The following is a 125,026-nucleotide window of genomic DNA, read 5'->3' as shown; positions in this document are numbered from 1 at the left end:
AGCTAGCTACTGGGATATGAGAAAGGAACATGCCAATGGGCAGTGCTAAGCGCTGGGACCTGTAGTGGGAGAGGAAGCTGAGGGTAGAGGGGGGTGGCTGGGCGTGGCCTATATTTAGGCTCTCATCCTTGACCACTGCTCTCAGAGGGCACAAAACATTTAGTCCTTATAACATTTGGAAATTCCTATATGCATTATTAACATGTAATCATGAGATTTCACATAAAAAATCCACATTTCTGATTTCTCTTGAAATCTGATAGCATTCCACAATAGCAGCTATCGCTGAGCTGGGCTGAAGAGTGGCTGCTCCTTTGGGGTCAGGCAGGCTCCCCATTGTCCATCTCCTTTGCTCACCTCCACTTTATTCAGACATGAAGGCTGACTGCCAGTTGCAAAAAGAAAAAAAAGTGGAAATGGTACAAAAATCTAGGAACTGATGTCTTATGAGACCCATGGGCAGGAATACAGCTGAGTGTTAAGGGCTGGAACAAAAAAGCAGAAAGCTTCTGGAAACCAAAGTTCATTCTCTCTCTGTGCCTGTCTGTCTGTCTGTCTGTCTGTCTCTTCCCTTTCTCCCTCGCCCCCCCTTCTCTCTAAATTTGGAGGTAAATATTTCCACTTTGAGCCCTCTGTGTGTGGCCACACCTACTGCTTTAGTCTTTGCGCAGCATGGGATATATTTTTATCATTTCTTCCAGGCACAGGAAAAATCAAACACTGAAGTAACAAGTAATACCTTACCTGGCCCCAGGCTCCCTTGGTCAAGGAGTTGTGGGTACACTCCAGATTCTCTCTTCAACAGTGGGGTTCCATTTTTGGACTTATTTTCTTTGATTTCCATCAATTTCAAGGTACATTTTATGCTGCTGTTCCTTAATCCTTCCTCTCTTTTCCCCTCTGGGAGTCTTATGGGACGTTGGATGCTGGGTTCCAGCCAACATGAAGTAAGTCAACTCTAGTCTACCTTTTCCAGTGATTACAACCAAAACCAGGATAAAATGCAAAACAACCCACACCAAATACATAAAACATCTGAAAAGTAAACAATGTCAGGTGGATTGAGGGCTAAAGTCAAAACTTGAATAACAACGCATAGCCTGAGTGAGTTTTATGGACGTTTTTTTTTCTTTCTTTCTTATCTCATGGATCTGACCTGGAATGGTATATACTGCACTGTCAAAAAAAATAGCAAAAGAAATCACCTCCTGGTGACCAGAATATCAGGAAAAGCAACCCCTGCATGACAGAGAGCATAAGAGAAACCACAGATACTATTTTACATGCTTTGTTTTCTTTTTTCTCTCCTAGCTCTGCCCTGAGACCAGCCCAGCCACTAGGCTGCATTGTCATAGCAGCAGAGGCAACATGGAATCTAAAATTCCCAAAGAAAATCCATCTCTCTGTGGAAAGCAGGCTGTGCTGATCAAAGAATTGGAGCTACTCTCTGTCACTTTTTTCTTTCTTTCTTTTTTTTTTTTTTTTTTGCTGCCCTATTCCCAAAGGCAACTCTTTTCACACAGAACACAAGAATAGTGCAGGAAACTAAAACTCAGAGAGAACCCTAGCTTTTTAGCCATAAAACCCAAGAAAAGGAGGCCCCCTAGGGGATGAACACTATAGAGAAATGTCAGAGAGGAAAGGACATCTTTTAACTCTGATTCGGACCCTACAGAAAGTCCCAGAGGGTATGCCCAGAGGTACACATGCATAGCAAAGGCTTCAAGCACTAAACAACCGAAGCCCCAAACTGAACTCTGAGTAGCACATGTGACAGACCCAAAAGGCATAACAAATGCTTGAAAACCAAATCAGCATTAGAATCACAGAAAGTGAGATACAACTTGTACTCTAAACCTAAGCCAATTAATACCTGCTAACACAAGCAAACAAGAAATTCAACATTCTCCAGAGGATTTTAACAGAAACTGGAATCTCATAACATAACGTTCAAAGTATTCTGGATACACTCCAAAATTACTTAATGCACAAAGAATGGGGAAAGCCTGACCAATGCACAGCAGAAGAGAAAATTAACAGATGCCAACCTCAGTATCACTCCAATAGGGATTGCCAGGCACAGCTATAATAAAACATCTATTATAACTAAAAGGTAATGATGAATATTCTCGAAATAAATGGAAGGATAAAGTTCTCAGCAGAGAAAAATAATTTTTAAAGTAGAGTTAAATGGCAATTTTTAAACCATAAGATAAAATATCTGAAGTTAACGATTCACCAGATGAGCTCCATAGCAGAATGGAGATGACAGAGGAAAGATAACTTCAAGATAGATCAATAGAAATTACACAAGAAAAAGAACAGAAAGAAAAAGATTGAGAAAAATTAACAAAACCTTAGGGGCTTGTCAATTTAACATTCATATCATTGGAATGATACATTCATATCTTTAGAATCTCCAGAGAAGAAAAGGAAGAAATTGATTCAGAAATATATTTGAAGAATGTCAGAAAACTTCCCAAATTTGGTGGAAGACATATGTTTTCAGATTCAAGAAACTCAATAAATCCCAATCAGGTTAAGCTAAAAAAAATGATACCCAGACAGATCATAATCAAACTGTTGAAAACCAAAGGTAAAGAAAACATCTTAAAACAACTGGAAAAAAAATTTACACATTAAGGAAACTATGCCTTCAGGTTTCTTATCAGAAACCATGGCATCCAGAAGACAGTGAGATAATATCTTCAAAATGCAGGAAAATAAATAAATAAATAAATAACAGAAAGGAAAGAACTGCCAGAATTCTATATCCAGCAAAAATATCTTTCAGAAATATAGACAAATAAAAACATTCTCAGATGAAAGGAAACTAAGAGAATGTATCACCATCAAAATTGTTTTAAAAAATAAATGCTAAAGAAAGTTTTTCTGGATGAGGAGAAATTATACCAGAGGAAAATACAGAACTTAAAGATGAAGAAAGAACAAGCAAAATGATGAATATTTAGATAAAGAGTATTTTTTCTCCTTAAATTCTTTAAAATATGTATAACTGTTGAAAGCAAAATTATAACATTTTTTGTAATGTTTCAGTGTACCTAGATGTAATATAAATGACAACCACAACATAAAAGGGGGAGGATGAAGAACCTATGTGGTTATAGGTATCTATATTTCACTTAAAGCTGTAAAATATTAGTTCTATGGACACTGTGAAAAGTAAGGTATATATCTTATCCTTAGAGCAACTACTAAAAAATACATAGAAGATATGCAATCAAAAAGCTAATAAAAAAATCAAGATGAAATACTGTGAAATATTCAAATACTCAAATAATCTAAAAGAAGCCAGTAAAAAGAATGAAACACCTGAGGGTATATAGAAAACAAATAAAACAATAGGTTTAAATCCAACCAGAGCAACAATTACATTAAATATAAACTGTCTAACCACGAATGAAAAGACTTTCAGATTGGATAAAAAACAAGACCCAATCACATGCAGCCTATAAGAAAATGTGGGGTTTTTTAAAGATTTTATTTATTTTTAGAAAAGGGAAGGAAGGGAGGGAGAGAAACATCAATGTGTGGCTGCCTCTCACACGCCCCCTACTGGACACCTGGCCTGCAACTCAGGCATGTGCCCTGACTGGGGATCAAGCCGTTGACCCTTTGGTTCTCGGGCAGGAACTGATTGGTAATGGAAAAAAAATACAATAAAGATTAACTTTTTTTTAAAAAGTAACATGATGGAAAAAAACACATGCCATGCAAACAATAATCAAGAAAGCTAGACCGCCTATATTAATTTCAGACAAAGTAGACTTCAGAACAGGGAAAACTACCAGAGATAAAGACAGACATTTTATAATGGCAAAGGGTAAATTCACCAAGAAGATGCAATACTAAATGTGTATGCCCCTAACAAGATAGTTCCAAACACATGAGACAAAAGCTGACAGAGCTGAAGAGAAATAGAAAAGTCCACAATTATACCTGAACATCATGGGACCATTAATCCAAAATTCTGGGCCACAGTTTCCCAGGAGGTGTTATGAAGATTGATCCTCTCTGTTCCCACAAAGAAATGATCCTCCCCCAGAGAGTTCAGAGTGAGTGTGACATCGTGTTCAATGCTGTGAGGATCCCACCCTAGCCTGCTGCAGAACTGTGAGCATGGTCAGACGTTAGCTATTTGATGAAATTTTAGAGAAAATCAATAGCAATCTCTCTGAGAAACCTGAGAAAACTCAAACATAACATTGACAGTTTGTCATGAACAAATGTTTTTATATTCATCCTCTTTTCTCCCACTTCTGGTAACTGTATCCAGATTTTGCTTTAAGGGAAATACACCCTTAAAGCAATACCCAGCAAATACACCCTCTGGAAATACCCATATTGAGCTGTGATCAACTTAAATCAACATGTTGAAATCAATATGTTGACTGCAGTGATTGGTCAGAGGTGGGCATTCAACTCAGCCAGAGCCCATGGGATGCAAGGACATACTTGCTGGGGCTTCCAGTAGAGAAAACATCTTCTCTCCTCTTGGGAACTACCAGAAAAGAGAATGTCCCTTTGGCTACATGATGTGGTGAGAAGGTATGACAGCTGGCAGGCTACCATCTTTTTGACATCATGAATAACAGCCTAGGGCTATACTGTGTAGAGCCTGAGTGTGAAGCCTACACTGCTGATGACATAGTGGAAAGACAGATGGAAAAGTGTTTTTAATGATATCATCTGAGCCTCTGGTTGACGGATCAGCTCTGGTATTTTCTATTATGCAAGGAAAGTTGTTTCTCATTTGTTTGTTTGTTTGAGTTGGGTGTCCTGTCAGTCACAACATAGAGTCCTGACCAACGCAAGGTTTGCTCTTCATCACTCTCTAAACCCCATGTCTTTCACAAAAAATGAAAACAAAACCCATGTGATGCAAGTGCTTCTGCTTTTAATGCTGGACAGTAGCTTTACTTGTAGAAAATAATAATACAAAATCACTTAAAAGACAAAGTTTTACAGGTAGAAATAATAATCACTTAATGAATAGTAATGCATATACAAAAGGAAATCATTCAGAATTTAAAACTTTAAGCAAAAAATAGGTTTTCCATTTCTATATTTGTACATAATGCTAGTAACTCCACTTTTGCTAAACCATTTGAAGAGCATTAGCCAAGTTAGGGTCTCCTGAGAGGATGTTTACCACTATCAACTACTTGTAATTCTTTTTTCCTTTTTAAGGAATATTTAGCACAATCAACTAATTATCATTCACATCAAGCAGTTACTTCCCCCTCCCTTTTTTTTTATAATTCTTAAATAACAAGAGTAGATTCAGAAAGCCCAGGTCTTCCCAGACTCTGCTGGTACTAAAAGTAAGAATGGTTTTTAAATTCCTTTGTGGACTTTGCACTGTAGGCTCAAGCTACCTCCTTGAGGAAAAGTTCTTCAAGTGTTCTAAAAAGCACAATCATTCTGGACCTCAATGAAAATTATTCAAACTGTACAGTAGAACAAGGGTTAAGTGCTTAACTCACGAAGTTTCTAAAATAACAATGTTTTGTAGATAAAGATTAGTTATACAACATGAAGAGACTGAAATGGAGTTAATTCTGGGTAGATATGAGATTCTGGAGACTGGTCTTCGTGAGGCATTGATTAAGGACCTGCAGGGGGATTCAGATATGGAGGAAACAGGGTCCTGCTGGAAGTTGTCTTTGGCCTTGAGGAAGATGACTCCCATGTCCAGGGCTCTCATTCAGAATAACACCTGAAGAAACATGGGGTGCAATATGCAAGGAAAGTTTGCAGAACTTCCAGAGAAGCTTCCTGACCAGGTGGCTTTGAGGAACAGGGAGGATTTCAACATGTAGAAATTGGTGGTAGCTTTCTGGGTTAGAGAGAAGAGCGTGAGGATAGAGAAGAGCAGGGGCCATTGAGTGGTCCTACTGAAATGGGACCTGGTCATAGGACCACCTGTTCTGATGGACCTCTACTGGGAAAAGACTTAACTCATGATGACATACAATTCAGAGGCCCTTGGGTGAGATGGATGAGAGACGGCACCCCCAAATAACATCCCAAAGAGGCCAAGTACTTCTAAAAAAGGACACAGTATAATAGAAAAGTTCCATGGCCCTGAGTGTGGCTTCTAGCTCCACCACTTAATAGTGACCATGGGCATTCACTTAACTCTCTAAGCCCCAGGACCCCAAGTGTAAAAAGAGGAGAGTAAGATCTTTTCTGTGTACCTCGCAGGATTGGCATGAACATGAGGAGGAACAGTGGACACAGAGTAACACTGCCAAATACTTTGTTATGGTCAGTTATCTTGTCATGTTTGTGAAGCTCTCTGGTAAATGCTTTTATCCTTTTATTCCCACCATATACCAGATCCTTGAGGAAAGGGAACACATCTTCTTTAGGACTGAGACTATAGTATATGATTTTTTAAAAGTACTTGATGAATGAATGAGTAAATACATGAATAATGTTCAGAGCTCTCTGACTAAATAATAACATCAGCCTCCTAACCAAACTGAAAACCTGTGGACTGTTCTTTGACTTCTGGGTTGTTTGGCCCAGGGGAGTCTCTGAGTGAGTGGTCATCAGTGGTATCATGGTAGAGAAGGAAGCCTGTGAAGGTGGAGTCATTGACATTATCTGCATAGAGCCCATTATGTTCCCCAGTCCCATACACCTGCAGCCAGACCTGGTCACCCATCTCCAGATGCAGGAGCACAGAGCTGGAGGCTTGGTCCAAGTCCTTGTCCTGGTATTGGTCAAAGGTGAAGAGCACAGCTTTGTCATTCTTGTAGAGGCTGACCTTCACATCCTTCAGGTAGACCGTAATGTGGTAGGAGAAGTAGTAGAGCCCAGGAATGTTGCAGTGGAATTTGCCAGTGCTGCCATCATAGTGGTTTTGTTGATTGTAGAAGATTTTGGTGAAGCGAATGGGAACATTGGGGACAGTGACTCGAGTCTCCAGTCCTACACTGAATGCTGAGCGGTATACATAGGCACTTTCTCCAGGATCTCCTTTCCTGCCTTGGTTTCCTGGAAAGCCTCGGGGACCTTCCAACCCAGGCACTCCGCTTTTACCAGGGTCACCCTTTGGACCAACAAGACCTAAAGAATGAGAAGACCTCAGTGACCACAAGAAACAGAATTCCTACCTAAGTTGATTCCAACTAGAACACTGTCCCGTCAGTCCAAACACACACAACCTGCTTCACTTACAGAGCAAAGAACCAGTGGGAGTTCCCAAAGGGGAGTTAGTTATACCTCCTATCTCCACATCGACCCAGCAGGCTCCCATAAATTCTTTCCAAACTTATTTCCTATAAGTCTGCATCATCGATCCTCCACCTGTCAACTCCTTATGTGCTGGTTCAACCAACCATATCTTTGCTCTTCTAGCCCATTTGTGTAGGATGCCCTCCCTCCTTTATTCTGTCCACTCATCTTTCAAGACCTAGCTTAAACCTTTCCTCTTTCCTTAAGCCTTCATTGTTAATCCAAGTGTGCACTGAGGGCATTCATTTCTGTGTTCCATACTTTGGCATTTGTCCACATTCCATTTGGCATATTTTGAGCAGACTTCCTTATAGTAATCTCTCACAGAGTCTTGTGCACTAGACTTATCTTCTTAGCAAGACCAAGAGTTTTCCAGGAGCAGGACTGTGACCTGCAGGAGGTGTACACGAAGTGTGGTTGAATGCCGCTGGATGAAGTGGGAATTAAGGAGAAATGAATAGAAATGGGAATATGAACTCGTTGGGAATAGAGATAGGTGGATGAAGGTGGGGATGGAAAAGGGGACAGGGAAGGAGGTGTGGATAGAGCAGCATCAAGGATACTTGATTTTACAGGTACCTCCTATTGTCACCACTGGAAAGCCAACCAAAATTGACTTTACATTGCTTATGAGTCACATAAAGGAAACTACTTCATCCCTGTGCCTAGGCCTTCGTCAATAATTAATACTCCTGTATAGTACTAGAAGCCCTCCTCTACCCAGGAAAAGTCTGATGGAGAAGATCCAAAGCTTGTTCTTACCTTCATCTCCTTTCTCACCCTTCTCGCCAGGGGTGCCATCTCTGCCATCACGGCCTGGGATCCCATTGTGTCCAGGATGCCCTGGGATGCCCGCTATCCAACCACTGCAGACCCCACTGGGCAGGGCAGGCACGACTCCAGGCTCTTTGGTGGTGGTATCCTGACCGTGACTAGGCAGGAGTAACAGCAGTAGCACAGCTTGTAGCAACAGCATCCTGAGGCCTGGAATCAGGTCAGACATGGAAGAACAGACCCCACATAGCACATGCATTAAGATTTAAGCCAGACTCTCACCCTCTCACTCAGGTTCACTTCTGAGACCTGCTCTTCCAATTCCTCACCTCTTCCAGGAGGATTTTCCTATTTCAACTCACCTCAATCTCTTTCTGCCCTGCCATTTGCAATGTTTAGCATATTCCTTGTGTGTAATGTCCTTTCCTCAGCAGGCTTGTGAGTTCACTGATGGCACAACACCACTCTACTGATTTCCTCATGTCTGAGCACAGGCCCAGGCACAGGGAAAGCTCCAAGAATCACCTTGTCAGGAATCTTTCCCTTGAGTTTTCCAAGAATGTTGGCTCGGATATTTCCATTCAGTTCAAACCAACTCTTCTCTCTCGGCTCCTTTCATTTTCTTCTTCACTTCTCTTTTCTTTATTTTTTATGCCTGTTCTTCTTCCTTTTTCTCTCATACCTTTTTTCCTCCACCCTTTCTCCTGAGTGATGTTAGGCCATTTGATATATTACACACATGCACCCATACATGCATGCACTCACATGTGCACACACATACGTACACATGCATGCACAGTGCGTGCACACACAGCTTTGTGTTGGTATAGCCAGACAACCAGAGACAGATTTTCCTGGGAAAATATTCACTGACCATTTGCCTGGGCCACCCTTAGCTGCACCTCTTCATATGCCTGATCCCTATGCAACCTTCAGGGCACAGTCAAGATGTCACCTCTCAGGAACACCTCCCGGTTCTCTCTACCCCAGCTGTTTGCTGTTTCTCCTCTGCGCTCCCCAGCACCCTCACTTATTTCCAGCACTGCACTTCTTGCACTGTACTGTAATTCCTGAGTAGTTCCCCCATTTCCCCGATTAAACCACAAGTGTTGGGGGGAAGGGAAGGAGGAAGAAAAGGAAGGAGAAAAGAAGAGGGACAGAAGGTGGAGTATATTTGAAATATATATGATGGAAGCCCAAGCAAAAAGCTCAAGCAGCACAGGTGGCCAAGGGCCTCCTGTTTCAGAATCATCCCTCCACAGCCCCGCCCCCACCACCATCCTGACCCCCCTCCCCTGGCCCCCCCCCCCAGAAGATGATCCTTTGCATGCCCAGGGACTCCGGTACCCTCCTAGCTTCTGCCCCTGGTATTAGGGTGATCTCATCCCCCACATCTGATTGCCAGAGTCTTAGACTCTCCATCCCTAAAGTCCGCCAGGTCACTGACAGCTCCAAAGAGAGGGAAACACTCCTAGGACTCTGGATGACAGGCATCAATAAGAGTCTCCATCGAGTTTGAAAGGTGGTTAATCCCAAGAACCTGATTCTAAACAAAACACAGTCCATATGTATTTTATTTACTGTACACGCTCACTGTTTTCCATCAGTTTGCTTATCTCTCATAGATGACACGAATTCCCCAGAACTGGGTTTGGCTTCAGTCAACAGCTCCTCTGTGAGGGACACAGGAAAAACCCTGACGGCGATCTTACCTCCAAAGATGTGCATGGTGTCTGGAATCCACTCCTAAGCCCCATTGCCTGGGGCTGTATGTGACAAAACCACCTCATGTTTCACATGTATATTCATCTTTCCTGTGTGTGTATACACACATATACACACACACACACACACACGTGTGTGTATCATTAAAACTAGTGATATAAATATATGTGGAAGCTACAGAAAACAAAACAATCCTCAATCTCAAGAATTTTTCTGTTTATTTTTAGACATAGTCAAGCATACTTTACAGGGATATTTTATTCCCCTGTTTCACCTTGTCTTTTTCCAGTTTTCACAATCATCACTTTAAATGTGTATGTGCTAGTCCATCAAATCAATACAGCCAAAATATATGTAACAATTTCCATTTTGTTGAACTTTTGGCTCATTTCCATTTAAAATCTGTAACAAAAATCCTCAGGCATATAGTTTATCCCCAAATGCTTATTCTGTTATGACATATTTCCAGAAGTAAAATTACTGGACCAAAAGGTATGAACATTTTCAAGGCTCTTCATGCATTTTCCCAAACTCCAGCTTGTTACATTGTTACCCAGTAGCATGTCAGTATATGTATAAAAGAGCCTATTTTAACGACTGTCACCAGGTTTGGATGTTATCATTAAAAACACTCTTTGTTGTTGTTAGTTGAGTGAACAAAAGACATGGTCCTCACTACTTTGGTCATTAGTAAGCTATACATTTTATTAAACATCTGTTTTCTAATTTAATTTCCTTATTCATGTTACCTCTGTTAGTGTTTTTTGTCACTTATGTAATTAGGGACACAATGTGCTTTTTGAATTAATTTGTGTGAGTTCTTTATACCAGACCTTTGTTACATATGGTATGATCATTGCCAAGGATGTTTATTGATTTGAGAGAGAGAGGAAGAGAGAAGCGTTGATGTGAGAAGGAAACATCAATCGGCCACCTCCCATGCATATCCTGACCAGGAATTGAACCCACAATCTTTTTGGTGACTCCAACCCACTGAACCATGCAGCCAGGGCTAAAGGCATCTCTAAGTTAATCCTCTCCAGTAATCTGATGCATCACTTATCAAACATTAAGTTCAAATATAATCTTATAAGTAGAGTGAGAATTGAGAAGATGGAGAGGAGGATGTAGACAGAGGCAACACAGCAACAGGCGCTGACAGGCACAGATGCTGCCCCTTGGTGGTTATGAGCCTCAAGGCAAGGCTCGCTCTTAGCCCCTACATGTACCTTTGTCGCCCTCTACTGGATGTGAAGGGCTCAGGAGGGTGTCTTCAGTAGGTGGGCATAAAAGGAGAGGGGCTTAGGCTAGGATTGTCCCAAGATAAGAAAGAGGTGAGTTGAAAGAGGTGAGAAGGCAAGGAGGAGAGACCAACCAAACCCTATTTTTTCTTTTAATTAAAAAAAGGTTTTACTTTTACTTATTTTTAGAGAGGGGAAAGGAGGGAGAAAGAGAAGGAGAGAAACATCAATTTGTGGTTGCCTCTCGCACAACCCCCACCAGGGACCCGGCCCGCAAGCCAGGCATGTGCCCTGACTGGGAACCGAACCAGGGACCCTTTGGTTTGCAATCCAGCACTCAGTTCACTGAGACACACCAGCGAGAGCCCTTGTGTATTTTTGAAGAATACTTGTTCTAAGACTTTAAAGACTTCATGTGTCTTTAAACTTTCCCACTATTTGTCACTTCCATTCTTTCTGCTTATGGGGTTAGCACTAAAACTCCCAACAAGACCTCTGAGAGGCTCTGTGCTTGTTTTCTCCAGAAATGAGGAAGGCAGAATCTATGAAGCTGTGTTTTCCCCCCTCAGGCAAACATGAGGAGAGAATCCAGAATATGAGAACTGGTGGAGGCAGCTACGGCAGACCCCAAAGAGCATAGGCAATGGAGGGCTTACCCCAAAACTGTTGAAGGGAATGCATCCTCGCAGCTCAAGAGACAGCATTCTGCCTCAACACTTCAGTGTGATGGACAGGTTTTTCCACTAATGGGGACAACAGAGTTCCCTGACAGTGGCATGGAGCAGAGGTACTAAAAGAAGGGTGGAGGGAAGTTGGGTACATGATACTAGGAAGTCTCTGAAGCTAAGAACGGGTTGGAGAACAAGATTGTCTTCTCACCTAGTTCTGGGTGGAAAAATCAGTAATTGATAACAATTGACAGTTAGTGCAGAGGTCCCTATGTTTCAAAAAAACTATTCTAAAATTATCTATGCTCTTTGTTTAGATATAATGCTTGTTACACTTAGATTCTGAAAAACTTCTATTTCAATAGGGGAAAGATTATTAAATGAAATTGTGTGATATAAGACTAAATTGTGCATATAAAGAAACCTTTAAGAAACTTTTTTTCTTTTATTGGTTCTAGAGAGAAAGGATGGAAGGGAGAAAAACAAGGAGAGAAACATCAACGTGAAAGAAAAACACCAATCGTTGCTTCTTGCATGCACTCAGACTGGGGACCAAGCCTGCAACCCAGGCATGTGCCCTGACTGGGAATCAAGCTGGCTACCTTTTGGTTTGCGGAATGACACACAACCAGCTGAGCCACACCAGTCAAGGCATAAAGAAACCTTTCACTTTCCATTTATTTGCTTCTATCGTCTTTTCAATGGTATGAGCAGTTGTACGGATAGGTAAAGTAACATTAGGCCATTATAAATTGAGATGGAATCACCATTTCACCTCTTCTGCATGCATAGTCCAGACACTGCTTCCATGCCCTGGTGTCCTTATGTGAGCAGAATTTAATCACAGTGCTTACAGTGAATTTCTACATAGACTTATTTCATAAAATACTGATTTAAGAATGACACTTAATAGCACTAAGGCTCATTACATCTGCACCAATTACTTTATGTGGGGCAAATGATTTCATGTGTGGTAAGATGGAACGCTCTTTACATGATGCTTTTTTGTGTGGGGAAGAGAGTGTTGAAGTCAATATCTGTGGTTCCAGGTTGGGGTGCTGTAGAAGCAGCCCATTCCATATACCTCAAAAACTACACAACCAGCATGGGGTCTCAGGAACAGCTTGCTATTATAGAGTTTGCATAATCTCTTCTTGTTATTTCTAGTACACTGGCAGTTAATGCTGCCTAAGGCTCCACTGATCTGACTGCAAAGCTTTTCATAATGAGGCTTAAGATAACCCAGAACATAAAAATCTAAAATGGGTTGGTCTTGATCTGGTCAATGGTAAATCTCAAGACAACAAAATAAGTAGAGTTGTTTGAACCAACCATAGTTAAAGTTAAGGGCCTGAAATTTGCAATAGAGGCTGCAATTACCATTCTTCGAATTGATGATTTTATTAAATTACATAGAGAAAGCAAATATGATACACATGGAGGTTATAAAGGTGCTGTTCACTCAGGAGCTTTTGATGGCTGATCTCTCTTTTATGTATAATGCTGTAAGATGCAGTTGTCTTATACCTGTGTGTTATACATTAAAGTACAATCAGCTGTCAAAAAAAGAGAAACATTTTACATGGATAATGAAGCTTAATGCCAAGTTTCACTTACAATTTTTTGTTACGTAGAAAGCCTTTGCCTCATTGAATAGCTCACTTAATCTCACACTCATTCTGAGAAACAGCATGAGACACACATAGGGAGCATATGCTCCATGGTCCCAGTGCTTGGATGAAAATAACTTGTTCTTACGTGTAACATGTTTCGGCCCTTATAGTTGGAGGATTATGTAGTATAACCCATCTAATGTACTTAGAACAGCGTCTCATGCATGTCAGTGTTCAATAACTGTTGGCTCTGGTTATATCCATTTTAGAGATGAGGAAAGCGAGCTTCAAGGAGGCTAAGTGACTGTCCAAGATCCCAGAACTACACATAGAGGAGCTGGAAATCAAATTCTGGTCTTCCAAAGCCAATAACGGACTCTTAGGCATAGTCCAGAGGGGGAAAACAGCATCAGGGTCATACATCCGCCTTTTACTCATCTACTCCATAGGAGGGGACATAGACAATAGCATGAACAAACCTCCAGATCACGGTGCAAGTGACCTGGCTCTGAGTCTAGTCTCTACCACTCACTCACTGGGTGACTTACCTGCCTCCACCCCACCTCTTGGACATCACTGCTCTTTGCCTGAAAAAGTGATTATTGATGATACTGATCTTTATGTAATTTATTTCACATTATTACTGTATGAACCAATTGACTAAAATATAAAAATTGTTTTCTAAATTTATAAAGTGTTCCACATATATAAGTGAAGAGCAGTGAAGCAAACACATACACACATTTACGGACCACCTGTGTGGACCACCTCTTTCATCTCATCTCATCCCCACAACTCCAGAAGGCAGGATTCAATTCCCACAAGAGGAATCTGAGAGCCAGAGAAGTTTGGTGACTTCTGCCCAAGGACAACAAGTGAAAGTGCACAGAGGTGCCATTTGAAATTCAAAGGCTGAGTTCTTTCTACTGCACTGGCTTTCAGGGCACACCCATGCACAGGATCTGCTTGCTTTTAAAGTTACACAAGGGGCTGATCATGATATTTTTTGGCTCCTCAGGAGCCATATTATGAGTTCTCATTTTCCTGTGTTAAAATGTATGAGAAATTCCACTTTGACCTGCTGGAATTTCAGTAACAACAGCAGCATCTTGTGAAATACAAGGATGAGGTCTCCTTTGGGACTGGCAGGAGGCAGAGCAGTATGGGGAAAAGAAGTCACCCAGTGCCAACTCTTCCAGCAGGAAAGGGCATTAAAGCACAGTTCACAAAGTCCCTGGGAGACAGAAGGGACCCCAGAAACCATTTCACCTCTACCCCGTTTTTACAAATGGGAGGTGAAAAGGAAGGAAAAGGGGTGCATTTCTTAGATCTGCCCAGAAATTAGCTCCCACATGAGGAGATTTTACACATTGTTGTATTATTTATTGTTTATTTTAATCTTTACAAGAATTCCATGAAGTCATGAAAATAACCCCACCTGTAGAAATGAGGAAACTGAAAGATTAAGGAGATGATCCCTGTGAGATTCCCGTCAGGCTTTTGAACCAATGAGCTTTCCTTCACAGTACACCGCCTCTAAAAAGGCTTCCTGGACTCAGCTTCTTAATCGGCTAAATGAGGTCATGTAAGATGAGGACCATGAGAACACGTTGAAATTGGAAAGAGTACTTTGGAGTATAAATTGCATGAGGCATTTTCAATTCTTATTTCATTTCATCCTCCTCATAGCCCCGCATTTGTCTCCACTGTATAGAAGAATCTGAGACTTGAAGAGACCAGGATGCTGGCTTGAAATTATATAACTCTCAGTTGGAATTATAACAGTTTGCCACTTTTAAAGGTCAAAAATGGTAGAATACTGGCAATTTCAATGGCAGAAACAGGAATCAACTCAGCTCCCAGGAGGATTACCTGAAAGCTTTAACTCAATCCTGGGAGAGCTGTCAGCATCCCAGTGCCCAAAGATCTCTCTCTCTCTCTCTCTCTCTCTCTCTCTCTCTCTCTCTCTCTCTCTCTCTCTCACACACACACACACACACACACACACACACACACACTCATATTCTCAACGAAGAGGTAAAGCAGAGTATCTTCCACCACATTTTTAGGATCTGTCTCTCTGCACGTGAAGGAATTCCTGATTGAAAGTTTCTTGTCTGCAGAGTCTCTACTTCCTGACCTCATCCAAGTGTCTGGGGCTGCTAGTCTTCTGGCTTGACAGGAGTAGACAGGAAGTTCTTCCCCTCAGCGACCTCAGAAAGGACGAGATGCAAGTCCCCTGTCTTTCTTTATGACTCCTCTAGAATTAAGGGACAGCAGCCACAAGGCCTGCCAATTAAGCTGCAGAGCTCCCTTTCTGCTGCGCTCTTCTGCTTCAGCAACAAAGTGGATACCCTTGTGCTCCTTCGGGCATATGCGACCAGTATGAAGGGCTCCCCTGCTCCTCAACCTTGTCAGGAGGAGCCAGCCTTACTCCCTGGAGTTACCAGGGGTGAGGTGGCTGCACCCCTTGCAAGACTGGATCTGAAAGCCAGAACCTCCAAGACCAGGGACCCACATCCTCCTACACATGAGGACTGGCCTGAACTCTAAAACGCCTCCCACTGTGACCTCTATGTCTACAGCTGAAAATATCCCCGGTGCTTCAAACACTGTGCTCACTGGGGCAAGCAGAAATGAGCTTGGCAAAAGCCAGGCAGATCCAGTTGTTTCTGTCAGAAAGATGTCTTCTAAAAATAAAATTTTTCACAAGCTCCCAGTGTATGCCAGGGCCTTTGCTCATTTTGTCTCATTTGAACCTCTCAATTACCCTATGAGATATCCCTACCTCTCCATAGATATTCCCATATCTACAGATTGTTCAGAATCTATAGGCAACCACCATGTTTCATTCATCTTTGTATCTCATGAGCCCCATCCAGTGTCTGGCCCATAGAATAGAATTTGCTGAGTGGAATCATGTGGTAGAGCTGGATTTCAAACTGAGTCTGAGGTGGGAGCTCAGGCTTTTCCCATGCTGCCTCTTCCTGTGCATCTTTCTGTGAGAAAAGATTGACCCCCTTCTCCTCTTACTTAATTGGACCCTATCACTCAACCAACCCCCCACCTCACTGACCCTAACTTTTTCTTTAAGCAGGCATCTTGCCACCTAGTGAACTGAGCAAAATTTAAGATGGTCCCAAGTATTTTGACCAGAGGAACAGCCCCTTTTCTCTTGGAGCTGTGAGAGAATTGAGGAAGCTGCCCTGGCTAGTTTTGCTACATCCATCACCATCCTGCTATAATAGGAGAGTGTGGCACACCCCAGCCAGAGGACCCACTGCATGGCAGCTGCCCCCACCTCCAGCCTCGAACTGTAATCAAATTGCCCTTACCTTCAGGTGTGGGATCAGACCCACAGACTGCAGTCAGGATGGAAGTGAGGAGGAGATGGTCCAGCCTCTGCAGCCTGGTACTCATGGAGGCAGGCAGTCCCCACCTCAGAGTCGTCCCTTCCCATTGGCCAACTCGGTGAGAGCCAGAGACCAATGGGCAGGCACCATGTTCCTGGAAGCTCTCCCAGGTCTCTTCTCCAGGGAACTGGGGCAACCCAGCTAGGGTTGGGAAGGCCAAGTGGAACTTCAGTCAAACACTCATGTTCCCAGGCCTTGGCCCTTGTCTTTGCTTCCTATAAGAGCAATAAAAGATGGGGTAAGAATCGAGACGAGAAGCAGAAAAACAGTATACTTCTGCATTGCAGGAAAAACTTCCTCATGTAAAATAAATCACCCAGTGATCCAGGGGAACTCCCTGTCCCCACAAATTTGCCCTAAAAGCCAGAGGCACCCATTGTCACCATCGCACTCCTGGTCATTGTGCATGATGAGGTGTGAAACTGCATGGTTCAGCCATTGGCACTACAGAAGAGGGGCACAGTCAGAGGGCCATTTCACAGAGTAAGAAATGGATCACATCTCCCACCCTCTGGTCTGGACCCCAGATTTGTGAGAGACTTCGTGTGTTAATTCTGAGAACTGAAGTGAGGGGAAGTCTCTGGGTGGTATGAGACAGGGCCGGATTATGAACTTTAGAGGCCCTGAATCCCATAAGATTATGGGATTCACCCCTCTGTAACTCACGTCCAATAAAACAGAAAACTGACATAAAATATAATATTAGAACACCATCTTCCAAGATTTTTCTGGTTCCAAAATTCTAAATAAGGCTTTGATAGCTGTTTTCATAAGTATGTGAGTTTTTTTTACCAGTACTTTAAGCTTGTGCCTAATCACCTATCAGGGAACCAGGCTCTGGGCTGAAAAGGCCCAGAGGACCACAGGCTGACACCCAGACTGGTGTTCCTAGAAGGCTTAGGCTTGAAATAGCAACATTCATCACCTTGGACTCTTTCTTGACAAACCCATGTTACATTACTGAAGGGCAGGACCAAAGCTGGTTCTTGCAAGCCACAAATTCTGCTTCATTAAATCATGATCCCAGCAATAGCTTTTAAAAGACATTCAGAAATAGAATATTCTCAGGCATAGGCTGGGCAGGTAAGTGTCTGCTTGCCCCCGAATACCACCTCCCCTGGCCACACGGAGCCTGAGTCCACCAGCAAAGTAAAGTAAAGGAAGGACCTAAAGCCTTGGCCTTCTGCTAATACAGTAAGTCCTCACTTAACATTATCAATAGTTTCTGCAACTTTAAGTGAAGTTAAGTGAAGTGACAAACAAAACCAATTTTACCATTGTCTAAGTGATATAAACAAGAGTTAAGTTCCTACAGCATCTCATCAACATTATAACAAAACGTTGAATGAAGTGATGTTATTTCATGACGTACTATATGCAAATATTTCCAGAGGGGTCACATTAGGCCGTTGAAATTTTTTATTGAATTTACTAGGGTAATATTGGTTAATAAAACAATATAGGTTTCATGTGTACAGTTCTATAATACGTTATCTGTATAATGTATTATATGCTCACCACCCAAAGTCAAGTGTCCTTCCATCACCATTGGGCCAATAAAGTTAGTCATGTGACCCTTTCCAAGGGCTCACTGGCTTAGACAAGGGGCCTGTGAAAAAAATGAAGTTCTATACAGTTTACCAGATAGGCTGAACCAAGGAGAGAACACAGAGAAAATGCAGTAACTCTCTGTTTCGACACTGTTTCATTTTTATTGTGATGTTTTCTTATTTATTTTTTGGTCTGTGTTACTATCTTTCTCCCCTTACTAGAATGTAAACTTCAAAGAGCTGGCATATTGCCTGTTCAATATTGTGTCTCCTAGCACCCAGAATAAGATCTGGTACAAGGTAAGCAATTATAAATGTTAAATCAATGAAAAAGTGAATGGTTATAATCTTCTTTTGGAGATAGCTATGATTGTTTCCCATTTTACAAATAAAGTATCTGGAGTTCAATGATGTTAAATGACTCGTCCAAGACACAGATCCAAGATTTGAACCCAGATCTTTTCAACTACAAAATCCAAATGTTTTCTAATACCTCCTGTTCTTCACCTCTTCAGATGGACTCTGGGAGGCTAAGATTCATGCATGTATTTTAGGGTAGCTTTGAGGTTGGTATAAAAAGTATCTTTGGCCAACGTTAGGAACAGCAGCTCATTATTGCAGGCTTTAACTCTTGCACAAGGTAGAATGACTTTAGCCCTAAAATCACACCAAGACTGGCTGGGTCTGGCTATCAGCCAGTGACACTGTGGAAGCCTGCCATTCTGAGGCCTCAGGGAAGTCTGCCATCTACCACAAAGGCCATCATGCAGGAAGCAGCAATTCTGCTGCACCCTGGTTTCTAGACTGTAACTGATAAACATTCAGCCAGAAATGTCTTGAGGCTAGTCTTTTTCCCAGCACAGACTGTTACTGAAATGAAATAATCAAAAACTGTGATAATTTCTTCCAGGGTATTGTGACCACACTTTTAATCCCCGTGAGCAGGTGGATGGAGAATCGAAGGAGCAGGTCACATGCTAAGTTTCCATTAAGTATGGTATTAAATATGGTTAAGTATTTCCATTAAATATTGCTATATGTTTTCCTTATTGTGATTTTTAAAACTTACTCCTAACTGAATAATAAGCATAGTCACTGTTTTAGAAAACTAATACAGAAGATTGGAGCAAGACGGCAGAGTAGGCGTACACTGCAGCCTTCCCCTCCACCCTCAAATCTCTAGCAATGTCAAGAAAGGAAAATATTCCTTTCTCTCCTCCAAAGACCTGGCTACATTTGCACTTCGTTCAAAGAAACCTCTGCTACTAATGTAAGTATCTGTTTTGTCACTCATGCTTTAGACTAATTGTTAACTCTCAAAACTAAACAGTAAAAAAAGAAAAATCCAGTTGTAAAATGGGCAACAGGCATGAAAGATGTTTCATGAAATAAGCACATGAAAAGATGCTAAACATCATTAGCCATTAGGGAAATGCAAATTAAAACCACAAATGAGATGTCACTGCACACCTCTTAGAAAGGCTAAAATGAAAATAGTAGGGAACAATATAGTGGTGAACATACGTAATTATACATTTGTCAAAACTCATAGAATGTGCAACACTAAGGACGAATCCTAACATAAACTATAGACTTTGAATTTTTTTAAGATAGGGAAAGTAGCACAACATTTTTAGGATCAAAATATCATTGAGAATACAAAATTTGGTAAATGACACAATGAAAACTTTCTAAATTTGCCGATGGGAATGAAAAATGGTACAGCCACTCTGGGAAGCAGTTCAGCAGTTTCTTTAAAAAGCAAACAGCAGTCACACTCCTGAGCGTTAATTCCCCCAAAATGAAAACTGTGCCCCAAAAAATACCCACACAGAAAAACCTGAATACCCCTGTTCATATATATCTCTGCTCATAAAATAAATGCCTAGAAATAGAATTGCAAGATCAAGGCATGTGCACATCTTAAATTTTGGTAATTGTGGTGAATTAATTTTCAAAGATTCAGTAGTGATTTATCCTGCTCCCAACATGGTATGATGTTGGGAACTGCCCTGACTGGTTTCAGAAGCTGTAACCTCCATGGCTAAGGCTGAGTGAGCGACCTTAGGACCATAAGCCACTAAGGAGACAAAGCTTATCTCCCTGGCAGGGGCACTGCTTCTGCCCCTTTTACTTCATCCATAACTGTCCCCCAATGCTTGATCAGTTAGCCAATGACGGGTAAGATTCCCCAAGGGGGGAATGACCTAAGACAGAGACAATCACGTGGAGGCCCCAGGGAAGGACCTGGGAGGCTATAGCAAAGGGGGTGATGGACCCTCACCCCTCAGCTTTGTAGCCCGAGTCCTCATTCTGTTGTGAGAAGTCTCCTAATCTCTTGGCTGCCTTAAGCCTGAAACAATGACAGAGGGCAGTGCAGCCCTGTGCTGGAAAGGGTGGGTTCCCTAGGTGATCAGGCCTAAGAAAAAATACATAAAATTCTGTGAAACCTGCTTTGCTAAGAATGCTCTCAATTAAATGATAAAGGTCCGAGCAGGAAATGAGTTTGTTTCCCAAAGTTTTATAGCCCTTTAGCTAACAGACCCTGACTCAGAATAGGCCCTCACAGTTCTTTGTATGTTATCTATTGTTTGATCCTTACTGCCTGACAATGATTAATGAGCTTTACCTCTATTCCTGTGCAAATTGAAAGCCAATAAAAACCTGTCAAAGCAAGGGTCAGGGCGCTCTCCCCTTGAGAGAGTAGCCATGCCATCCCTTTTCCTTCACAGAACTCAGTAGTCCACGTGAATTTGTCTTGTATCTCATCCATAATGCCTCGGACACTGCAGGCCAGTGTCCGCATCAGTATGAGAATACCACTTCCCTTCCCTTATGCCCTTGTCAATATTGCATATTGTCAAACATTTAACTATTTGACATTCTAATAGATTTTTAAATATCTCATTTTAATTTGTAACTCTCTGATTGTGTGTGGAAATTAGCTTCTTTTCATATATTTATTAATTATTTGTATTTATTTTCCTGTGAATGGGGTTTATTTCCATTGCCCATTTTTCTTGAGTTATTTTCATTAATTTTAAAAGTTTTATTTATATATCAAGGAAATCAATCCTTTGTTATATGTTTGGAAAATTTATCTGTTACCTCTAAAAATGTTTAATACAAAAATGTTTTGCTTCCTGTTTAGCCTAATTTTTTTCCTATTTTCCTTTTGTCTTCTGGATTTTGTGTTTTACCTGTAGAATTCCTTCCATTCCAAAGTTATCCTTTAAACTATGTTTTCTTCTGGAATGTTCATTATTCCTTCATCTTTCAATTCACTATTTGACTAACCTGTAATTATTTTATCAAAAGGACAAAAACCACCTAATAGAGTTAATCAAAGGCTATTTATTCAAAGCCATCACTTGTATTCCAATAGAGGCTGGGAGGGGGTTAAAAGGAGAGTGAGTTTTATAGGCTGAAAAGAGGAAGTCCTTCAACAGCCTTTGGTGAGTATTCTTTTAGGGTGGAATTTTCTAATTCTAATGTGGTGGAATTTTTGGAAGAGAAGCTTCCAGATTGACTTTCAAGTACATTTGGCAGTCCTTGGTAGGTCCACTACCTGCTAGTACCTAAGTGACAGATTTCCTGGCTGGGTAAGGTCTTATGGATTTTTCTGCTTCAACTGAAAGAAAATCTGGAATTAAATTCAACCACTCTAGGAAATACATCTGCAGCCTCAGTGTGTTGCAATGCTGCCCCTTCTGGGCAGCATAGGCTCCTTGAGCATAGGCTCAAGGAAGCTGGAGAAAGCACCTGTTGGCATCTGCAATCCATTTACCAATGGACATCAAGAAAAATGTTATGCCTCCTCAGGCCAATCCAAGGGACGTTTCTTCAGTAGTATGATGGGAGGTCTGATTTCCGTGTTGGAATAACCAACACAAACAGAGTCGTGTATAATTACACCATGCACAGCATCCAGCAAGGTAAAGCAGTCTGGGAGCGGAGAGTATCTCATTATTGCAGCCTGGCATGTCTAGACTGAGAGACCAGTGGTGGGACAAGAACCTAGAAGACTTATCTACCATAAGGGTCTGGCTGCCTCACAGGTATGAAGAAGGCTTCCACAACTACTACAGTTGCACCCTCCCATTCATTAGCAGCATTCTAACCACAGAAGGCAAGGAGAAACTGGACAGGAATGGATTCACAGAGAAATGTGTGGTGCCAAGGATCAGGAAGGTTTCCAAGTACATCATGCTCCAGCAGGCGATACAAGAGTGTGGCTTCCATGTCATTGACCACCCTGATCAAGAACTAAGCCCTTCTCTGAGAAGAGGTTTGTGCTGAGTATGCTGTGTAAGAGCAGTAGGGCAGGGTATTTGGGGGTTACTACCTTTACCAGGTACTCAGGACTTCTAAATACATTAAACTGTAGTTAAAAGGTGTTATGACTTCCATTTAAGTACATTTCAGCTTACCACAGTATAAGAATTTACAAAACTAATTAGAAATTGCCTTGGGTTTCCCAAAGAAAGAAAGAGAGGGAAGAGAAGGGGAAAGGAGAGGAGAGAGAGAGGAAAAGGAAGACCTGGTCCTCAGCTTTGCATTCTTGCATAAGCAATTTCTCATGTTTTAAAAAATGAAGTGAAACCCAGTTTAATTTTTTTCCTATATATTTAGTGAACCTAAGACCCATTTTCACATATATTTATCTTTTGGTTTCAATGTTAAGTGTCTTTTTCATACACTTTTCAAATGCACTGGGGTTTATTTCAGGATTCTCTACTCTGTCCATGGTATGTGTTTACTCCTCATCAGGAGTGTCCATCTTCTTGACCAATGAAAGCAGCATGATGCAAAGTTAGACTATTAAAGTCATATCTGAAAGTTTATCCACTTATAAAGCCTCATACTAGAGTAAATATGTAGTTAAGAGACTGTGTTTTATAAAACTTCCATCCTCATACTCTGACATGGAACTAGGCATACAGGATGACTCCCTGTACGCTGGCTGAGTACAGAAGTGCTAGTGTGGCAACGGGAACTCTGGAGCAGCAGCTGGAAGACCTGGATTCTAGTCCCTGCTTTACTGCAAGCTGATTGGGTGACTATGATACATATAATGGACTGGTGGATTACAAATGGTCTCCATTAGTAGGGTCTATAATTTCTATGTCTTCTTGAAGCTAGGAGTTACAATATTACAAAGTTTTCACCAACAGAACTTGGCAGAAGGTGATGTGTGCTATTTCCAGATTGAATCTTAAAATATTGCACATGTGATCCTTCAATTTCTTCTCTACCTGTGAACTGGAATGCAGATATGTCAGTGATGCCCTTTTGAGGGGGAAAGCTTTTCTGGGAGTTTTGGGGGGATTTCTTTGGTAGAACTACATACTTTTCCAAGTTTATTGAGGAATGATTGCCAAATATAATTGTGTCTATTTAAAGTGTAAAATGCAATGATTTGATATACATACATGTTATGAACTGATTAGCAAATTTAAGGTAAATAACACCTCTGTCCTGGCTGGTGTGGCTCAGTGGGTTGAGCACTGGCCTGCCAAATGAAAGGTCATCGGTTTGCTTCCTTGTCAGGGCACATGCCCGGGTTGCAGGTCAGGTCCCCAGTTGGAAGTGTGCCAGAGGCAATTGATCGATGTTTTTCTCCCTCTTTTTCTCCTTCCCTTCTCCTCTTGAACAATAAGTAAATAAAAACTTTTTTTTAAAAAAGATAAATACCATCTCCATCTCCTGACTTAATTAACTCTGTGTTGTGTATGTGTGTGTATGGTGAGAACACAATCTACTTTGAGCAACTCTCAAGTATACAATACATATGATTACCAATAGACTTATGACTCAGCTTTGACCATATAGAGAGAGATGATGTGCTAGGGGTGGTGGAAAACCTTATTGAACTGGGAATCTTGACTAACTTGGATAGAGCAATCTTCCAATTTGCCTGAACTGTTATATGAGAAATGAACTTAGGGTCATTCTATTGTTGGGTCTCTTTGTTGCAGCCTCTAACTAATACACATGGCATATGACACTGCAAACAAAAGTGTTCTGCAGTTAAAGAGTTTGAGAAATAAAGTAGTTAATAAAAGTATGCAGGTTTTCTTCCTATAAAACTTCTTTGAGCCAGAATATTTTCTTTTCTCCCAAATTGCAACTCGGGGGATAAAATTGCTCATTTCTTGCTGGTTCTGAAAGACACATCTGGAACATACTGATTTAGATGATTTCTATTTTCTCTAAATATTGCATAATTCATAGCTAGTGTTTTGAACGCATTCAGAACACCACCAAGTTTTAGAGAATCAAGGCTGGCATTAGTCCAACCACTTCTCCCAGAGTGGGTTATTTCTAGGGGACAAGGGACAATACCTTCAAACCATTGAGAATATTAATAATTCTTCCTAAAGTTTTAGATTCTGATCTCATTTTTCTGTCTTCCTTCTCATCAAATGGAAAGATGACAAAAGTTTTACCCACACAAGAGTTATTATTTATTTATATATTTATTTATTTATTTTATTTTATGTTCAAAGGGCTTCACAAATGTACTGCAACCACAGTTCATTTGGCAACTATTTCCTGAGTGGCAACTGTGTGTGAGGCTCTGGAGAAGATACAAGGCCCACTGAGCCAGGTGGAAGGTCAGTGTGAACCATCCTGGAGCACCTGGGAGCAGCACCTGAGAACATCACCCATGGTGGCTGGTATTGAACTGGCTTCTCTGGTCGCCCACCTGTGATGTGACATTTGTGGAAAGGGTCTTCCTGTGAGGCCAGGAGGTTTGTGTACTTTGCACTCTGCCAGCACCATCACGTGTGGCCAGTTTTCAATAATTCAGGAAACCAGAAAGCGCTGAGCTGTGTTTCCTTCGAAGTGGCTGGCTAATCAGTGGAAAATGTGTTTCAGAGGATCCCACTGATGTGCGTCCTGGCTATGCTAAGAGTCAGAACCCTGAAGGTTCTTCTATCCAGCTCCAGTTCTTACATATCCTCACTGAGAAATGCATATATTGTAATTGATTATTGGAGAGACCAAAGCAGAGAAGACTGCTAAGAAACCTATATCAAGACTGACTGTATAGGTGTATATTATAAAAAGTGTGAAAATATGCCACCATAGATTATACTCTCTTTGACTTGGTAGACATGGCCAGTGCTGTACAAGCAGCAAAGGGCTCTGTGCATTTTTAAAAAATCCCAGTCTGTTGATTCACAAGCCTTAGTTGTATCTAAAGCAGGTTCCCCACTTTGGGAAAGACATCCCCACAACCTTTTGACAGTTGCTGAATGGAGGAGGTCACGATTGGTTATGCCAGGAGCCCAACAAAGCTGCTCTGCAGAACTTCCCTGAGACATGCAGCAACTCTCCGATGCCTCCTCTGCAGCTGATGTCACTGGCATGGCACAGCTGGCTGGTTTCAACCCTCTTAACTCCCTATGATGTTTAAGAATCAGGAATCAAACGGTAGAGTGGGAAGTGGGAAGGAATGGCTGGACCAATGAGAAAGCCAGGAATGAGCTGAAGAACTCCAGAAATGGCAAGTCAGAGAGGCTCTCATACTCTAGGCTGATTGCATTTTTTCAGGGTCATCTGAGCCATTCACCACCTCTAGGTAAAGATTTGTCTGAGCCTGGAAAGAGGAAGGATCCTCCCAGCACTGCCAAGACTCAGCGGCCACCTTCCTGCTGGTGACTGTCAGTGCACCTGGTCTCCTCAGCTCATGGTGCTGCAGGGGAGGGTGGAGGAGCAGTGTTTTCCTAATGTCTTAAAGTACATCTTGGCCCGGTGTACACACACATACAGACACACATTAAAACAAGTTCTGCACAATGTTACTCTCACTATGAGTGATTCCCTTTAGTAGTTTGCATTGTGTTATTTCATTTTTAAATGCTGCCCCAGATCTACTGGATTGAGTTTCTGGCCTGCTAGTGGAACTCACAATTGGAAAATCACCCTTCAAGGACAGGCAGGGGGAGAAAGAGAAAACAGAGAATCAGAACGGGAATTGGGAGGATACAGGAAAAGTAGAAGAGAGAAAGAAGGTAAGGACAAGTGGAGAGAGGTGTTTGGTGGGAGGTCACACAAAGGCCTGCAGTGATGTCTCTTCAAGAGCACTTGCTCTATAATAACTACATCCCACTCTGTGTGCCCGCAGCCCTGTCTTTTCCATTGGACCCTGGGGTACTCTATAAACCCCACTGCTCGTAGCAGAGGAATTCTTAGAATTAGGCAACACCTTAAAGATCATCCCTTAGTCAAAGAGTTTCATTTTCCAGGGGAGAAAACTGACTCAAAAGAGTCAGCCAGCCCTTAGACAGATCAAAATAACCTTATAGACATGTAACAAAATAACCTTAGAAATAAAAACAGGAAAGATGTGCATACATACACCAAAAAAACAAACAAACAATGACGACAACAACAACAACAACAACAAAAAACTAATTCTCACACAGGCCTTATCAAATACTCATCTTGGCTATACCAACATTTTAAGTTGGTATACATTTTTGAAAAATGAATGGGATGATTCTATTTCTGCACTCATTTCGCTCAGTATTTTGGGAAAGACACAACCCTCAGAGTCTCAAGGCTACTCCTAGTCTATGTACCAAAATGAATGCAAAACTGATACATAGAGATTGATAAAATAAATGGGTAAGTTGGGCCAGAAAAACTCACGGTGATAAGAACTCAAGATCATTCTTTCTTCCTTCCACAGACCATTTTTGAAATTCGTAGTTTGTAAATATAAACGTTTTGGGGACCTTAGTTTTAGTGCTCAGTGCTTAGATTGGGTGGTTGTTTGGCTTTACAAGAGTTAAATGAATCTATTAATAAGTGAACTTAGTCGGGAGTTTAAATTACACTAGTTAGAAAACACTTGTTTGACAACAAAATCCAGAGATAGATTATTTTCCTGTAAATTTCTCTTTTCCCTTATTGTCCACTAGATGGTGGAATGAAGCCACTCTAGATCCTGCTAGCTCAGGCAGCTTTTCCTACACAGATTTTAAATGATTGAACTATATTTTTGTTTTGGTTCCCTCCAGATTATTTTCTATATAAGCAAATTTTAGGGCAATTTCTAGTATATTAATAGGGTCATTTTGACTTAAGGGAGCCAGAGCCGTCTTAAAGAAGCCTCTGGTTCACTGCCTGAGGGCCCGAACCTGGGTAAGACTTTCTCCTCTTCCTTTGGAGCAACACTGGACAGTACCATTGCACTGACATGAGTGAAAGTACGTGAGCCAGGCACTGTGCTAGGAGCTCCAACTCATTGAATCTTCACAGAGAGACTTAATTTAACAGGCGTTAGTTACCACCATTTTGTAAAATACCAGATTAAGAATTTAAGGCATACTGAGGGTAGGTAATTTGTCCAAACAGACAGAGCTGTGCTTGGGCCTGGATCTCGAGAACCTCAAGCACTTGCTTAGCCACTGTGCCACGGCCACCTAATCAACTGCTCCCTGGTGGGTGTGAAACCACAGGGCTAATTTCTGCCTAATCTGCCCCACCAACAATCTAGATCTCAGGAAAGGAATATGTAAGGAATTGGATTCTGGCTCTAACCACAGTGACTCTGTGCCCAGTTGATCTGCAGATATAATATCACAGCTCCCACCAAGGCCTTGATTACAGCTTTGTAAAAACCTGAAGAAGGCTTGGTGAATTTGACAGGCCCCAGGTCCTGCTGGGAAAATCTGGACACTTGGTCAGTTAATGTCTCATGGCCAGGTGCTCAATCTCTAGCAGAGAGCCCAGTAACACATGAGGATACCTTTTCTGAATGATTTTCTGCTGCAGGTGGCATAGACTTGTGTCATCACCATAGGGGTTTGTGTTGTGATTCTGTTTTCCCCACATGACATCTTTTCTCACCATGGACAACTCTAGTACCATAGAGTCCACCTATTTGTAGAGCTCACTGGTTTTATTGCCCAAGCATCAGGGATGCTGGCACCTCAGCCTGGGTCAGCTACAGAACCTTTTTTCTGCTGGCAGTTTTTCTTGTCACTAGATAAACAAGTGAGAACAGTATTTCTAAATATGGAATATGCTTCCTCCACAATCCAAAAAGCCTGCCAGGGTGAGATATGAAACAGTAATTTGTCTTAATTTAGTGGGAATGGGAGGCTATATCCCAGCTTGCCCCAAACCACTGGATCTCTAAAAACTTCATTCATGTGGTAATCCCATGAATCTTCATTTAGCCATTTTTTTCCCTGCCCTCTGGAATGCATGTGTCTTTACCTAGTTTTTCCAATGTATTTGCCACTTCTTTCTCATCTGATCATTAATAAGTAGACCATATGGTCTTCTGCAGAATGTCTAGATGACTCAGGTTTTTAAGACTCTATTAGAGCAGACAGCAGATTTAACCCTCATTCAGGGATACCAGTGGATGTATGCTGGTCCTGTCCTATGAGAATGTAAACTACTTTGGCCCTCCTTCCTAAGGAAGATGGAAAAGAATACATTTATCAGATTGATTGTCAGGTACTATGTATCCAAGGCCATTTTAATCTGATCTAGCAAAGATATCATATCTGGTCCACAGCTGCAATGGGGCGGCTACCACTTAGTTGAGTTTATGATAACCCAGTTATCCTCCAGGGTACATCTTGTTTTTGTCCAGGCCATACTGATGAATGAAATAGGCATATATGATGGGGACCACCATTCCTGCCTACTTGAGGTATATAAGGGTGACATTAATATTTGCCATACCCCTTCAAATGGTATTATTTTTTATTTACTGTCTTGGCTGTAGATGGTAGGGTGGTTTTGCAGGCTTCTATTTGGCTTTCTCCATTATGATAGCCCTTGCCCTGCATGCCAAAGAACCAACATAGGTTCAATACCTAAGTACGGCCTATTCCAACTATTCTTTTGGAAACCAGGGAAATAACCAGCAGGTCAGCTGTGGAACCAGTGGATCTACCATGAGCCAGACCTGGACCAGAACTCCATTTATTACCTGACACCTAACCACCCACTCCAACAGGAGGCGTGCTTTGGGTCCCTGGATATCCCAACTCAGACCTTGTATTTAATAGACCTTAAAAGATTTTGTATTTCTCTTTCCCTCAATGAATAAATGGCTTTTGGTAAAGACTGAGGAAATCATTACCTTATACTTTTGCCATTGTGTTTGCAGGGTCTTTTTTCTTGAGGACCTAAGCTTCTTCATCACCCTATGAGATGTGTGTAGGAGAAGTGGCTGAGGTCTGGAAACGTAGAAAGTACTCATGACTTTTTACTATTGCGGCTGCAGTAAGCCTCCTGATCATCCATCTTTGATTTATTTTGGTTGCATAGATGGAGCAATACACTTGTTCAGTGTCTATCACATCCCTCAAAATGCTGTGTTGTACACTTTCTTAGTTCTCTATCAGACCTCCCTGATTACCTGTGACCTTGCCAGACATGATGACAATTGTACCTACCTTGCTTTTGAGAGTTTAGCATTGCCATCTGGCCTCTGTTATTTTGGAATTCTGATATCCCCATTACTATCAGAAAAGTCTGCACTGTTGTCCCAGCATCTCCCACCAGCAGTCTTGGCCTACAGAGGATAACTCCACACTGAGCTTCTTAACAGTGCTGGAGACACTTCATCAGCTCACTGTCTCTCATTTTGGACAAGAATACTGTATCTTAAGGACAGAGTGGGCTAATGGTTTTTGAACCTTACATAGTATATCCCACTTCTCTGAGTCTTTTGATTTCATCCTCCAGTGTTTGCCACCATAGTTCTGGTGTTTCAACTTTGCTTAATGCGGGCCATTGCTTTTTCCAAGCTTCCAAGGGCCAACCAAATACTATCACCTGGGGTCTTTGACAAGATATTAAACCTGGTGTCATAGGTCTATTCTCCTTTTCCAATTTTATATTCTGTCCTCCTTCATCCAGAACAGTCCTTCACATGCTCTCCTGCTTTGCCAGTTCGTTGCCCAGTCTTGCACATATAATTATTTTCCACCTTTAGCTGGCCTAGCATTTCTCCACCTGGGCCACAGTGTGACTTAATTTTGGTTATTGCTTTGGTGGTCAGAAGTGGAAAGTGGGGGATAATCAGAGATATGTATTGTCTTGGAAGACAAAAACTCCATATCACCCAGCTTATACATACATCCTCAAGAGATAGATGATCATCAGCTGTTAACAGAAAAGGTTACTTCTGTAGATCATCAGGGTTCGGGGAAACATAGAAATTTAAGATTTTCAAATTTATTGACCCAGATGATCCCATTTTAAGTCTCAGCACCCCTTTTACTTTTTTTTTTCTCAGTTAGGGCCTTGACCTTGGTGTAGCAGACTTGGTAGGGTTGAGAATTTAACCTTCTCTGGAACCCTGCCACTCCTATAACTAATTTTTTGGGTCTATCCCAAAGATTTATTTTTATTTATTTTTATTTTATTTTTTGTCCTGTGGCTACAGGATGTGTAAATCATTTTATATGTTGCCAAAGAGACCCTCTGGCTTCCACACTTGGTCTGATACTGGCAATTAATCACCTTCAGAATTTCATTGTCTTTAAAAATGTTTTTCTTTCATTCTGAATTAATGAGCCCTCCCCCAAATGGCCATCCAATTTCAAAGTTCTTATAATTACTATTTCCTAAAAGCCCTGAGATATTGCATGTGTTGGTACACTCCCTTCCACAGGCATCCCAGTCTCGTTTGCCACTGGTGAAAGTCTGAACAGTTGCCCTAGGGTTCCAGGGGCTATCAGTGCTCCACTGCCACCAGAGACAGGGTTTTCATTACCAGGAGGCTGGTAATGACTCAACTTCAAAACTTCATCTTAGTCTTTTTCTAGGACCACTTCTTGTACCAACCGTCATCGGTTGAATTCCTTAGGAAACAGATTCTGAGATTTTCATGCAGGGTTTTTATTGCGTGGTACTTTCGGAACCAACACCTGAGAGGGGTCAGACAGGCATGATTGGGCAGAAGTTGTACTGTGATGCAAGTGCAACAGAAATCTAGAGTCCGCAGTTCTTGGGCTCTGGTGGAATTAAACAGTATCAATCCTTTTTTTATTGGGCATCTTCACCACCAGGTTTCTGGCCAGGGCTCTGGGATTTGATGACTGTAGCTGCATGCAAGGTCCATCCTCTCACCCACGAGTAGACACTAATAGACCCTGTTGCATACCCATATGCACCCAAACAGGGTAGGAAAGGCATTTCCTCAGACGTTTCTACCTTTAAAAGCGCGCTCGGTTTACTCCGCGACTACGAAGGCAAAGAGAGAATACGGATCCTTCGGGTGCCCTCTGCTGGCGAAAGAGCGACTCCACCCTCCCCAATCTCCGTTCTTGGCGCGAAGCAGGTTGAAAGACGAAGTGCTTTGCCTCGGAAAGGCCAGCGAGATGCCTCATTGGTATTAAGTTCACAGTGAGGGACAGTTTATACAGATTCCAACCCCAAAAGGGTATGAACCTTCGGAGTCCCTCGGTGGACCGCGGGGTTCCAGAAGCTCGCACACCCCTACCCAACTGCTACCGCGGGTGACCGGCCGCAGATCCCTCCCCGCCCACGTTCGCTGAGCAGGCCGAACCCGCGCGTCTCCGCGGGTCGGTCTCGGTCAGACACCTTTGCACTGCAGTCTCCAGTGGGAAGAATGCAGGAGGGCAGAGTGAAGCTATCTTTACACTTCCTCAGTCATCGTCGTCCCAGTCTATGCAACCCTAAAACCCTGTGTGTCTTCTCGCGTCTTTAAGCAAAACCCTGCGGATGTAGAAGGCTAAGGGTTTAACCCGGCCGGGGCGCGCGGCGGGCCGGAAGTGACGCTTACTTCCGCGGATTCCCGCCGTGCCCTTCGCCGGCCGTTTCGTGGCGGGAACTTAGGCGACCGTTCTGACTGCAGCATCTCTGTCACCGTGTCAGGCCGCTCGGGGCTCTCTGAACCTGATATTTTCAGATTGGAAAACGGAGCTAAAACTTCGATACTGCCTCGCCCTTTCACCGTCCCAGAAGCCCCAGGAACGAGCCGGCGGCGTCCTCGCTCCGGAGACGGGCTGAAAGGCCTAGGCAGAGCCCGGGAACACGCGCGGGGAGCCGGGGATCACAGGTGACCAGCCGTAGAAGTTGCAACGGTCGCCTTCCCCTTCCTCAGCTTCTGCGCCGGTGGTGCCCCTGTGTTGTCTTCCACCTACGTCGTAGCGCGCACAGGGCTGGACCAGCGCTCTGGCCTAGCTGCCGCCTACCCCTTCGGGAAAACAGTGACACAGTGCAGCATCTTTCGGAGCCCCGTTCTGGGCTCTATTCTATTTAGCAGCCTGTGGCAGGAATGGAGTAATCCAACACGTTAAAAACCGTCGCTATTTACAGATATTAACAGTTTATTTTGTTTACTGAGTATATACCCATAAGCCAAGTACAGAACTGTGTTTGCACAATTCTTTTATTTAACTCAGTTGCTTTATGGAATAGGCCTTAGCTCTTTTTACAGAAGGGGAACCTGTGTCTCATAAATGGCGATTCAGTCGTCAGATACTGTGGAGCAGCTCTCATGTACCAGTCAGTGCAGTAGGCCGTGGGGACGTAGCAGTGACAAAAACAGAATGGCTACTAAAGCTGAGAATTTTTGGACAAGCTAATGACGCCTTTCTATTCCCTGAAAACAGCCTTCTCTTTACTTGAATGTTAATAGTGGTTACCTTCTGGGTGAGAGTTTGTGTGAATTTTTTTAACTCTGCCATTCCTGCAGTGTTGATTTCTTCAAATGAGCAAAAACAACTGTTTCCATTTTAACAGATTTCCCCAACCATACCGGCTCTCCCCAGAAAATAGCCTCTAAGGCAGTAATGGGCTCTGCCAGTAAAATGGGCCCTTGAGTGGAGCTCTAGCCCCTCTCTCACTCCCCAAAAGTGGAGGTTCTCATTTGTGGTCCAGCACTCCAAACGGCTGAGTCCATTCCAGAGGCTGAGCTAGAGCTAAGCCCATGACCAAAATGGAAGAGACTATAGAGGCCAATGCAGAGTCTGGCCATCAATGACATATTTATCAAAAAGTTTGGAACTTAAAAAAAATGTTCTGATGTAAGATATATCTTTATTCTGTAACTCCCTCATTGAGAATAGATTCTAAGTTCCTTAAGCCCTTTGACCTTTTTTATGGTCTCTGCAGCTTTCAGTACAATGCGTTGAGAGGGTGCTAGGTCGGTCATGGATCAGGGGGTGATGCCCTTTATTAAGTAATTATTGAATATCTTTGCACAAGGGTAAGTGTGCTTTCTGACTGTACTTCCTCATAACAGTTTCAAAAGAGCTTTTTTTCTGTCTTGCACCTGAGCAGGGTGAAGTAACCATGCAGGCATTTCTAAAAGGCACATCTATCAGCACTAAACCACCATTGCCCAAGGATCGAGGGACAGCTGCCACTGCCGGAAGCAGTGGTGAGAACAAGAAAGCCAAACCTGTTCCATGGGTGGAAAAATAGTAAGAACTCTTGTGTTTTTGCTGAAATTGTTAATAAATTACATCTCTAATCAGCTTTGAGCACTTTTTTTTTTTAACTTGAGGGGTGATTTGCACTGTTTAGACTTTGTCCTCGAAAATCACTCAATTGTGTATGTCATAGAACCTTGGAACTAAAAGGTACCTTAGAATCTATAACTCAGGTCTAGTCTGACCAGCATGGCCCAGTTGGTTGGGCATTGTCCCACAAAGCGAAAGGTTGCCAGTTCAATTCCTGGTCAGGGCACATGCCTGGGTTGCCAGCCCCATGCCTGGATGGGACGTGTGCAAGAGGCAACCAATCAATTGATGATTCTCTCACACATCAATGTTTCTCACCGTCTCTTTCTCCCTCCTATTTCCTCTCCCTAAAAAATAAATAAATAAAACCTTTAAAAATGTATTTAACTCAGGTCTATGGTTTTAGCACTTGGGATTCAGCATTAAAGAAAACAAAATTTGTATAAGCTGGCTCTTGGCCAGGAGTTCTATTTAAGTCCACATAATCTGTTCCCTTTTCATTACTGATAGGTGGAAATTGTTTTTGTTTTTTTATACATTTTTGGTAAAACCAACACTTGAGCCCTGTCTGGTATGGCTCAGTGGATTGAGCATGGCCTGCGAACCAAAAGGTCACTTGTTTGATTCCCAGTCAGGGCACATGCCTGGGTTGCAGGCCAGGGCCCCAGTTGGGGGCTTACAAGAAGCAACCAATTGATCTATCTTTCCCTCTTTCTCTCTCCCCTCTCTCTAAAAATAACGTCTAAAAATAACCCAACCCAACACTTAGAGTGGCACTTAAATTTCAGTCAGCTAAGTGGTGTTATGACAAGTTGTAACCCCAGGTGCAGCCTCAGTAATCACCAAGGGTTTGTAGATTACTTATAGGCCAACAAGACCCTCATGTTTTGGCACCAACAATTCTTTTAAAAAGGGCAAGTCACATAAAAATCTAAATTTTTAAAATTAAAACATACAAAGAGGCAAAAACTATGTTTTCAGCTTCTCAGGAGATTAGGCAACAAATTAGATGCAAATTCTCAACTGCTAACAGTTGGACTTGAATACTGCTCATTTTGGAAAGGTCACAAATTTATCAATTCTCCATATTCCCTATTTTCTCTTGCCTTACTTCACTCTGCCTTATTCACTTTTGTTATCTGCCTGGGCTCTGCAGGTATTTGAATATGAAGCTGGTTTATAACATACACTGATTTTCCTAGAAAACGTAACATGAAATTCTTGTCTGGCACTGACCCAGTCAATTAGAAAAAAATGACTCAAAAGAGTATCTTTGATTAGTTAACTAAGCACAAAGCTTAATTTTAGGGTTGGGAGTATAACTTTTAGCTTTTCTTAAAATCACTAGTTAATGATTTAAGCTGAAAACTGTATATTTCATATAGATTAAACTTATTTTGTCAGCCCTCAACAAAGTAAATAGATACGCATTTTTTGTGCAGTTAAGTAATGAAAGTAATTAGTATTAACCAGTTGACAATGTAATAACTATGTAGCTGTATTAGCCAAAATAGTTGTCTATCCTCAGGTTACTAAATAGTTCTTTCTCCCTTTTCAGTGTAGGTGCATGATCTTGTCACAATATAATACTACTTTCTAGGCAAGTGTTCACTTTAAATTTTTAACCAATTAGCATTTGTGGTGTAATAAAATCCTTTTTTGCTTAATTTTTGTAAGCATAACAGATGCAAACTATGTGTCTGGGAAAGTGAAAAATTACTTTATTATATACTTGCTTAAGGTAAAAACAAATAGGGTTTCCACCTACTTCCCAATTAGGAAAGTTTCTTATTTTATTACCAACATATGAAAATTATCATCAGTTATTTGGTAAAAAGAATACTTGGAGACTTTTCTGTGGCTACTATCGTACACTAAATAACCTGTTTGTTTGTTTTTTCCAGTCGCCCAAAATGTGTGGATGAAGTTGCTTTCCAGGAAGAAGTGGTTGCAGTACTGAAAAAGTCTTTAGAAGGAGCTGATGTGAGTAGCGGATAATATTTAATGTCATTGGGAGATTTAAGACTTAATTTATTCACCCCTTTCCTTCCTTTATAACCTTCTGCCTCCTTTAAGTACTATGCTATGTATACAGGAGGCCCTTGATGACTATTTGTACAATGGATGATTAGTTCAACAAATATTTGTTGAGAATCTCCTATTCTATCCTATGGCATTATTTATACTGCTCAGGCATAGAACATTGAGCAAGGCAGACTGGGTCCCTTTGCTTATGAGCTTTTATTTTGGTGGGGAATGATAGTATAAGCATGTATACCAAATAAATAAGAATTCTAGATAATAAGTGCTATAAAGTCAGAGATTCTTTGAAAGTGTAATTTCTCTGGTAGTTACAAAATTGTCACAGAGCTGTAAAGTACAGCATAGGGAATATAGTCAATATTGTATGGTGCCAGATGGGTGGGTACTAGGCTTCTAGGGGGAGGATCACTTTGTAAATTATATAAATGTCTAACCACTGTGCTGTAACTAATATAAAATATTACTGAAGTCAACTGTAATTGAAAAATTTAAAAATACAATTTCTCACCTAATTTTAGGATTTAGTTTGAACTACAATACAAAATAATTGAGCATTTCATTCTGGTCATAGCATTGGGTCTCCTGCTTTGATGAGTGGGATATTATTTCCTTGAGTGATTTGCATTTTAGAGTATTCAGAGACAAAATAAGCCCATATAAAGAATTGGCAGTTTAAAATTTTATGATAAAATGCTTTGAGTATTCAGTGAAGAAAAAGAAAAAAGTTGCAAATGAAAGTGGTATTTGGCCCTGGCTGGTGTGGCTCAATGGGGTGAGGACCAGTCTGCGAACCAAAGGGTTCAGCAGTTTGATTCCCATTCAGGGCACATGCTTGGATTATGAGCCAGGTCCCCAGCTAGGGGCATGCAACAAGTAACCAATTGATGTTTTCCACACACATCAATGTTTCTCTCCCTCTTCTTCCTCCCTCCCCCTCTGAAAATAAATAAATAAAATCTAAACAAACAAAAAAACCAAAAGTGGTATTTGGTTTTTGCTTTATTCCATAGATTTCCTTCCTCTTAACCTGGCTGCTTTGAATTAGAGGTTCTTTTGGTTTTTGCTGCCATTGTTCTCTTCTTGGAGTTACAGCACAACAGTACATATTTTGAAAGAAGTTATATTTCTAAAACTATTTAAGATCTTTTTCTTTACCAGTATTTGATTTGATCAAGTATTTACCTTTTAATTATTTAATAGTATACAATTGTAATTGCTTGGTGATATTTACCCAGATTTCAGGACAAGGTGTATTTTAATTGCTAGTATTCTCAATTCTAAGCAAATCTAGTGGGATTATGATTCAACTCTTAACTTTATACCATCTAATTTACAAGGCTGAATTAATAATTTTAAACACTTGTTCAATATTTTGTGTTTCCTTTTAGACTAAATTTGGTAAAACTTAAAGATGAAGTCATTTTTTTTAATTCTAAAGAGTAAAGGGAAATAATTCCATCACTTTAAAAAGTTTTAAGGAAGAATTTATAATTCTTTTTTCAAAACTCAATTTTAAGAACTGATACTTTGCTTAGAATTCTTCCCCCCAGGTTTATTGAAATATTATTAACATATATCTCTATAAGTTTAACGTATACAGCATAATGATTTAATGTTATATTGTGAAATGATTTAAGTTTGGTTAATATTCACCATTTCATGCAGATACAATAAAAGAAAAAGAGTTCACCCTTACAAGAACACTCTTAACAACTTTTATATATATATCATACAGTGGCGCTAATTATCATGTTGTTCATTACATCCTTAGTGCTTATTTATTTTATAACTGGAAATTTGTACTTTCTGACCACCTTCTTCCAGTTTCCCCTCTCCCAGCCCCTGGCTCTTTTTTAATTAGTATTTTTATTTTATTATGCACATAAGTGAGATCGTACAGTATTTGTCTTTCTCTGGCTGACTTATTTCACATGGCACAATGCCCTCAAGGTTCATCCAGGTTGTTACAAACGGCGAGACTTCCTAGTACTTTATGGCTGAATAAAATTCCATTATGTGTATGTTAATTAAATTTTAATTAAAATTTTAAGGTAACATTGATTAATAACATCATAGGAATTTCAGGTGTACATTATAATTCAATGTTTGTATACTCTATTGTGAACCCACTACTTGGTCCATTTTCCTTCCATTACCATATGTTTGACACCCTTTACCCAATTTGTTTTCCCTGCCAAAACCCATCCTGTCTGGTAATCAACATTCTGTTGCCTGTCCCTGTGAGTTTGTTATTTTTTATTTATATTCCACATGAGTGAAAGTATATGTTTTTTTTCCTTTTCCATCTGGCTTATTTCACTTAGTATAATACTTCCAAGATCCATCCAGGTTGTCGTAAATAGCAGTATTTCATCTTTTTTTTATATATATAGCTGAAGTATTCCATTGTACATATATACCACATCTTTATTCAATCATACGTTGATGGACACTTAGTTTGTTTTCATGTCTTGGCTATTGTAAATAATGCTGCAGTAAACATAGGGGTACACACATCTTTACAAACTAGTGTTTTCATATTTTTCAGCTAAATACTCAGAAGAGGAATTTCTGGATTATATGGTGGTTCTATTCTTGATTTTTTAAGGAACCTCTACATTGTTTTTCATAGTGGCTGCACCAACTTACATTCCCACCAGCAGTGTACAAGGGTCCCTTTTCTCTACATCCTCTCCAACCCTTGTTATTTCTTGTCTTTTTGATAATAGCTATTCTAGTGGGTGTAAGGCGACATTTCATTGTGGTTTTGTATTTCCTAATAACTAGTGATCCACATACAGTTCTTGAATGCAGCATATGTATCAGACTTATTTAATGTAAAGTTTAATAATTTTACCATGTTTTAAAGATTTATATTAATTTTATATATAATTTGATATAAATTGTATCAGATTTAAAGAATTTGAATTATATATGCTAGTTACCTGGACGAAGCATTTTAAATTTGAGGTATGCATGCATCCAAATAATAGTTATAACCTTAAAAACAAAGGAGCCTAGGGGCGTTTTTTTGGATTTTGTTTTTAGTGAATCTCATAGTTTGTATCTTAAGCTATTTGTTACTAATGTAGCAGTAACAATCTTCTAATATATTTATAAATATATATTAATGTTTATATTTATATATTTATGATTTATTTGGCATATATTGAGTACTGCACGAGATGCTGAGAATATAGATGTGAAAGAACAAATATAGTCTTGACTTTCTTAAGTTTATAATCTAATAAAGTAGACACGTATTTTACTATGAAACCCAAAAGTTAAGTAAATAATAAATAATTGCTAATGAGGAGACCTACTTTAGATTGGAGGGTCAGGGAAGGCTTCTGATTTGTAATGCACAAGGAGTTGGCCAGCAGAAAGAGGAGTCAGACCCTCACTTGTGGGGGATAGCATATGTGCAGGCCATAAAGTGTTTAGCTATTGGAGGTCGTTGTAAATTGGAGCCTAGAAGGTAAGAGAAGTGGTGAGCAAATCATGGATGTCCTTGTAGGTTATGGTAAGCAGGTTAATTCATTTGTCTGTTTTTGTTTTTCCACTTGGAGTATGAAGCCAGTGAATAGTTTTAAGTAGCAAGCAGAGCAACATTGACTTGGGTGAAGAATGAATGGATAAGTAGGGGTCGAGGGTGGGGATTAGGCAAGAGTGGAAGCAAATAAACTACTGCCTAGTTTTCCATGCATACATGAAAGTACATACTGAAAAATGTACAGTTTTGTAAGTGAGCTAATTAGAATTTAGAACATTTATTAATCTATAACACAGTTCAGTTGTCTGCTTGATAAGGAGCCAAGCTAGCTAGACTGAGGGTATAAAAGAAGATAACCAGTTATTTCATTTATCTTTCCTTTCTCTAATTAATTCTCCCTAATATATGCATGCATCCTACAGGGTACATGATCATAATGAAGTACTACCTGGCATTTAATAGATGCTTATTAGTTCTTATAATGTTTCTATTCTTGCAACTTCAGCTCATCCAAAGCCCTACTGTGTATTTTCACTCCTTTTTCCTCAGTATTGGCCAAATCCAATTATCCTTTGTTCTATTTCTTCTTGAAACAACTGACATCTTTACAAAATGTAAAATCTTGCCCAATCCTGAGCAAGGAGGTGCGGTAGGAAACTGACAGAAGCTTGGGAATTCAGAAATAAACATTTTCTGCATTGAAAATTCCACCTATGTATATTAGGTATAGAGCAATCATAAATATGATTCAGCTTAAGATACTAGAAAGACATGTTGGGACAAAAGTCAGTACTATGTGAAAACGCTGGATTTAGAACTGTTAATACTATGTTATCGGTTATATGAAGAAATCTGTGTATTAAGATATATGTGCCTTCTCTATGGTGGTAATTATTGCACTGTTCCAGACATTTTCAATCATCATTTTCACGTAGGTGTTCCAGTGTACAATTTAAAAACAATAAAATTTAACTTCTACAGCTTCCTAATCTCTTGTTCTACGGACCACCTGGAACTGGAAAAACATCCACTATTTTGGCAGCAGCTAGGGAACTCTTTGGGTAAGTTGAAATCTCACTCTTATTTTAGACTTGACACTGCTTGACACTGCAAAAATTCTCCAAAAATTTGCAGTTGGTTTCTCTGTGAAATTGTTGGGTTTGTTTTTGTTTCTGAATTTTTATTAATCCAGTGCGCTCATTTCCACTTCCTCCTCTCCAATAAATTAGCTTTCCTACATCTTTTGTAACCTTCATTCTGAACCTTATTCAAATGCTTGAATATACTGCATACAAGGAGCCTCATGATATTTATCAATTTTTTTTTCATTATGAACTTGGGCCTAGAGAACCGAACCTATCTCCAGTCATATTGAGTTTCATCACTCTTAATGATTGCATTCAAATCTGTGTTATGTGATCAGATCTGTTGTGTCTTATGCTACTAACCTAAACTACCTCTTCTTGAGTTCCTTCTTGCTTTGGCTTTTCTAGGCCCTGTCTCTGGAGTGGCTAGGCCAGCTCCTTGGCCTCAGATATCCTGAGTTTAAGCATTGTGTGTGGTAGCTGATGCAGTATGATTCCAGATACAGCACCTGTGGGCCACCTTCCTAGAGTCCTCTTCCTAGATTCTGTCTTGGCTTAGCCAACAATCATCTAGGAGCCTTTTACCTAGAAAGATATCAGTCCAGGTCTGATACCCATGCAACATGCTCCAATATACCAAAAGTATCTTGAATTTATCCAGAATTTTTATATCGGGCTATATGACCAAAGGGTACATCTGAAATTCTACATATGAAAATTAGATGCCTCTGCCACCACCAAATGAGAAGACAAAAGGCAAAGCTGCTGTGAACCTAGTATTGTATTTATTTGACGATTTTTGTTTCCTAAGGAAATACTAAAAGTTTTTCTGATTATTCCACAACTCCTCAGTTAGACCTGCACTGAACCAGTCTTAGCAATGTAGTTATAATGAAATTATTAAGTAGTTTATTATTAGTTATTCTAGAGTAAGTCTAAATTATGTCATTTTTAAAGTATCCTTTTAGAACCAAAAGAATGTATTTTAAGTATAAATTTCACATTTAATACTATACATGGTTTTAAAATAGAAAATATATGCAAAGATCCCTGGCTGGCATGGCTCAGTGGATTGAGTGCCAGCCTGTGAACCAAAGGATCACTGGTTCGATTCCCAGTCAGGGCACATGTTGTTAGGCAAGGTCCCCAGTTGGGGATACATGAGAGGAAAAAATTGGTGTTTCTCTTCCTCTCTCCCTTCCTTTTCTTCTGTCTAAAAATAAATAAAAGCTTTTTAAAACACCAAATAAAATAGCAAATATATGCAAAGAGCTTCCTAAACGTCTATACCCATAGAAAAAATAGTTGGGATATTATGCTATTTAGGAAAAATAAATCTAAATCTTGTTTTATTATTAAAAATATGTATAAATAGAAAAATGACTGGGAGTTTTCAAAATAGTACTTTGGGTGTAACAGTTTTAATTATTTTTTGATTTCTCAGATTTTCCTATAGTGAGCTACTTTTAATAATTTTCTTAAAAATTCACTTTAAGAAACTATTCAGGTTTTTAACCTAGCAATTTTCCTTATAGCAAGCTACATATGGAAATAATTTAAAATATGCTACATTGCAGCATTATTTAAAATTGTAACATACAGCCCTGGCTGGTGTAGCTCAATGGATTGAGGGCGGACTGGGAACAAAAGTGTCCCAGGTTCGATTCCCAGCCAGGGTACATTCCTGGGTTGCAGGCCATAACCCCCAGCAACCGCACATTGATGTTTCTCTCTCTCTCTCTCTCTCTCTCTCTCTCTCTCTCCCCCCCACTCCCTCTCTGAAAATAAATAAATAAATAAAATCTTAAAAAAAATTGTAACATACTTAATATTATTTGTCTACAAAATAGACAGATGTTAAATAAGTGATGATACATAGGATGGAATGTCACATAGCTATTAAAATTGTATTTCTGGAGGTTCTGATGACATGGCAAGATGGTTTTGATGCAATACCAAATGGAAAATTTTTTAAATATTTTAAACATGTGATGTCATGTACTTATTTTTCTAAAGCATGGAAAAAAGCAAAATGTTAACTGTTTGTCTCTGCAAAAGAGAAAATATAAAAGTGATTGTATACCTTATATTGTTTAGTAAGTGGATTTTAAACCACTGCAGGACATGCAAATGTTAAAATGTGGTTAAACCCCAGTTATACGCTCTATGATGTTTCGTATTTCCTTCATTTTGACATAGGCATGAACTTTTTCGATTAAGAGTTCTTGAGTTAAATGCATCTGATGAACGTGGAATACAAGTAATTAGAGAGAAAGTGAAGAATTTTGCTCAATTAACTGTTTCAGGAAGTCGTTCAGAGTAAGTTACACTCACCTTCCCTTTTCCACACCATGTCATCGTATAAGGGGATACCCCCTCCGTGAAATTTATTTATAAAAAAAGTGTATTTATTCTTAAATGTTTAAACTTCATCACCTTCAAAGAACTCTCCACTGATGCAACACACCTATTGAGACATTTTTTTCCACTGCTCAAAACAGTTTTTGAACTCATCGATTTTGATGCCTTTTAGTGTTTCTGCCATTTTTTGTTTCACCTCTTCCACATCAGTAAAACATTTCCCTTTGAGGACTTTCTTCATCTAGGGAAACAAAAAAAAGGTCACTTGGGGCAAGATTGGGTGAATAGGGAGGGTGGGGTACAGGGGTCATGTCATTTTTGGTTAAAAACTGCTGAACACTTAGCACACATTGTGGGCAGATGTGCTCAGAAGTCACCCATCATGAAGTGGGCCAATGTGTTGAGTCTTCAAAAAAAATTCACTGAACCCAAACACAGCCTCTCACAACAATGCTAGCTAGTACACTGATACAGAAATATCTAGCAGGGAAAGCCTGTACTACAAGGGGCCCACCTTCTGGAAGATTAATTCCAGTTTTTTGGGGTCCCCCTTGTATTGGTTTAAAATGCTTATTTCTGCCAAATTTGCAAGTCCTTTTTCACGGTAGATCATATTTTTATCTAAATTAATTTAAAGCCAGAAATGACCTTTCTATTATAATTTTCTTTAGCTGTCTAGGGTTTTGCTGATATTTTTCCTAAGGAGTATTTATTAATCAAATTTGCATGTATAACAAAAATCCTGACTTTTGCTATTATTAAAAAAATAGCCAGATATGTTAAGCTTCAAGGTATATTTCATAATTAGGGTGAAGGTGTAATTTCTTGTCTCAGCTTAGATGCTTTTAGAGTGAAAGAGAAGGTATTATTAATAATTAATAGGACTGCCCTGAGTTAAACAGGGACGTCTAGTCAACTACTTATATTCCTTAGGTGGCAAAGTTCCAATATTAAATTTTTGGTAAATTCTGATATGTTTATATCAGAGGACACATTAAGAATTTGTAGAAAGTGAATGACTAATTTTTGATACGCACCTTGAATTTACAGTGCATATAAAACATATCTGATAAGGCACTTAGCTCAAGAATATATAAAGAGCTTTTACAATTCAATAATAAAGACAACCCAATTTTAAAATGGGCAAAGTATGTGACTAGACATTACTCCAAAGAAGATACCCAAAAGGCTAATTTACATATGAAAATATATTCGTTATACAGTGCTGGTTGGAACATAAAATGATGCAACCAGTTTGGCTAAAAAGTTAAACAGAGTACCACGACCCAGCAATTTTACCCCTAAACATAAACCCACAAGAAATGAAAACATGTCTGTTCAAAACATGTATACAAATGCTCATAATGACATTATTCATAAGGGTCAAAACATGGGAGAGTTGGGAGAAGAATGGCATTGGGCATGGGATTTCTTTTGGGATGATCAGTATGTTCTAAAATTAGATTGTGATGATGTGAATTATAACTTCTATATGTTTCTCTGAATCAGTGGGAAGCCATGTCCTCCTTTTAAAATTGTGATTCTGGATGAAGCAGATTCTATGACCTCAGCTGCTCAGGCAGCTTTAAGACGTACCATGGAGAAAGAGTCTAAAACCACCCGATTCTGTCTCATCTGTAACTATGTCAGTCGGTATGTGTATTGCCCTGAAGATAGATGCTAGGCAGTGTTAATTTGGTAACCCCCAGTTAGGGAAAGAAAAAAATGTTTCACAGCTACATTACTGTCTATGTTCTCCATCAAATCTTGACAAAAATGAGTTTTTGAGGTGGCCTCCTTCTTTAGACACTGATTTGCTTTTTCCATTATTTTACAGAATTATTGAACCCCTGACCTCTAGATGTTCTAAATTCCGCTTCAAACCTCTGTCAGATAAAATTCAACAGCAGCGATTACTAGACATTGCTGATAAAGAACATGTCAAAATTAGCAGTGAGGTAATTACTAATTCCTTCGATGAATGTATATGAAGAGGCCCTGAAAAGGAGTCATGTGTGTTGCTTCAATTTCTGATGCCAATTCTTCAGGCAAAGTTAAGCTAAATGAACAAGTTGGAATATCTAGAAATTACAGGTTGTTTTTTATTGCCATTACAAGTGTATATCTATCAGCATTTTAGAGACCCAAAACTGGGGCAGATGTCATACATATAATGCAAATACATATAATACATATAATGCAAATATGTATGCATACATATAATGCAAATTCTGCAACAACAGATCTTTACATGACAAGATTTTAGTCTCCTTGGTTATGAAATTTTAGTAGGGAAAGTATAGGCTTTTTACTTAGAACAGAATTGAACCATAATTTGAACTTTCTTTGCTTTATGTAACTGAGAAAATAGGATGAGAAGTATGGAACATCTGTCTGCAAAGGCAAGAGATCTCTATCCTTCCATTGAACTGAGGCTATCTCCATGAATTCTGCTATTTTTTCCCCAGTTACTCTAGGATAAAATACAGTGCTTCTCATTTGATTAACATCAAAAAGCCTTAGTTGGTCATCCAAGGTTAAAAAAAAAACACCACAAAACTTCTTTTTCCCTTCAGGGAGTGTCTTGTCTTGTTAAAGTATCAGAAGGAGACCTGAGAAAGGCCATTACATTTCTTCAAAGTGCTACTCGATTAACAGGTGGGAAGGAGGTCACAGAGAAAGTGATCACAGACATTGCTGGGGTAAGAGCACGTTATTCTTAAATTCTTTTAGGAGGCTCTTTGTGGCTTTTAGAAAACTTTCATCTAAGTATATACATACAGAATGCATGTGTTTAGTCCCTTCATGCTGCTGGAAAACATCAGGCTGTGCAGCTTACAGATTCATTCAGTAGTTCTGGAGGCTGGGAAGTCCAAGATCAAGGCACCCAGACTGTTGTTAGAAGGACCTACTTTATAGTTAGTGGACCCGATTCACAGCCTGAATCTTCCTGTGGCAGAAGAGAGTTCTCTGGGCCCTTCCTTTTATAAGGACACTAATTCCATGAGTGCTCCACCATCATGACCCAGTTACCTCCAAAGGCCCCCTCCAAATACCATCACTTTAGGGATTTTCTAACATATTGAGGGGGTCACATTTAGTCTATAGCATGTGCCAAGTACTATGCTAGCTAAGTGAATACCTGGGGGTGCAGAGTGCTTTGGGCATGTGGCAGTTAATGATTTAACCCTATTAAGAGAAAAATGTGTCACATCTCTTCTTTAGATACTCCTGTTAGGCCTTAGCATTTTCATACCATAATGAAACAGCATTAGTTCCCTTTATCTGGGTATTAAGAGACGTTTTAAACTGATCATTATTAGTGCCACCTTTCTTGAAGAAAGGGCACACCCACTTGAGATTCCTTTTCAAATTACTTGTTTGATTTTAACCACCGCTCTGAGGTGTACGGTTAAAGCCAGAGCCCCCAAACTTAAAAGTAAAAAATACATCACCCTTATTGCATAATGACTGGACTCTAGATCACCTTCTGAAACTCAGAATTGAGCCCAATGCTTACAGCTGGCCCCTTTTCCAGGTCCTTGCCTTCTCGATGCTCTAGATTCAGTATCTATCAGGATAACAGCTTTACACCCTATAATAGTAGGACCCAATGAACTAACCAAGCATGGAACAGAAAGGAGTGGGCTGGGCATAGGCTTTGCAGAGTAATGCCCAAAATGTCTTCATCCTGAAAACACCTTTTTAGATGATACCAGCTGAGACAATTGATGGAGTATTTGCTGCTTGTCAGAATGGCTCTTTTGACAAACTAGAAGCTGTAGTAAAGGTAAGGTAAAGTTAAGTTATTTTACTAACTTTGGGGAGAGAAAATTAAATGATGACATCAAACACCCTTTTTTTTGTTACAGGACTTAATAAATGAAGGTCATGCAGCAACTCAGCTTGTAAATCAATTTCATGATGTAGTTGTAGAAAACGACGACCTTTCTGATAAACAAAAGTCCATTATTACAGAAAAACTTGCTGTAAGTAGGCATTTTTGCACATTTCAACAAAATATTTATACCTGAGAAAAGGAAATTTACTAACCTTTTCTTTTTCTTGTAGGAAGTAGATAAATGCTTAGCAGATGGTGCTGATGAACATCTGCAATTGATTAGCCTTTGTGCTACTGTGATGCAGCAGTTAACTCAGAATTGTTAAAACCATGTTAATGTTTTGTTTTGTTTGAAATAAATAAAAAAAAAAGGCCCTGACTGATGTGGCTCAGTGGATTGAGTGCCAGCCTACAACCCCAAGGGTCACTGATCTGATTCCCGGTCAGGGCACATGGGTTGCAGGCCAGGTCCCCAGTTGGGGACACATAAGAGAGGCAACCCACACACTGATGTTTCTCTCCCTTTCTAAATAAATCATTAAAACAAAAATGACCGAAACACCTTTAAAGTGAATATACAATTTATTTAACATTCAAACTTCATTAAGACATGTGCAATATGGCAATTTTACTGGGGGCTTAACCCTATCTAGGATATGATTGCTTGCTGGGGCTTAGCAACAGGGTCCAGTTCACACTTAGCACTAATTAAATACTTTATTGAATAAATACCAACAAAATGCATTCAAATGCTTTCTAAAAAAAAAAAATCAATTTTAAAGGCCTTCTATTCAGGCTAATGACAAAATACAATAAAGGCAGGTAAGCTAGTTTAACATAATTGGCTGATTTTATACAGCACTTATATCTTTTAGTCCACAAGTATATTATTAAATGATAGAGAACATCTAATACAACCATTTCTACAGAACTAGGAAATAAATTTCTAAGAAAGAAAGATTTTACAGACCCCATCTTTTATACCCAACCCCAACAGTCTAACTCTAAAGAGGATAAAGCCAATGACTTTCCTCACAAGAGCTCACGACTTAAGTCGCTTTGCTATCAAAATCTGTATTTCTGATCCGTTATGAGCATTGAGACAAGATTCAAATATTCCCAAAGAAAGAAGCACAATGCACGTTGTGATCGCCTATTCAGCAACAGCGAGCACTGCATTCAAAACTATCTCATCTCAGGAATTAAATAAGGTCAGCCACATTCATTGGCATTTCCTCCACTGTAGTATTGTAGAAAGTCTCAATGTCACGAAGAATCCTCTTGTCTTCTTCAGTAACAAAGTTTATAGCCACACCTTTCCTCCCAAATCGACCCCCTCTGCCAATTCTGTGTAAGAAAAGAAATCAGCAATTAGAATGTTACTTCTAACAGAATTCTTGAACTACTGAACATGATGATCCACTTGTTAACCATCAGCTGCTGTTTACTTAAGGTTACAGTTCGTGCTTCTAATTGGAGCACTATCTGCTAAATCAATATCTAGAGAAAAAAAATTTTCCTTTGCAGTTAGTGCCAAAAGGATTCAAGGCTTGTCTGGCTGCAAAATGAGATTTTATCAGGTGTCTTGAGCATTATTATGTTTAAAGCAGGTGACAGTATTGTGTTTGGGGTAGTGTAATTAAAAAGCCCATACCAAAGTGGGCCAGCCAAGAGCAGAAGTCAGCCTGGGACAGATGTAAACACACCAGGGATAAAACAAAAAGAACAGTTATGCAATCCATATCGACGCACTTCTGGAACTGTAAACTGTAAATACAAATGCTGCAAGGTTAACTATTGTCTAAACAACTTTTTCCAGTGGGAAAACAAGTATTTGGTATGGTAACCCAAACTCATCACTGCTTTTTTGCTCAGTTTCACACGTTATAACTCAAATTACTCAAACGTGTTTACCTCCAAAACTACTTTCTACCTTTCCTGATAGAAACCAGACAATACAAACCACCTAATAAGCTAATATACAAAAATGCCTTGGCTGGAACAACTTAAAATAAATAATCATGACAAAAGAAAAATATAAATACCGACTCGCTCTTTATGCAAACAGTGTGCTGTTTCGCTTATGATTCCACGTCCTAAATTACGTCAACGCCGTTTCTGAGTGCCATCTCGTCATCAACTGCTGCTATCGACTCCTGTATTTTTTAAAAAGTCTTTTTTTACATCATATAACAAAGTACAATTCAATTTATTTAGGGATAAAGCCACTAAAACTAAACCAGGGACTGCTCAAAATGCTACCAGATGACACCAAGAAAATCCCAACTACAGAGTAATCACCAAGAAAGCACATGGATACACAAGAGCATCACTAAAAATAAAGCTCAAAAATAAACTAACACCAACAGATCAAAAACACTAACTCATACATAAATGAAAGCCCACGATTTGGGCAGTGTTTACAAACTGTTTTCCCACTGTGCATGACCAATCTTCCCAAGTACAATTTTAATTACATCTTACCAAATTACTGTTTATTAACTACCAACTTCCTGATTTGACATTACCTTTCAAACAAATCAGTCAGAAAAGCAATGCATGAATTCATTTTACCAATATACTAATAATCAAGGTGCCACCTACTCACCTGTGAATGTAGTTTTCACGATTGGTAGGTAGATCATAGTTTATAACCAATGACACTTGTTGCACATCAATCCCACGAGCCTGAAATACAATGGTGTGATCAAATTCTAATTAACAAACTAGACATCTATGCAATGTAGGCCACAAAATAGTAGTGAACTATATGTTCAATGATATAGCCCACTGTGGAGTGTGGTCTTCATTTATTCTCCCAAATAGCCCAAGCTGGTAAAGGTTATTAAAAAACCTTCCCCTAAAAAATACTTTTGGGAGATTACAAAGAATAGTAAGACTGACTTACCAACAAGTCAGTAGTGATCAGAACACGGCTTGACCCTGATCGGAATTCTCTCATGATGACATCTCTTTCCTTCTGGTCCATGTCACCATGCTGCAAATTAACAGATCTTAATTCAAGAATCATCAGTCAAATAATGATTTAATTTTAATGATATGTATGAGACCAAGCGTCCCTGGCTGCTACAGGAGTATAGCAGACAGGTATAGTTAAGAAACAACTTTATTTTGAGCAGGGGGAACGACAACACAGCACTTAACAGCTATATTGTAGTTTGAATCCTGCTATAATGAAATAACATTGTAAATTACCGTTATTAAATTAGAACACCTCTCACCAGAGCAGAAACTGTGAAGTCCCTGGCATGCATTTTCTCAGTGAGCCAGTCCACCTTGCGTCTTGTGTTGAGAAAAATGACAGCCTGTGTAATTGTCAGTGTCTCATACAAGTCACAAAGTGTATCCAACTTCCATTCCTACAGTATTTCAAAAAGAAAACTAAATCATTAAAACAATTTAGTTTCAACTTATTCATCAGAAATTAGTTAGGCTAGTATAAAGACATGTTGCACCAAATCTTAAGACAAAGGACACTGGACATTAAGAAAGAGGTCCACCCCAGTCTTTACAATCTAGTGCAGTTATTTTTCTTCTTGTGTGTACTCTGCTAGCATTATTACAAAAACCAAGATGTAATCCTAGTTTCTGCAATTTTAGCACAGTGCTTATACAAGAAGGTTAAAAACCTGGCTACGTTTTTTTATGTTTAGTAATTAGACAAATTACCTCTCTTTCAACATTAATATAAAACTGTTTAATTCCTTCAAGGGTCAATTCTTCCTTTTTCACCAAAATTCGAATTGGATCTCTCATGAATTTTTTGGTCACTTCCAACACATCAGTTGGCATCGTGGCAGAAAGTAACACAACCTTTAAAAAAGACATTGTCATACAAATAATTAGCACTACTTTCACAACACTAAAAAAATAAATAAATAATAAAAACCGAATGTTTGACACCAAGCGTCTCTGTCTTGCTATGGAATTGTGCTAGACAGAGATAGTTATGCATCAATTGTTTTAAGCAGGGGGAACGACAATAAAACACTTCAGTTGTATTGTAACAATACCTGCATTAAACCTAATCTCCTGCTATAAGGGGATAAAACAAACCTCACCTGAATACTTGTATTTAATTTTTGGAAAATCTCATAGATTTGATCCTTAAATCCCCGGCTCAACATTTCATCCGCTTCATCCAAAACAAACATTTTGATCCATTTTGGAGCTGTTAAGAAATAAGTCATACTATCATCCTGGATTCTCAGAGATACTATTCAGTATTTTTAGTTTATAACAGTCAATTGTACTCAACTGACATAAATACTTACAAAGATACCTTCTGTTTAGCATATCAAACACTCTCCCTGGTGTACCAACAACAATATGTGGTGCTTCAGCCTGCAGCTTTTGCATTTCATTGCGAACATTGGTTCCACCAATGCAGGCATGACAAGTTGCTCCCATGTAGTCTCCAAGTGCCAGAATTACCTTTTGGATCTAAAAGACAATAGCCTCAATCATTATTCAACAGAATTACAGGCTGTGACTAAACTTCCAAAGCACAATGGCAAATACCTGGTCTGCAAACAGCTTTTATGCATGCACAGCACTTAAATACTTCCAAGCTTAAAATGCAGACTGTAACTATTTCAAGATAAAATTCCCTTTAAATGTCTTCTTGTGCCCCGTCAAACTTGGGATCCTAATGTCCCAGGTACCAACTAGATTTTAAGAACTTAAAATACATCCTTTATTCTTCATTGTGTAGGAAGATAGTGGATCAAGTGCTGCAATTACAGCTAACACAAATTGTTGATACTTTATTTTTTCCCACAGGGCAATGATATATAATCTTGATCTCAATAAAACCTATAATTTTATTAGCAATGTGTACATCAAAGCCTGTATTAGCAGTGAGCTTTAAAAATATTATCATGCAACAGATACATCACAAACTAATGACAAGTCACTGAAGTTTTTATGTTGCACGACTGCATTCAAACTTAAAAGTGAGGCTGGGTCTAATCTAGTCCACCCTGAATAGAAAGCTTGGGTTTCTCCCTTTCTTATATAACTCTGCAAACCTAACTTGCACACCCAGGTCCTATTTAACTTTAAACAAACACTCCCTGCATGCATGGACAGTTAAAAGGAGGGCTCTAACAGGACTAATTTACACTGTTTTAAATTCTTCTGTTGTGAAACCTGCACCCTATGCAACACGCAAGCATTTTTTTTTTTTTTTGAACTACACTATCAATACCTGTTGTGCCAGTTCTCTGGTGGGGGCCAATACTAGTGCTTGGGTCTCCTTGAACTCAATCTCCAACTGTTGCAGGATGGAAATAGCAAATGTGGCTGTCTTGCCAGTACCTGACTGAGCTTGAGCAATCACATCATACCCTAAAAAAAGTAGGATACATATTTACTGATCCCACACCAAACCGTCACTTCTAGTTTAAACTATGCATTCCATTTGGAACATGAATTATGCCCAAATAATAAGTGATCAGCAATGAGTATTCTCTTCATTTCAGGTCAGTCCCGAAAGATGATTGCCATCATTTCACTTTAAGGAATACAAGTAGGTACTAGTCCCCCAGAAGTCATTTTCCATTTTATGGTCCAGGTCTATGTAAACACAGTAATTCACTTCTTTAAAAGGGTCAACAAGTTCTTTTACCTTTAATACAAGGAATAATAGCTCTCTGCTGAATAGCTGAAGGCTTCTCAAAACCATAAGCATAGATGCCCCGAAGAAGAGACTCCTTTAAATTCATATCGTCAAAGTTATCAACAATCTCATTCCAGTTGCTCTATAAGTTTAAAAAAAAAAAAAGAATAAACAGGATGGACAAACTCACCTCTCCAGAGTTTCAAAATCCACACCTATTTCTTACCTCGATGACACCATCGGGCTCCATTCCCTCTGGGCCGCCATGTTCTCTGCAAACAAGAAGACTGCAGTTACAGACCATCCCTTCCCCAAGCTTCAGACCATTAGGATGGCCCTTTACAACCCGTCACGTCGGGTTACCCTTCCCTACACGTGGTCGCTTCCTATTACAAGAGGAAAACAAGATGGTGCAGCAGGGCTCATAACGCACCTACTGTGTGCCTACCAAACAGTTAAAAACTCGATGTGCGCGGAGAAGGCCACGGCCGCCGACCCTTCCCCCCAATCCCGGGGCTCCCATCTTGTTGGCTGGCCCTCTCGCGAGAGCTCCACACGCTGAGCTCCGCCCCTTACAATGCGCAAGCTGAGTGATTGACGCGGGCAGAGGCCTGGCGAGAGGTAAGCCAACGGTTCGCTGAGGCCCCGTGGCCGGGCAGGCCCCAGGGCGCCTCACAGGCGCGGCGTGTGGGCGCCCTGTCACCCTCCCCCAGCCTACCTAAACACTAACACTCTAGCTCGCGCCGCAGGCCGCAAATACAGCTTCGGGCCTGCTTACGCTGTACCGAATACGGACTGCGCCACTGCTTTAACGAAATGTCAGCTCCATATGGCTGGGAATGGGACACGGCAGAGATTAAAAAGCGTCTTCAAGAGAAAACACCACACCACTCCAATTTCGCACCCTTATCTCGTCTCCCCGCCGTCCGGGGCCCTACCCATCATGGAAGCTTCTCGAAGGACACTGGAGTACCGTACCCCGAGGAAACGCCTATGAACTCGGAGTTCCCTGCCTCCACGCCAACTCCTGCAACTTCCAATGGCTCCACATGACCTTCACCACAAACGAGCACTAAGGGGGAAAAAAAAGCGCCATACCTGTTATAATCCGCAGAGCCACCAGACATGTTCCGAAAAACCACTCAGCGCCCGACTGAAAAGACAGCAAGACCGCGCCACCCGTTTTTTATAGGCTCGCGGCCGGAACCCGTTTTCTGCGGAGGAATTTTCTCGTCGCGCTTTCGGTTAGCCACAAAATTGTGATCCTGGGGACCTTACCTCAGAAAATATCCTAAGCAAGTCGGTGGGAAAAATCCAAGCTGGTTATTTCACATACTACAGGGTCGCTGGAAATTCCAGGACGCTGGGGGGAGTTGGGACTCTTTGCATGGCGGCGGAAGAATATTGCAGCAAGCCGTGGCCAAACCTTGTTCTCCTCCCACCCCGCTCCTACGGGGTTTCCGCGTCCCTGAAGCAGAGGCGGCCGGGGGAGTCGGGCCGGGCCAGACCGGGAGCCGGAAGCCAGAGGAGCAAGGGGTGCGGGTGGTCCGGGTGGTCCCTGGGGCAAGTGGGCAGAGCTCCTCGTTCCCTGTGGGCTCTGGGTGTCGGAGAGGCAGCCACCTCTACGCTGTGTACTGGTAGGGGATCGAGTTAGTTCCTCGATTAAATAGCGGTGGGAAAAGGCTATTGAATTTGACGATTAACAGTCGTGTGGCCTTTGAGCGTTTAGCAACCCTTCAAATCTTAAAAGTGTGAAACTCTTGTTAGGGAAAATTACGGGCCACTCAGCATGTTCAGAAAACCCAGTTTACCCTACATTGAGTAGGGCAAGAAAAAACGTGTAGTGGCACTTGTAAATGGCTCTGGAGTAGCCAATTCTATTCTTCCCATGTTGCCTCTGGTCTTTAGCTCTCTTTAAAAAATGCTAATAATTTTAACAGGTGTTAGGAATGCCTGATAAAATCATTGCAAACTTTCGCAAACATATAACAGTTCAGGAGTAATTTTCCGTGTAGTGTAGGAATTTAAATGGATGCTTCTGACAAATACAGCTCCATGCTATTTTGGGACTAGACAGGTTTTGATTCTGGTCTATGTTGGTCGTTTAAAAAGAGAAAGAGCCCTGGCTGGTGTGGATTGGGTGCTGGCATGCAAACTGAAATGTCATCAGTTTGATTCCCAGTCAGGGCACAAGCCTAGGTTGCAAGCCAGGTGAGGACCTTGGGGCTCACCAGGGCGTTTGAGAGGCAACTCATCCATGTAGCTCTTGCACAAGGAGGTTTCTCTCCCACTTTGCCTTCCCTTCCTCTCTCTCTAAAAATAAATTTTAAAAAATTGTTTTAGCCTTGGCTGATGTGGCTCAGTGGATTGAACGCCGGCCTGTGAACTAAAGGGTCTCAGGTTCGATTCCCAGTCAGGGTACATGCCTGGATTGCAGTCCAGGTCTCCAGGTGGGTATGTGCAAGAGGCAACCACACATTGATGTTTCGCTCCCTCTCTTTTTCCCTCCTTTTCCATGTCTCTAAAAATAAAATTTAAAAATCTTTAAAAATAAAAACAAAGAAAATGAAAATCTTTAAAAGTACAAGAAAAAGGAAAAAAGTTTTAACTGCTTATATGTAACGAATGTTGATTTATTGAAATTGAGAGCAACACAACACTCAGTGTTTGAATAAATTGTATGATTTAGAAGTTTTCAACTATAGCCTTAACCCGGGCTGATTGGTAAAAACAAAACAAACAAAAAAAACCAATGTATTGATATTTACTCATTTAACTTTAAAATGCAATCCTACCCATGCTGCAAGATATCACAGGTACTCAGGAAAATATTTTCTTACTAATTCAGAAGACCAACCTAAAGTCTGAGAATTGGATAAACTGACTCTTAATCTCCTTTATTTCTATATCATATTTGATACGATATTTGGTTCTAAATATCACATATGTTTTTAACTCATTTATTTTTTACTCAAAAATTATTATTGTACCAGTAACTGACAAAAACTATACTAAGATAAAAAAGTGGACTTGGCCCTTAAGCTAGTGATGTTCCTATCCATCCACCTATAATGTTCAAATCCAGATTTGTAGTAATGTCAGACATTTTCTGAGAATGGAAGTTCGAGGGCCATGTTGTCACATCTTAAATCTACTAAAAATCTCTTGGGAATCTAAGAAACTAAAGAAAATACTACATCGGACAAGTGGCCATTTAGGCACACTTGAGTCTTTAGGGTGAAATCAATCAACAATCAATACCTAATTGTTGACTGTTTTCTTTATTTTTTTTAAGGATTTTAAAATTTATTTTTAGAGAGAGGGAAAGGGGGGGATCAGCAGTCTCTCATATGTACCCTAACCTGGGACTGAACCCGCAACCCAGGCATGTGCCCTGACTAGGAATTGAACTGGTGACTGTTCACTTTAGTGAAATAACAGCCAACCAACTGAGCCACACTGGTCAGGATGAGTGTTTTCTTTAGGTTTAGCACTACTGCTACATGCTGTGCAGAATTTCCAGTCTCTTAAAAGGAAATAATCAAGGGCTAAACTCTGGTTTAGGTCATAATTGCTGAAGGGGTTTTAAGGTAAGAAAGCTCCATAGTCCAAAATTAAGTAAAAATCCATAGTCAAAATCTCGACTCCCATTACTTGCAACCCTACAATGTATTTCTTTCTGTTTTAAAAAAGATTTTATTTTTAAGTGTCCCAGGTTCGATTCCCAGTCAGGGTACATTCCTGGGTTGCAGGCCATAACCCCCAGCAACCACACATTGATGTTTCTCTCTCTCTCTCTCTCTCTCTCTCTCCCCCCCCCCTTCCTTCCCTCCCTAAAAAAAATGGATGAATAAAATCTTTAAAAAAAAAAAGATTTTATTTTTAGAGTGAGGGTGGGGAGGAGGAGAGGGATAGAAACATTGATGTGAGAGAAACATCTGTCAGCTGCCTCTTGTATGCACCCTGTTCACAGGCCAAACTCACAACCCAGGCACATGCCCTGACCAGGAATTGAACTGGCAACCTTTAGCTTTGTGGGATGATGCCCAACCAATTGAGCCACACCACTCAGGGCCCCTGCAATGTATTTTAAAGAATGCTGTGCTCACCACATTTGCATATGCTTACTAAATAGCATTAGTAAGTAATAGATCTTACAAACAAGTTAAAGATCTAATACATATACAAGTTGTGCATGTCAGTATTCTTTTATACACACTTTTATGGTTAAGAAATTTTTTCTATTTACTTGAGATCTAAAATTAGATAAACTCCAAGTCAACAGCAAATGCTTCTTTGCTAACCTGGAGCATGTAAGGCCATTTATACTGCACATGATGCTAAAAATCAGAATCTTTCCTATGTGAGCCACCTAGTTTAGCTTTGCTCTTCAGTAGCCTCAGCTGACAATTCTAAATCCATCTAGCAGTTGTAAGCCAATGTTCACCAGGGGACTCAAGGAGTTAGTACAAATTTGTCAGTACGAGGTAGAAAGAGAGTAACAAAACTTTAAAGGAATATGCTTTCTGTTCATAGTGACATCTTCCTATAGGAAATACCATGTATTCTCACCATTCAGGGAGTATTGTAAATCCAGCAGTTGATTTTGTCATAGCTGTGCATTTAAAGCAATGTCTTGATAAACTCTTGATATGAAAAGTATGTTAAGGTTGTGTTTTGGATCTGTAACTCATTTATTACTCACTAATATCATTTATTATTTAGTAAACACACAATAATAATACATGCTGTCCCCCCATCTATAATTTAAGAATATAAAAAGAATTACCTTGAGCTGGGTAGAAACCTCTTTATTGTTCAGTTGCCAGAGGAAATTAGAGGCTAGATTGTGCTTCAGTGTGGGCAACATCCATGGAAGCAATTTGGAGGGTGACATTCACTGCCACATTTTTAAAAAGATTTTATTTACTTTTAGAGAGGCAAAGGGAGGGAGAAAGAGAGGGAGAGGAACATGATGTGTGAGAGAAACATCTACCGGTTGCCTCTTGCACACTCCTAACTGGGAACCTGGCCTGCAACCCAGGTAGCTGTGCTAACTGGGTATCCAAAGGTAGACCTTTTGGTTCACAGGCCAGTGCTCAATCCACTGAGCCATACCAGCCAAGGCTCACTGCCACATTTTTATAATAACTGCTAAAGCCATTTACATGAAGATAAGTGAAGATAATAACAGAGTTGAAGAAAAGGAAGAAAATGGAGGAACATGGGTCTGTTGAGCTATAAGGATTGGGTTTAAATCCATAAAGCCAAGCTTATTAAACTCTGTTGTGTAACCAAGATATAGAGATTATTCTAGTTCTTTCCTTATAAAGATGAAAATTAAAAATTCATTATTGTACTTCAAATCAGTGCATCTATGACTGGTGTGCATAAAAATCAGTGGAATGATCTAGTTGAAATGCAGATACATGTAGACTCTGTCCTCCTACCCAGATTCAGTGATCTGACCTGAGATGCGGCCACCTTTTTTATTTTGAAAAATTGTAAACTTTAAGAAAAGTTGCAGGAATAAAGCAATGAACACTAAGTGTTTGTCACACTTACCAACTGTTAACAGTTTACTACATTTGTTCTCTCATACTTATCTATGACTTTTTTCTGAAACTTCCTGAAAACCACAGACACAGTAGTGTCACTTACCTCCTAGCAGTCAGTGCTACACTCTAGAAACATGGATATTCTCCTTCCATGAAAACCAAACAATCCTACTAGAGCATGAGCAGAACCCATGAAAAGAGATTTCACATAAGAGCATATACAGATGGCAAATAAGCACATAAAAAGATGGTTAAAATCAATAGCCATTTGAGAAATGCAAATACTACAATGAGATATCACTATACATCTATTAAAATGGCTAAAATAAAAATTACAACACCAAATCCTGGCAAGGATGGGGAGAAACTACATCACTCATACATTGCTGGTGGGAATCTTAAGTGGTACAGTCATGCTAGAAAGCAGTTTGGCAGTTTCTTAGAAACTAAACATGCAACTACCATATGATACAGCATCTCCTAGGCATTTATCTGAGAAACAAAGACTTATGCTCACACAAAGACTTGTGCATGAATGGTTATAGCAGCTTTATTTATAACAGCCAAAAGCTGGGGGAGGTGGGGAATCAGAAGCTGTACTACATCTATACCATGGAATACTACTCAATAAAAAGAAGGGTCCGCTTATTGATACACACACAACCTGGATGTATCACTAGACTATTATCCTGTGTGAAAAAAAAATCCATTTTCAAAAGGTTACATAATGTATGATTCCATTTATATAAACATTCTTGAAAAGGCAAAGTTAGTACTGGAGAACAGGTTAGTGGTTGCCAGAAATTAAGGAGGGGGTAGGGTCAAGGGAGAAGTGAGGGTGGCTACAAGGGGCACAAGAGACATCTTTGTGGAGATGGAAGTGTTCAGTCTTGACTGTGCCACTGTCAATATCCAGGTTGTGATGTACTGTAGTTTTTCCAGATGTTACTTACCATTGAGGGAAATAGGGAAAAGTACATGTATGATCTTGAACTGCATGTGAATCTACAAGGATCTCAAAATAAAAATTAAAAGTGTAATTAAAAAACAAAGAGAATAATTGCTCTAACCCCAGCCTCACTGGTTGTATGGCCTTTAAAGAGGTAATTAAAGTTAAATGAGGTAATAAAGGTAGGGTTCTAATACAACAGAACTGGTGTCCTTAAGAGTAGAGAACGTTAGGGGTGTATAAGCACAAAGGAAAAGCTATGTGAGAACACAGCAAAAAGGCATTTGTCTGCAAGCATAGGAGAGAGACCTTAGGAGAAACCAAACCTGTTTGATCTTGCACTTCCAGCCTCTTGAACTATGAGAAGATAAATGTCTGCTGTTTAAGGCACCCAGTCTGTGATATGCAATCATGGCAACTCTAGGAGGCTAAATGATGTCATGCTTCAGGTTTAAACAAATCTAAACTTGCCTTGCAAAATATAAAAGATATGTTAAGGCATGGCTATTTTTTTATTATAGGAGTGTTCTCTTATCAAAAAACTAAGAATAAGTTTATTTTAAAGCAATGTATTATATGATTTAATTTGTAAAGGTTATGCCACTTTCTCCACCCCTTTTATCTCTTAAAACTTGCTTATTTTCTTTGGATAAGCTCAGAAGGGCATAGTCTTTTGCTATGCCCTTCCTAATTACCCTAAAAATGAAGTTAATTCTTTCCTTGGGTTTGCATAGCCATTCTGTTGTACCTTTCTTACAGTAGTCATTATGGTCCAGCTTATAGTTTAGTACATGTGTTTCATCTCTTTGAAATTATAAGCATCTTCAGAGAAGGGATTGTATTTTATTCATTTTTGTACCTCCTGCAACATGAAGCCCAATGCTTTCATGTGTATATTAGTTTCTATTGTTGCTGTAACTAATGACCACATACTTAATGGCTTCAAACAAAACAATAATCTTACAGTTCTGGAGGTCAATCCAAAATGGGTCTTACAAGGCTAAAGTCTTGGGTCAGTAGTGCTGTATTGCTTCTGGAAGCTCTAGAGAAGAATTTATCTGTTCCTTGGTTTTCCCAGCTTCTACAGGCTGCCCACCTTCCTTGGCTCCTGGCTATATCACTCTGCTTCCATTACAGTCACATCTTCTCCTGCTCTGACCCTCCTCCTTTCCTCTTAGTAGGACTTAGTGGTTATGCTGGGCCTGGATAATACAGATAATCTCTCCACCCCAGATCTTGAACTTAATCATATCTGCAAAATCTCTTTTGCATGTAAGATAACTTATTTAAAGGTTTGGGGAATTAGAATGTGAACATTTTGCAGGGGGGTGGCGGGGTACATTATTCTGCCTGCCACAATGCCCTTTCAATTTTGTTAAATAGTGTATAAAATAATAAGATAAAAGAAAGACTGAGAGGCACAGTAAGGAAATTATTAGAATTTCCTTTTTTTTGCTTTTATCCTTAGGTCAAATGAGCTGATAAGATTTTCCCATCACTGGTAGCAATTCTTTACACACATAGTAAGCACTCAAATATTTTTGAATGAATGGGTGAATAACTAGAAGAATGAAGGGATATTATATATTTCCTACAGTGATTTATAATGTTGATATTCTGTTTTAATTTCTTTATGAGAGTCTATTACTCCTTGCTATTCATACCCAGAAAGGACACATCCTGATGTTCCCTGTGGCATATATGACCGTTTTTATTCCCTGGACTTGTGGACCTTCATTTATTTACTAAAATGGTGATGAGTCATAAAGATACTTTTAACAAGGAGCGGTTTTAAACTGTCTGAACTGTAAAACAAATTGCAGTCCTACTTGTAAATTTTCATCTTATTTTTAATTGCACAGGCAATACTTTAAAAACAATAGAGGACATTAAAAAAATAAAATTTCAGCCCTGGCTGGTGTGGCTCCGTGGATTGAGTGGCGGCCTGCGAACTGAAAGATTACTTGTTCAATTCCCAGTCAGGGCACGTGCCTGGGTTTTGGGCCAGGTCCCCAGCTGGGGGTGTGCAGGAGGCAACTGATTGATGTATCACACTGATGTTTCTTTCCCTCTCTTCCTTCCTCCCTTCCCCTTTCTCTGAAACTAAATAAATCTTAAGAAATAAGAAAATAAAATTTCTCCTGTCCCTACTACATTAAGGAGCAAAGCTCCATGTAGCAGGACATTTCCTCCTGTTCACTGCCCCACTGGTTGCTGAGGTGTTGTTCCTTCAGCTGATACTGTGTGTGAACTTTGTATAGTGAATTTCCCCAAATTTAAAGCTAGGCCTGCAACATGGGCTACATGGTAGTCCTTAAACCCAGTCCTTGCATTTGAGGCTGGGGTGCAGTAGACAGGAGTAAAGCAAAAATTACAGATCTTATGTCCTTGGTATGAATCTAGCCATTCTTCAATTATCCAGATTTCATGATTTTTGTCACCCTTCTGAATTATTTACCCAATTTTCTTACAAGTCAATTTGCATTTCCTTCACTTGAGTGAAATCAAGTTTAATTTGTTGTATTTTTCTAATACCTATTAAAATTATTAACTATCCAAATAAATACTGTGTGTCCATATATGCCACCTGAAATTTCTGACTGCTTGGGGTGTGCTGGTACAGACAGATCGAAGGCCTACCAAAACCCGTGGTCATTAGCCAGAATATGGCAGAGGCAAATTAGGTCTTGTTTTCAGTTTCAAATTCTGAATGATAGGCTACAAGTCTGTGACTAGCCAGATAAGTATTGCCAGTTGCTCCTGGTGAAGAGTATTTCTGATTGTATCAGTAAGACTTTAATAACAAAATACCTCCTCGAACTGCCACTCTGCTATCCTGTTGAGAGGCTGAGGCGGTGCACAGCGAGCTGGTGCTCTCCGAGGCATCTGTCTGGGAAGACCTTTGAGCCTTCCCCAAAGGGAGAAGACAGTCAAGGGGTAATGTCCCCTTGCTGAAGGCTCTTATTTCTCTTTCCCTTTAAGATCCTTTGAAAAGTAATGTTTAAAGTTTGCACTTACGTTTGATCTAAATAAAAGAAATCATATATGTTACAATGTCATTTTAATTGGTTTTGGGGGCAAGAAACCTATATGTTAAGTACTTGAAAATTTCAAAGTATTAGTCAGGTCACTGTCCTCCACAGTAGACTAAGGATAATCTGGTGATATTAGGAATAAAGAGACCAGACTGGTAGAGAAAAGATCTTATTTAATTGTAACTTATAAGTCTCTGTCTCTGGTTAGGTTCAATAAGAAACACCAAAATTTTTCCTGAGATGTTCAATGCCACTTACTATTTTTCCTGAGCTATTCATTCATGTTTACTAATCTCCCTTCTACTACAAAGAAAATACAATTTTGCAGTGTTTCTTCAATCTACAGAATATGTTTATAGAAGAAAATGGAAACTTGTTTGCTTAAATTGTAGTTGAGTCAGTCTGGCCCCTGTATTCCTGATATGACTTACCATTTTCTATATAACCTGGTATCTCTCTATTAGTTGATTTAAAAGAACCTCAGATCCTGCCCTGGCTGGGTGGCTCAGTTGGTTGGAGCACCATCCCACACACTAAAAGGTTGTGGTTTAAATTTTCAGGTCAGTGCACATACCTAGGTTGCAGATTTGATACCTGGCTGGGGTATATACAGGAGGCAACTGATCGATGTTTCTCTCTCACATCCATGTTCCTCTCTCTCTCTTTCTCTCCCCCTGCCCATCCTTCCTCTCTCTCTAAAATCAATAAACATGTGCTCGGATGAGAATTAAAAACAAAACAAAACCTTTAGACCCTCTGACTAGTTATCTTTTTGCCAGCTAGGCAAGTAAAATGAAATGAAATGATGATTCTAAAAGATTTAATACTAAATATACTTCAAAACTTGGTTCTCGGACTAAGTGGCATTGTGGTAAAGTCAGTTGTCCAATTCCTCCCAGGTGCTCTGGAGTGAACTCCCTAACACTCCAAAAGCAGTAAAAGGCAGGAGATCCTTTGGAGCCTTCAACAGGAAGCTTCCTGTCTTTCCTGATTATCTCTAACTGGGATTAGCTGCTGAATCTGTTAGAAAGTAAATAATGAAAAGAAAAATCTGTCACATGAATTAAATGAGGTTTCCAAAATAAAACATAGTGTCAGTATACTCATCTCTATATCAATTAATAGGATAGATGTATGTATACTTGTGGACGGTGGGAATCACTGAAGGGAAGACATCAACAGGGAACAGATTGAGGTGCAATTACTAAATTTGAGGGGGAGACATGTATTTTCTAACTTTGGTCACTCCCCTTTTTTGCACTGCCTACAGGTTAAACAAAAAAAACACCTGGAGGGGGTTGGACTATATAGAGATTAAATCATTTATTTTGAGTTCTTTGATTGGACAAACAGAGGTGAGACATCCTCTGGGCCACCCCTTGGCCTAACCTGCAGGAACTGAGGGTTCAAAGCTTCCCGGGGAGCTCTGAATAGTTTATGGCTCTAAGTGCATTCTTTAGGCTCCTTGGGGGCTTTAGGCAACCTTTACTCCACTCTGCCCTCCCCCTTCAAATGGGGATTTTTGCCCCTATATATTAAACTCTTGATTTTTGGTTAAAGTTAGAATATTGATATTTAACCTGCCCTCTCTTGAAAGCTCACCATAAGAATGATACAGTCTTATTAAAAAGACTTCAACACTGAGGAAAATGGGAAAACAGAAGAGTTCACAAAGCTTCCTAAAGTGGAAAGCAAATGGGGAAATTATGACAAAATTAGCAGATGCAAGAAAGTTTAGTCCTAAACTGGGGGTGGGTAAGGCTGATAAACAATCTCACTTATACTGTAGAACAAAGACTCAGGAATTTATAGCACCACGTTCCTTTGGACATGGACATGTGAGAATAAAACAGAAACACTGGTAGAAAATTTATTGAAAAAGCAATTAGATCTTGCCAGAGCAGAGAGGAGCAAACACGCCTTTATATTCGAGCACCTCCAGACCCTGCTGCATTTCAGAGGGGCAGAGCAATTGTCAGCTCTCTGCCCAGCTTGGATTGGAATCCTGTGGCTTCTGAGAAAACTCAGGTATTCAAAAGGATAAATTGATATTTCAGGTTGAAATTATTAGCAACTTCCCAGGAAGTAAAGGAGGACAAATAAACCCAGGGGTGAGAAAATCCCACAGGCCAGTTAATTAAGCCTTAGAGTAACCAGAAAATCTAGTGTTCTATACAAGAACAGAAATTGCTTGAATGTGAAGAGGTGAATAAGAATTGTCACTGGAAATGGATTGGAGCTGAGGTGGGTCTGACCCAGCATGGTCTGAATGTGTGGGTTCTTAACTTTATGCAGAAACAATTTCACAACATGAGTCCAGGTGATTTTGAGAGTAGGCTCATTAAAGCTGGGGACAGTGAAACAAAGGTAGGGCTTAAGATATACAAGGGAAGATCACAGTAACAGGAGTGAGCCTATGTAAAGTTGCCTTGGCCCTTTGGAAATAGGAAGAAGAGTTGAGCCTAGGTGTGGCTGCCAAGGGCTTTTAGAAAGATAATCACAGAGGCAGAAGAACTGAGCCATCTGGGCTGCGTGAATTCAGGAAAGTTACAGAGGCAAAAGGAGGCCCTTTGGAGACAGGTTCAGGGTGGGTTGGCCTGAGATGAGCTGCTGTTGCCCACTGCTATCCTGGTTGCAAGTCTCATGGGAACCCTTATTGCTTAGGAGAAACAAAGCAAAGATACATTCCTGAGGAAAGAAGGGAAGAAGTTGTGGGCCTGTTCCAGGGAGAGCACACTGGTTCCTTTTTCATAAGGGCTTCTATCCGCTTTCTAAAGGTGGGAATTTTAGGGGCGGTCTTGGGGAGGATCTTGATAGGATATTCATCATCTTTCCAGGTGTGTCCTTTAATATACTGATTCATTAAAATGAACGTATAGGGTCAGGGTCCTCTTCTGATCAGCTTCTCATCAAAGAATGTCACCAAAGAGGAACTGGGACCAAGGCAGGTCAGCCCTGGCACAGCCTGGAATGTGTACCATTTGCTCCTAAATGTCCTTGGTTAGGGAAGATAAGACCTTGCAATTTATTATCTGTCTCAGTTTCCCCATTCCACTTCTCAAGGAATTTCCTTAGTTTCTTACTAACCTGTCTCAGAATCATGTATGATGAAAAGCAATTGCCCTGGGTCTCAAACACAGAGGAATAAAGAAGAGAGGCAATAATGTCTACAGATGCTCCTAAATTTGTAGGGTTTATATCCTGCTATTAAAGAGGCCAACCAGAGGCCAAGGAGCCAACCCTGGCCCTGTCTTTACGGAGAGGCCCTTCACAGGATCCTAGGATATAGATGAGAGGACAATGTCTTCTCAGATCCTCCCTGTGCACATGCAGCCAGACTCCCACCTCCTAATACCAGTCCCAGGCCTGTGCCAATCACATTCCCTTGGGGAACTGCTGTGCCCTTCCTCCCTTCCCAAACACATTATCTACATGGAGAATCCTTTGGTTCCTGGATGGGAGCTCTGGAACCTGAGCCCTAGGAGGTCAAGTACATTCTGTTTTCTGCCTCTTTCCCAGCAGCCTTCAGCTCCCAGCAGCAGGTGACCTCCTCTAATTCTGATTCTCATCCTCAACTTAAAGAAAATTAGAGTCTGGATGCCAAATCTATCTGAAAGACAATGGAATAGTGCAGTTCTAAACACTCATGACCCTTTTCTTTCCCAGCCCAAAATAATGAGAATAAATGTGAAATTAAATAAGAAAAAAAGAAAAAGCAGACTTCAGGAATTCCTTCCCTTCTCCATATAGTCAGGCATCTTTACTTCCTTCAGTTTGTCTAGTCTCAAGATACTTTATTCCAAGGATAGTAAGATAGTAGGTTTCTGAATTGAGGCCCCTCATGAAGCTGTACTTTAAATTTGGTGGTCAACATAGAGAACTGTGGTTTTACCATCTTGTACTATTAGACTTGGGGAAGAGCCACATTCATACTCGAAGCTCTGCCTAAAGAGGATTTTGCTATTCCATAGTGATTTACATTTCTGTTCTATTTCCTGCCACATCGCCAGGCTGGACCAAGGTCTACCACAAGCATATACTGGACAATCTATCCTGTTACTGTTGACACCACATGAAGAATTCTGTTTGGGTCATATTGAGTTTAACATTCAAGTAGGGATGTTGAGTAGGCAGTTAAAGCTGTGAGTTTGTGGTCCTGGAGGGCAGGGGGAAGAAATCAGATAGTAAGATCTCAATTTAAGAGTAATTGGCATATGTAGTAATTTAAAATCATTGAACTTAATGGTATCATCTAGGGAGTGAGTGTAGAATTATAACAGCCTGGTGGAAAACTGGGTCCAGAGGCATTTAACATTTAAAGGCCAGCAAAGGAGTAAGTCCACAAAGAAGTCTGAGAAGAGGCCAATGAAAAGAGGAGAAAAAAGAGGAGCCTGTGACAAACCAAAGAATGAAGGAATTCAAGGAAGGTGTGTTCAACTGTTCAAATACTTATGGAAAGACTGGGTATATGACTACCAAGAATGGACCACTGGGTGTGCAGGATGAAAGTTATTAGTGAGGTTGGTTGGAGCAGGTTCGGTTGTAGAGATAGGTGAAAGCTTGATTCATGTGGATTAAAGAGAAAATAGGAAATTAAGTTTCCATATGTAATGGAATGATATGATCTGATGGTCCATCTATAGTAACTCCCAGGAATGTTAGATAAATCATAGTAAATTTTTTTTAATTCCCAGCTGAACTTACAGGAAAAAATGGTATTTCAGATACCCAAAATGAAGCCAGAAATAAAAACAGGACCAGTAAGCATACAAGCTGACTCTATGACTACTTCAGAGTTTAACTGGTTTCAGTAAACTAGGGTCTTCATTTTTTTTAAACAATTTTTTATTTTGGAATAATTTTAGGTTTGCAGAAAAGTTGCAAAGATAGCACACATAATTCCTATCTACACCCTCACCCAGTCTCCCCCATTGTTAACAACTTAGAGTCCAGTTCTTTGTATAGGTTTGGGGTTTGGATTTATTTTACAATGAAGTTCCCTGAACCCCAAGCTTAGAACTTAACATATAAAACTGTCCAAGCACATGATACCCAGAGACTCTCAGCAGAAGTCAACAGAGAATGGACCTACCAGTATAACTGAAACCAAGCTTCGGCTGCCTGTTGCAATGAAAGCCAAATTCATGGGACAGGTGCTGGTGAGAAAAGGAAAGAGGTTTTATGCAGGTGCTAGCAACCTGGAAGGTGGGGCAGTCTTGCCTCAAAGCACTTCTTAACATGTCAGTGCAGGCAGGGGTTTTAAGGGAAAGCAAAACAAAGAGATCAGAGGGAGAGGCTGTGGACATGCAGTGTCCTTGCTGGGCCCAGTATGGATCTTTAATGTCAGCCTCCTGGAACTGATCAGTGTCAGCCAAATTCCTGCAGTTGGGTGATCTGTGTCACCCAGAGACCCAGTCACGGCCATTTTCTTGTACAAGCAGAAACTAAAACTGCTGACACCTGAAATAGACTTATAAGAAAACTGTTAATATATGAGTTCTTTTTTCAGTTTGTTACTACATTTTATTCTAATTCTATTTCATGTTAAGTCAGAGTGGTATACAGTTTTTATTCCCATTACGCCAGGAGGGCTCCTTTTCACCCAAGACCCAGTGGTTTCTCTCAGGAAAAAGCAGGCCCTGCTACAGATGAGCTCATAGCCAAAAGCTACGCGGAAACAATTCAGCATGCATGAGAGTCAGTACTTACAAGCAGCAGGACTCAATGGTTGTGAGCTTCACATAACAGAAAGACTATCTGAAAGAGAACATGTAATAAGAACATTTAAAATAACAAAGAATCAAATCCCTAAGAAAAGAATAAGACACTATACAAAGAATAGTTTGGAGGGGCGATGGGTGGGTGGGCCAAAAGAGCTCCTCTTCCTCTTCTTCTGTAGTCTTTGCTCCTTGTATCCCCTTTCTTTCCCCTCCCCCATCCTTTTTTTCTCCTCCCCTGCCTTCCCTTTAACCACTATAAACATGGGAGAAGAGCCAAAAATCCTTTTCTAGCTTAAGAAAGTTCACATGTATTTTCATCTTTCAGGAAAAAAGAGACAATAATTTAAATATTATTACCAGACCAGTAATTTACTCAGCGTGTCAATCAACAAAAAATTAAACTTTAGAGGATAAAGCTAATTTATGCAAGACACAACTACAATATCTGAACTAACATTTCAAACTCATTAGACATTGTTTCAGGCTCTAATTTCCTGAATGTCTAACAATCCACTCATATAATGGTTCTCAGCTCCCAGGAGAGTATAATATGACCACTTACATTTGCTTACAAGACTTTGTCCTTTGTGATTTAATGTGAAGGTTTTTGCAGGTATCACATCCCCTGGGACATCTTCACCTTTGGTGTCACAACCACTTTCCTTCACCAAAGTCCTCTGGCTACACACCTAGAGTCTCCAGAATTGCACCTTAATCAGCACTCCATCACATCTAATTTCACTTCTAGCAATATCGCTTTACCTTTCTTTGTGGCACTTTCACCTTTATTGGACAATTCCCTCTTTCTATTATCCATTTTGTGAAATGTCATGTGAGTTTAGCACTGGGAGACAAAGAATCAACTACATACTTTGCTAGGCTGCAGAAACTGAATACCCGATGCACAGAAACTGAAAGATTTCATGTGATTGGCCTCTGATCATGATGCACATGTTATTTTTCTGGTGCTTTGAAGACAGTAGAGATTGTACAATGTCATTACTCACAGGAAATATACTGTCGTAACTAAAATTTGCACTGTGTTGTTGAGGGACTGGTCTTAATTTAACTAGACTGAAATTGAGGCATAACAGAACTGTGCAAAGCCAGCCAGGATTGTTTATACTCATTTCTTGCTTGGTTTCTAGCAGAGGTTATCAATACAGATGTTCTATATTAATCATTTTGTAGTCTCTGGAACCAACTCACTCAGGTCAAAAGGTGGCCAAGGCCAAATTTTGATTTATGCAAAAGTAAGCTGTACTTAGGAGAAACAAAGTGCAATGTAATTTCTAAGAAACAACAAGGAGTCTGAAACAAGACCTTTCTCTTAATAAACAAGCAATTTGAATGTCCCATTGGGAATTTCCCTTTTTCTCTTAGTTCCTCACTCCTCAGTTCCCCTCACTTGAGTCATCAAAACAATTCTTTTAATCAGAGACCCTTACAGTTTAGCTTATAGAATCAACCAGGGTTTGCTAAAAACATAGATAGCAGGAAATTTGCATTTCTAACAATTGCCCAAATAAAGTTGATTCTGCTTTACTAAGGACCATCTTTTGAGAGCCACTGCTTTGGATGGTAAACTCAGGAATGAGACTGAAATCTTTTCAATTTAAGTGGATAATTTGTAAATTTTTTGATTATCAAAACTTTGCGATCAAGTGATAAAACAGATAATACCTCCCTCAGGCCCTGAATTAGTTCCTTAAGTCAATTGCACACTTCTACAGAATGCCATTTTTTATAATATGAAATCCGTCTGCTTTACTATACACCTATATGAAAAATTTTAAATCTTCAAAAGATAATATAGCTATTTTAAATATTTGCAGAGTATTTGTGACAAAAAGCTAAAATCCAGGGGGAAAAATACAAAAATTTTGCTTTATAGCGGAGAGTAATGTATTCATGTTCCTACTAATGACTTGCTTTTTGAAACAATATGTTTAGAGAAAGATTTTTATTTTTATTTTTAGAGAGAAGGGAATGAGGGAGAAAGGCAAGGAGAGAAACATCATTGTGTGAGAGAAACATCTATCTGTTGCCTCTCAGCAGGGGTCAGATGTGGGGGGGGACCTGGCTCCAACCCAGGCATGTGCCCTAACCTGGAGCCTTTCAGTTCACAGGATGACACCTAAAGCACTGAGTTGCACCAAATCAGGGCTGAAACAAGTAGGTTCTGAAACATAATTTAAAAGCCCCCGGGAAATCAGAATAAAGCATGTGTATAGTTAATAGTATTGTATCAATGTTAATTTCTTAGTTTTGATGATTGTGCTGTGATTGTGTATGATGTTAACATTGAGGGAAACTGGGTGAAAGGTGGAATACAAGAACTATCTGTATTGTTTTTGCAACTCTTCTGTAAGTCTAAAATTACATCACAGCTTAAGAAGTTAAAAAACTCATAGGAAGAAGAGCACTCTGATATATGTATACTTGTGCATCAAAAAAGTTTTCATCTATGAAAAGCTCTTTGGGTTTCCTTGTTTATCTCTAAAAAAATAGCTCACGGTTGTAGGATATTTTCAGAGGTAGCTTAAATGGATTTTACTGGGATACCAATTGAACTTTTGTAGAAATGTACAAAATGCATATAGATAGAGTTTTTTGAAATTGATAACATTGCATTATTATCTTCCTCTTCTGAAAAATTTTATTTTGTGAATAAGTAATATATCTACAAGGTTTAAAGTTTAACAGGTATAAGAGGAAGAGTTATCCTTTTACTCTTGTCTAACTGCCACCAATTACTCTCTCCAGATCCAATCAATGATATTAATTTTGTCTGTATCCTTTGGATGTATTTGTTAAGGCATGAGCAAGGAAATGATATCTATTTTATAGAAAACAATAATACACTTTACTTTTTTACATCGCTCTCTCTTTTACTTAATATACTTTGGAGGTATCAGCTCCATATCAGTGCATGAAAGACTTCCTGATCTTTTCTTAGGTCTGCACTGCATTCCATTGCATGGATGTGCACAGTTCATTTTGCGAATCCCCTTCAATGGATATTTAGATACTTCCCACCTCTTGCTATTACACACAACACTGCCATGAATAGCTTTTCTATTTGGAAGAGGGTTATTTTATTATATTTACTTTTAAAAATTTACATATTTATTTTTAGAGAGAGGGGAAGGGAGGAAGAAATAGAGGGAGAGAAACATCGATGTGTAAGAAAAATCTGTCCATCGCCTCTTGCATATCCCCAGAGGGGAACCTGGCCAGCAATCCAGGCATGTGCTCTAACCAGGAATTGAACAGGGACCTTTCAGTTTGTGGAGTGACACCCAGGCCACTGAACCACACCTGTCAGGGCATTATATTCACTTTATATACATTGTACAAAAAGCAACAGGACAAAAGGGTCAATGGTGAAAAAGAAATCTTCCTGATACCCGCTTCCATCCAGCTCCTCTCTCCAGAGGTAACCACTGCTACTTGCTTCTTTTCTATGAGCGCTATTTCCAGGCAGCTTAATCCAATTTTAAAAAAAATTCTTGGTAGTGGATTGGCCCTCTCTTCTTCTTTACCTCCCTCCTCCTCTGCCTCGTTCTTCACCTCCTTTCCTCTTTCTCCTCCTCCTCCTTCTTTAAGATTTCCACTTTGACATGTCATTATTCCTGATTGATTTAAGATGAAAGACTCAGTGAAGGCACCGATACATATGTAGGGCCTTAAAATTCTTTTGACAAACTATCCTGTAAAGTGAATGCCAGCTGTTGTTAACAGATGCGGGTATTCCAAACCTGGGAATGAATTGTCACTTACAAGTTTTTGGTGGAAAGGCACTGTGTCCACTTTTCTACGTAGGCCTGTATTCACCCATTCTAAACAGGGGCTCGTAGTCGTGAGGGTGTGCTCATGTGAACAACTCTTCGGTAGGTTCCTAAGGAGGGGAGGGGTGCTGCCTCTTAGTCTTACACAGTTTTCAACATTGAGGGGCTCACAAGAAAGGGCAGCTTCTACAGTGGAGAAATTCTGGAAACTACACCATGCCAATCATGCCTGTTCACTCCTGGACTGTCCTCCTTGCTGGCAAGTGCTGACTTGGAGAAGGAGAGGGAGCCGGTCTTGGCCCCTGTGGGGAGCCACAAAGACAGTTGGAGTGAAAAAAAAAACACCCTGTAAATGCCCAAAGCTTCTGAAATCATGGTCAAATTGTAGAAATCAATAACATATGAAAAAGTAGACCTCAGAGACTGGACAGTTGATAAAAATAATCACAAAGGTGGAAGAAAATGAAAAGCGGATATAGCAGCCACACAGAGGTAACAGTGGAAATTGTCATTCTTTCAGCAGTTGGAAACCTTGTCATTTTCCTACTTGAGTTCAATCATGAAGGCCTCAAAACCATCATAAGCATCAGTATAAATATGGCACACCTGTGAAACGTGAGATTACACACCTAGAAGTGTGACAACAATATTTGCTACCATGTCACAAATAATTTAGGCAAAGAACTTCTACCTGCTTCATGTCAATGACAAGCGACAGACACAGAGGCCAACTTTCTGCTCTCAAACTACATGTCATCTCTCCTCTATAATACGTAATTTTAAAAATTACATTAACCTTAATGTAGCTTTGGTATGTACATACACATTTATATAGTCATAAAAGTTTGAATAACAATACTTCAAGCTTTAAAATGCTAGCTTTATCACAGCTTTATCAAGTACAGGATGGGACAAAAGTAGGTTAACAGTTGTGAGTATGTGAAATACAGAGTTTATTCTTGTATTATTACTTATTAATTATTGTATTATTTTCCGTACAAACAACTATAAACCTACCTTTTGCTCCACTTGGTATATCATAATTTGATGTTCGTGTTTATCTTATTTTTTTATTTATTGATTTTTTTTTAGAGAGGGGTAGGGAAGAAAGGGGGGAAAAGAGAGAGAGAGAGAGAAACATCAATTTGTTGCTCCACTCATTCATGCATTCGTTGGTCGATTCTTGCAGGTGTTCAGAGTGAGGATCCAACCCACAACCCTGGCATAGCAGGACAACACTAACCAACTGAGCTACCCAACCAGGGCCTATTTTATCATAATTTGAGTATTCTTATGGAAAAAGTGTTCATGCATAAATAAGGATACATGCATAAACATGTGAATAGATATTGTGTAGGAACTATGTATATTTTTTTTTTCTCTCTGTATGGGGAGACAATTCTTCATGAGTTTCTGCATGATTCTGCATGTCTTAAGAGTAGAGGCAATGGCTAACTTTGTTCTGGACTATCTTTCAAAGCTGTTTGTTTAAAGAACAGCCCTGGGAGATAGAGATTGTGCCTCCCTCCACAGTAAAGGACAGTTTTCTTACTGTCCCTTTAATAATGTCTCCTTCCAGCACAAGAGTCAGGCAGTCTTACTGCTTATTAGAAAATATTTGTGTTCTTTAAACTTGGGGTTCTTCTCCTGTAATGCAACCCACCATGCATGCAACGCAGAAAGCATCTGACTTTCTTTGTGTCCCCTTGTGGGCATGGGGGCTTGGGGACTGTAAAATGCTGGGATCACCGTGAATGACATTGTCTCTGACCCAGGAGTCCTGTGTCTTGTGACCCAGGATGCCAGTGTCCATGAAACCATGGAAGGCTAACTTATTTGAAATCAGAGTAAAATCTTAGATATGTCACAGTTCTTGGGAGAATTTTAAGATTTTTTACAGTTCCCAGTTAAATATTGATTATTAACTAATATCTCAATAATCTATTAGTCCAAAATTCCAAAGACAATTTGAGATTTTAGAAAAATATAGTAAGTTGGCACTAAAGGTCAATATATACTCTTTTAAAACCTTTATCAGAGAGAGACCACATCTTATAAGTTTGATATTAAGGGTAAATGGAGGCACTTCACAGTTTCTCATAAGTTGTAACACTGTCTGAGGTTTTTGAGAGCAGTTTCTAATGACACCAGTCATTCAAATAAAAACTCAATACAGTTGTATGCCCATGTGTATGTTAATAAACTTTAAAATTTAAGTGCAAGCAATATTAATTTATAAGGCAAATGTTTCAAATTTTAGAACTTTAATTTAGCATGAAATAAAATGTTATGTTTGCATTTTTATTTCTTGGCAAAGCCAGAAGATATGTAGCTATATTTCAGATCCAGAATATATGAAACAATTTAGAAAGTATTTGAGTAGTACTAAAACACTTTGCTCATATTTTATTTTTCTTTAAAAAGATTTTATTTATTTATTTATGTATGTATGTATGTATTTATGTATGTATGTATTTATTTATTTTAGAGAGAGGGGAAGGAAAGGAGAAAGAGAGGGAGAGAAACATCAGTGTGTGGTTGCCTCTCGTACACCCCCTGCCAGGGACCTGGCCCACTGCCCAGGCTTGTGTCCTGACTGGGAATTGAACCGGCAACCCTTTGGTTTGCAGGCTGGCACACGGTCCTGTGAGCCACACCACCTAGGACTTATATTTTGCTTTTTATTCATGTTTTTTAAAATAATATAAAAACCCTATAAATATTGGTTAAAAGGATTTCTTAAAGCCCTTTCAATTGGAAGTTCTGTATTTATAATGAATCATTTTACAAATAAAAGAGGTCTTCATTTGTTTGTCTTTTCTTTCCCTTTTTATAACTAATTGTTGGCTTGATATCAATTTGCCTGTCTCTGTTTTTAATTTTATTATTAATAAGAGGGATACCAGGTCATTCACTAAAAGTTAAATTTTCCTTTTTCTTGTGTAAAAATGTTTTTGAGAGTGTCTATATTATAAAGCATTAAACATGTTTAAATTTTTATTAATAATTTAGTTATCTTTCCATCATAAAATCTATGTTTTTAATTTTATTTTTGTCAGATATTACTTTAACTTATTTAAACTTGAGCTTTTCCACTAGGAAGTCAGCTTTTTCTAGGTAAAAACCCTCTTAAGTTTCTGTCTTCTGAAGACTAACTTTAACCTATGTGATGGATGCACTTCCACCAACTGCACTAACAAAGCGTAATTTTGCTGCCGGGCACTTACAGAGCGAAAGCAGAGCATTTCCCTTTCCTCACACGTGGCTTAATGTCACATTTTCCTTGAGAATCTTCATGATTCTTTCTCTCAGATTCATATTAAGTCTTAGTAGTCTTTTGAAACCAATTATAGGAGTCCTGTTCAATTCGAGAAACTTTGTTTGACTTTATTTTGTAATTTCCTCCAAGGGTGAGTTATTCTATGTAATTCAAAGGTCTCTCAAGAGGAGGATCCTGACCTCTGTCATGTGTGGCATGTATGACGAGCCAGTTCCCCAGGAACAAAGGTTTTACTGCCAGAGGCTTCGAAAAGGCTAGAGTCCTTGGGGCCCCACATCCCCGGTGTCCAGACTTTCACGTAGGAAAAAAAATCACAGCTAGTTAACAAAAGGAATTAGCAAACTCTTAGGCAAACTGAAATTATATGTTAACTGGCACAGGGAAAAGAAGATGGAAATGTATTCATTAAGGGGGAAATCACTTTCTCCCAAGGGCCTTGTTGCCTATGAAGGCCTTCACCTCGGGGGGGCAGCAACGCCCTGTGAAGAAGGAGATGCTGTGTTCAGAAAGCAGGAACTGTTTGCGGTCTCGGTCAGCTAGCTACTCGAAGATGGGTCTTCATGGTTTTATGGATCCACCTTCTGTAGTATCAGCCACAGTAACAGCAACAAAAATACCGTACTCACTGAATTTTCTTACCCACTGTGGTTTGTCAGCAGCATATGATTATTAAAAGGTATTCATGCATTTATTATATTTAGGAAAGGATTTATGAGAGTCAAATCTAAGGACATTAAAAATGGTCATGAAATACGTTGCATAAAAATAGAGATTATTTATTATATTTATAGCATGATTCCTTTTTTGGAATTCACATACCATAGACATTTGAAGAAAATATTTTTTGAGAGTTATACCAAACTTTCAATACTAGTTTCCTTTGGCTGGTGAGATTTCAATTGTTTTTATTTTCTGCTTTATGTTATTAAGCATAACAATTTTCAAAATTTTCTAAATTTATTTTAGAAAATAAAGTATTTTCTAAATTTTTCACACTATACATTTAAGTATGTACTATAAAATAGTATATAAAAAGAAAGAATAAAGGACAATTAATAGTAAATTTCAACATTTAAATGAATATTTAAATATGAATAGCCTCCATCTTAGTCCTGTATTTGCTAATACTGTGTTCTGGCTTTCATTTATTAATATTCACCTAGCACATATAACTACCATAGAGTTGTCTTGGGGTGGATAAGATTTCAGAACCAAATATTAGTAGATGTTCAAAACACATTAAATGCAGGGAAGAGGTATGTGTTCATTAATCATCAGGGGAACTCCAAGCAAGTCACTGCCTATATCTTTCTCCTTCTCTGTCTCCCCCTGGCCTAGGTCACCTCATTACAGGATTCTGGACTTTGGAGGAGGGTGGGCACAGCTGTCATCTTGCCCTGCCTGCTACCCAGCTCAGTAATCCATCCCAGAATTCCTCAGATTTCCAGCCTCTCCTTAGGCACCTCCAGAGATGTGGGGCTCAGCTTTGTTGAGCCTCAGCGATGCTGCAGGTTCAGTTCCAGACTACAGCAATAAAGTGAGTGTCCCAATAAAGTGAGGGTCACAATCTTTTTGCTGGTGGGGGCTCTTGCTTTCAATTTGTATAAAACACAACATCTGTGGAGCTCAATAAAACCAAGCGCAATGAAACAAAGGATTCCCATACTTTTGCCTGAAAAGCTTTCCCTCCTTTGTCTGCCTAGAGAACTTCTACTCATTTTTCAATCTTTAAATCAGTGTGCTGTTTCTGTGAGGCCCATGTGGCACAGGCATCTGCGGCTCTCAGTGTGGACTCCAGTCAGGAGACCCGGGTTCCATCCTTCCTCTCCTACTAACACTTTCTATGTGATCTTGGCCAGCTGATCTCACTTCCCCGAGCCTCAGTTTTATTACCTGTGAAATGGGGTTTGCCAATGTGATCATGTGTATGGCATCTTCACATGGAGTCTGGCACACAGCAAGTAAAACAAACAAGAAAAAAAAAGGTACTTGCTACTATTCATCACTTCAGTGGCTTAGACCCCGACCTGCACATTAAAATCACCCACAGAACTCTTGAAACACCACTTAATAGCTCTGGGGTGATGCTCCTAGCAAGATATTTTTAAAAAGTTGCCCAGGTGATTGTAAGGTATAGGCAGGTTGAGAAGCCTTACGACAGCAGTTCTAAACTATGGCCCCTGTACCAGCAGCACCTGCATCTCCTGGGAACTCATTAGAAACTCAAATTCCAGGGCCCCACCGCAGACGTACTGAATGAGCATAGTGGCATTTCCACACACGCAGAATGGTACCATCGCCAAATGCCACATAGAAAAGACAGGACACAGAAAAGCTGTCCTAACAAAGATCTTTTGCTAGATTAATTCATCAGTAGAAATGTCAGTTGAGATTACTTTCAGGAAATTATTTTTTTCCTTCCTGTTCTTTTTTACATGAGAAGGAGTCCTATAATTATAGTTTTTTCACAAGCTTAGTCCATAAGTATCTAATGATATTTCCTGCTAACATGGCAGGTGCCACAGATATTGAAGTAAATGAAATAATTTGAGGTGGGTCGTAGTAGCATTTTATATTCATCTGCATAATAATTTCACAGGTTTGTTTGTTCAGCTGTTGAAATATCTTAAAGTATGTGCATTTTAGGTCAGTCTGTTTTTATATGAGTTATACGAAAGCTCAGATCATCTCCCAGTTTCCTTCTTTGTGATAGTGGCATTAACATTCCCTTAGGCACCTAGACTAAAAAATTTTTTGTCATCTTTGGCTTATTCCTGTCCTTTATTCCTCATACTCAGTGAGCAATTTGTTTCTGTCTTTAAAATCTTTTTTCTTTACTTATTTTTAGAGAGAGGGGAAGGGAGGAAGACTGAGGGAGAGAAGCGTTAATGTGTGAGAGGAACATCAGTTAATTGGTTACCTCTGTGCACCTCCAACTGGGGATCTGGCCCGCAACCCAGGCTTGTGCCCTGCCTAGAAATTGAACTGGTGACATTTCAGTTTGCAGCACCATGCACAAATCACTGAGCCACTCCAATCAGGGCTGTTTATAAGTCTTTCAAAGACCATTTATACCAATCTTGTACTCTTCATTCTTATTGTAACAATCCTAGTGCATATATGAGGGGGGATCCCCGCAAAACTGGAATTATCTTCTGGAGGACAGGGCTCTTCTAGTACAGGCTTTCCCTGCTAGGTGAGCATTCTAGGAATCTATCTGTACCTGTGTAACAGCTGGTGCTGTTTGTGAGAGGCTAGGTTCAGCTTCAATGAATTTTCTTTTTTTGAAGACTCAGTGCATTTGCCCATGTCATGATAGGTGGTTTACAAGCACACCTGCCCACACCATGCTGAGTGTTCAGCAGTTTTTAATCAAAACAGCATGACCCCATGCCCTGCTCTCCCTATTCACCTAATCTCACCCCAGTGACTTTTGTTTTGTTTCCCTGGATGAAAAACTCCTCAAAGGAAAATGTTTTGCTGATGTGGAAGAGGTGAAACAAAAAACAGCAGAAGCACTAAAAGGTATCAAAATCGACAAGTTCAAAATCTGTTTTGAGCAGTGGAAAAATGTCTCAATAGAAGTATTGCATCAACGGAGAGTACTTTGAAAGTGACTGATGTTTAAATACATAAGAATAAATAAATTTTATAACTAAATTCTGTTTATTTGGTTCCCTCCTTGTAATACCTAGTTATCTGTCTGCTGTCCATCTGTCCATCCATCTCTTCACCCATTTATCCCTTGAGTTTCATAACACTCTTATTTTCAAAAAGAATAAGTGGAACCCTGCAAAACTGAATAAGTAAGATTAAAAGGAGACAGAGTAGACCTAAATTAATTGTTCTAACCTTCAGGTGCATTAGAATCAATGGAGAACATTTGAAAAATAGATACTCAGAACAACTTGCAAGATTTGGATTCACATGGTCTGGAGCTTCCTGGGTGATTCTAATGTGCAGCCAAGGTTGAGAAATGTGGAATTGAAAATGAGATAGACTTTACCAGCCATTCGATATGAACTGATTACATACAACCTTTGAAACCGATGTACAGTGGCAAAAGCAAAAAGGGATGTATGGTGGTGTTAAACACATCTCATTTTTGGACAAAATTATTTTCCCCACAGTAAAATTCTAAAAGCAATATATTCATATCCTAAAAATGAAACAACAGCTATCCTTTGTGAATGCTCACAACACACCTATGATGTGAGCATATTGTCAATCTAATATTTCAGGAAACAGGGATTTTAATAAACTACATAAATTTCTAGCTTTTGAATTCAGGCTAACTGCAGAACCCTTGTTCTCAACAACTTTAGTGCACTACCTCCAATGTGAATACCAGGCAACACCACCAGTTAAGGTGCTGGAAAACCCAAAACATGGTGGTCAACTAGAGATTCTTCTAGAATAAAGGCTGAAGGTAAATAATTTAACAAGAGCATTTTTGCAAGCTGTTTAGATAATATTTTGCTTTCTGATCACCTAACTTATTATAGGTAGAGACATTGAAACTTCTAGAAAAGTGGGTTGTTATCATATCTACTGGATTCCCTCAAGTCTTCCCCTAGGAGACTTGGGGAAGTCTGGCTTCTCCCACAGAGCACCAGCAAGGGCTTGGGGGGAAATGGGGTGAAGCATGAGCATAGGACAGACTCAGAAGGGGCTTAGAAGCAGAAAATGAAGAAGGGGTAAAAAGCCAGAAAGGGCTTCCTGCTTGAGATGCTAGGCCTAGACAACATGAGGAGTATGGGCTGGGCTAACAAGAGGAATGTCTGCACTAAAAAGAAGCACAAATGGATGAAGCTGGGTGGTTTCAGAGCCAAGGTCAGAAACATGGGTGTGCCTTTGGTTTGGGAGTGAGAAGAGCATGCAGATATTTCAAGAGTGAGGGGTAGGTGCTGGGTCACAGGAAACTTGTGAGTATTTTATCTAGCAAAGGCCTGAAGTGGAAATACTTCATGTTGTTGAGTAAAGTGAGAACTGTAGGCTTTCTATACTGGCTCCAAGTGGTCATTCTTCTGTGGAAATACCTGGATTACTTACTGCCTTGAGACCAGGCTCGTCTCACTCTCATCAATGCTCCCCAGAAGCTTCAGAGTGAAGGCTTCTATACACTCTGTTAGCACGTCTTAGCTCGAGATCTGTAACGGGCTCTCTACTGCCTACTATGAATCCATATTCCCAATTGGACTTCATTTTGTCTTTCCAAGTTTGTCCCTCCACATCTTCCACACTCGTCAGGTCTGCTTACTGCTCCACAAATGATCATGACTTGGATCAAATCTGTTCCTCATGCTTTAGTCCTGACTTCCCAACCAGACTGTGAGTCCCCTGAGGGATAGGACTTATGTCTTTAACACTTATTTTTCTTCTTTTTCAGTGCCTGGTGCTAAGCATACAGTAAATGGCCAATGCTGGTGCTTGACTCATTTATAGCTTACCCTGAACGTGCTCAGAACAGCACCAGACACAACGAGATGTTCATTAAGGTTTGTTGTATTGAGATACTGGTCATCTCAGATTCAGAAATGTGTGTTTTGGTAATGACAACATTGATAACAACGCCTCATGATAACATGGTGCAATGAAGTTTCAAAGGTCTGAGTTGGAATACCAGCCCTCTTCACGTATTAACTGTGTGACCCTGAGTAGGGCACTGTGACCTACAGTTTCCTCATTGTAGAAGAAGGGTGATCACAAGGACCTAGAGTGGTTGTGAGGACCAAGTCACACCCCGAACAGAAATTGTCTGGCCCTGTCTAAAAGGGCTATAGTAGGCATTCAGTAATGAGTTTTTTTTTTACAGAAATTGAAAACCTCAGTCACTTTTGATTGTATTAGATTCCTATTTTCTCTTTTATTTGGACAGGAAAGATAATTTTAAATTTTCTTTAAACATCTTGAGGTTAGATATTTTTGCTAATGAAAACTTGGTAGACATCATATTAACAAAGAACTTTTCTTTTGGTAGTTTTCTACATCGTAAAAGTAGTAAAATGATACAAATTATTCTTAACTTTGAGCTGGGAATCAGAGGGAAGAAGAAGGGCAGGTGAGAGTTTCCTTAGATTGGTGGTGAACTTTGTTTCAGGATGGGTGTGGCTAAAAGCAGACTGCTGTGAATTAACCAGGAGTGAGAACATCAAGATCAAACTTTATTTCACCAAGACACAGAGTGGTAAAGTGGCATTCTTCTCAACTGCAATCTCCCCCACCTTCTTGTCCTTCCACGCAGGGCTGCTGACACGTTGGTTGCTGGGGCTATTGTGCCAGGCATGGAGATTCTGCCCACTGGTCAGGAGACCTCACTCTGAGATGCTGGCTCTGCCCCTGCCTCCTGAGTTCGGCCCTTGTACTCGCAATGACTTAGTCGCTTCTGTAAGTATATTAAAATTCTGTTAATCTGAGGTTATCATTCACTAAGACAAGAGTGAAGCACCAGGTGACAAAATGAGACCTTTTCCTGGCATCACTGGTTCTTTATTGAAAAGTACAGATAATATTTGAAATGAAATAAAAACTCAGAGGCTCAAATCATTCCATAAATTGAAGTGGCAGTGACACATGCATCCACAGGCAACTGTAGTTGATTAAAGCCCTATCTTGTTTCCCCAGGCAAAACACAGCAAGGATTATAAAATATGTGGCTCCCTCACATTAAAGATATTAAACACTATCATATTGTACTTTTTTTTGCCAAAATCAGTGCTTTCCAGTGTTGTAGAAGAAAGAGGATGCAATGGTAGAGTGTGGGTGGAGAGGTAATTTCTGCCAAAATTTCTGAACAAACATTGCATCACATCTCATGGTGTCCCCTTGACAATTACTAAGAACAATTTCCTGCACAAGCCTGCCTCTATCTTACTTCCTCTGCTTTCCATTCTTTTCATTCAATGCACAGCTGCTAAAAACTAAGGAGCACTCAAACTAGCCTCAGCAACAAATAAACGCACAGAAAATTTCTATTAGAAAGCCATGTTGCAAAGAATAGTTAACAAGGTAACAGCAATTATTGGCTTATGAGAAACACTCCCAGTCAGAAAGAGAATTATCGGAATAACTTTGTCAAGTGGGAGCACCTATTTGATATAACTAGGCCATTTGGAAACAGAAAGTCAATTAGTTTGTGTCTCCTTTTCTTGTTTGTTCCTCCTTGACTTCTAGTGTTTTTTATTATTATTTTCCCCCTATTCAGGAGCTCAGCATTCTGTCTCTTGACTTGACTTCACAGGTGTTCAGGGATCAGATGCCACAGTTTATTCAAAAGGGTAAGAATCTTTGTAGGAAGAGCAATATCATTGTAATGTGCCCATTTGTTATTAGAAAAGTAAATTGCAGTAAGCCACAAGGCACATTTGGTTGCCCATTTTCTGTGCTAGTTTAGAAAACTTGTGAGGAAGACTCAGAAAGGGTTTAGAATTCTGCATGCAGTTTTATGTTGTCCATAGGAACTGATGGTGTCCCCATGGGTGTCTCACCACTTCTCTCTAGGCTGTTCTGAAGTGTCAGGGTATTGAGTGCATTATAGTGGGGTATTTGGACAATGGGCAAAGGGGGCGGTGAAGTGTTAAAGAAACCCCCATGGCTGCATACATTACTAAAGAGCATCAGAGAGATCAAAATCATGAAAGTCTTTCATTTCCACAGTTGGATTCATTCCATTAAGTGGCCTCCAGGGGTGTCCATGACATTTGGGGGAGCTTGTTTATGAAAAATTGGGTATCAGGTTAAATGAAAGGCTATTTGGCTTTATCTGGATTTCAGGGATTCAAGCACCATCACTCAGTGTGGGAATAGTTGGTGGTATGTTAGTCATCCCAGCTGCAACGAGATCTAAGTCCTGAAAGTCAGAAAAGCTGTTACACCTGGCTGGGCTAGGGAAGGGGAGGGCATTGGCCTTCCTGTCTTTTCATGTGTCTGTGCAGATGTAGTACTGTCTTCAGAAGAACTTTCCCCATGCATTGCTCTCCAATCATTGTGCTTCCCTTTCTTTTTTCCTTTATTTTTATGTTTTCCATGGCCATGACCATGCTCATGTTTATGTGCATGGGCTAGGCCATGTTCCCACTGATGGCCATGGCCAAGGCCATGCTTCCCTTGGTGTTCAGGAATATAGTCAAGTTTTCTTTGTTGTGCATGGCCATGGCCATGTTGCTGTTGATGCCATGGCCTAGACCATGTCCCCTTTGGTGACCATGGCCTTGGTCATATTCATGTTTATGGCCAAGGCCAAGGTCAAGGCCCTGTTTTATTTTCTTTTCATGGCCCCAGCCATGTTCCTGCATGGGTCCTTGTTCTTTTTCTGAATCCTGCTCTTCTTCTACAGGTGCCATGGAAGTGTGGGATGGACTTACAGTTGTTACTTCCTTTGTTTCCTCCACTTGTACTGATCGGAAAGGTGAAAAACCTGGAGGTCTTTTCATCATTGAAGTCTAAACAGGAAATATTAAGATGAATGTATTATTGTGAAGCCACACTGTCAATGAAGTAAGAAGGGACTCAGACCTGGCAATGCTTTCTTGGTTTACAATGGAGTGAGTCTTTAAATGCTATATCAATATTGCAGAAAGGATGAGAATGTATATTTTTTCCTTTCATTGACTTTATAATTGTGGATATTGACTATTGTCCTTAATAATAGTCTACTAAGATGGAGAGTTTTTTTCTTCCTTTGGAATAATTGAACCACAAAATCTCTAGGATTCCTTCTAGTCCTATGTTATGTAAAGCCATGGCACATTATTTATTAATTGATACTATTTCTGTTAGCACATTACTGCTTTTATTTTAAAAGACTCCAAGTGGCTTTAAAAATGGAATATACATGAAGCACATATTCACAATCACCTTTTTGGTCTGAAACACATTTGGGCTGAATCACCTTTTTGGGCTGAAACACATGTGTTTATGAACTTGAAATGCAGCTTTTGTATCATGTTTGTGTTAGACTATCTACATATCTATGCTTGGCGAAAACCCGAATCAGAAAAAACAGAGAAGAGGCAACTTGCATGGAAGATATGGATTACTTCTTCCTGCACTTTCACTGCCAGCAGGAACTCAATGGCTGGAGGCAGTGTTCAATGCTGCAAAGAGCATGTTCTTTAGAGTCAAATAAGCCAGACCCTAGTTATCAGCATCATGTGAACATGGAGGCTCTGATTTGACCTAGACTTGCATCTGAGGGCTACTAGCTTCACTTTTCTCATCCCTAAGAAACCAATACCAACAGCAACTGCCTCATAGGGTTGTGAGGAGAAAAATATGTGTGATGTCCTCAGTGCACTGGCCTGGGGCACAGGATGCATTTGACAATGATATTATTCACTCTAGGATCTAAGCAGCTTGGTAATGTCTAATGTCTCATTCTTGACAATGGGAAAAGAATTACTTACCTCCCAGGGTTCTCTTAAGAACTGCAAAAGATGATACAAACTAATGCTTCTCACACTTGAACATGGGTATGCATCCCCTGGGGATCATGTTAAAATGCAGTTTTGGACTCAGTAGATGTGGAGCGGGCTCTGAGATGTGCACCTCTCCCAAGCTCCTTGGATGTAGGCAGATGCCAAAGGAGCATCTCAGGCACACCTTGAAGCTGCATAGCTAGTGTCAGCTCTCCTTAGCTGGGGCTAAGAGAGAGCCCGCTGAAGCATGGGGCACTGACAGCGAGCAGGGAGTGATTAAGAGGACTGCTGTTTTCCCTTCTAGCCGTAAAAAAGAGAGCTCAGCACAGAAATGTGTGCTGCCTGTTAAAAAAAATAGTCTCCCAATTCATTTAAATAATGGTTCGATTTTAACCCCAAAATAGCACTTTTCAGAATGATCAAAATTTACCCAAGCTGATTGTAACTAGAATCATACCTTTCCTAGTGATTGACAGTTGACAGTAGGGTAAATTTTGTCCTCCCAAGGTACCACAATAACATCAGCATTGCAGTCAAGAATTTCCTATCCATGAAAACAAAAGCCAAAAGAGAGAACAGTGTTATTCATGAATCACTGAAACACATTTAAAACATCAAGTAGATATGCAGGGAATAAGTAGAGAGTTGCATTCCTACGCACTCCAAGTAAATTGATCTCACAATCTTCAGTCAGCTCTTTACCACTCTCCTTGGAACATGTGGATTCCCTGGCCAGAAACTCAATAGAATATTTTCTTCCAGCTATGACCTGGAAAATAAATTAGTACAATGTAGCCACTTAATTAATATTGCACAATAAACATTTTGTTTTTAACTTAAGGGATCTTAGGGGAGAATATTAAAATTTTAACTACACACTGACCAATTGAGAATTCTATAGAAAAAACACAAATGTTTGACAACTAAATGCTAAGTTTGTATGCATGTGTGAAATATTTGGTTGTTGGTTGGTCTCATTTCTTTTTCTACATGGGAAAAGAAAAAGCAAGCTAAAATTTTTGTTTTTATACTTTTCTGAGTTTTATTGTTCAATAGCTGAAAAATTCATTAGTCATTCAAATGTTCTAATTGAATCTAAGATGAGTAGGAAAAAAACTTAAACATTTTCTTTAAGTCTGTCTTATTGACCTGCCAAATTTTGAATCAGAGAAATACTGAGTTATTGCCACTATAGAAATTATTAGGGCAAAATTATGTGATTATGAAAATTATTGAGTTGGCTCCGAGTTCATTTGTTTTTTTTATAAGATGGTTCTAGTAGTGATTAGTTGTCTTTAACTTATTCAAAACAATTTTGTTAGATTGTATTGTCACAGCTGTCACATCAGCATGCATTTAAAAAAATCAAAATTGGTTAATTTTTTGTGTAGCAATTTTAACATTAAAGATGGAAGAAAATAAGCAACACTTTTGGTATATTATGCTTTATTATTTCAAGGAAGGTAAAATGCAACTGAAAGGCAAAAAAGGAAGAAAAAATGTCTAAATTTGTCCAGACAAAAATGAGAACTGAATCTCAAAAATCATAGCAAAACAAGTAAAAAGTCAACAGCAAAAAATATGGTATAGGATTAATATTCTTATGCATATGAAGCTGAACACTAAAAAATAAACAAAAGGCATGAAAAGGTTATTTCAAAAAAGAAGTTAAAATGGTCATTAAGCCTGAAAAAAATGTTTACCTTCATTAATAATCAAAGATATGCACATTAAGCAAACCAGTGCAATAGCATTTTTAATCTTTAGTATTTTGGCAACAGTGAAAAACAGCAATGATGGTTGGAATCATTCATGTGTGGAAAGCACTGTTGGTAGGAATAGAATTCAAATCATATGACCAATGACTTACACCCAGGTAGCATGAATGTAGATCATCATAATTGTAAACAGTTTGGTGATACTCATCAGAAGTCTCATATATACATAAGCTTTGATATTGACAAGTACTCTATATAAAAGAAAAAATTTCTGAATATACATACGCTCTTGAGCTATATTCATCTGACCAAAACAGGGAGGAATATGGGCCATAGCGGGGACAGTGGAGGTAGAGGCAGGGCAAAATAGATGGCCTAGACAGATATTGCAATCATTCACATATGCCAACAGAATATTTAAGAAATATTTGGTATATGAAATATGAAACCAACTTGAAATGGACATGCATTCAAATAGGACTAAATATGCAAAGCCAAGGAAAGGCTAAATCTGTAAAATAAATCTTTAGCAATTTGGCAAATTGATCATTTGGAGATTGGCTTTTGGCAAATTCATCACATGGTAAATGGATTTCAGTATCTTGGCTGCTCCCACCTGGGCTTCCTTGAATGACCATGTCAGAACAGCCAAATTGCTCTCTTTAAATTCAAAAGTCAGTAAAGCTTCATCTCTTATAAGTAATTTTGAGATTCTGAAAATATTCCAGATTGATTAGGTTAATTAAGGAATATCAGTTCCCTTCAATTCTCAGCATTACCTGTTGTTTTCCCCTGGCATCCTCAGCATGAACACACATACACACAAAGAGACATAGATGCTAGAATGTTGATCAGCTAATTTACAGAGAACTCTAAGTACTGAGAGGACTAGACAGGTATGTTTGAGAGTGAATGGTTCTCTCCTGACAGCAAACCTCTGACATGCAGTGTATGATGGAGTACTAGACTATTCCTGCACCATGAAGAATAAGGGAATGTCACAAGAAAGCAGAAAGAGGAAGTGAGAAGACAAGCCAACAAACCCAAGAGTAGCATCATTGGTGTGCCCTGTGAGTAAGTCTAACGTGGGCCATGTGCCCGTGAAATGAGGGAGAAAGGTTGTGGTGTCTGGGACAGGAATAAGTGCCTGAGTAGGAGAGAGATCAAAGTGTCAGTCTTGATTTATTTTAATAATATTTGCTTAAGGTTTTCTCCCAATAATAAAACTAATACAGGACATTAGAAGATGAAATTAAACAGCCCATTGTGTCATTACTTAAAGCCGTCACTGTGAACAGCTGGAGGCATTTGTGTCTTTTCAGCAGTGTTTTCTGTAGTTGTTTATAACACAACTGACAACAGAATGTACATTCAATGGATGGCCTCTTCTTTTTTCACTGCGTACTTTAACACAAGGAATTTACCACATCAAGAACTCCTCACAAAATGCTTTATAACTGCTGCTTGATATTCTTTCTACATTATTAATCAATTGACAGTTTATAATTTTTTCTTTTATAGTTAGTGCTGCAATGAATGTCATTGTCTACAAAGACTCTATTTTAGATTTCTAGAAATTCAGTTACTGAGCCAACAGTATGAACTATTTTAAGAGGAGGCTTTTTTTTTTCTTCAGATCATAAAGCATGTTTATTTGCTTAAGAGTTTGGTTCTATTTTTATTGTTTTTCTTTAGCTTATGATTAGGGAGGCCAGTTTTGAGGTTTATAATAGGAATCTGCCCATGAATAGATGAGTCATACAGTGTTGGAGTTTGAAGCAGTTTGGGCTTTTCTCATCCAGCCACTCAGTTTACATGTGGGCATGGAGACTGAGTGAGTCTGAATGACTGCCTGGGGGTTACCTAGGACATGAGGGGTAGGTACTGTGGTAGAACTGGGTCTCTGGACCCCCCAGACTGGGACTCTTCTTATCCTCCATTAACAGGGCATGGAAGGAAAGACCACTCCTTAGAAGGTACATTTGTGGGCCAGAAGGACACCCAGCCAGGGGGAAAATGACACAGAGGTGTGAGTGTGAAGAGACTGGGTGATGATAGACTGACTCATGTGGCTGAGCCCAAGGCCCTAGATGATGCTACAGTAAGAAACAAGACTGGAAAGGCAGAGAATAAGTCCTGCTTTTTATAGCCCTACATTTTATTAATTATGTAATAGTTGCTAAAATTTATATAACACTTTAGAGTTTGGAAAGATAATGTATTGACACAAATTATCTTCCTTGATCCTCACCCCTGCCCTTTACAGACAGAAAATGAAAAGAATGTTCTCAAGACTTGTCCAAGATCACACATCAAATATGCAGAGAGGCTGGGACTTGAAATTCAAATTCCTTTCACCAACTCAGGTATACTGTTTCCCAACCCAAAGCCAAGGTCAGTGGCAAATTATTAAGTGATTTGCACACAGACTAAGATATAAGCATTTTTGCAGGAAAATTTACAGACCTGTGTTGTTGCTCTCTTCACAGTGTCAACCTTGAAAAAGAAAGTTCCATTATTCTCTGCATTAAGCTTTGCAATGGAATGATTCAGAGGTTCTTCCAGATCTGGGCTGTCTATAGGTATATCTTTGGGGCAGCCACGGCAAATTAAGGTAGGTAGTGGTACAAAATCCTCTCCTGAAAGAATCAGGTTTTAAGTCAGTATGTGACTGAAGGAGCAATCTAGCTCAGTACCTCTCCCCGTCATGGTCCAGCATGCATTTGCAGAGGGCCATGTGGCAGCCCAAAGCCCAGTAGCAAGTGGGTGGAGGTTCTCTTTCTCACCTTTCCATTACTGCCTCTCCCCTTCCTTATCCTCAGAGTCAAGTATATTTAGGGAAACCTTCAACTGGTAGGTGTTAGTTTGTGACTGAGTCAATATGCTGCATTTTTCCTAGTTTTTGCATTTTTGATAGAAAGTATTAAAAGCAATGCTTAACATAAAATGAATGACTGCCTAGTGGGAAAATTTTAAGTCTTAATAGTCCAGTGATGGGCAGTTTCATCAATGTTTCTCATTGTGGAATGTATGCAAATATCTTCCAAGTGTGAGAAAAGCCAACACCTGGTGTAAGATATACTAGCTTGACCATAAACTCTCACTATCTCCCTTTTCCTGCATTATAACATGCAGGAGGAAATAGTCTTTAATTGAAAGGATTTCATTTTGAGTGATTAAACATGAGATACTGTTTCCCCAGTTTACAGCACCTGACACAGGGACATCTTATACACAAGGAAGACCAGATGACATTGTCTCAGGAGCCCAGCTTTGCCCAGAGAACATGAGTCTTTTCTTCTGTCACCATATTCCCTTCTGGCACTTTCAGAGCAGTCTCAACTGCGTCTGCTTCTACACAGCTGTGCAGAGATGGGGTACAACGTTCTCAGAAAACTCTGTCAATCATATAGAATTTGTGGCACATCATGGGACCCAAAACACAATTCCTATGAAAAGATCTAGCTAGTTGTCTGGGATCTGCATATACTATTAGAGCACAAACACATATTATCCCATACCTGGATAAAGGTCACACTTCTGTGAGAAGGAAGTAATTATTCTGTTAGGATCCATGTATGCATGATCTACACATTCACCAATATCCTAGTGTTTAAAAAGAATATAAGTGCAAAATTAAACATGTTTTTAAGAAACTTTAAAGTAGACAACTAATAAAATTAAGCATATGATATCAACTAAACATAGAAAATGAAAAAACATAGTCCCATTGCAAAAGAAAGAATAAGAAACAATTAAGTATTAGTATCAACAATAAATGCATATACACAAACACATAGAAACATGAAATAAGATGACTACCTAGTATAGAAATAATAATCATATCGTTGAGTGGATAAAATTTCTTTTAGAAAGGAGTTCCAGCCAAGATAGAGGTGTAGGTAGAAAGCCTTCAATTCCTTGCATAACCAAAAGTAGGATAACAACCAATCTAAAATCAATAAGCAACGAGAAGTGCCAGGAAATCAAAGTGCATGGAACTCTGACAACCAAGGAATTAAAAAACAGTCAACTATACCAACCAGACTGGCAGGCAGGTGTATGGAGAGAACCCTCAGCAAGGCATCAGACCACAGGGGCAGGGCAGGCGGGGCTGGCTGAAAGGAGCGAAGGTGAGGTAGCAGATCATGCAGGCAGGGCTGACTGAACAGGAAACTGAGACTCAGAGCTGACTGTGGACTGCAGTGGGGGTTGCTGCAGTGGGAGAAACTCCCAGTCTCACATGAGAGTTTGCTGGAGAATGGGGCTAGAGCTCAGCAAGTGAGCTACATTGTTCTCTCTCTGGCCCCTCCCCCACAGGCAGTGCTGCAGCACAGCAAGGAGGGTTGCCTTGCCCTGGTGAATACCTAAGGACCCGCCCCCTTATAATTAATAGGTGTGCAGAGACAAACTAATATAGCCCAAATAAAAGAACAGAACAAACCTTCAGAAAGAGAGCTAAGCAATAAGGAGATAGCCAACCTATCTGATGGAGAGTTCAAAGCCTTGGTAATCATAATGCCCACAGAACTGATTGAGTTTGATTGAAAAATGAAAGAACAAATGAAGGCTACCCAAAGTGATATAAAGCAAAATATACGGGGAAACAACAGTGATAGGAAGGAAACCAGGACTCAGATCTATGATTTGGAACAAAAGGAAGACATAAACATCCAACCGGAATGAAATGAAGAAACAAGAATTCAAAAAAATGAAGAGAGGCTTAGGAACCTCTGGGACAACTTTAAACATTCCAATACCCAAATTATAGGGGTGCCAGAAGGAAAAGAACAAGAACAAGAAATTGAAAGCTTATTTGAACAAATAATGAAGGAAAACTTCCCCAATCTGGTGAAGGAAATAGACTTCCAGGAAGTCCAGGAAGCCCAAAGAGTCCCAAAGAAGTTGGACCCAAAGAGGAACACACCAAGACACATCATAATTACATTACCCAAGATTAAAGATAAAGAGAGAACCTTAAAAGCATCAAGAGGAAAGGAGACAGTTACCTAGAAAGAAGTTCCCATAAGACTATCAGCTGATTTCTCAAAAGAAACCTTGCAGGCAAAAAGGGGCTAGAAAGAAGTATATGAAGTCATGAAAGACAAGGACCTACATCCAAGGTTACTCTGCCCAGCAAAACTTTCATTTAGAATGGAAGGGCAGATAAAGTGTTTCCAAGATAAGGTCAAGTTAAAGGAGTTCATCATTACCTGTTGGGAACTGCCCTGCCTGGTTTCAGAAGCTGCAATCCCCTGTGGCTAAAGCTGAGTAAAGGACCTTGGGACCATAAGCCACTTAGAAGACAAAGCTTATCTTCCTTGTAGGGGTACCACCTCTGCCCCCTTTCTCTTTACCCTGCTTGGCCCTGGGAAGATGACTGGTTAGCCAATGATGAGTAAGATCCCTCAAAAGAGGGACAACCTAAGACAGGCATGGTCATGAAGGGGCCCTCAGGGAAGGACTTGGGGGGCTATAGAAAAAAGGGGTGATGGACCCTCACCCCTCAGCTTTGACACAGCCTGAGTCCTCATTCTGTCCGCAAGAAGTCTCCTAATCTCTTGGCTGCCTTACGTCCCCTGCCTGACTTAAGCCTGAAACAATGCTGGAGGTGGGTGTGGATTCCCTAGAGTGATCAGGCCAAAAAAGAATGCATAAAATCCTATGAAATCTACTTTGCTAATACCCTCAATTTAAATGATAAGGGTCCAAGCAGAAAATGAGTTTGTTCCCCAAAGTTTTATGGCCCTTGAACTACCTGACCCTGACTCCGAATAAGCCCTCAGAGTTCTTTGAATGTTATCTATTGTTTAATCATTTCTGCCTGACAATGACTGATGAGCTTTACCTATACACCCCGTATTCCTGTGCAAAGTGAACCCAATAAAAGCTTGTCAAGGCAAGGATCGAGGTGCTCTCCACTTGAGAGAATGGCCAATGCACTCCAAGGCTTTTTCTCCTCTTGAGAGAGAAGCCATGCGATCCCTTTTCCTCTGCAAGACTCAGTAGTCTGTGGGAATTTGTCTTGTCTCATCCATAATGCTACAGACTCCAGGAGCCAGGATTCGTGTCAATCACCAAGCCCTTATTATGTGAAATTTTAAAGGGACTTATCAAAGAAATAGGAGATCAAAAACTATGAACAGTAAAATGACAACAAACTCACAACTATCAACAGCTGAACCTAAAAAAGAAAAACAATGAAAACAAAAACTAAGCAAACAATTAGAACAGGAACAGAATCAGAGAAATAGACATCACATGGAGGATTTTCAGTGGGGAGGGGGAGAGTGGGGGAGAAGGTACAGGGAATATGAAGCATAATTGGTAGGCATAAAGTATATGGAGAGAGGTTAAGAATGGTATAGGAAACAGAGACTCAAAGAACTTCCATGTACAACCCATGGACATGAACTAAGAGGGAGAAATACTGGAGGGTTGAGGGGAGCAGTACGGATGGGGGATACAGGAGGAAAATTGGGTAAACTAATAGTGTAATCAATAAAATACACTTTTTAAAAAAGATTTTATTTATTTATTTTTAGAGAGGGAAGGGAGGGAGAAAGAGAGAGAGAGAGAGAGAGAGAGAGAGACATCAATGTGCAGTTGCTGGGGGCTGTGGCCTGCAACCTAGGCATGTGCCCTGACTGGGAATAGAACCTGCGACACTTTGGTTCCCAGCCTGCACTCAATCTACTGAGCTACGCCAGCCAGGGCCCAATAAAATATACTTAAGAAAAAAGAAAGGCAAAGACTTTCAGATAACTTAAAACTAAACTAATGTATTACATATTTTCAAGAATGATAATTTATAATATAAATGATAAAGGAAGATTAAACATGATGGATGAGCAAAGCTATATGAGGCAAATATAAACAAAACATCTACAGTATTATTAATATTGGACAAGTAAAATTCAAGATAACAAAATAATCATTATGATAGTAAAAAAATAATTTTACTTTTATAAAAGTTAGTTTAGAAGCATGAAGTCAAAATACATAAAGCAGAAATTAGATATATGAATAGAAATAGATTAAAATAATGGTGGTGGAGAAATTTAATATGTAAGTATAAATCTAAGACAGGCTAAATAATAAAAAGTAAATGAAGTCATAGAAGACTGGAGTGACAGAATAATTTATTTAAATAGTATTTTCATATGATATATATGATTTAAATGATATTTTTATAAGTATGATACAGATATTTTCAATTACTTTTCCACCAGGTCACAAGAAAGGCTCAATAGAATTTTAAATAAAAAACAATACCAGCCATGTAACTTAGACCTCATAACCAAAAAGAAATAAAATTTCCAAAAGTTAATAAGTTTAAACAAATAAATTTAAAAACCACTTGAACTCCTAAGCACACTTGGCTAAATTGGGTCTTCATTAAATGAGGAAAAATATTTTTTTAAAAAACAACAAGAAAAAAAGAATTTTTGAAAATTTTATCAGAGCAGCATTTAGAGTTTAAATCACCTTTTCATATGCTTTCATAATTTAAAAAGGGAAGGGCAAAAAATAAAATTTAAAATAAAAAGAGACAGGCAAGAAACAAATAAAACTACCTCAAATCTAAGTGTTTATGTCAAGAAGTTAGAAAAAGAAAAAGAATGGTAAAAAGCTTTAAGCAAAAAAAAAAGGAGGAAACAAAGCAATACTGATGAACTAGAAAACAGAAATTACTAGCACTAATAAATTAATAAAGAGTCTAAGTGATTATTCTTGGGGTAAGGAAAAAATCAAATGCAAAAAAGACAATAAACTAAAGGTTACAGAGAAGTATAACAATATAAGAGATTAATTATGATCAAGTGTATGCTAATTTAAATCCCCCCCAATTGGATACTTTTCTAGAAAACTACAAATAACCAACACTGATTTTAAAACAAGAACAAAACTCAACACTAAACCCACAAACATCGAATTAAAAATGGGTAAAGGACATGAATAGACACTTCTCTAAAGAGGACATACAGATGACCAATAATCACATGAAAAGATGCTCAATGTTACTAATCAGCAGAGAGATGCAAATTACAACCACAATGAGACTCTATCTCACACCTGTCAGAGTAGCTATTATCAATAAATCAACAAACATCAAGGTTGGCAAGAATGTGGAGGAAAGGGAACCCTCATGCACTGTTGGTAGGAATGCAAACTGGTGCAGCCACTATGAAAAGCAGTGTGGAGTTACCTCAAAAAATTAAAAGTGGGATTGCTTTATGACCCAGAGATTCCACTTCTGGGAATTTATCTAAAGAAACCCAAAACACTATTTTAAAATGTATATATATATACACACACACACTCCTATGTTCATCGCAGTGTTATTTACAATAGCCAAGATTGGGAAGCAGCCCAAGTGTCCATCAGGAGATGAGTGGATAAAACAGCTGTGGTACATTTATATAATGGAATGCTACTCAGTCTTAAAAAGAAGAGAATTTTACCCTTTGTAACAACATAAATGGACCTGGACAGCATTATGCTAAGAGAAATAAGCCAATCAGAGATGTACATATGATTCACTGGATTCCATATGGTTCATATAATTCTTTGGATTCCACAAATGATTACTCTCATATGTGGAATCCGGTGAACAAACTGAACTAACAAGCTCTGAGGAGGGGATTGAGGGGGTAGAGAGATTGAGCAAAAAAGACAAAAAGAGAAAAAGCTCGTGCAAAAAGACAACAGTGTGATGATTGCAGAGGTCAGGTTGGTGGAGGTGGAAGAGGGTATAGGGCAATAAGTGTTCATAGAAAAAATAAAATTATATAAAATAAAATAAAATCCTTAAATGGACCAATTACTTGTTCCCGGGTTTCGGCACCAAAAAAAAAAAAAAAGGACCAATTACTGAAAAACTGAAGAACACTGTCATTATTCTCAACTTCTCTTCCACTTCTCACCCCCAAACAACACGGACGTTTTATAGATGAATGATTTTTTTAATTGAAGAAACATATAGTTTCATGCTACATAAACTGTGTCTGAATACAGAAAATGGTGGCAAACGACTGAGCTCAAAAATAGAAGACAGCAGGAAAAGACCAAGACCAAATATGACATTCACTGACTCCATGAAAGAAGTCACAGAAATGGCCTGCAGGCGCCCAGCAGAGCTGTTGAGATCAGGACAGTGTGGCCACCACTCATCTGTAGGGTTGCCAGGAGTCAGAGCTAACTCAACTGCATGTAACTCAATGTAGGGAACCATTTTGCATGGCGTGGAAATGTAACTCAGCACTCACGTGGAAAATCAGTGGGGAGCAAGTCGGCACACAGGACCATGCCCTTGGAGAAGTTTTCCCATGGGGAATCAGGCCTGCATTGTACCTAGGCTGCTATGAGACTTGCTTTTGCTAAAACTCCCTCACCTTGAATTGAGGCAGCAAGTGCTCACTGTAACTTCCTAATCTGAGCTAAACCTCCCAAGTATGTTGTATAACCAGTTCAACCACTTTCCCCCCTGATCTGTAACATCCTTCTCTTTGAAGTAATTAGCAACATTCTTTCCTTTGTGTATCTGTAAAAGGTAATAACCTGCAGTGAACCTGTGCATAGTAAATGAGGACCATCCTCCATGTAATGTACCCAGAAAAGCAATAAAAGCCCGTCCAGGCAGGGGCCGGGGCCCTCTCACCCTCTCGCTCCCTCTCTCTCAGAGAGTGGCCATACTGTTCTTTTTTCTCCACAGGACTCCTGTAGTCTGTGTGTATTTGTTCACTAGCACCCACAACACACACAGATCCTGCCAACCAGGATCCACCTCAACTCAACCCAATCCATTCTATAAAACTATAATCTGAATAGCAAAACTTGAAAAAACAATGTATGCACATACACACACCCAAAAAACTATCAAACCCTTTTCACTTACAAACATAGATGTAGAATTCTTAAATACTCTAGAAATAAAATCCAAATGAGTATTTAAGGAATAATTAACACTAAACAAATAGACTTTAAGAATGTAGAGATTACTATTAGGAAAGTTGCCAAAACATCATAACAGATAAAATTAGAAATATATAACATGATATAATGATACACATCAAGAGCATTTGACAAATTCTAACACAAAGTTTTTTCTTAAAAAAAATACTTTTGAATGTATTTGGGTGACATTGGTTATGGAAATTATATGATTTTCAAGTGTACGATTCTATAATACATCATCTGTATATTCTATTGTTTGTTCACCACGCCAAGGCAAGTCTCCTTCTGTCGCCGTTTATGCCCCCTTTACCACCTTCTATTTTCCACCATCCCCTTTTTCCCCTGGGAACTGCTGTCTGTGTCCAGGAGGTTCTGTTTGTTCATTTGTTTTGCTTAATCCCTTCATCTCTTTTACCCACCTCCGCAACCCACCTTCCCTCTGATAGCAGTCTGTTCTCTATGTCTCTGAGTCTACTAACACATGTTTCTTATCTAAAAACAAAGCAAACCTCTTTAAAAGTAGGAATGTAAGACTGCTTCTTTAAAATGATATGAGTGTCTACCTGGAGCCCACAGCAAATATTAATAATAACAAAACTCAAGAGTCTTTCCCAATAAAATCAAGAATAAAACATAAATTTGTATGAGATATCTCTGGACATTTGGGCCAATTCATTAAGACACAGAACAAAAATTAAGCACCAGAAAAGAGGAGGTAAAAAAGTATATTATTAGTTTATACCTAGGAGAAATGCATGAAAACAGGAAAATACAACAAATACAGAAATAGCTTTTTTTTCAAGAATGTTAGATGAGTTATTAATTATAATAAAAAGTGGAAAGAGCCCAAATGTCTAACTTAGAAAAGTAATTAAAAAAATAATCTATGGTATCTTTTAAATAATTATACAATTATTAAAAAGAAATTATCTAAATAATTATACAATAATTATACAATTATTTAAAAGAAAGTTTACCAAGAATGATGGACAAAAACTACCTCGAGACCAGTAAGAAGGGTGTGATCACAATAGTGACCACAGTGACTGTCTGCTCCCACGGGCAGCAGGCCCAGATTACAGAGGGGTAATGTGGCTATTGCAGCTTCCCCCTGAGAGGAATGAAGTCTGGACCTTAAACTGAGCTCTGAAGCACAGAGTGCAAGAGCTGGGATCAGCCACCCACATAGGATCCAGTGGTAAAGGGTGTTCGGGTTTCTGTCCACCAGGGAGAGATGGGGCCTGCTGGAGACAAAGTCACTTTTTTGTTTTTGTTTTATTAAGGGGCCAAAGCACAGGTTATTCATTCATAGCCACTCACCTTGGGGTTCATTGAAGGGAGGGTGATGTGGACTAGAGTCACCTGAGGAGAGTCTGGAGTAGGAGGTATTGGGGAGAATCATGGGGAAGCGTTGCTGGGATCCCTGTGCCAGGTCATCCCCAGATATTTCAGCAGCCATTTTTCTTGAGAACAGCAAGTGCTTCCCCGGGCAGCCAACTTGGAGAAAAACTATTACCCCACCCTGTGGGATACTGCTTGCCCCACCCTGCATATGTTTTTTCCCCCAACCCTGTATTTTAAGCCTTGCTGAGTAGAAATCAACATAGGCAGACCCAGGGGATGTCAGAGACTAGCTTTGGGGTGTGGCCATTCCTTACACTTTCTTAGGAACTGGACTTGCACTTCCCCCTCACAGGAGAGGCAATAGAAACACCCTTGGGGTTTCAGATGGACCTAAACTCTGGACTTCAGAGGCTCCACCTGCTTGCCTACTAGGAGCTCCACCCTACTGAGTTCAGGAAAATAACCTGGGACAGATTCAGATGTGTGGTTCTGGGGCAGGAGAACATCTTTCCTGAAGTCTGAATGGTACCTCCCTCCCTGTGGATGTCCAGGGGGTCCCATCTTCCTGATTCTACCAAAAGCCCTTTCAGAACTAGTTGGTTCAGTGACTAAGACTGACAGCAGACCAGCATGCAGATGCAGGAAGAAGCGGATCCTATGATGCCTTGGGTTGTTTGCTGACCCATCCCTGAGACCTGTGCTGTTAATAGCTGGCCTTGCAGGGCAAGTTGGTCCCTCCTATGCATAGTCAAGCTGGGTGGAGGCAGCCACAAACTGTGGATCCTTTGTAGCTTCAGTCAGGTTGTCAAGGGCCCAACGTTGACAGCATCTGACACTGCATTGCAACAGCTTCAGGAAACAATGGGGTTGTATTCAAAGACAGATCCCAGCAGGCAGGCACTCCACTCTGCTAAGACGAATTCCAATAAAGAATAACTGTGTTATTCTTCACGATTTTCATTACTTTTTCTTTTCTATAGCCATTTTAATATTTTTTATTTTCTATTTTTTCTTTTTTATTTTATATCTCTTATTGACTCCTTTTATCACTCTATATTTTCTTGTACCTTTTTAAATTTTTTATTCTTTCGTTTTTATTTTTTCTTGCTCTTTTCCTCTTTCTTTTCTTTAATCTTAATGTTTCTCTTATTTCACTCATAATAATTTTTCTTTCCTTTGGTCTTCTCGAATTCTTTTTTTTTTTTTTACTATTCTATATCTCTTTGTTCTTTTCTTATTCTTTGCTCTTTTGATGTTGATTTTTCTGTTTTGGGGGATCTTTTTGCTTGTTTTTGTTTTTAGATTTGTTTTGTTTTGTTCTGTCAGCACCTGTACAATAGCTTGCAAGACATGGCTAAGGCTGAGTCTCTCAGTCAACCAGGCAAAGGGGAGATCCCACCAACAAACCAGCCAACAACTATCAAGACCCAATTACAACAGTAGATCCCACATAACCCACACAAGGGCCATTTCTAGAGCATCTAGATCAGGAGAACAAGGAGGCTACACCACTAGGTCACACAGGATTCATAACATATAAGTCCACCTCACAAAGACTGGGAGTCAAAACAGATCTATCTAATACATAGAACAAACATAAAGAGACAGCTAAAACAGAGAAACAAAGAAACAACCTGAAAATGGGGAAAAAAAGGAGGAATCCCCAGAAAAAGAGCTTAAAGAAATTGAGGCAAGCAATGTATCAAACATAGAGTTCAAAGTAGTAGTTACAACGATGCTCAAGGAACTTCATGAGAACTACAAGAAACTTAATGGTAACTACATAGGTATGGAAAAGGACATAGAAACTATGAATAAGAACTGGTTGGGAGTAAAGAATACAATATCTAAAATGAAAAATACACTAGAAGGAATTAAAATCAAGCTAGAAGAAGCAGAATATCAAATTAGCAATTTGGAAGACAAGGAATAAAAAACACCCTATCAGAGGAACAAAAAGAGAAAAGACTTAAAAAGAATGAGGATAGTTTAAGGGAAATTTGGGGCAACATGAAACATAACAATATCCGTATCATAGGGGAAACAGAAGGAGAAGAAAGAGAGCAAGGGATAGAATACCTATTTGAAGAAATAATGACAGAAAACTTCCCTTACCTAGTAAAAGAAAAGTCACACAAGTTCAGGAAGCACAAAGAGTCCCAATCAAGATAGACTCAAAAAGACCCACACCAAGACACATCGTAATTAACATGGCAAAGTTTAAAGACAAAGAGGGAATATTAAAGGCAGGAAGAGAGAAACAGTTAGTTACTTACAAGGGAGCCACCATAATGCTGTCAGCAAGGACCTGCAACCAAGACTACTCTGTCGAGCAAGACTATCATTTAAAATTGAGGGTGAAAGAAAGAGTTTCCTAGACACACACACAAAGACTAAAGGAGTTAATTACAACCAAACTAGCACTGCAAGAGATGTTAAAGGCATTGCTATAAGAATAAGGAGAAACAGAGAGAGAGGAAGGAACATAGGTATCAAGAAAAAAGTGGCAATGAATAAGTACCTATCAATAATAACCTCAAATGTAAATGGATTAAATGCTCCAATCAAAAGACATAGGGTAAATGAATGGATAAGAAAACATGACCCATACATATGCTGTCTACAAGAGACCCACCTCAGAACAAAAGATAAACACAGGCTTAAAATAAAGGAATGGAAAAAAATATACCATGCAAATAGAGACAAAAAAATAGAGTAGTAATACTTATGTCTGACAAAATAGACTTTAAAACAAAGGCCACAGCAAGAGACAAAGAAGGTCTCTTATGTAAATACATAATACTAATATGATCCAACAAGAGGATATAACCCTTGTAAAAATATATACCAAACATAGGAGCACCTGAATATAAGCAGAAAATCTAAGTGGACTTTGAGAAAGAAATTGACAGCAATACAGTCTACTATGACTGTATGGGGATTTTAATACCTCACTGTCAGCAACAGATAGATCTTCCAGACAAAAAAATCGGCAAGGAAACAGCAACCTTAAATGACACTCTAGATCAAATCAGTTTCATTGATAATTCCAGAAGATTTCATCCCAAAACAACAGAATATACATTCTTAATTGCACATGAGTCATTCTCAAAAATAGACCACATGTTAGGACAGAAAATAAGCCTCAACAAATTCAAGAAAACTGAAATCATACCAAGCACTTTCTCAGATCACAATAGCATGATACTAGAAATCAACCTCAACTGAAAAAAACTCAAAACATTCAAACACATGGAGGCTAAATAGCAAGTTATTAAATAATGAATGGGTTATCAATGAGATCAAGGAAGAAATACAAAATTACCTGGAAATAAATGAAAAAAACACAGAATAACCCAAAACTATGGGACACAGAGAAAGCTGTGTTCCTTGAGAGGGAAGTTCATAGCATGACAGGCTTACCTCAAGAAGCAAGAAAAATCTAAAATAAACAAATTAACCCTATGCCTGAAAGAGCTGGGAAAACGGCAACAAACAAAGCCTATAGTGAATAGAAGGAAGGAATAATCAAGATCAGAGTGGAAATAAATAACATAGAGACTAAAGATCAATGAGAAAGATCAATAAATCCAAGAACTGGTTCTTTGAAAAGAAACAAAATGACAAAATTTTAACCAGACAGCTGTAAGTGTTTAATTTCCAACATTTATAAAGGACTTATATGACTCAACACCAGGGTGACAAGCAACCCAATTAAAAAATGAACAAAGAACCTGAATAACACTTCTCCAAGGAGGACATATAGATGGCCAATAGACATATGAAAAAATGCCCAACATCATTAGCTATCAGAAAGAGGCAAATAAAAAACCACAATAAGATATCACCTCACACCTGCCAAAATGGCCATCATTGACAAATCAACAAACAGCAAATGGTGGGGGAGGATGCAGAGAAAAAGGAACCCTAGTGCACTATTGGTGGAATGCAAATTGGTGCAGCCACTGTGGAAAACAGTATAGAGTTTCCTCAAAAAAATTAAAAATGAGAGTGTCTTTCGACTTGGTGATTCCACTTCTGGGAATCTATCCTAAGAATCCTGAAACACCAATTCAAAAAAATATGTGCATACTTATGTTCATAATAGTATTATTTACTATGACCAAAATCTTCTAACAGCCTAAGTGCCCATGAGTAGATGAGTGGATCAAAAAGCTGTGGTACATTTACACAGTTGGCATGCTATGCAGCAGTAAAAAAAGAATGTATTCTTACCTTTTGTGACAGCATAGATGGACCTGAAGACTACTATGCTAAGTGAAATAAGAGAGTCAGTGAAAGATAAATACTGTATCATCTCACTTATAAGTGGAATCTAATGATATAATGATAATGATATAATGATAATGATAAGTGGGGGGAGGCTAGGTGGAGGGTGGCAAAAGGGCATAATTGGGACAACTGTAATAACAAAAAATAAAATGTTAAAAAATAACATTAAAAATAAAATAAATTTTAAAAGAAAGTTTATCAAGAGATTTAATGACAGAAAAATTCTTAGGTGAAAAAAATGTAGTATGTGAAATAATTACAACTATTAACAGTTAAAAAATCACCAAAAATTATCTATATTTCTCCCCAACCCCCCACTACCTCCACACACAAACAAAAAGATAAGAGGGAAATACACTTAGATATCTTTCAGTATTTGAGTATGTGGTTCCACATTATTTTTTCCAAGTTTTTACACTGCCTTGAAGTTTTCTATCAATTTTTATTTCTGTTAAGGGAATATATATATATAATGTGTCATAGCTGTTAAAGATAAAAGAAATACCACATTTACAATATCTTAATTTTGGATGGGGAGAAGGATGCTGGAAGTAGCCCTGAGGTTCTCAATTCTATCAGCCTATTTGATTCACAAGAAGCTTTTATTCTGACTCCAGAAACCCACCTCTGACCAATTAAGTGACAATGTCTGGGGAAGAGCCCAGGAATAGTTATTTTTAAGCTGGAGAAGTGATTCTAATATGCAGCATGGCCTGAGAACTACTTAGGAGACCTCTTGAATCAGTGCTTCTTCAACCTTAAAGTGCAAATGAATCACCTGAGAATCTTGTTAATATGTGGTTCCAGTAGGCCTGGGGTGCAATTCAAGACTCTGCTTTTCCAACAAGCTCCCTGGTGATGCTGATGCTGCTGATTCAGGGACCAAGTGCTGAATAGCAAGGCCTTCAATCATACCAACTGCAGGCACAATAGTTCATTCACATTTTATGTCCTTTCATTATTGTAACCACAGCTGTGAGACAGGTGCTATTATTCCTCCCTTTTCACAAATGAGGAAGTGGAAGCTCAGAGAAGTGATACCCAAAATCTGATAGGCTTTGTGACTGCAACCAGCCCTTGCACCTCTCTGTGCTGCAAAGAGAAAACCAGTAAGTTGAGGCCTTACAGATAAATGCAGAAAGATTCAATTTAGATAATATTTGAGCCTACATAATCTCAAATGATTAACTAAAAAACTTAGATGTTGATAGAAGACTTAAACTAACAAAGTTAAATAGTAGCTAAAGCATACATTGTTTTGAGGGTTTCTCTCTTTCCCTTCTTTTTACTATTTTTGTATTATGGTAAAATATATGTAACATAAATTTTGTACTGCTCTCATTGCATTCTTTCACATGCTTATTGGTCATTTATCTTTATTGAAATTTTTTTTATTTTGTTAATGCTCACCCAAGGATCTGTTTATTGATTTTAGAGAGAGAAGAAGGCACAGAGAGAGAGAGAGAGAAATGAAGAGAAGGAGAAGAGAGAAACACTGATCATTTTCCTTCCATAGGTGCCCCAACCAGAGATCAAACCTGCAACCTAGGTATGTGCCCTAACTCAGGATAAAACTGGCAACCTTTTGATTTATGGGACTACACTCCAACCAAATGAGCCACCTGGCCAGGGCTGTATGTCTCCTATAGAGAAATATTTATGTTTAAGTCCTTTGCCCACCTGAAAATTAGGTTGATTGTCCTTTTGTTGTTGTGTTGTAGGGGTTTTTCTTTGTATACTATTCCTATTAAATCCTTATTGGATAGATGATGTAAATAATTTCTCCTACTCTCTAGGTTGTCTTTTCACTCTCTTAATAGTCTTAAGTATTTTCCCCAGTTATGAAATAAATACATGCTTGGTTAGAAACATTGGAAAATATTAAATAATGAGTTCCAAAAAGTTCAAAGAATCAAAAAAAGGCACCTGTGGTTTCAGCTGAAAGTTAACTATGTTTCATATTTTGGCATATTTTTCCCATCACTTAAAAAAACTTTTAAGAGCTTATTTGAGCCAAACTAACAATTGATGGGGAGCAAGATCTCAAATGCTCCCTGCATCACTTTTAATCTTTGCATTTACTTTATATATTTGAATGAATCTGTGTGTATAGTGTTGAATTCTATTTTTGTATGTTTTACTTAACATACTATAACCATTTTACTAAGTCACTAAAAATCTGTAAACAAATTTTAATGGTTGCAAATGTTCTACTCTGTGGATACACAGTAATTTATTTAAACAGTCCCTAATATTGAAAAAAAAAGTTATTTCCAAGATTTTCCTATTAGTATTAATGCTGAAATGAACATCTTACTGTCTGGATTTCTTATTTTCTTCCCATATAAGTAAAACTTTAGAAGTAGAATCACAGACTGCAGGGCTTGCAGCGATCCCTTGCTTACAGCACAGCCTTCTGCTACAATGCACATATCCCTGGGGAGGTCATCATGCCTTAGTCGTCTGAACAGGCACTAACTACTCTTTTAACATAATTTTGGATCTGATAACAAGGTACAATCCTAAAAAGTGGTAGAGGTTCAGGATGTGTTTATTAGCAGTAAAGGAAGGGAGGAGGGAAGGTAAGAAAACAGGCAGAGACAATTCTGAAGTCAGGGATTACCCTGCGTAGAGCTCAGGAGGACCTGAAGGATGTTGAGCACAGGGGGAAGAGAGGGTGACAGGCAAGTGTGAGCACAGGAACAGACAAACTTGGAGTGGCATCATTTTGTCTCAGGCCCTGATTGTATCTGTAAATGCTTTCTGCAGGGTGTATGGATTTTTTGACCAGGTAGGGTAGGTAAGGCAGCTTGATCAGTGACAAGGTGAACGTGACTGTGAATTCACAAGTGTTATCTGAAATTTTAGTGACCAAGTCTTCCTATATGGCTGAGTATTCCCACTCCTGTAAAAATACTGAACACCAAATGCTAATAACTTTATGATTAGATTTTAGCCTACTTACACCATTGAGAAGGAACTTGCAGTCTGGAGTTAAGAATAGAAAATTCTCCTTGGAACAATTAGTTTGCTCAATTGAGTAAGTAACTTTATAGTTCCATCCAATCACCATCTGAAACAATTTTGAATTAAATAGTTAAAGGGCAGTTTAAACATTATTCACAGTGTTATGAGGAGCTTAGAATACTGCCAGGCATACCACAAGTACACAAAAATATAAACTATTATTTTTTATTAAGATTATTTATTTATTTATTTATTTATTTATTTATTTATTTATTTTTAGAGAAAGGAAGGGAAGGAGAAAGAGAAGGAGAGAAACACTGAGGCTTGAGAGAAACACCAATTCGTTGCCTCTCATACAACCCCAACTGGGGACGTGGCTGGCAACCCAGGCATGTGCCCTGACCAAGAATCAGACTGTCAACCTTTTGGTTTGTGGGATGATGCTCAACTTACTGAGCCCCACTAGTTAGGGCTATAAACTATTATTACTAGGCAAAAGTCTGACTGAATAAATATTGAGTACTTTATGACTCTCACACCCCTCAACTCACACATGCATACACACACACTCCTACTCATCTGAAAATGAAAAGCAATATATAGGTGGAATTACTCTATTTCCTTAATTAACCCCTAACGATATTTCCTCTTCCAGGAAACAGAAAAATGATGTCCCATTGAATTATGTGAAATACTAATAATGCCCTTTTAGATGGTTGAGGAAAACCTTGGAGCTTCAGTGGTCTTTGCTGGTAGGTTCTCATGTTCCCAGATTGTCAGGCAATAAGTTCTTTTCTGCTTTAACCTGGCCTAGCCCTACCCTGATAGCTGGATATAAACATAATTGAGCAGAACATGTGTTTTGCATGAAGGCAAGTTTGCAGGTCTAGTAAAAACAGGAAATGTTCCTGACCAGGGTGAGTCCCTTGTAATTACACACTGAAATACAAGGGATCCAGAAAAACTCAGTGAACAGAGTCAATGGAAAGATCAGATTTACAAGCATTTACTTTGTTTTTTTCTGGTGATATGAAAACTATACTTTAGAAGGCACACAGAAACCTGTGCCAACATTTTCAGGTGCCATTTAATATTTTGGAGCCATGTTTGACTCACATAGCTAGGTGATGATGTATTTCTTAAAATCTTAAGGCCAGCCTTGGCTGGTGTGACTCCGTTGTTTGGATTGTCATCCCATAAACTGAAAGACTGAGAGTTCCATTCCCAGTCAGGGCAAATACATAGATTGTGGGTTCAGTCCTCAGTCGGGGTACATAGGAGAGGCAACCAATTGAAGTTTTTCTCTCACATTGATGTCTCTGTCCCTCTCCATTTACTTCCCCCTCACACCCTCTAGCTCTAAAATCCATAAGATAGTCTTCAGGTGAATAAATAAATACATACATACATAAATACTAAAAAGAAAAAAAATCCCTTAGAGCCAGAAAGACCTTTTCATTTCATCATCTCTAAGAACACTATGTAATGCTAACTATCCATTTATTCAAAGCAATCTCAGAGCAAAGGGTCTCTTTAGCCCTACATTTCCCCTTTACTAATTGCAGTATCCGAATCATTTTGACTTAAAGATAAAGATCTAATAAATTTTAACAATTCTGTGCAAAATAAAAACTGAAAGAACAAACCTGTTTCTCTGCCCGTTTCACTTCTTTCAGGGCAAAGAGGTGGGAACTGTGAGTGTCGTTGTTAAAATATTCAATGGCGTGTCTCAGAAAGGGTTTCAAGTCCGGGCTGGCAGGTGAGATGGGGTGCACACAGCCGAAGCAGTCATACTGGGATGTCACCACAGGGCCCCTGGCTTGACAAAGAAGGGCAGGCAAAAGGGCAATGTTAATAATCAAAATCTGCATTCAGACACATTACCCTAAATAAGGAAGATAACTTCAATGGCTTTAGTAAACAAATTTCCTAATAAATTCTAGTATATATTAGAAAAAAACGACATACTCCTGATTTTCAGTTAGCCAGAGGGGAAAAAAACCCTATCATTGACTTAGGAACATCTTATATGCATACTATTGTGCATAATTGTTTTAAATGTATTTAAGAGTCATTGTAAATTGTGGAAGTAATACCTAAATTTATCAACTTCTAAAAATGTAAACCTTTACACACTATTATTATTTATTTTTCAATGTTAAGGCTCCTTGAGGCCTGTTGCAGGGTGTAATACGTTCTGTGTCAATTCAATTCAAGAACCATGTCCATGTGTTGCACCTGCTGTCACGTGCCAGGCGCTGAGCTAGACTACATGGACATGTAAATTTGTTAGTAATTGTCACTGTGGTGAAGGAGTTGGGCAAAGTCGAGTGGGAGAGACAGAACTGCAGATGGATATTTCATTATACTTTGGCGAGAGCTTGGAAAGACAGGGGCCCAGAGTGAATTCAGGACAGACTTTCCTGAGGAGAAAAGGCCCAAGCCAAGAAGGGTGAAAAGCAGACAAGGCCAGCTGAGGTATGACACCCGAGAAGAAGGTACAAATGGCTCCCAAGAAAGCAGCATGAGTCAGGGGCAGCCGTGTGGGACAGGGTGTCTACACATTTTACCAGAGCTTAAAGCAGGAAGCAGGCAGTGGTGACTGAGGGGTGGTCAGTTGGTGGAGAGAGTCCTCTGCTGCTGAGCCTGGGCCTCACTCTGGAGGCCAGGGGTTACACCCTGTTCCAAGCAAGGGTCATGGGCTCCTTGGTGAACCTGATGGAAGCCATGGCACCCTCTCCAGGGAAATATGGGTACTCACAGCGTTCTCCACATAATTTCAGGGTATACACAGACCCACTGATGTGAATGAAGAATGGTCTGCAGTAACAGTGGGGTGCCACTGAAGGGTTTTTAAATAAAATGATAAATATTAAAACAGGACTGAGTTTGTATTAAGTTACCAATTCATGTTTATAACAGATAGCCTTAACCCGCTGGTCAGCAGAGGCACAAGCTATAGAGAGGGGAAAGTCGTGAAGGCATCCTGAGCTTCTTCAACTGGGAGCTATGGCTGCCTGAGTGTGTTCCAGCCAAACAGAATCAGGAGGCCAGCAGTGTTCTCCAACACTTCCCCTCAGTTGGGAGCAGGTCAGCACAGCGCCCCCCTGCCACTGTCTCTTGGCTTTTACTCCACAAGTCAGCTTTCCTCACTGCTCCCCTTGCAGACATTGTGCTGCATCAGGTTAGTGGGCAAAGTTAAAAAACTGGAGGGGAATTACAGAGGAAAGGTGAGAGGATTGCTGACAGGAGAACAAAAGACTGAGGATCCCAGGAGGTGACAGGAAGATGGAGAAGAGAAGAGAGGCTGGTTTGCTGACCTCAAGGGCAGCTCTGACTGGGGTCAGAGAAGTGATGGAGCCGCCTTTTGAGGGTGAGAAGAGTAGGGGCTGCTGCAAATTTAGTTTTTCTGGGTGACAGAACGCCTCTTCATTTTCAGGAGAATTTTTAAATATTAAAATAAAGATTTTAAGTTTTGAAGTCAAAATATATTCAGCCAAAAAGTTTTTAGGTAAGGAATTGTGGATCTAGTGTAATTGTGGACCTAGAAGTTTGGCAAAGACCTTTTCCCCTCATAGTATATAAGGGCTGTGCTCTGGATAATGTGAAAATTTGCTTATGAGCTAGAGTTCTTCAACTGAGTAACAAAAAGCTACTCCAAAAATTGTTCATTTGCTTGTGATGTCTTTTCTATTTGGACTGTATTTCTTGGAATGCCACTTCTTGCAAGAACTGAAGCTCAAGGGATGTGGTTTTGTGGGTTCCACATGGACGACGAAGCCAGGACGGAATAACTGCCCCTCCACTGGCAGTCAAGAGTGATGTGGATGATGCGGTTTGGGAGCCTTGTACGCTGAAACCCTCTCTTGCAGGAGGCCAGTTCTGAGTTTACTTTTGTGATTGACATTACCTAGATGTGCCCATTCTTCTGCACCCAGGCACTCAGCCACGTTCCTACAGGGTCTATATAGCAACTCTGCTAAGTGCTAGCTGTGGGATCTTGGGCAAGACACTTTACTGTGGTGGGCCTCAGTTTCCTCATCTGCAAAATGAGAATATTTACACTTGCCTCATAGGATTTTGGTGAGGATTAAATAAGTCAACATGTGAAGTGATTAGAACCCTGACTGGCAATAAGTGCTCAATAAAGATCAGCTATTATGACTCTTATTCTGATTATTCTTAATGCATTATTATGATTGTACTTGCAGGCCTATCCTCTAGTTCAGTCTACAACAATTTCCTGTAGCAAGCCCCTCTTACAGATAAGGAGAAGGGAAACTGGAAAGTTTAAGAGCTCTTGAAAGATTTCAGGCCAGATTGGACCTCAAAGCATGGCTCTTCTCACTCTATCATGCTGCCTACAATCGATGGCAAGTGGTATGTTTTCTAGTCCTTTCCCAGGGTTCTTGCACAGGCCTAATGCAGCACTGCTCTCCAAGAAGAGGGTCAGTTTAGTGTGGAGGAGATTTTGTCAGGAGCTTGGCCCGGAACTCAGGACTCTGCCACCCTGAGTCCCTAAACCCCCACCAAGACTGCAAAGGCATTGCTGCAGCCACTCTGCTCCCTTGCCTAGATGCCCATTAGTAAATGAATGGATTGAACAACTATGGTACATTTACACAATGGAATTCTATGCAGCAGAAGGAAAGAAGGAGCTCCTACCCTTTGCAACAGCTTGGATGGAGCTGGAAAGCATTATGCTAAGCGAAACAAGCCAGGAAGTGAAAGACAAATACCATATGATCTCACCTTTAACAGGAATCTGAACAAGAAAACAAAGAAACAAGCAAAATATAACCAAAGACACTGAAATAGAGGACAGGCTGACAGTGACCACAGGGGAGAGAAGAGGGAATTTCAGGGGACAATGGGAAGGGTTTAGGGGATCAAATTTAAAGGACACATGATAAAAACTAGGGGGAGGGTGGTAATGGGAGGGAAGTGGGGAGGGTTGGGAGGTTGGGCTGGATTGGGAGTAAAAGGGAGAAAACTGTACTTGAACAATGATTAAAATAAAAAAATTTTAAAATATTTTATTTATTTATTTTTAGGGAGGGTAGGGAGGGAGTGGGAGAGAGAAAGAGAGATAGAGATCAATGTGCGGTTGCTGGGGGTTATGGCCTGCAACCCAGGAATGTACCCTGGCTGGGAATCAAACCTGGGACACTTTGGTTCCCAGTAAAATAAAATTTTTTAAAAAAAGAAAGAAAAAAAAGAAAGGGGCTTTGTCTAGGTCATGCTCCTGGCCTCACAGGGAAATGGTTCATTCCCCCAGGGCAGGGCCACTGGATATGTCAGCTACCTGGTGTAATCTGGCAGGTCTGGGTAGCCACAGTGAATTTCGTATTTCCTCGTTTCTGCACTGTCGCAGTACATTCTCCTGTGGCCTAAAAAAAAAAAAGAGAGAGAAAAAAGAAAGAAAGAAAAGAAAAGAACTGAAAAGAAAAACAAAAAAGAGACCATTTCTGTTCATCTTTCCCTGGAGAAGTGCACCTGGTACTGTTACTGAGTATGGCTTTCCTTTATCTAACACTTGTCAAGATTTTTTTCTAATAGAGTTTGGAGGCACAAGAATGAATATTTTTGTAACCTAATCATTATTATTTATAAGCCACTGATATTCATGAGGCATTGAGGGGAGTGGCAGTATAAACGTGGAGGTTTTAGGGAGCTTTATGTTTGGGGCTCTGGAGATACTTCTCTTTCACCAAGATGAACACAATGCCCTAGAATCAACTGGCTCTACTCTCCTCTTAACTTACTTTTCAACTTCAGCATTCAAGTGCACACAGGGTGCAGGTCTTTTGCCATTAAAGAGGTGAGTCCATGCACTGTGGAAAGTGTAGCTTGCTTTCTGGCAGATACTGTCTGCAGCCTCCCTCACTTAAGGCCAAACAACCAGCTGTGGTGTGACACACAGATGTTAGGTACTTGGATAAGATTGCCATTGTTGTTAAAATAAGGCCCTTCCATAGTGGATCTCCTTGCAGCCTCCAACAAACAGGTGAGGTCAATTTTACCTTCACTTTACAAGGGAGCCCAAGGAAGGGTTCAGAGTGCTCAGCCAGTTGGAGGCAGAGCAGGATGCAAACTCAGGTCTGTGCAAACTAAGCAGCCACGGTATCCCTTACAAGCCTTTGACCTCAGCACAAATATCAATCTGTTCACTCTCTGGGACCTGGCCCATGTGTCTCAATTGGTCATTAGAGTCCCCTCCTCATGGGAGGGCTTTCTCCACATTTAATGGCTGGCCTCTCCATGCCCTTTCTAGGCAAGAACACAGACATAGAGCATTTCACTTTTCTAAACACTTGAGGGTTTATGTGCACCCCCACAAACAGGCTCACAACACTTATCATCCCCAGCACTGGTGAAATAATCACAGTCCCCACGGAGAAAACTAGAGGCTCTGGAGCACCCCACTTACAGCCTGCTCAGCTTCCTTGTAGTCACAATCCTGCCAGGATTTGTCACTTTGAACAGGACAGTCTCCCTCCTTGATCTGGTACTTGATGAAATAGAATGGCCTCTCTTCATCCTGAAAAAAAAGCAATCAAAGATATGTAGGTTTCATTCAAATGACCCAACAGCAAATTATTTGAGTGGGATTGGTGCAAATGTAATAGTTTATATTGATTTCAATCAATAAAATCTAAACATTTATTAAAAATGTGGAAAGTTATAAATAGAAGAATGTTCATAATATATTTATAAATAGATGTATTTAAGTCACAAAGTAGTGTCCTTAGTATTAGCCTATTTTTATAGAAACCAATTTATTTATATATTATATTATTTATTTTTAATTAATTTTTAAATGTTTTATTCATTTATATTAAGAAAGAGGGGAGGTGAGTGAGAAAGAGAGGAGAGGGACATTGCTTGGTTGCTTCTGGCAATCACCCCAACGAGGGGCTAGCATGCAATCCAGCCATATGCCCTGACCTGAGGACAAACTGGTGACCTTTCCCTTTGTGGGATGATGTCCAACAATTCCAGTAGGAACAAAGTATTGTATATGCTTTTAAAAGTCTGGAAAGTTATGCAGCAAAGCAATAAAATGTTTGTCTCTTACTCTCTTCTTTAACATTCTTGTATTGTCTGTATTTTTTGAAAACAAACATATTACTTTCACAATCAGAAAACAAACACACACAAAAATGAGAACTTCCTTCATTTTTGAAAAAAATGTTAAGTTGTCACTGGATGATGTGATTAGGTATGGGTAATTTTAGTATTTTTATTTGCTTTGTTTTGTTTTCTATTTTTTTCTAGCATATCACAAAAGAATAAGTTAAACTTTTAAAGTTCAAAGGTTCTGAGTTAGATGGGTGTTCATGTGCAAGGTCAGGTCTCAGCAAGGGACCTGAGAAGAGATATTGTCCAGTCCCTCACTTTGCAGGTGAGACAAAGAAGCCCCAGTGACAGGCCACAATAGCTTAGGCAGCCTCCCACTTTGGAAAGGCCCAGCCAGCCCAGGTCTGAGGTCTCCTGAGTCCCAGGGCAGTGCTCTCTCAGAGCCTGCCTGCCTCAGAGTATGTGCATCTGGGAGATGATGGAATCAAATGAGGTCAACTCTGAGGTTCCTTCCAGCTCTCAGATTTCGATGAAGCAATAGGTGGTAGTGGTATAGATAGCAAAATAAAGAGTAACTCTATGGAAATTTGAGAAAAAAAGAACATATTTGCTACAGATGTCAGCCAAGGAAGATAACACCATTAAATGTTGCTGAATGCACTAGGCCTCACATGATTACATTAGTTTGTAAATAGAATGGCTCAACTATCCAGTAAAGCTTTCATTTAGAATGGAAGGGCAGATAAAGTGCTTCTCAGATAAGGTCAAGTTAAAGGAGTTCATCATCACCAAGCCTTACTATATGAAATGTTAAAGGGACTTATCTAAGAAAAAGAAGATTAAAAACATGTATAGTAAAATGACAGCAAACTCACTATTATTAACAACCACACCTAAAACAAAACCAAAAGAAACTAAGCAAACAACTAGAACAGGAACAGAACCACTGAAATGGAGATCACATGGAGGGTTGGCAACAGGGGAGTGGGAGGAGGAGAAAGGGGGGAAGGTATGGAGAATAAGTAGCATAGATGGTAGGTAGAAAATAGACGGGGGAGGGCAAGAATAGTATGGGAAATGTAGAAGCTTAAGAACTTATGACACATGGACATGAAGTAAAGGGGGGAATGTGGGTGGGAGAGGGTGTGCAGGGTGGAGGGGACTGAAGGGGGGAAATGTAATAGCATAATCAATAAAATATATTTTAAAAATAAAGAAAAAGAAAAGTGCCCACTGAGCTTTTTTCTTTCATCTCATCACATCAAATGGCTGATTTTTTTCTTCCACCAAAGCAAACTATCACAGAGACAGTGAAATTCATTTTAACAAACTACTAAAAGTTTGTATTTTGTTTTCTTAACTTTGATTTTGTTTTTTTCAAAAATAATTTGCTTTCAAGCCCTGGCTGGCGTAGCTCAGTGGACTGAGCGCGGGCTGGGAACCAAAGTGTCCCAGGTTCGATTCCCAGCCAGGGTACATTCCTGGGTTGCAGGCCATAACCCCCAGCAACCACACACTGATGTTTCTCTCTCTCTCTCTCTCCCTCCCTCCCTCCCTCCCTCTCTCTCTCTCTCTCTCTCTCTCTCTCCCTCTCTCTCTCTCTCTCTCTCTGTCTCTCTCTGTCTCTCTGTCTCTCTCTCTCTCCCCCCCTCCCTCTCCCTCCCTTCCCTCCCTAAAAATAAATAAATAAAATCTTAAAAAAATAATAATTTGCTTTCTTCTGCATGCCACAAAACAGATTTCTAGTTTCAAAATAGGATACACAAAGAACAGAAATATCCCCCTTCCATACCATCTTCATATTCACCAATATAAGAAGTCCTTTTGGAATATAAGCAAGTGACTAAACAGGTGTTGAAACACTGAATCTATAAGTTAACATGTAACCTGTTATGGCAGAATAAATAACAAAGTGCCCCAAAGAAAGATTTTAATTTTCCAAAAATAAAAGTGTCTAAGTGGATCATATATGAACAAACCAAAATCTTTTATTGCAGGTTTGATGGTAAAGATGGATAACTCACTAGCATGGGAGGAAAGCTGAAATTCTTAACTAGTAAATATATCCAAATTGAGAATTTCTACATTCCTTCAGAAAATAAAACCAAAATTCCGTTTTAAAAATAAGGGTCCTGTGGAATGCCTTTACTTCATATTTACCTAATATTACAACAGTAAAACAGACACCAGAATGTTGATGACTGCCCAACAATGCTGGACACATGACATTTACACATACACTTTTGTCTAAAAGTCCAACAGGTTGATTGTCAAAGTCTAGACAGCATGTCACGTGATCCTATTTGGTGCTTCTTCACCATGGTCCAAGATCGTTAAATGGATACAGCCAAGGACTGGGCCCCAACTTTCAGGAAAAAGACCATAGAGGAAAATCAGGGTGTTTATTTGGTCCCCGCATCATCTGTGTTCTGGAATGGAAAACAGAAGGTGGAAAACACAGACTGCCAGGAGTTAAGGAGTTGGAAAAAGGTAGTGGAGAGTCACGCAGTATATGAGTAAGACCACTGGGCATGAGATGGCAGAGGTGCTGCAAGAGAGCTCCCACAGGAACAAATACTTATATTCTTGCTGTGTCTCTCCCCCAATGACCTTGGGATATCTGTATGTGATAATAAGTAGATGAAGTATGTAATAAGGCAGTGTGTTGAAATGTATCCATCCTGTAAGATTAACCACCACAGACAGATATGTGATACCAGGCACATTCTTTAAGTTTTCTTGTGTTGGATTTGATTTGTTTGTCTTCAAGGCTATCCAGCTTAACTCTTCCCAGGGATTTCCTGGGAAGTGTGAGGAGGCACAGTGTGTCTACCTATGCTTCCATGTTGGCCAGAAGTTCTAAGAGAAGAGTGGTCTACTGAGAGAAGAGTGGTCTACGGAGACTGGTTTGCTTAATCTTTCTGTTTTTTAAAAAAAGATTTTATTTTTTTAGAGATAGAGGAAGGTAGGGAGAAAGAGAGGGAGAGAAACATTGATGTGTACGTGAAACATTGATTGGTTGTTTCTCACAAGCTCCCCAACTGGGGACTGAGCCCACAACCCAGGAATGTGCAATGACCAGAAATCCAACTGTTGATCTTTCTCCCTGCAGGACAACGCTGAACCAACTGAGCCAAGCCTGCCAGGGCTTAATCTTTCCTCTATCAAGACATGATGATTGGCTTTAAGGAAAAATAAAGCTGAAGTTTGCTTAATTTTTATGTTTTCCCCTTTAGTTACACCATTCTGAGTGTTTTCATATAAAGAAAAAAAAATCACACACAACAGCATAAAACCACAATAGTTTTTGATGCATCCAGGCGACGTACCCTCAGGATGCTCTAGATGTTTCCAGGTAACTCTGTAGTTTATGGACTGCTGATTTGTCCAGCAACAAAGGTCAAAATCAAATGCATTAGTGATATGAAAGTGCCCAGTTTTCTCTATGAGGTTCATGACTGCTGTACAATGTTTCTTTCTCCAGTGTCATTCACCTTCTGGGAAGCTCTACCAGCTCACCTAGGCATGCTTTGTCCCGTTCACCATTCTTTACTTGCTTATCTGATTTGCTTTGCTTTACTGGACTTTTCAGTTCAAGAATCTGGTTCTTGTTGGTTTTTAACGAGGGTGGCAGAGGTTCATGACATAGAGGGAAGAAGCAAAACAGCTTTTACTGTTGCTGCCATCACTTTAGCTAACTCTTGGAATTGGGTTGTCTCCTCTATTTACATCTCTCTCCATTATAGATACACAATCGTTATCCTCTACCTTGTCCAATCTCTCCTAATTTTCATCTGAATGCAAATCTTTCATGATAGACCTAAAGGACCTTGCTGCCTCATCTGGGACTGTGTGAAGCTGGTCCTGAAATTGGAGCTGGAGCAGGTACTAGAGCTGGAGTGGAGCTTGCAGGACTGGGTTGTACAGAGCTGTGCTCCAGTGGAGGGAAGGTGACCCAGAACAGACCAGAGCCACACAGGGATATACTGGGCCATGGAGTCCCTGGGAGAAGGCTGAAGGGACAGCTGCCCAGATTCCCCCATCTCCCACACCCAGATGAGTCTTTCTTTGCCCACACTACCCACAGACGCCACCCTTCCAGGTCTGAAAGTTTGTATTTCTTGGAATCACATACCCTGTCAGGATTTATCTTCAACCTGAGTGTATCAACCAGCAATTAAAATAATATTCAAAACCAAATAGAATATTACTATTACCCTTTATGTGTTCAGCAATAGGAACATTTTGGCAGATATTTTGTCAAATGCAGCAGAACCATGAGAATCTCGCTTGTGACTCCTCTTAGATGTACTTCACTGCCCCTCATTACCCTAGCTTTATTGTGGTATAATTCACAAATAAACTGTATATATTTAAGATGCAAAATGAGAAGATTTGACATACATATACATTGTGAAATCAGTACCACACTAAGTTAATTAACACATCATCACCTCACATAATTACCTGTTTCCTGTGTGTGCTGAGAACGCTCAAGGTACAGCTTTTTGGCAAATTTCAGGTACACAACACAGTATTATCAGCTCTACCCAGCAAGCTGTATGGCAGACCCCCAGGAGCAGTCATCATCCTATCACTGAAAGTCTGTCCCTGTGACCAATGCCTCCCCACTCCATCCCCCCCCCAGCCCCTGGCAACCACCATTCTGTTTTCTGCTTCTGGGATTTTGACTTTTTAAATTTTTTATGCATAAGGATGTTTATATAGTATTTGTTAGATGCAACCCCTTAGTCACCCCCCTCCTCATTAGAGGTCTGGAGGTCTTTGTATTTTTAGTCTGAGTCTGGTCACCCAGGAAATCTTGCTAGGTCTGAGTTCAAGGATTCTCCAGCTCTGCGTAGTCCCTTTCAAGTGACTCCATCTACCTTTCTTTCATTTCACCCTAGGACACCCCTCCTCTGATCACCCAGGAAGCAAATCTTGGTGGATGAGGACCAGTTGTACCCTGCCCTCCACCCCAGCCCAGAGGTGGGACTGGTCTTTTGTAAATGCTATGAGGTCCTACCTTTGATCACCACTTCTTTGGTGATTTGTGTGTGTGCACATATGTATGTGTGTGTGTGTTTCAGGTTCCAAGTGACCACACAAATCCAAAACGATCTCAAGGCTGAACACAGCTCACTCACCGTCTTGTTGACTTCAGTTATGCGGTACAGCACAAACTGGTTGCCACTTTTGCTTCCACTGTTATATTTCTTAAGAGCTGAGTCCACAGCCTTAAATACATCCTCATCATTGCAGTCAATTTCCTCTGTGTGGTACTCCTGGGTTAAACTTGGTAGCAGTCTGGAGAAAAGGAGAAGGATGGCAATGAACTTCATGATTTAACAGTCTCCCTCTGGTAGTTTCACCAACAATTAGGAGCTGCTTTGGATGCTGATGGTGACTCTCTTCAGCCTCTTGTTTCCTGTGTCTGTGCTTTCTCTTCCTAGCACCTCAGGGGCCTGCTTGGATCCCTGCTGCCACCCACAATTTGCCCTATTAGCAAAGGACAAACAGCTCTGCTAGGTTATCCAAACAGATCTCAGGCTGGTACATTACAACACTGGGGTCAGTGACAACAAATGATTGTTTGCATTTGGGAATCACGTGGGAGCACAGAACAAATTTCCATGCAATTGCACAACTTTGACAGGAAATCAGAGCAGAAACTAATAAAGGTGGAGAAAACAACACCAACCTCATGTTATTCCCTTTTCCAAATGACTTTCCCAAAGCCATTTATGAAGGTCACTCTATGTGACAACAATGCCACCATGCGCAGACACCTTTCAATAAAAAATTTCTGCACACCTGGGGAGCCACACACAGGGACATAGCAAGTGCAGGGAATCCCACCCCCCGACATTGGCATATCTAAAAATAAAAATGGGTATCCTGTATGGTCTCTGGCCAAACCAGCCCTTCTGCACTCGATTGTATTAGTTGTAGAAAGGAAAATGTCCCCTGGAGTAGAGGAGACAGGGGAGAAGCATAAGGAGAGATGAGTTGAGCGAAGCCCACTCACCCTGTCCTTCTTTCACATGTCTGGTTTGGTGGACTTTAGGGAGTCTTTCATTCACCAAGGCTAAGTAACCTTTCTGATGAAGTCAGACAATTCAGGGAGAGGAGTTCTAGGGCTAGCCCTTAGTAGATGTTTGCCCTCATTTCTTATCCTTTCCCCCCCAACAAAAGATGTTTGAAGGCTTTGTTATTATTGTTAGGGTCTCTAGTTTTGTGTCCTGAGAGCCCTGAAAAGAGGGGTCAATGGGGCTGAATGATGGCCTTGTAGCCAAGTGGCAGATACATGAACTTGGCAGTGAGTCCCACCTTGATTGCAATGCAGCTCTGCTGCTTGATGGCTGTGTTATTCTGAGCACATCATGGTCATAGAGCCTTTCTGAGCCTCAGTTTCCTTATTTGGGAAACATGAAAAATTCTAATACCTTAACAAGGTTTGTTTGAGGAGTAAATGAGATACCATATGTGCAGGGCCTGGTAATTAGTTCTTATAAATTATGTCTAATATTAGGGTGGGATGGTTCAAGACATCTGAGTTACTGAGGCAGATTCAGGTGTGTGGTGATGGCAGAAGGTAGATTTTAGTGTGTGTTTGGGGGAGGCGTGGGTTTAGAAAATAAAACTAAGGATGAAGGAGACTTGGGTACGTTCTTAGTCCGGGAAGAAAGAGGAACTCACAAGGATGGAGAAACTGAGAGTGAGGGAGTGAGGAGATGACTGCTGTGCTCAGTCCCAGAGGGGCTGGGAAGGGGCACCAGGCTGGTCACTGTGGGTATTTCAAGTGGAGACTCAGAAACAAAGAATGGCAGCAATTCAGGCAGCAAAATAAACAGGACAGCACTTGAATTTGGAGGCTGACCTGGGTCTAATTCCAGTCCCTTACAATTTACTGACCATAACAGACATTAAACATTCATATACTTTTTAGTTATCATGTAGAAAAAATCTAGACAATGCAGCAATCAATGGTATCTTGTCTAATCCTCTAGCACAATGTAAGATACCTAGAGTAGGGATTGTTTCTTATCCCATTACTCACTTGCAGCAACGCTGTTTGCACATTGTAAATGCATTTAATTGAAACAAATTGACAACATTCAGTCCTAGGTTCCAGGTAATATTTTCAGTAACTCAAGCAATATTTGTGAAAGTACTTTGTAAACTGAAGAGCACTAGTCACATGCTTCTGTGAGTTATTAAACTATGTATTCTTTGTGTGGGGGTTCTTCCTGGATTTCACCCATCTGTGCTTTCTACCCAAGCAGCCCACCCTGTGTTCACACCTGGTGAAGGAAGGTCGATTCTGCAGAGCCCACATTCAGCTGCTGCCACCCAGGCTGTTTATGGCTGGCAGCTCTTCTGGCTGGTGGTTGTATCTGCTCTGCTGGTTGGCGCTGGTGTCATATTGGTTATTCAGTTGTTTGGTATCATCATGTGGCTCCAGGAAATGAAGTCTAGGGAGGGAAGGGAAATGGGCTGCCACCATCATCGTGTTTTAGAGGAGGAAGATGAGGCCCGAGTAGGTTTAATGATTTTCTTAGGACCTTAGAGTCCACTAATTGTGAGTGTGGGCTTAGTACCCAGCGGGGCCTTCTCCACAGTCACATTCTTTCCTGTTTATTACACTACTGAATACACTGCCACGCTCTGCTTTCTTTCCAGTTTTACTAAGAAATAATTGACATACATCACTGTATAAGTATACAGCATGATGGTATGATTTACGTATGTTACCTTTTGTAATATTAGCCATGGCTAGAACAAAAAAATACCATGCTTTTTTCATACCATATGAATTTTCTTACCTATTGTTGTTTATAGCATCACATTATTAAAAGGTATTCATATATTTATTATAATTATGGTAGTGAAATATAAGGACATTAATTGGTCATTATATATGTTGCTTTAAAAAAATAAAGGTTATATATTATATTTATAGCATGATTCCTCTTTTGGAATGCACATACCTATAAATATTTGAAGAAAACATTTCTGGAAAGTTATAACCAAAATTTCAACAGTATTTTCCTTTGGCTGGTGAGTTTCAATAGATTTATTTTCTGCTTTATGTTATTCTGTATTTTCTAAATTTTTCATACTATGCATTTAAGCGTGTACTACAAAATAGTGTATAAAAAGAAAGAAAAAGAGAATGATTAATAGTAAATTTCAACAAATAAATAAATATTTAAATGTGAACAGCCTCAATCTTAGCCCTGTATTTGCCAGTCCTATGTTCTGGCTTTTATTTATTAATATTCACCGAGCACATATAACTACCATAGAGTTGTCTTGGGGTGGATAAGATTTCAGAACCAAGTATTAGTAAATGTTCAATGCAGGGAACATCAATACAGATTAAATGCAGGGAAGAGGTATGTGTTCATTAATCATCACGGCAACTCTAAGCAAGTCACTGCCTGTGTCTTTCTCCTTCTCTTGGTCCACCTCCATCTCCCCTTGGCCTAGGTCACCTCATTACAGGATTCTGGACTTTGGAGGAGGGTGGGCACAGCTGTCATCTTGCCCTGCCTACTGCCCAGCTCAGTAATCCATCCCAGAATTCCTCAGATTTCCAGCCTCTCCTTAGGCACCTCCAGAGATGTGGGGCTCAGCTTTGTTGAGCCTCAGCGATGCTGCAGGTTCAGTTCCAGACTACAGCAATAAAGTGAGTGTCCCAATAAAGTGAGGGTCACAATCTTTTTTGCTGGTGGGGGGCTCTTGCTTTCAATTTGTATAAAACACAACATCTGTGGAGCTCAATAAAACCAAGCGCAATGAAACAAAGGATCCCCATACTTTTGCCTGAAAAGCTTTCCCTCCTTTGTCTGCCTAGAGAACTTCTACTCATTTTTCAATCTTTAAATCAGTGTGCTGTTTCTGTGAGGCCCATGTGGCACAGGCATCTGCGGCTCTCAGTGTGGACTCCAGTCAGGAGACCCGGGTTCCATCCTTCCTCTCCTACTAACACTTTCTATGTGATCTTGGCCAGCTGATCTCACTTCCCCGAGCCTCAGTTTTATTACCTGTGAAATGGGGTTTGCCAATGTGATCATGTGTATGGCATCTTCACATGGAGTCTGGCACACAGCAAGTAAAACAAACAACCAAAAAAAAGGTACTTGCTACTATTCATCACTTCAGTGGTTTAGACCTTGACCTGCACCTTAAAATCACCTGCAGAACTCTTGAAACACCACTTAATAGCTCTGGGGTGATGCTCCTAGCAAGATATTTTTAAAAAGTTGCCCAGGTGATTGTAAGGTATAGACAGGTTGAGAAGTCTTACATCAGCAGTTCTAAACTATGGTCTCTGTACCAGCAGCACCTGCATCTCCTGGGAACTTGTTAGAAACTCAGATTCCAGGGCCCCACTGCAAACATACTGAATGAGAAATTCTGGAAATGGCCACATAAATCCAGGTTTTAACAAAGTTTGCCAGGAGACTTTGATGAATGTGAAAGTTTGTTAGCCACCACACTAGATAATCAGCTAAGTCAGGGTGTCAAACTCATTTTCACCGGGGGCCACACCAGCCTTCCCGTTTCCTTCAAAGGGCCAAATGTGATTTTAGGACTGTATAAATGTAACTACTCCATAACAGTTAAGCAAGAGCTTGGCACTGCCATCAGGTAGAAACAAGGTGCTGGGCCAGATAAAAAAAGGTGGAGGGCCGGAGTTGGCCCACGGGCCTTGTGTTTGCCACCTGTGAGCTAAGTGAAGGCATGAACTGTGTTTGTCTTGTTCAGGGTCCTATACCTAAGGCTTAACCCTGTGCCATACGCAAATTCCGTTTACTTCAAATTAATTCAATAATCTGTGAAGTCACTGTGCCTTGGTCCTGGGAAAACAATGTTGTAGAAGATAGGTCCTTGCCCACTCAGCTTGCTTACTGCATCTCAGATTTTCTCATCTTGCTCTCACTGCCTTGTAAGCATACCTCTACCTCTCATTGTAACCTTTATATACATTTCTATATGCTTGTGTCTCCCACACTAAAATTCTTAGGGCAGGAACAGCCTTTACTCATTTTCTTAGGAGATATTCTAATGCAGTTGCATTGTGGGACCTGGTTCTGTTTTCAAAGCAATGGAATGTGTTTCCCTGATGTAAACTGATAGCAGAAGAAAAGCCTGGTGTGTCAGTAAAAGTTTGATCAGGGAAGCAGAACCACACACACTAAGAGTCTTAGAGTATATGGGATTTATCTTCGGAGTTAGACCTTACGTGGGTGGTAGGAGCTAGGGAAGAAAGATCCAGGGTAAAGAAGTTAGAAGATCAAAGAAAAGTTACCAATTGGCCTTCCTCAGGCATTGGTGCTGTAGGACAAGTTGAAGATTTTAGGGAAATCTGGACAAGCACATCCAGCTGCCAGAGGCACAGGGAAGGGGAGTTAGTGAGGAAACCTGAAGCAGGCTGTGGTCCTAGTGTGCCTTGTGTGGCTGTAGGTCCACAAAACCAGGAGTGGAAGAGGGCTACAGGAAAAAGAAGGGAGGATGAGGCCAGGCTTGAGCCCTTTAGCACCTCTGCATCCTTACTCATGCATCCTCACCTCTGACGTTGGAGAGTAGTGGCTCTGCTTCATTCCATCTTCCTGATCACCCAAATGTCTCCTGTGTACAACTCTAACCTAGAACCACATAGGGAAGGGACTTCTTGGGAACAATTCCCATTTAGCCAAGTTGGCACAGTAGTAAATCATCCATCTGGTAAATATTACTTACATGAAAAGCTGGTACTTATATTTTTTCCAAGAGCTATTCTTTCATCCATTTTTAAAGCCGTGATAGAATTGTGATATTCCCACACACTCAGAATGGTACCATCTCCAAATGCCACATAGAGAAGACAAGAGACAGAAAAGCTCTCCTAATGAAGATCTTTTGCTAGATTCTACCTCATCAATAAAAATAGAATTTAAGATCACTTTCTGAAAATAATTTCTTTCCTTTTTGTTCTTTTTGACATGAGAAGGAGTCCTGTAATTGAAGTTTTCCTACAAGCTTAGTTTGTGAGTACCTAATGATACTTCCCACTAATATGGCAAGGCCCACAGATAGATATTGCAGTAAATGAAATAATTTGAGGTGGGTCATAGTAGTCTTTTACATTTACTTGCATAATAACTTCATATGTTTATTTAGCTGTTGAAATATCTTAAAATGTGTGTATTTTGGGATTTTGGAGTCAGTCTGATTTTTACGAATTACTAGAAAGCTCAGACCAGCTCCCAGATTCCTTGTTTATGTTAATGGCATTACCATTCCCATAGGCACCCACTAGAAAACTTTTTGTGATCTTCGACTTATTCCTTTCCTTCATCCCTCATACTCAGTAAGCAATTTGTTTGTAAGTTTCTCAAAGGCCATTTACCCCCATCTTGTACTCTCCTTTCTTTTCTTAATATTATATTTTATTGATCAATCTATTATAGTTGCCCCAATTTTTCCCCCTCTGCCCCTCATTCACCCAGCACCCTACCCTTCCTCAGGCAATCCCTACACTATGGTTCATGTCCATGGGTCATACATATAAGTTCTTTGGCTACTCCATTTCCTATACTGTACTTTACATCCTCATGGCTATTCTGTAACTACCTATTTGTACTTAATCCTCTCACCTCTTCACCCATTCCGTCACACCCCCTCCCCCCTCATTTTGATCTTCTTTTTCTTAAATAAGTCCCTTTAACATTTCATATAATAATGGTTTAGTGATGATGAACTCCTTTAGTTTTTTCTTGTCTGGGAAGCTCTTTATCTGCCCTTCAGTTCTAAATGATAGCTTTGCTGGGTAGAACCATCTTGGCTATAGGTCCCTGCTTTTCATGATTTTTAATATTTCTTGTCAATCCTTTTTCTGCCTGTAAAGTTTCTCTTGAGAACACAACTGACAGTCTTATGAGAACTCCTCCTAGGTAACTAACTGCTTTTCTGTTGTTACTTCTAAGATTCTCTCTTTATCTCTAACCTTTAACCATGATGTGTCTTAGAGTGGGCCTCTTTGCATCCATCTTGTTTGGGACTCTCTATACTTCCTGGTCTTGCATGTCTATTTCTTTCACCAAATTAAGGAAGTTTTCTTTCATTATTTTTTCAAATAGATTTCCAATTTCTTGCCCTGTCTCTTCTCCTTCTGGCACCCCATGATGCAAATGTTAGAATGCTTGTAGTTGTCCCAGAGGATGATTACACTATCCTCATTTTATTGGATTCTTTTTCCTTCTTGTTATTTTGATTGGTTGTTTTTTGCTTCCTTAAATTCCAAATCATTGATTTGATTCCCAGGTTCATCCACTCTACTATTGGTTCCACGTAAATTGTTCTTTATTCAATTAGTGTATCTTTCATTTCTGACTGGATCTTTTTCATGCTATTGAGGTCTTCATTAAGTTTCTTGAGGATCCTTATAACCAGTGTTTTGAACACTGCATCTGATAGATTGCTTAGGTCCATTTTGTTTAGTTCTTTTTCTGGAATTTTTATCGGTTCTTCCATTTGGGCCATGTTTCTTTGTCTTCTTATTTTGGAAGACTTGCTGTGTTTTTTGTCTATGTACTATGGTTTCCTGCTTTGGGAGTGTGGACTAATGTAGTAGGTATCCTGCAGGTCCAGTGGCACAACCTCCTCTATGAACTAACCTGGACACCCAAAGAGTACCCTTCAAGTGGGATCAGTATATTCTCCTCTTGTAATTGAGCCTTGATTGCTCTTGGCAAGCCAATGGAAAGGATTTCCCTAGGCCAGTCAGCTGCAAAGACTGGATGTGACCACTGACCACCAACCTCCACCCTCTGTGAAAGATCAGCTATGCAACATTAGGATGTTGGTGCTCTGATGTAGTCTGTAGCTGTCTACTGGGTGTGCTGGCCCTGGGGTTTCCTGGGTGCTGCAGACCAATGTCATCTCCCACCTGAGTCCTGAATGGGGCCACACTGCATGATCTATAAAGCAGTCTGTGATGGCTGCTACTTGTGCTGGGCATGGAGATTTACGGGGGAAGCCAAGCCATGAATCTAGGCTGGCTGCTGCTAGTGCTAGTCCTGGGCCATTTAGCAAGAGGTATGGGGGCTAGGACGTATAGAGCCTGTTGTTGCTTTTTTGACAGGATTTAAAATGTTGTGAAATGAGCCAAGACCTACCATTCATATGGAAAAGTCAGGATTAATAGCTTGGGTGGGCACAAAATTTGGGTGGGACAGGGTCTCAGGGGATCTCCAAACACGGCAAACTGTGTTAGCAAGGTTGATGGAGTCTCAGATATGGCACCCTCCTGTTAGCTTTGTTGCACTGTGTGTGAAGGGCTCAGAAAAGGGACAATGGACTCTGCCTGCCCTTCTGACTGGGAGAAAGCTGGGCCCAGGCTCCCACCTTGATACCAGACAATTCAGTTCCTCCCTGTGTACTGCTGGTGCCTTTCAAGCTGCTACAGTGCTGAGACAGTGAGTCTGAGTAAGTTTGTGTGTGGGGTCTTTAAGAGAAACTTCTTGGGACTCCAGACATTTCTTCAACTGATTCAATCCCCACTGGTTTTTGGCAATCAGAAGTTATGGGGATTTATCTTCCTGGCACTGGAACCCTAGGCTGAGGTGCCTGGTGTGAGGCTGAGACTCTGAGCTCCCAAGATATTTCTCCTGAATTTTTATCCCCCACATGTCAATGTGGGATGAGCCAATCCACATCTCTGCCCCTTCTACCAGTCTGGAT

At 39.8% G+C, this 125,026-nt stretch overlaps 4 protein-coding genes, 6 non-coding genes and 1 pseudogene across 12 annotated transcripts; 3 read left to right on the top strand and 8 right to left on the bottom strand.

Annotated features, from left to right (window-relative positions):
* Positions 1–4,896: 4,896 nt before the first annotated feature.
* On the bottom strand, positions 4,897–16,730 carry ADIPOQ (adiponectin, C1Q and collagen domain containing). Its single transcript, XM_045850718.1, has 3 exons — positions 16,623–16,730; positions 8,029–8,250; positions 4,897–7,098 (listed from the first exon to the last, which is right to left on the bottom strand). The coding sequence occupies exons 1-3, from the start codon at positions 16,705–16,707 to the stop codon at positions 6,500–6,502; spliced, it is 906 nt and encodes a 301-aa protein (XP_045706674.1). The 5' UTR covers positions 16,708–16,730; the 3' UTR covers positions 4,897–6,499.
* On the top strand, positions 12,344–12,477 carry LOC123827628. Its single transcript, XR_006787286.1, has one exon. It is a non-coding gene; the product is annotated as a small nucleolar RNA SNORA20 (small nucleolar RNA).
* Positions 16,731–21,862: 5,132 nt separating the features above from the next.
* LOC123827343 lies at positions 21,863–32,266 on the top strand (annotated as a pseudogene).
* On the top strand, positions 32,067–46,922 carry RFC4 (replication factor C subunit 4). The gene is made up of 11 exons (XM_045851168.1): positions 32,067–32,315; positions 33,542–33,684; positions 35,628–35,706; positions 40,241–40,320; positions 42,544–42,663; positions 44,215–44,358; positions 44,543–44,663; positions 45,282–45,407; positions 46,415–46,495; positions 46,578–46,694; positions 46,777–46,922. The coding sequence occupies exons 2-11, from the start codon at positions 33,554–33,556 to the stop codon at positions 46,870–46,872; spliced, it is 1,095 nt and encodes a 364-aa protein (XP_045707124.1). The 5' UTR covers positions 32,067–32,315; positions 33,542–33,553; the 3' UTR covers positions 46,873–46,922.
* A 187-nt stretch (positions 46,923–47,109) lies between these two features.
* Positions 47,110–53,406, bottom strand: EIF4A2 (eukaryotic translation initiation factor 4A2). 2 transcript variants are annotated; one of them, XR_006787151.1, is made up of 12 exons: positions 53,286–53,406; positions 52,414–52,459; positions 52,197–52,329; positions 51,777–51,916; positions 50,842–51,010; positions 50,629–50,738; positions 50,237–50,380; positions 49,789–49,926; positions 49,455–49,544; positions 49,155–49,234; positions 48,592–48,702; positions 47,757–47,893 (listed from the first exon to the last, which is right to left on the bottom strand). XR_006787151.1 is itself a non-coding variant. In XM_045851167.1 (11 exons), the coding sequence occupies exons 1-11, from the start codon at positions 53,312–53,314 to the stop codon at positions 47,749–47,751; spliced, it is 1,224 nt and encodes a 407-aa protein (XP_045707123.1). In that variant the 5' UTR covers positions 53,315–53,405; the 3' UTR covers positions 47,110–47,748. The 2 variants fall into 2 exon arrangements, 1 of the variants encoding a protein (XP_045707123.1); XM_045851167.1 differs by lacking the exon at positions 48,592–48,702 and having other exon boundaries at positions 47,110–47,893; positions 53,286–53,405.
* On the bottom strand, positions 49,287–49,426 carry LOC123827627. The gene has a single exon (XR_006787285.1). It is a non-coding gene; the product is annotated as a small nucleolar RNA SNORA4 (small nucleolar RNA).
* Positions 49,607–49,738, bottom strand: LOC123827613. The gene has a single exon (XR_006787272.1). It is a non-coding gene; the product is annotated as a small nucleolar RNA SNORA63 (small nucleolar RNA).
* On the bottom strand, positions 50,012–50,189 carry LOC123827646. Its single transcript, XR_006787300.1, has one exon. It is a non-coding gene; the product is annotated as a small nucleolar RNA SNORA81 (small nucleolar RNA).
* LOC123827614 lies at positions 50,460–50,586 on the bottom strand. Its single transcript, XR_006787273.1, has one exon. It is a non-coding gene; the product is annotated as a small nucleolar RNA SNORA63 (small nucleolar RNA).
* On the bottom strand, positions 52,017–52,085 carry LOC123827651. Its single transcript, XR_006787305.1, has one exon. It is a non-coding gene; the product is annotated as a small nucleolar RNA SNORD2 (small nucleolar RNA).
* A 27,257-nt stretch (positions 53,407–80,663) lies between the features above and the next one.
* LOC123827144 (kininogen-1-like) lies at positions 80,664–116,847 on the bottom strand. 2 transcript variants are annotated; one of them, XM_045851514.1, is made up of 11 exons: positions 116,443–116,846; positions 110,646–110,756; positions 109,521–109,605; positions 105,862–106,034; positions 104,214–104,321; positions 89,176–89,260; positions 88,121–88,293; positions 84,598–84,705; positions 84,394–84,480; positions 82,884–82,961; positions 80,664–80,905 (listed from the first exon to the last, which is right to left on the bottom strand). In XM_045851514.1, exons 1-11 carry the CDS (start codon positions 116,635–116,637, stop codon positions 80,825–80,827), a joined length of 1,284 nt encoding a protein of 427 aa, XP_045707470.1. In that variant the 5' UTR covers positions 116,638–116,846; the 3' UTR covers positions 80,664–80,824. The 2 variants fall into 2 exon arrangements, with proteins under 2 accessions (XP_045707470.1, XP_045707471.1); XM_045851515.1 differs by lacking the exon at positions 82,884–82,961 and having other exon boundaries at positions 116,443–116,847.
* Positions 116,848–125,026: the final 8,179 nt, after the last annotated feature.

The sequence above is a fragment of the Phyllostomus hastatus genome, unplaced genomic scaffold (assembly GCF_019186645.2).
Source record: "Phyllostomus hastatus isolate PE091 unplaced genomic scaffold, TTU_PhHast_1.1 phas_contig_86, whole genome shotgun sequence".
NCBI lineage: Eukaryota > Metazoa > Chordata > Mammalia > Chiroptera > Phyllostomidae > Phyllostomus > Phyllostomus hastatus.
This window is presented reverse-complemented; position numbering and strand designations above follow the sequence as displayed.

Excerpts from the sequence above, each read along its gene's own strand:
- EIF4A2 (XM_045851167.1), bottom strand. The coding sequence starts at position 53,314 with ATGTCTGGTGGCTCTGCGGATTATAACAG. Across the intron at positions 51,917-52,196 it reads TATTATTCCTTGTATTAAAG|GGTATGATGTGATTGCTCAA; the intron begins GTAAAAGAACTT and ends TACTTTTTTTAG. Across the intron at positions 49,927-50,236 it reads ATATTAATGTTGAAAGAGAG|GAATGGAAGTTGGATACACT; the intron begins GTAATTTGTCTA and ends GAAATACTGTAG.
- ADIPOQ (XM_045850718.1), bottom strand. The coding sequence starts at position 16,707 with ATGAGTACCAGGCTGCAGAGGCTGGACCATCTCCTCCTCACTTCCATC. Across the intron at positions 8,251-16,622 it reads GTCTGATCCCACACCTGAAG|GCCTCAGGATGCTGTTGCTA; the intron begins GTAAGGGCAATT and ends ACCTGATTCCAG. Across the intron at positions 7,099-8,028 it reads GGGTGAGAAAGGAGATGAAG|GTCTTGTTGGTCCAAAGGGT; the intron begins GTAAGAACAAGC and ends CTCATTCTTTAG.
- LOC123827144 (XM_045851514.1), bottom strand. The coding sequence starts at position 116,637 with ATGAAGTTCATTGCCATCCTTCTCCTTTTCTCCAGACTGCTACCAAGT. Across the intron at positions 106,035-109,520 it reads GACCTGCCAGATTACACCAG|CCAGGGGCCCTGTGGTGACA; the intron begins GTAGCTGACATA and ends TTCTTTGTCAAG. Across the intron at positions 84,706-88,120 it reads TGAAGAGAGCAACAACACAG|GTCATAGCTGGAAGAAAATA; the intron begins GTCTGTAAATTT and ends TTTATTTTCCAG.
- RFC4 (XM_045851168.1), top strand. The coding sequence starts at position 33,554 with ATGCAGGCATTTCTAAAAGGCACATCTATCAGCACTAAACCACCATTG. Across the intron at positions 33,685-35,627 it reads GTTCCATGGGTGGAAAAATA|TCGCCCAAAATGTGTGGATG; the intron begins GTAAGAACTCTT and ends TGTTTTTTCCAG. Across the intron at positions 35,707-40,240 it reads AGTCTTTAGAAGGAGCTGAT|CTTCCTAATCTCTTGTTCTA; the intron begins GTGAGTAGCGGA and ends TAACTTCTACAG.